Source organism: Nyctereutes procyonoides, unplaced genomic scaffold (assembly GCF_905146905.1).
Source record: "Nyctereutes procyonoides isolate TBG_1078 unplaced genomic scaffold, NYPRO_anot_genome, whole genome shotgun sequence".
Taxonomy (NCBI): Eukaryota; Metazoa; Chordata; class Mammalia; order Carnivora; family Canidae; genus Nyctereutes; species Nyctereutes procyonoides.
The window spans coordinates 22,854,326-22,996,351 of NW_026575139.1; the positions used below are offsets into that span (position 1 = coordinate 22,854,326).

Here is a 142,026-nt window from a genome sequence, read left to right on the forward strand (position 1 = left end):
GCCACAGCCACGCGGCAGAGGCTGCACTCACCCGGCTGACCCCCAGGCTCTGTGTCCCCAACAACGCCGCCTCCCCGAGCGCTCATCTGGCTGCCCTGCTGCAGCTGTTCCAGAGAATTCGCTGTGGTCCTTGACATGTAAAAGGCATTAGGGTTCAAAGCTGACGGCCAACAAAGAATTCTGGAGATGTTGGTGCAAAAAGGTGGTTTCATTAAAGCACAGGGACAGGACCCATGGGCAGGAGGACCCGCACCGGGGTCATGAGGAGTGGCCCTTTAGAGATAAGTTGGGAGGGGGTTAGGAAAAATGTAGTCTCTAAGGAATTTTGGAAGCAAGGTTCCCAGGACCTTGAGGGGACTGGCTATTGTTGGGAAAGGTCACTTATTACCACCTAATAAAACCCGAGTCATGAGACCCTTCAGATGTATATCGGTGGGTCACATGCTTGGGGGAGGATTGCCAACACGTATCTTAGGGACTTTAGAGATAACATTTCTAAAGGAATTTTTATATATTAAAGTAGACTTATAGGATCCTGGGGGCCGGGCTAGGTTTGTCTTTTTGCCCTTAGCAAAGTATCAATATTGAGGTCGCTGAGTCCCTAGAGGAATGTCACTTTGCCTGTTTTCGGGACTTGTCAAGGGCCTGTAGGGAGTGAGGAAATTTAATAATTTCTCTTCTGCCTTGGTTTCCCACATCACTTGGCTCTTTGGGCTGCCAGCTCCTGAATCTAGCTCAGAGAGTCAGTGTCTGGTGTAGGGCATGATCCGGGGTCCCAGCCGCAAGTCCCAGCTGTCCCTCCCCCCAAGGCAAGGCGTTCCCAGCTCAGGAAGAGGGCTTCAGACCTCAGCAGCTGAGAAAAATGCCAGATGGCTGCTGTGTCCCCTGCACTGTCCACACAGTGCTGCTGGTCGTCCCCACATCCGTCCAATCCTTAAGATTCTGGACAGGGGGTTCCTGGGTGGCTCAGTCGGTTAAGCGTGTGACTTGGGCTCAGGTCCTGATCTCAGGGTCCTGGGAGGGACCCGTGTGTCAGAATCCGCACTCAGCGGGGAGTCTGCTTCTCCCTCTCCCTCTGTCCACCCCCCTCCCCAGGCACATACACTCTCTCTCAAAAAAATAAACAAATAGATAGATAGATAGATAGATAGATAGATAGATAGATAGATAGATAGATAGATAAAATCTTTCAAAAGGATTCTGGGGCATCTGACTCAGTTGTTGGGTGTCTGTCTTTGGCTCAGGTCATGATCCCGGGGTCCTGGGATCGAGCCCTGCGTCGAGCTCCCTGCTCCACGAGAGGAACCTGCTTCTCCTTCTTCCTCTGCTTACTGCTCCCCTTGCTTTTGCTCTCTCTCTGTCAAATAAATACATTAAAAAAAAAAAAGATTCTGGACAAATTTAAAAAAATTTTTAATGCAAGCCTTAAACCAAAGCCTGAGATTAGAATGCTTCCCATGGTGTTTCAAAGGACCAGTAATTTTGAATATTTTGAATATTCAAAGATATTGAATATCTTTGAATATTTCAAAGACGGCTGCCCGGTTTGCTGGACCTAGGGTTCCTCTCACCCCCTCCCTCTTGGAAAGGAACACCCAGTGCAATGAGGTCATCCTTACAAGAAGCGCTCATTGTGTGCCAGAGGCCTTGGGCTGTGTTTCACATGCAGGACTTCAGTAACTCTTCATGACAGTCCTGTGAGGGAGGGGATCTATTCTTGTTTCTGTTTACAGATGAGGAAATGGAGATTCAGAGAGGCTGAGGACTTGCTCAAAGTCACAGAGCCTGCTTGGTAAAGCCAAGCAGAATTCGAACCCAGAAACGTCAATGCCAGAATCTGTGTGCTTAAGCACTTTATGATGCTGATACACAGAACTTGCCACACGCTTCCTTCTGTTCTCCCATCGTACCTCCCTTAGTGCAATTTCTGAATAATACTGGGGACAGGGAGAGCCTATCAACGTGACCTTGAGGAATCAGCTGTAATAGAACATTACCATCTGCCTTTGCCCCTCTCCTGTTGGCTAGTCCAGCCTGGAGCTCATGCTTGCTCATTAATTTAGTTATTCCTCACTATGTTGCAGAAAGAATATAAACAGAGTAAGAGCATTTAAACTTCCCTGTCTTGATCTGAAGCTGCAGCATGGAAGCCATCGAGGGCCAGGAAGTACAGTGGTTAAGATCCCAGAGAGCCAGAGCTGTATTGTTAGGGTCTTAATCTCAGCCTCCCTATTGGCCAGCAAAAGCCTTGAAGGAGATGCTTAACTTCTGCATGTTTCCATTTCCCCAACTGTAAAATGGGAGTAAGGCCAGACCTTCTGTACAAGGTTTCTGTGAGGAGCAGAGTTAGTGCACGAAGCTGAGTTAGGGTATGAAGGAGGGGCACAGGCAGGGTGCTGTTTCCCTGGGTCGGCTGCAGCCTGACCCCCCTTCAGTGCTGGGCCAGTGCCTCTGGGCCATTTCAACCTACCAGCCTTTCCTACTTCTGCAAGTTTCCTCTCCCTCCACCTTGGGCTTGCGGCTCCTGCTTGGGTCTCCCAGCCTCCGGATGCACGTTCCAGTAGTCAGAGGATGACAGTTGGGCAGTCCCATCCAAATGAAGCACTGTCTCCTCCTGTGGTCTTGCCCAGCTCCAGAGTGGGCTGATTGAGGACTGTTTTGCTTTTTTTTTTTTTAAAGATTTTATTTATTCCTGAGAGACACACACAGAGAGGCAGAGACAGAGGGAGAAGCAGGCTCCCTGAGGGGATCCTGATGCAGAATTTGATCCCAGGACCCTGGGATCACAACCTGAGCAAGAGACACTCAACCACAGAGCCACCCAGGTGCCCCAGTACTGTTTATAGAGTTTTTACCAGCTTCTGATTTTCTTCCTTGTAGCAAGGGTGCAAATGTAGTTAGAAACCTCAATCCAGGGATCCCTGGGTGGCGCAGCGGTTTGGTGCCTGCCTTTGGCCCAGGGCGCGATCCTGGAGACCCGGGATCGAATCCCACATCAGGCTCCCGGTGCATGGAGCCTGCTTCTCCCTCTGCCTGTGTCTCTGCCTCTCTCTCTCTCTGTATGACTATCGTAAATAAATAAATAAAAAATTAAAAAAAAAAAAAGAAACCTCAATCCACGATGAGGACGCTGATCCTTGGAGAGGTCTGCCCGAGGGCCAGGCTGCTGGACCCATCAGGGCTCAGATTTCATGTCAGGTTCTTGCAGGGGGCGGGGGGGGGGGTTTGGGAGGAGGGCAGAGGTTTGGAAATCGTGGAAAGTGCACGGCAAAGGTTGCAAGGGTTGCAAAGAGGTCTCTAACTTCTGGGAGCCAAGTACTCGCCAGGACTTTTGGAGCTGACCTGACACCTAGTGGCCAATCATAGGAATTAGTCCCACTTAGGGAAAGCTCCCTGGCTGAGGCTGTGTGGGCTTGTCCATCCTTCACTCACTTGGGGGTGGCAGTGTGTCCAGGGGCTGGCTTGGAAGGTGGGAGGTGGGGGTTGGGGTGGGGGTGGATTTTAGCTTACCTATATCTCCATAATTTCCCCAAAGCTACCCAAACGAAAAGTAACCTTTGATCAGAAGATTGCTGCCTTTTCATTTTATGCAAGAGATGGATTACAAAGTCTTGAGAAAACTTTGCTGTTTTTACCAATCCATAGTCTATAGTCCACAAATTCTCATACTTTGTGACTTCAAAACCCTCAGGGTTCCACTCAGACCCCAGCAGTTCTTGGATGCTAAGTATGGGAGGCGACTTGATGGGGGTAAGTTTATAGATTATAATAGACTTAAAAGACACAGCCTGACTTCAAGGGGATTCAATTTATTTGTGGGGTGGAGCAAAAGACATCTACATACCCTGATGAGTATGGTAGATGTGGGCTTCAGCCCCCGAATCCCTATTACATTTCTTTATTTTCTTCTATGGTCTGAATTTTGACTCCAAGCTCCTATATGGCACCCGATTAGTGGAAATTCAACTTTAGGCTAAGACCCTGATGAAGGAAGGTGCACTGTGAGGAGGGGGCACGTACCTGATTTCAAATAACATTCCTGACACATGGGCGGAGAGGCCTTGGCATCAGCTCCACCCCTGGCGAAGCAAAGTGAAACCCAAGAGTGGTGACTGGATGCATAGATGCCGGTCCAGGGCTTCCCCATGCTCTGAAGTGTCGGTTCTCGGTTATCCCCCAATTTTCCCACTTTTCAACCCCTTGCCCAAAATAACTGCCAGGTGACTGTGTCTGTTCATTCCATGGGTATTTATTGAGCATCTGTCATGTGCCAGGCACTATGCAGTGCTGTAGAGGTACAAGATTATTCAGTCTACAATGCAGTCGACAATTCAATATACATGTGAGGATGCCCTTGTTCATCCACAAAGACAAGTGCCCCCCACCCCGCCTGCTCAGCACATGCTGTTCCTGACTATCCCTGCTCTACGCTAGGCAACTCAGGCAACTCGTGTCTCCCTAGCCTCCAAGGAATTTAAAAAAGAAACACAGGGCAGCCCGGGTGGCTCAGCAGTTTAGCACCGCCTTCAGCCCAGGGAGTGATCCTGGAGACCCAGGATAGAGTCCTACGTCGCGCTCCCTGCGTGCAGCCTGCTTCTCTCCCTGCCTGTGTCTCTACCTCTCTCTCTCTTTCTGTGTGTCTCTATGAATAAATAAATAAAATCTTAAAAAAAAAAAAGAAACGCAGAAGAGTAGATCCCCAGAACAGACTGGGAAGCCTTTAGTTGAGCTGTCCTACTTTTCAGATGGAAGCATAAGGCTCCAAGGTCAGGTGGCTAAGTAGTGCTGGGCCTCGACTACATGCCAGGTCCCTCTGTCTCCCATCCTGGGCTCTTTCCACATGGCCCCTCAGCATTTGCTTCTAAAGGTCCCCGTCCTTGTTTCCTGAGCATCTGTTCCCTCAGCCACTGCCTCCCGCAGCTCAGAAATCTCTCCTTGACACAGTTTACATTTGCTCTGATGACCGCCTTTGTGCATTGATCTCCTCTTCCTTCCACTCCCCCGCTTTTCTCTTTTCTCCTGCTGCCTAGCAACCCCATCGCATTCCCAAGTTGTCTTTGCAGCTCCCACCAAGGCCGCCAAGGATGCACCCCCTGCTGGTCACTAAAAGCAGGGGGGTGCGGCCCCTGGGGAAGGGCACACCACCACCAGCAGCCCAGAGACACTGGGACCCAGCCAGACTTTATTGGCTCGCTTACAGTCTGGCCTTGAAGTTTGTCTACGGAGGTTTCAGACAGATCTCCGCCTCCTCCCTGCCACCATCCGACTTGCCAGGACATCTCTGTCACCAGGACTTCTTTCCAGACCAGACTGGTTGCTAGGGCTTCACCGTTTTCAACAAACTGGTTTGAAAGGTAAGGGGATGACACTGAGTACCAGTGCAGACTCAGATCCAAGCAAGACCATTAGAGGACCTGCCCCTCATTGTGGCAGAGGGTTGGACACAGCTGAGTTTCTGTGCCAGCTAGGCAACAGGGCAGAGAGCTGGTTTACATTGTTGGCAAGGGTTTGGCACTAGATGGGAATTTAGAATGTGCACACCCTTTGACCCAGAGATCACACCGGCTCCCCACCACCGAGCCCTTGTCGGAGAGAGTCATGTGTGCAAACACCAAAAGGATGCTGGTTACAGTATTATTTGTCATAGCAAGACCACGGAAATAAATACCCATAAAAATGAGGTTAAATAATGAGCCTTCTGTGCTATTGAAACAGCACATGGCATTTAAAACGACATTTAAAACGACTGCGATGGATCTAAATGTACAAACACGGAAAGATCGCCAAGACATCCTGGAAGGCAAAGCAAATTCAGAGGAACGTGATAACATGGTTCTATTTATGATAAATAAGAAACTGTGTGTTTGTGAGGGTAAAATAATATAGAAGAAAACATATGTGTATGCGGGGCCTACCACATGCCAGGTGATGTTCTACATGCTTTATAGGCATTAATCCTTTTACTCCTCAGAAGCTCCTATGCCATGGGTAGTGTTCTAAGCTCAGAATACAGATGGGAAAGCTGAAGCCCAGGGAGGTCGAGTGACTTGCACAGGAGTGGACCTGGGCTTGGGACTCAGGTGATCTGGCGTCCGAGGCCACGTTCTAAACCACTATCTCACACGCACACACGTGCGCACATACGTGCACACTTGATTGTGGGTTATGGGAAAGGTAGGGAAACGTGCCCTGGATTTGCTCATGAGTACTCCAGGAGGCAGAGTGCTCTGTAGGGAGGAGATAAAAGAGGACGTTCACCTTCTTCTTGCTACACTGCTGTGGATTTAGAATTTTCACGAGTAGATAGTGTTTGTAACAAAAATGAAGATAAAAATATCCATGCGACAATAAAAATGACCACTCTGCTCTTCAATCAGAACTAACAGAGCTGAGGGATAATTTGCAGGGCGCATCAGAGACCTCCCCTCAGTTCCCAAGACTCGGGGACCCAAGTCCCAGGACTGCCTCCTGATGACCACTTGAACTCGTCTGCGGACCCGGAACTTGGTCTCTCAGGCTCTGCCCGGGCACTTTCCACCCACTTCCCAAGGCACAAGAAGCATCATCACGTCAGGGAGGGTAGATGGGAATGGTGTGGGGGACGTGCGAGGCATCTTGAAGGGTCCCCTTGCTGGGTGACATGTGCCAGCCTCTCGCATGCATTGTCCCCATTTAGGCCTTACAAACCCTCTCGGGTGCTGGGGTCATAACCCCATGCTAAAGACTTGGAGACTGAGAGCCCTGGGTGCGGCTGCACCCTTGACTAGAAGCAGGGTGTGCAGATGGGTCAGTCTGCCCCGCCTGTCCTTGCCTGGCTTCTCCCCACCAGAGGCATTAGTTGGGGCACAGGACAGAGGGACCCGGGGAAGGCTTGTGGAGCAGGGCCAGAGGGGATGGCTCGGGTAGCGCTCCCTAAGGACACTGCAAGAACACAAAGCTGCAGGGCCGGATGGGAGCCCAAGTTGGCGGGGCAGCTTCTGGAAACACATAGACGTGGCTTCAAAGGCCACGGCTGCTCCTGTATGCACACACTGAGCTTCTGCGCTGCCTTTCTCCAAAGCTCAGCTTCATTGTCTGGGCTGTGAGGGAGGATGGACCTCTGGGGCTCGTGGGCAGGCCCAGCGCCCACAGAGGAAGGGGCTGCGGGAAGGGCTCACGGAGGGAGTTGCCTGCCTTATTGCTGCTGTCCCGGCCCTTTTCTGTCTCTTTAAGGAACACAGCTTGTGTCACAGGACATCACTGTCCACAGCGGAGTGGCCTGCACCTTCCGTACTTGCCCGGGAGATCCTCTCTGGCCTACTGGGTACCCGGCAAACACCTGTCACCACTCCAGGGCCTAGCCACGGGCTCCGCTGCGTCACCTCCTGTTCAGCTGTGACACTATGTCCCCAGAACCTGGCCCCACATCCAGCAGCACATGGTGGAGGCTGAAGCTCTGCGTGGAGCGTGAATGGAAGTGAGGAGGCAGACAGTGGGGCTGCCTGGGAGCCGGGGAGCCGGTGGAGGTCATCCCTGGTCACAGGCAGACACGGTGGCCCTTGGGGCGCAGATCAACCAGGGCGCCTGGTGGAGAGGTGGGGGCTCACGGGGGGCAGAAGCAGGGGAGGTTGGCCGCTGGCCTGGACTGACCTGAAGTTCACCATGTCGGGCTTGTCACTCAGCTTCTTTACCAGCTCCCTGACCTGGTACAGGTTGAGGGGGACCTTGTCCTGCTGAAGAGGTGGACGGAACAGGCCCGGTCAGTGGAGCTCCCTGCCTAGCCCTCCCCAGGGCCACACACACACACAGACACACAAGGACACACAGATACACACGCAGACGCATGGACACACACACAGACACACAGAGACACACGGATACACACAGAGACACACAGAGACACGTAGAGACACACGGACACATACACAGACACAGACACACAGAGAAACACACACACAGAGACACACAGAAACACACGGACACACACAGAGACAGACACTCAGAAACACACATACAGAGACACACACAGACACATATGCACACACAGACACACAGAGATACACACACAGACACACACAGGCACACACAGATACACAGACATACGGACACATGCAGACACACAGACACACAGATACACACAAAGACACACAGAGACACACTGACACACACACAGAGATACAGAGATAAACAGACACATACAGACACAGAGAGACACACACTCACAGATAGACACACAGACAAAGACAGACACACAGATACTGGTTGTAGCCCCTGGGGGTCAGCACACCAGTATTATGGCTTTCCGGAAGTTGCCCACAGGCATCGTCATCTTTCCATCAGGGCTCAGGCTCTTGAAGAAGTCTAAGACTGTGATCTTGTGCTGGTCGGCATAGCTCTGGGAGAAGCAGGAGACACCAGGAGCAAACACTTGATTTTATAACATCTATTAATACCACCCCCCACCCGCCGCCACCTCCCACCAAAGGGTGGCCTGGCAAGCAGAGGGGGGAAGGAGGCCGGCTGGGGAGCCTGAGTCTCCTGGGTGTTAGCGGTCGCCCTGCACAGAGTGAGGTGTGGCAAGCGGCATGCCGTGATGGTTCTGTGGGTTTGCTCAGTTTCCAGGAGCCCCCACTCCACGGAGCAGGATCTCTACGTGGCTCCAAAGAGGGAAGGATTAGAGTCCATGCTGTTTGGTCCACCTATCTTTCTTTCTGTCTACCTATCATCCATTATCCATCCATCCATCCATCCATCCATCCATCCATCCATCTTTTTTTTTTAAAGATTTTATTTACTTATTCATGAGAGACACACAGAAGCAGAGACACAGACAGAGGGAGAAGCAGGCTCCTCGCAGGGAGCCCGATATGGGACTTGATCCCCAGACAGGGATCGCACCCTGAGCTGAAGGCAGGTGCTCAACCGCTGAGCCACCCAGGTGTCCCCATCCATCATCTTTCTATTGTACATACTGTTTTATAAAACACAGTGTACTAATACATCGTGAACCTCTTCTCAATATCATAAAACATTCCTCTGGGGTCCTTTTTAAGTATCTTTTTGTTTCTCTTCCCCTCCCACTCTCAAAAAGCCCGGAGGGCCCAGCCATACTGCTAGACATTTCTGCAGGCATCCTGCTCACAGAGGAACTCCTCTGGGACCAGTTCTTGGCCCCTGCCTCTTCTTTCCCCTTTCCCCACACTTCCTACTCTGGGGTGCACTGCCTCTCCCCCTGGGGTGACTCTACTTCTGGATCCTCAACAGTTGCTCACAAGTCCAGGCTGACACCCACTGGCACCTCAGTCCATCACATCCCAGGTGATTCTCAGTCTGCTCGACGCTGTCAACACCGTAGGCGCCATGGCAGATACCATGGGTGGGTGAGCCAACACACCTCCAGTTCCCCCATGGCACGCTGCTCTTCCACGCTGAGGCTGCAGAGCGCGACGTCGACATTCCCCCAACCCCCTTTCAGCTAGGGGTTGGAATGGGATGGGTTTCACCAAGCACCTGGGTGACTCTTGTGTGAGAGGTCTGATTTGGAGACAGCAGGCCGTGGGCAGCTGGAGGGTGGTCCTGATTCAGTGGGTGACTCTCCACTGGGTAGCCTCCCCCCCCCTTTTTTTTTTTAAGATTTTATTTATTGATTCATGAGACACACAGACACACACACACACAGAGGCAGAGACACAGGCAGAGAGAGAAGCAGGTTCCATGCAGGGAGCCTGATGTGGGTTCGATCCCGGGTCTCCAGGATCGGGACCTGGGCTGAAGGCAGTGCTAAATCGCTGAGCCACCCAGGCTGCCCCATTGGGTAGCCTCCTGCTAATGGCAAAGCAGCAGCCATCCTGCAGTCCACTTGGGGGTGCAGGAGACATTTTCAGAATCTAAACCAAGACTCTTGTTTCTCCAGCCCCCATGATGTTTCTGTGCTCTGTCTCTGGTGATAGATCCCTCCTTGTTTAACCTAGCTAGGGTGGATTGGGCGGTCAGCGACAAGAACTTTGACCATACAAGGACCTGTTACTTTGGTAGGTGCTATAGATGAGACCCATCATAGCTCCTGCCCTGGAGGAGTTGTTCAGAGAGGGCCTAGTTACTCCTGACTAGGGAATCTGGAAGGGTTGCCCAAGGACATGAACTTGAGTAGAGACTTAGAGAAAGGGGAGGAATGAATGAGGCACGGAAGGCAGGAGGAAGGGTGTTCCAGGCAGAGGAACATGCATGTGTATGGGCCGGGGATTGAGCGAGAACTGGTGTGAAGAAATGGAGAAATCCAGTGGAGTTCCTCTGTGGAAAACTGGGGGTAGGGAGGGGTGGACGGAGGGTGGGGCTGGAGAGGGCCTCCTTGCCACTGGCAATGTCACTACCTTTATTTTAGTCCCTTGGACTTGAACTTTTGAGGTTATCCTTGGCTCTCTCCTATCATCCCGGCCTTCCTTTTCCCAACACATGCACACATGCACACACATGCACACTTGCACACATGCACCATATACCCCAACACTCAGCAAATCCTGGAGATGCTCCATAGTGATACCTCCTACATCTGTCCCTCCACCTCCTTTGCCACTCTCAGGCAAGGTTTCATTCTAGAACACTAGTTATCATACCTAGGATACTACCATAACGTCTGCATTGGTGTTCCCACTTTCATCTTTACCCCCTTCAGTTTATTTCCTCCCCATTTCCTGAAAAATTATCCCTCGGTCCTGCTCGAGTCCCATCACCTGCTGCTCAGCAACTACCACTGGCTCCATGCTCCCCTGTGGAATCAAACCCCCACGTGGAGTGTGGAATCTGAGGATCACCATATCCGGCCCCAGCCTCCGTGTGCAGCCTTGACTTACAGGCTTTGCGGGAACCTGGAACCATGCGGTCCTGTTCCCATTGCCCAAACAGACTGTGTGCACCCACTTCTGCTCCTTCGAGGGTGGGAAACCTACTCCCAGAACTCCCTCCCTGTCGTTGCCCACCTCAAGACTTTCTGCTTTTCAAGGCCCTTCCCCAGGACACATCTTTTTCTGTTTGCCCTAATCCCGCAGTGGCCTCTAGTCTGGACTTTGATGCTATTTGTTGCTCTTGTCACTTATTCATTATTTATCATATATCTATGAGAAGTTATTGCATCTGTTCCATCTTTTCAACCAGATGGTTGCTCCCACCCTCCCCCCAACTGCCGCCCCGAGGGGAAGGACTATGTTTTATGTTGCACATCCGGTTTGGTTTCTGAGATTCCTCTGAGACTCCTAGAGATTTCTTTGCTGTTTTAAACAGGGGATGGGGCCCCCGCTTTGCAACTGAGAACTCTGTTCCTGTTCCCTGGAGCATCCTGCGCCCCTTGAAAAACAGATTTCCCCTTGGTTCTATCTGATGTCATCTGACTTGTGAAGATAGTCAATACCCCCCTTGCCTTCCAGAACTTTCCACACAACAATAATTTTCATGCAGAACTCTCCTATTTAGTCCTGGAAGCTAAGGCACAGAGCAGACCAATCAAGATGCAGGAAGCAGCCCCAGAGGCACAAACCCTGCAGAACCTACATCTGCACGGCATCACCTCAGATAGCAACCAGTCTGCATCCAGCAGAGGCCCGCCAACCCTGCCACCGGTGAGGGGCGGGGGTGGGAACACTGGCCTGGGCTGGGTACTACTCTGTGAGGTGGTCAGACCAGGTGAGCTCCCTAGCAGCTCTAAAATTGTCTGATTTTTTTCATTCCCATGGTTACATCTCCCTCCTGTGACCTAAGACTTAGGTCAAGAGCAGGTTACCCCTAGATATAAAGGATCTGAGCGTTCCTCTTTAGCTAAAGCCACCAAATAGCTGTGCTCACCAGGTATCTTGGCATCCTTACCAGCTATTGGAAAGAGCTTGGGTTTGTTGGGTGCTTATTATTGGCCAGGCATTGCTCTCAGCCTTTTGTGGGTGTCATATAGAATTGATCTCTGCAGCAGCCCTCCTGGGGTGAGTCCTGTTGTTCTACCCATTTTCCAGGTGAAGAGACTGGGACCCAGAGGGCACTGTGACTTGCCTTTGTCATACATTAGCAAGTGGAGGAGCCCGGCTGGTAGAAACCATCCTGTTCCAAGCCCCTGCCACTTCAGCCAGTTCCCAGATCGCCCCTTCCTCCGGGGTCAGATGGCACTACTGAGGGGAAATCCAGCATCCACAAGGAATATTCCATGTCTGAGACATTCCTTATCAGAGAGGATTGTGCAGACCCTTTGCAGGAGGGGAGACTCTGAGTCCTTGGGGTCTCTGAGAGGAAAGCAAGGGCTCACCTGAATCAATTTCATGGGGTTCGCCCACAGGAGGACAGTTTTCTTGGCAGAGAGGCCTTGCACTGCCTTGTACACCACGTCCAGCTGGGGGTGGATGGCACACACCCCATCCAATATTTTTAGGAACTGCTCAGACACCAGCACATTCTGAGGCAGGGAGACAGGGGACCCCTCATGAGGAAGGCATTACCCGTACCATCTTGACGCCCCCCCCCCACCCGCTGCCCCAGCCCCAGGTCCATCCAAGCCAAAGGCAGAGGTGTATGTTTTTTGTTTGTTTGTTTTGTTTTGTTTTTTGTCTTTTCCAGCTTTTTCTGTAGTGCTGCTCCTAGACTGGGGTAGTTGATCTTTCTTAGACTCTGATTTGACTTGTGAGGTTCACACGTGATTTTGATCAGATGTTCTAGTTGAGTGCTGGTAGCCTGTCACATACTGTCGGCTCGGCTCTGCTCTCAGATGGTGAGCATCACTGTCTGCATGTGACAGATGAGACACAGCTATGGGGTTAGGAGGCTGGTCCCGAGGCAAAAGCCCTGAAATGTCCATTTCACCACCATATTGGTCTTTGGAGCCGGTGCTCTGGATGAGGATTCCTCTTTCCAACCACTCTGACCTGACTCAAAACTCCCCTTTTAGAAGTGCCTTCAGTAGTGCCAATCTGGGTTATGAGTCACAGAAGAGATGTTCTGTGAAGCAGTGTTTGACCAAACCTGGCCTTCACTGGTTTGGTCAGCCTGCTCCATTCCTCAGATGTGCTTCTGAGGATTCACTTACTGCTTCGAATAATTAAACCCATGCTTAACCTGATTTGTAGATATTCTAGAGAAAGTTCTAGAGAAGGTTCGTCTACAATGAAGAAATTCCAACACTGTTTAGAGCTATGTCAGGAGAAATGACAAAAGGGAAGGAAAAGGCCCATTCAGACTGTCTGTCCTTGGTAGGCTTGTAAAATGGCAGTGTGATCCCAGCTCATGGGGACATGAGTTCGTGTGCCATCTGGAGTTAGATGAAACAGCACCATTTCTAATGTTCCCTCAGACACCAAGGGACAGTGACTGTATGCATGCCTTCCAAACTGTACTGTGGGGGAGGGAGGGAGAGCAAATGCCAACAGAATCTGGGTGTGTAACTGAGACCCAGAGGCAGGGTGGGGCAAGGTCAGAGCTGTAGGAGGAGGATGGACAGAGGACCTCTGCGGGGGAAGACCTTAAGCAAAAGGAGGAGCCTGGGATGGGGAGCAAGAGAACTCAGTGAAAAGAAAAGCAGGTATGTTTTTCTAATGTCTTATAATCTGTGGCAAACCTAAGTCCAAATGTTACTTATTATTCAGTTCCAAGCTCAAGGAGCTTGGGCTTCTATATTCAAAATATCATCACTGATTTTATTGCAAGGCATTAAAATCTTGGCAAAACTTTATGTTTGTGTGGCATTTATATAACATGACGTTAACACCATATGTACATTTATAGAACTCTAGAGCAAGAGGCAGAAGCCCTGGGTTTACCGTTTGTCGTGTTTCTTGTTTGCTGTGTGGTCCTGGGCAAGTGACCTAACCTCTCTGTTTCAGTTTCCTTATATAGAATATTGGAAAATGAGGAAAAGTTCTTGTTATGGGTTGGACTGTATTCCCACCAAAAAGATATTGGAGGCCTAATCCCCCAGACCCGTGAAGGTGACTTTATTTGGAAATAGGGTCTTTGTAGATGATCGAGTAAGATGAGGTCATGGGGTAGGCCCTAATCTTCTGCTATGACTGGTGTCCTTGTATAAAGGAGCATTTGGGGGATGCCTGGGTGGCTCAGTGGTTGAGCATCTGCCTTTGGCTCAGGGCGTGATCTGGTCTAAGGATTGAGTCCCACATTGGGCTCCCTGCATGGAGCCTGCTTCTCCCTCTGCCTATGTCTCTGCCTCTCTCTCTCTGTGTGTGTCTCTTGTGAATAAATAAATTAAAAGGGGGGGTGCATTTGGATATGGAGACAGGCATGCACAGAGGGAGAGCGCCCTCTGACGCTGAAGGCAGAAATCAGGGTGATGCTCCTACCAAAGATTGCTGGCAAAGCACTAGACTCTGGGAGAAGGAGAGGACACATTCTTCCTCACACTCCTCTGAAGGCACCAATCCTGCCAGTGCCTTGATCTTGAGCTTTAGTTTACAGAGCTGTGAGATAATACCTTTCTATTGTTTGAGCCACCTGGATTGTCGTGCTTTGTCAAGGGCAGCTCTAGGACTTGAATGCACTTTATCTACCTCCCAGAGTAGGGGTCAGGTGAAGCTGGAGCATGTAAAATCACTTTGGGGGGAAAGCCAGTATAAAGTGGTGGACAAGCTACCACCTCTCTGAGGATTGAGACAAGAACATGTGGCCCCAGTGATGTCACCTGTTCGAGTCTCCCTACTCCATCAGGAGGTTAACCCTTAAATTCTGCTTTCAGCAGGCCAAGTCGTGGAATAAAAATACAAATTTGCCTATGTGTTAATTCTCATATTCTAAAAGTTCTGTGATTCTGGAACCATTCTGGCACCCAGGGCTGTCCATGAGCAGAAATGGCAGTCAACAAACTCTGCTCTGGGTCCTCTCACTTCTGTTTCTACCATCTGCTCTCAGACCTTCTAGGTCTGGTCAGTGATTTCACACTGTAAAGTTATTGACTGAATGGTTATTCCCACTAAAAGGACTCCAAGAGAGGGCCAAGCTGTATTCCAAAAGGAGTGACCTTTTCATGGAGTACTTGTGTAAGGGCCTGTGAGAGACAGGGCTATTGGCACCTGCCAACACAGCGTGGCCATGGTAACTACCATGCTTCCTGGTACCAGCAACTACCATCTGATCACTCACGGAAATGTCAATCTCTTCCATCTTGGATTTGGGGTTCCTCTTGATGGATAGGATAAGCAAAACAGCCCCATCCATACTCATAGGGTTGAGGAAAAGCTGTGGGAGGAAGGGCAAGACAGGAGGAGGGTGAGATGGAGACAGACAGGAGAGGCTGGCACAGAGCATGGCTTCCATTTTTTCCCATCAAATCATAATCTCTGACTTCCACCCAGACTTCTCTGTAAGCATCTGCCTCCCTGTCTGCTTGTCCAGTCATCCATCTGCTTGTCCATCTCATGGCTCACCCCATCATCTATCCAGCCAGCTAGCAAAAATTTATTAGGAGCTTGCCATGTGCCGGTTGCTGGAAAAAGTGCTAAGGGATACACACAGACAGACAGGACAAGGTCTCCATCCACATGTAGCTTACACTCCAGAGGGGGCCACAGGCAAACAAGCAAATGGCATCAGAAGTGCAGTGAGGGCAGTGACAGAGGTCCATGTTGGTACTGCATGAGCTAGGCAAGGGGCATCCAGCACAGTGGAGGGGACACTGGAGCTAAGCCTTGCAGAACTAAGGGGGATTATTCTGGTCTGAAGAAGCAGAGGCAGGACCAGAAGAAGGAGTGAGATGCACCAGAGAAGACAAGGGTAGGCAAGTGCAAGGGTGCGGAGGTGTCTGGTTAATGGCAAACATTTCATGAGCAGGAGCGGAAAGAACGAGGCTACAGGGCTGGGGTGGGGCAGATCACAGGGACCACACGGGCTTAGCTAAGTGCTCAGGGCATTATCCCAGTGGGGCTGAGATGCCCTAGACCTAGGGCAGCCTGGGTGGCTCAGCGGTTTAGCATCGCCTGCAGCCCAGGTTGTGATCCTGGAGTCCCAGGTTGTGATCCTGGGAGACCCAGGATCGAGTCCCACATCGAGCTCGGGGCCTGCTTCTCCCTCTGTCTGTGTCTCTTCCTCTCTCTCATATTCTGTGTCTCTCATGAATAAATAACCAAAATCTAAAAAAGAAAAGAAAAGAAAAGAAAATCCCTGTTGCCGTGTTCCATCCCTGGCTTCCATCTTTGAAGATTTGGGTTCTCTGAACTTTCCCTGGCCTCCTTGCTCCCTGGTGGCTGAATCACAGGCAGGCCGCATCAGTGTCTCCACTGTGAGTTACCCTTCCTCCTGCTCTGGCCATGCCTCGCCCGCAGTTCCCAGTGTCACCAGCCCATCCCCCTGCTCCATCCACTGCTGGGAATCTGGCTTCCTCTTTGCAGCTCTGAGGTGCTTGTCCACTCAGATGGCAGCTCGTTGTCACTGGTTTCTAACTCCTGTCCTTCTCCACCAGCGCCCCCACATCTGTGGTTCCCCCGAATCACCCCCCATATTGAAGGATTTGGAGTTGCCGCAGGAGACTGCAGCTGACTTGTCTGCCCGCAGGAAGACTGCAGGCTGACTTCTCTGCCTCTCATGGCCTGCAGGGCTCGGCTTTCTGGTCTGGCGGGTGGGGCTAGTGGAGCCCACACGGGAGGGCTGTGCTGTGAGCAAGCAGCAGCCCATATGTGCACCTGCCTCATGGTAGGAGCCCCAGAAAGGGGAACTGGTAATGGAAGGCCTCATCTTTCATCTGTTTTCCAACTGCCTGGGACCTTCTATGTCATACATTAGCATCTGTACGCCAATCAATTTCCTTACTAAAAAAAAAAAAAAGATTTTGTATATTTATTTGACAGAGAGAGCACAAATAGAGCAGCAGAGGGAGAGGGAGAAGCAGACCCCCTGTTGAACAGGGGGTCCGATGCGAGGCTGGATCCCAGGACTCTGGGATCATGACCTGAGCCAAAGGCAAATGCTTGACTGACTAAACCACCCAGGTGCCCCTATAAGCCAATTGATTTGAAATGAAAGATGTATTCATTCATTCATTAATGGTCATTCACTGGGCATCTTCTCTATGCTCAGCACTGAGCTAAGGTACAAGGGGTATAATAAGGGGTAGAACCAAACACAGTCTTTGGTCTCATGCAGCTCTCACACCAGTGGAGGTGACCAGACAACTAGTCACTGAAATGCTAATATAAGGAGGAACCTGACAAGCTCTGTGTGAAGAAGTGAGCCAAGATCTGAGGGTCTGTGAGAGGCTTGCTGCCAGAGAGGCATGCTGGGGTGGGAGAGTGACTCAGGTAGGTGCAGGGAGCAGTGGGGGAAGGCACTACAGGTGAGGCTGAGGCCAGGGCCACAAGGGAGAGCCAGGCCCCAGGAGGGGGGGAGATGAAAGGAGACACTGAGGCCATGGCTGGACAGCAAGGAAGAGCATGTGGTAAACTGAGGTTGTTGAAGTACACTGGGATGAGAGAAGTGAATTGAAACCACAGGGAGCCAGATGGAGGTCTCAGCTCAAGGAAACTAGCTGCGGGTGGGGGTGGAAGCCAGACTTAGGCTCAAAATGCATACTCTGGCTTCAATGTGGAGCAGTCTGGAGGAGACCCAGGTGGGAGGAGGGAAGACCGTATAGGAGATGACACCATGCACCAGGTGACCGTAGAGGGTGACATTAGGGTTATAGCAGAGAGACAGTCTAGAACCTATGCACGTGTGAAGCACAAGGTAAATCTTCCCAATGATTCTCTCCAGCAATATGCAACCCCATCACCCTGCTGTCCCCACCCCAGCATACACAGATACACACACATGGGCACACAATGGATGCAAGGACACACAGATGAACACACATGGACACATGGATGCATACACACAGATGCATGGACACGGACACAGGTGCAGGCTCACAGCAGCATGGACACGCAGATGCATGAACACACACCTGGAAACATGGACACACATAGATTCATGGGTGTGCACACATGCACAGGGACGCACCCATAAAATGGCCCATTCCCAGCTTGAGCAAAGATTTTACCTTCAGGACTTTGAGGCTCTCATTGAACTCCAGTCCTTTGCTGATTTTGGAGATTCCCTCATTGCTGATATCATTGATGCTGATGTCTAGGTAGACCAGGGAGCTGTTGAGTCTGAGGACCTCCCCGAGGGCTGTGGCCCCCTCGTTCCCAAAGCCGTTCATAGACAGATCCAGTTTCTGCAGGGTTCCATTAGCCTCCAAGGGACGGAAGAGAACAGCACCAGTGGCAAGGTTGCATGTGACTCATCCAGCCACGAGGCCCTGGTTCCTCTCCCCATCCAGTCTGGGTGCTCAATAGTCTCTAGGAGGGAGACCTTTCCAGATCCCTCCCAGTGGAGGGAGTCAGAACCTGGTCATTCCCTACCCCTAATTAAACTGCCCTCTTGAAGTATCCCCAAAGATGCCACCGAGGCCCCAGCAAGTTGAATTTGCCAAAGTAGGATTTATACTAAAGAATAAAGCACATCCAGGAATTGTGGGAATGATGCTAACAACATGAAAGCATTTGATGAGAGCTCAGTGTGCTCTCATCAATGGGGTCATGAGGAAAAGGTTCAAGATGGTGGGATGGGAGGCGCTGGACATCCTCCCTGGACTCAACACACCCTTGCCAGAGAGCATCTTACCCGGAGACCATTGCACAAGGCCACAGCTCCCCGTATGTAGAAGTGATTCCAGCTCAGATCCAGTGACTGGAGCCCTACATTGAGGGCTGGGGGAGAAAAGGAGTCATGTGAGTGTCCTCCAACTCCCAGAGAACACACTCTTGGAGTTGACAAACGTCCATGACATTGGGGAATAAAGATGCTCATGCAAAGTTAAGACATCGGGGCAATAATTTTTCAGTTATTCATTTAAACATAAAGTTGTAAGATGATCCCCAAGGCTGGCAACAATGTAGTAAAACAATCATACTCCAATATTGCAGGTGGCAAGCGAAATTGCTACAATCTAGTTGGCAAATGTGATCTGGTCACAGATATTTCACTATTATGCGCACCCTATCACACAGCAATATCACCTCTGAGACTCTTCTAAAGACACAGTGCAGGATACGAGAAGAGTTACATGCTTGTTGTTTATCATGGCATCACTTAATAAAAGCAACGTTTGTGACTCACAGGGGAAGAGTAAAATATATAATAAACAGCACCTGGTGGAATATTATGCAACCATTAAACTAGATAGAGGTAGCATGGAACACAGGGGTTGTATTTACACGGGGCAGGCTCTGATGGCATTTATCTCACGAGATGCTTTTTTCTTGGGGATCTACGGGGACAGAGGTGGCTCCAGAAAGCTAAGTGGTGAGGCACTAGGCTCGTCCAGAAGCTGGTTTGCATACAAGTTGCACTTTTTTTTTTAAACTTAGAAATACTTTGGGGGAGCCCTGGGTAGTGCAGTCGGATAAGCGTCTGACTCTTGGTTCCAGCTCGGGTTGTGATCTCAGGGTGGGTGAGTTCGAGCCCCCCTTTGGGCTCTGTGCTCAGCAGGAAGTCTGCTTAGGACTCTCTCCCTCTGCCCCTCCTCTGCTCTTTCTCTAAAATAAATACATAAATCTTAAAAAAAATACTTTTGCTTACGTGCTACAAAGCCTTGAGGAGATAGCCTGTTCTTTTATTTATTTTTTTAAAAATAAAATCCTTTTTTGATATCCTGTTTAAACACATCATCATGGTTATTTTTATTAGGGGAGGGCAGATATGCCAGGGACACTGCTGGAGAGAGGCTGAAGCATTCTTGAAGCTTTACTGGGTGGGAGGCAGCACCTTCAGGCCTCAGGCCCAGGAAGAGGTCTGACTCGATTTTCTTTTCCATGGTCAGTGTGCTGTGTACTGATGTGTGCGTCTCTTGTGTCGACCACCAGGATGGACTTTCAGTAAGGTACACAACACCTTATATTATTTTGAGAATAAATGTTCCCCTGCCTTCATTCTCTTCCTCATTCTCCTCTACCCCTATTTCTTCTTCTCTGCTAATTCCCTCACTTAAGTTATGCTTTGCACACCTGCATCTCCTCAGTGGCTGCCAACTTTAAATTTTAGGTCTGTTCTCACCGCCTCGCTAGCTGTGTGACCTCAAGCAGGCTCCTTATGCTTCCCTTACTTCTGTTTCCTTATCTGTAAAAATGGAGATATTAACCCATGCAAGGTGTTGTGAGAGAATTGATGTAAAATATCTAGCAGGGGATCCCTGGGTGGCGCAGCGGTTTGGCGCCTGCCTTTGGCCCAGGGCGCAATCCTGGAGACTCGGGATCGAATCCCACGTCAGGCTCCCGGCATGGAGCCTGCTTCTCCCTCTGCCTACGTCTCTGCCTCTCTCTCTTTCTCTCTCTGTGACTATCATAAATAAATAAAATTAAAAAAAATAAAATGTCTAGCAGGATGCCTGTCACATGGCAATCGCTTAATAACTGGCAGCTTTCATAATAAATATTTTTTAAAGCTCATATAGGATATGATGGTAACCATTTTAAAACAGAAGGTAGTCTGTCTCACTTGAAAGTTGTTTGGAAATTTAGGGTTTTTTTAAAAAAAAATATTCTAAGTAACCTCCACACCCAACATGGGGCTTGAACCCACGACCCCAAGATCAACAGTCGCAGGTTCCACCGACTGAGCCGGCCAGGTGCCCCTAAAATTTAGTTTTAAAGTATCTGGAAATCAGTTTTCAGATGGACCCAAATTGCCCCACAAAGCTGGTACACTTTGCTCCTCCCCTCTGACCTGTTGGGCTGGGCCCTCCCTCTTGGGGAATCTGTGGCTCACCCCTCACTGAGGGGGTGGTAGCAGTGAGACCAGAGAGCTCCCCCCCACCTGCCAGGCCACCACCTCTGGCACCCACGCTCCGCCCCCTCCTTCTCTCAGCTCTGTTCCCTGAGGCCTCCCCTGCCCCTTTGCTCCTCACGCCACAGCCGCCAACCTGTTCAAGGACTCGGCTCCTGCAACTATCTCCTCCTCCTTCCTTGCCACCCGTTTCTTCTTCTTTCCTTCCTGTCAGCATTATCCAACCTTACAAACCTTCCTGACTCCATGTGACCCATCTTTCTGCCCCGGCCTCATCTCAGTGGGGCTTCTGGAGGTGCCCATGTTGCCATTTCACTTCTTTGCATCCCATTTTCAACTCCACCTCTTCTGGCCAGGTGTCCACACTCACCTCCTTCGCTAACACAACACTTGTCCTGGTCACCAATTATCTCTATGTTGCTGAGTCCTGTGGTCACTTTTCTGACCTCATCTTATTTGACCTCTAAGCAGCACTTGACCCAGCTGAGACCACTTTTCCCTTCTTGAAAGAATCCCTTACTTGGCTCTTTGATACCTCACCTTCCCCCTACTTGGCTGGCCACTTCTGCTGGGTCTCCTTCCCCACCCCTCCCTGGGACACCTAAAAGTGTCAGAGTGGCCCAATGGCCACCTTCTCACCTCCCTCCACACTCCTTGCCTAGATGATCTCATCTTGCCCCATGGTTTTATTTATTTATTTTAAAATTTTTTTAGAATTTTATTTTTTTATTTTAAAGACTTTATGAGAGAGAGAGAGAGAGAGAGAGAGAGAGAGAGAGAGGAGAGGAGGGAGGGAGGGAGGGAGAGAGAGAGAAGAAGCAGGCTCCATGGGCAGTCCCAGTGGTGCAGCGGTTTAGCACCGCCTTTGGCCCAGGGCGTGATCCTGAAGACCCAGATCGAGCCCCACTTTGGGCTCTCTGCATGGAGCCTGCTTCTCCCTCTGCCTGTGTCTCTGCCTCTCTCTGTGTGTCTCTATAAATAAATAGAATCTTTTTTAAAAAAAGAAGCAGGCTCCAATGCAGGGAGCCCGATGTGGGACTTGATCCCAGGACTCCAGGATCACGCCCTGGGCCAAAGGCAGGCTCTAGCCCACTGAGCCACCCAAGGATCCCACCCCATGGTTTTAAATACATTGCAATGCCTCTAACTCCCAGATGCATATTCCCAGTCCTGATCTGTTCACCGAGCTCTAAACCCGTATAGCAAATCGGATGTCTTCATGTAGATGTCAAACAGACATGGCAAACATCACATGGCCGAAACAGAAGTTTTGGCTCCTGACTCCTGTCCCCTCATATCTGTTATTCCCTGACTTTTCCCCATTTAAGTAAATGGCACCACCATCCAGCCAATTCCTGAAACAAAATAACCAGACATCTATTTTTCTCTCTCCCTTTCCTTCTCCACACCAGCGAGTCCTTTTGGCTTTACTTCCAAGGCACATTCTGGATTCATTCACTCCTCTCTGGAGGGCGGGGGGTGGGGGTGAATGGGTGATGGGCACTGAGGGGGGCACTTGACGGGATGAGCACTGGGTGTTATTCTATATGTTGGTAACCTGAACACCAATAAAAAATTAATTTATTAAAAAAAAAAACATTCACTCCTCTCTATTGACACCTCCTCCGTCAGCTCCAGCTATGGTCCTGTCTTGCCTGGACTACTACATTAGCTTCATGATGGGCCTTCCTTCTTTCATTCTTTTTTTTTTTAATTAAAGTTTAATTAACATGCAATGTTATGTTAGTTTCAGGTGTATGACATGGATCCAACAATTCTATACATTACCTAGTGCTCACTGTGGTAAGTGTGGTCACCATCTGCTACCACGTGACACTATTACAGTATTATTGACAGTACTCTCTACGCTCTATGTTGCTCTCTGTTTTTAAAAGTCCGCTTTGTCCTCAGTTGTGTTCATCATAAAGCTACATAAATCTCCAAAAAATGGTTCCTCTGAAACGCAAATCACACCGTGTCACTCCCCTACGTTGACACCCTGAACTGACTTCTCGTCACATGGGAAATCACATTCAGACTTCCTAGATGTCATGGCCCATGAAGCCTCACCCAAGTGGCTGCGGGCCCCCTCGGTGACCTCCTCCTTCTGTTCCCCTCTCCCGCCTGCTCTGTGGCAGCCACGTTGTCCTCACTCTCGGACACACCAGGCCCTGGCTCTTTCCGCCTGGAATGCTCTACTTCCAGAAACTGGCACAGCTGACTCTTCTTTAATACTCAGGTTTCAAAGAAAAGCCACCTTCCCTGGGGGGCTTTTTCTCACCACCCCACCTAACCTAGCATCTCCCTTGCTAATAGTGATCCCCTTTTCTACTCATCTCCTCAGGAATGAACACTTAGGTTTTTTCTTTTTCTTTTCTTTTTTAAGATTTTATTTATTTATTTATGAGTAACACACAGAGAGAGGCAGAGGGAGAAGCAGTCTCCCTGTGGAGAGCCCGATGCAGGACTCGATCCCAGGACCCTGGGATCACAACCTGAGCCGAAGGCAGATGCTCAACTGAGCCATCTCAGGCTCTCTCTCTCTCTCTCTCTCTCTCTCTCTCTCTCTCTCTCTCTCTCTTTCACTTCAAATCTGCAGTGAACCTCCTCAGACATCTCTGTGTACGTGTGAGAGCATCTCTGAGACCTGCACAGGTGAATTGCTGTATCACAGAATATGCAGCTTTTCAATTTTACTAAATACTGTCAGGTTGCTCTCCAAAGTACCTTTACCTAGCAGCTTCAGAGAGTCCTTATTTCTCCCTTGTGTTCACTGCTCCAGATAGTCTGATTTGAAATTTCTGCAGCTTTGGTAGATGACAAGGGGGATCTTCTCATTGTTTTATTTTGCACTTCTCTAATTGCTAAAGAGTTTAGGTGTTTGGCTTTCTTTTTTTTTTTTTAATTTTTTTTAAATTTATTTATGATAGACATACAGAGAGAGAGAGACCGGCAGAGATACAGGCAGAGGGAGAAGCAGGCTCCAAGCACCGGGAGCCCGACGTGGGATTCGATCCCGGGTCTCCAGGATCGCGCCCTGGGCCAAAGGCAGGCGCCAAACCGCTGCGCCACCCAGGGATCCCGGTGTTTGGCTTTCTTTTCGCACTGTCCGTACATGACTTGACCATTGTTTTTTTGGGAGCATTTAACATTGTCCAGTGGACCTATAGGATCTTTTATCAGTATTCTGAACACAAATCTATTATACAATGCTGCAAGTATGTCCTCTCTGTTGCTTGTCTTTTATCATAGGCACATTTTATGCCTGTTGTCAAATAAATGGATGGTTTTTGTTACAGTTTATGCCCACTGTGCATATTTAATAATCCTTAGCCTCCCTGAGGTCAGCAAGTTAATTCTTTATGTTTTTCTAATCTTTTCAAAAGTTTTACCTCCCACATCCAGGTATTGGCGCCACTTAAAATGTGTTTGGGGTGTGGCGTACATCACTTTATGATCCGAGCATTCAATAACAGTAAAAAGCAGGAGATGCAGCCCTGACAGGCAACTGTCTGCCAAGCGCCTCTCCTTTGCTCACCCCTTGCCTCCATGGGGGACTCACCCAGCATCTGGCCCATGTATTCTCCTCCCTTATCAGAGAACTGGTTGTGGCTGAGATCCAGCGTCTTGATTTGGTAGTTGGCCTGCAGAAAGAAACAAGGTAGAGAGAGAGGTGATGTTTGTCTTCTCTTGGCTGCAAATACCTCTTTCATCTCTTGGGCTGTGTGATGGAGGGTTCCCATACAAAAAAAAAGAAAAAAAAAAAGAAAAAAAAAGAAAAAAAAAAGAAAAAATCAGGTGGACGAGAGTTTATAGACTGAAGACATTCTTTTGTGCATTTTGCATCATCACTGATGATGACTGCTGGGAGGAGGGTCTAGTCCCATCCAAATGGCCTGGCCACTGCTGTGGCTGTGGTCAGGATCGGCAGAGTCCAGACACCCACCAGCTCCCTAGACATTCAGGTGACCTCACTTCTCTGTACCCGGAGCCACCCTGTAGGCTTCCCATATCTCCCAGGGCCATCTCCCAGGGCCATCTCCCACAGGGCTCGGTGGCACCCACCCCTCGCTTCTTACCGCCAGGGCTTGGCACAACAGTTCTGCAGATTCATCCCTGAAGTTATTTCCTGCAGTGAAGGGGGTTGTTTGCAATGCTGTCCAGACTAGGGCTCCCTTCCCCTCCTGTATCTTGGCCCTGTCAGGCTCTTCCCTTTGGAACAATCAGCCATAGGAAAGGTGACAAGTACTTTAAGCAAATATATGGACATGGAAGAGAACAGGAGAAAAGAAGGCAACTATTTGCCTTTCTCTTGAACATTCTCTGCTCTCTCTGTCATGATAGTGACATGTGGGGGAGTTCCAGTGATAGTGATAGTGTGGGGAGTTCCAGGAGTCCACACATCATCCCCTGCATCCCCCCCTTGGCAGCCTCGACCCCTAGCTTAGTGCCTAAAGTCTATAACATTATAAAAAATACAAATTCAGCAGCAGGGCCGGGACCACAGGGGGACAAGTGAGGCACTCCCATTGTGTGCAAGATCTGAGCTCAGTAATCGCCATGAGTAATATCCTAATACAATACTTGTAAAACTCAAAATAATGTAAAACATCCAAGATGAACAAAAGTTTAAAGTTTTATTATTGATTTTTTAAAGATTTTATTTATTTATTCATGAGAGACACAGAGAGACAGAGAGGCAGAGACATAGGCAGAGGGAGAAGCAGGCTCCATGCAGGGAGCCCGATGTGGGACTCGATCCTGGGTCTCCAGAATCATGTCCTGGGCTGAAGGCGGCACTAAACCACTGAGCCACCCAGGAATCCCCAAGTTTAAAGTTTTAAATAAAGGCAGGATCTGACCTTGCACTTGCATGGCTGCACTCAACCTAACCATAATCTGTCCCTTGTGGATCCTGTTTTAAGTGTTGATATTTTGTTCACTACAGATTTTTTTTTACATTATTTCTGATTTTTACAGACATTACCACAAGATATCATTTACTTAGTTACTGAGTTTTTTTGTGCCCCTTAAATTCTATGACTGAGGTGTGTGCCTTCCTTATCTCACTCTCACCCCAGCCCTGCTAGACAGTTTAAAAGATTTCTGGAAAATTGGGGTGCCAGGGTGGCTCATTTAGTTGAGTGTCTGACTCTTGATTTTGGATCCAGGCGTGATCTTGGGGTCCTGGGATGGAGCCCCACCTCAAGGGCTCTGTGCTCAGTGGGGAGTCTGCTTAAGGATGCTTTCCCTCTTCCTCCCATGCTCCATGAGTACTTTCTCTCTCTCTCAAATAAATAAATCTTCATTTTTTTAAAAAAGATTTTATTTTATTTACTTATGAGAGATACACAGAGAGAGGCAGAGACACAGACAGGGAGAAGCAGGTTCCATGCAGGGAGCCTGACGCAGGACTTGATCCAGGGACTCCAGGATCATGCCCTGGGCTGAAGGCAGGCGCTAAACCACTGAACCACCCAGGCGTCCCTAAATAAATCTTTTTAAAAAAGATTTCTGGAAAATAAATGATATAGAGACTTATCCCTAAATTTTTCCTTTAAACCCTTAATAATATTTGTATCTCTAGCACCTAAATAGTGTTTGGCACCTAACAGTGCTCCATATGTGCTTACTGAATGAATGAAATGAATCCACTGAGACACAAATGCACCTTGGTTGCATCTGTACCAGTGCAATGAAATGAGACAATAAGTTGGTCAACGCATAAAATTAGGTTATTTGCGATTCAAATTGTGTTTACATCAGTGGTTACAAATAACAGAGATGGCTGTAAGAGAGTCATTTAGGAAGTTTGATAAAATACAGATTCCTAGATCCCTCCCTTTAAAGATTCTGACTCAGCAGCCTGGGATGGGACTGGGTAATTTGTATTTTTACAGAGCTTTCTGTATTATGTTAGTGTTGTATTAGAGGCCTTAGCCAATGCAACTAGAAAAATCACTGGGAGCTATAAGTATTAGAAAGAAGAGACAAAATTATTACTTGCAGACATGATCACCTATCTAAATAATCCAAGAAAAGTAACTGACAGAATGTTAGAACTAATAAGATAACTCAATAAAGTGACCTGGTGGGGGGGGTGCCTAGGTGGCTAGTTGGTTGGATGACTGACTCTTGATTTTAGCTCAGGTCATGATTTCAGGGTACTGAGACTGAGCCCCATGTCAAGCTCTGCACTGAGTGTGGAGTCTGGTTGAGATTCTCCCGTTTTCTCTCTCTGCCCCTCCACACCCCCGACTGGCATTCTCTAAATATAAATAAATAAATAAATAAATAAATAAATAAATAAATAAATAAATAAATAAATAAACAAACAAATAAATAAAGTGACTGGATATAGGATCAATATACATAAATCAATAGCTCTCAGACATATCAGTAATAACAACTTAGAATATATGATAGAAAAGACATTCTGGGGCAGCCCAGATGGCTCAGCAATTTAGAGCCGCCTTCAGCCCAGGGCATGATTCAGGAGACTTGGGATCAAGTCCCATGTCGGGTCCCTGCATGGAGTCTGCTTCTCCCTATGCCTGTGTCTCTGCTTCTTTTTTTTTTTTTTTAATTTATTTATGATAGTCAGAGAGAGAGAGAGAGAGAGAGAGAGAGAGGCAGAGACACAGGCAGAGGGAGAGGCAGGCTCCACGCACCAGGAGCCCGACGTGGGATTCGATCCCAGGTCTCCAGGATCACGCCCTGGGCCAAAGGCAGGCACTAAATCGCTGCGCCACCCAGGGATCCCTGTGTCTCTGCTTCTCTCTCTCTCTCTGTGTCTCTCGTGAATAAATAAATAAAATCTTAAAAAAAAGAAAAAAGAAAAAAAATTCTGTTTATGTGGGAATAAAATGATAAAGCACCTGGACCTATATGAAATGTGCAAGGCTTCTAATGGAATAAAATCATAATACTTTATTGCAGAAGAAAAAAAAAAGACTTGAAGAAATAGAGATAAACCTAGTGGCTAGGATTTGGACCCAAGCATTGACTTCAACATCCACACATTTAATCATTCTGGTTCACAGGTAACTGGGTGAGAGCCAGAATGGAGACAGTATAGGGAAAGGTATTCCACTGGTAGAATTGTAACCTGGTACTGTATTCTTAAATGAAGACATTCAATATTTTGAATATTTCAATTCTGTCCTAAATTAATCTAGAACATTAACTATAACTCTAAATAAAAGCCAACAGTTTTTTGTTTTGTTTTGTTTTTTATGGAACTTGACAAGATGATTCTAAAATTCAGCTAGAGGAGAAATTGCACAAGAATAGCCAAATTACTTCGAAAGGAAAGTCAGACTTTGTCCACTCAAATATAAAACATATCATGTCACATCATATAATTATATAGCTAATGTATTGCATATTATATACTTGATATATTTCATTAATTACAATTAATCATTAAATTATAACACATGGCATATAGTTTTAGTTTTCTAAACAAATATTAAAATAGTATGGCATTGACATAGATAGAGACACAGAGATTAACAAAATAGAAAAGAAAATCTAGAGAGAAACCTGTATTTATATGAGAGTTTCATATACAATAAAGGTGACATTTCAAATTAGTCAGTAAAGGATTGAATATTCAGCTAAAGATGCTGGGGCATCTGGCTATTGGTTTTGGAAATACGGTGTTTGAGTCTCTCTCTACCTCATGCCACAAACAGTAGTAAGTTCCAGATATATTGAAGATTAAGGATGAAAAAACAAAATCATCAAAATATTTGAAGAAAATTAAGGAAAAAAATTTCATAATCTGAAGTAGGAAACAGTTTTTTGAGCAGGACTACAAAAACCAAACCCACAAAAAAGACTGATGAACTTGACAACAATAAATAATACAAACCATGTATAAGAAAACATCATAAGTAACATTCAAGTGTGCTTGAATCAATCCTCACATTCAAGTGTGAATACGTATAAAATATAAAGAGTTTCTAACACTCAATAATACAAACAACCTCATAGGACAATTGACATTTCATAGAGGAGAAAATAAAAATGGAAATAAGTATCTGGAAAAGATGTTTTATTTCAGTAGTAATGTGGGAATGTAATAAAGATAGTAATAATGATGAACACTTATTGAATACTTGGGTCCCAGGTATTGTTCTAGGTGTTCTAGATTTTGATTCACTTCATCTACATAGTCACTGTCTGAAGTAGGTAATATAATTCTCCTTAGTTTATAAATGAGAGAAATGAGTCACAGAAGGGTTAGATAACTTGCCTTGTGTCAAAGCCAGGATTTGCACCCACATGCTGTGAACATCCACACTCTATTCTGATTCATAAAAAATTTGCTAATAACCAAGGGAAACAGATATTCCATTGGTGGAATTGTAACCTGGTAGAGTCTTCTTCTTCTTCTTTTTTATTTTTATTTTATTTTTATTTTTTTCCTTAAGTAATCTCTATCCCTGATGTGGGGCTCTAACTTACGACCCTGAGATCAAGAGTTGCATGCTCTATGGACTGATCCAGGTAGGTGCCCCTGGCATGATATTCTCCTTCTTTTTTAAAGATTTATTTATTTACTTGAGAGAGAGCACTCGCTTGCACAAGTGAGTGGGGGGAGGAGCAGAGGGAGAGAATCTTCAAGCAGACTCCCTGCTGAGCACGTAGCCCAATGCGGGGCTTTATCCTACAACCCATGAGATCATGACCTGAGCTGAAAGCAAGGGTCAGTTGCTTAACTGACTGAGCCACCCAGGTGCCCCTATAGTTCATTTCTAATAATTCTATTTTCTGAAGTTCTTGATGCTGCCACTTGTTAGACTCTGATAGCTCTCTTGATGTTTCGTTTCCTTGTTTTGTAATTTTGGACCGTGAGCCCATCTTTAGTGGAGCTTTATCTGTGGAAATCCCAAGCAGCCTGGAGCCTGGGGCCAGGGGTTCTTCCTCCAATGAGGCACTCTGTTTGTTCCTGATGCATGCCCCAGGGTATTAGCAGCACAGGACCACTTAGATTAATTTCTTAGGGGTTCCAGGACCCTGAAGATAATACAAACTCAAACCACAAACCTGAGTGAGGACAAGTCTGTGGGAGCTAGAGTTCTCAAGTGACTTTTTTTTTTCTTTGAGAGAGACAGATAACAGACTAATTAAGAACTGAGTGTACAATAGGGGGTCAGGTAGCAATAAGTGCTATTAGAAAAAAACAAGCAGGGAAATAGGAGAGTGATGGGGATAGAGGGGAGGTCAGAGAAGTGCTCCCTCTGGAGATGACATTTAAGCAGAGGCAGGAATAAAGCCACAGAGTGAGCCATGCAGATATCTAGGGTAGAGACTTTCAGGCAGAGGCAGGCATGCTGCCAAGTGGGTCAGAAGTCTCTGGTCCAGGACAGCCAGGAAGCCAGTGTGGCCGTGGGGAGGAGGAAGGGATGACCAGAGGGTTTAAGCAGGGCGAGGACATGGTGTTCTGATCTTGGAACTCAGAGGGGCCTGGTCTGGCTCAATTCCACCCTGGATTCTCTGGCTCTTTCCTGTCTCTCCTTTGCATCCCCTTGTCCTCTCCCACCCCTTCCATGGGCTTACCTGAAAGCTGCAGATTCCAGAGTGAAGAGGTATTTCTCTGAAGAAATTCAGAGATGATTTTGGCCCCCTTAAAGCCAAGGTCATTGTCGGAAACATTCTAAAAGGCAAGAACACACTTATGTGTAAAAAAATCCCACCCAAGCGCCCTCATTAATGAACAGTGTTGGGGTGGATCTTACTTGAGGCCTGTATGCAGTGGGAGGACAAAGGTGAAAGGGTAGGAAGGTTCAGGAAGAGCAAAGGAGGGAGGGTGATGAGTATTCACTTTTCTGATGCCTGGCTGTGAGGCTCTCCCCCTGGTCTCAATCTTCTCTGAAGTTGGTTTTGGTGACTTCCTACTTCTCCAGGTTAGCCCTAGTACTTTAGATAAGCACATTGTACTTTTTTTTTTTAAACTGAGACAGCCTTATTTGGAGAGTTTGGCATAAAGCAACTGAAAAATTAGTTCAGAGTCATTCATCATTGTAAATTCCATTCATTGATTCCTGAAGCATGAATGACTATGCTGGGAACATGTAGGGATGCAAATAGACACAGCCCTTTTGGGCTAGTGGGAGGGACTTTTATATAAACCAGACATTATTATCTTAATTGTTTCTCCTCTCCTTTTTTTTTCATTTTTAAAAAAATTATGGTAAAATAGACCTAACACAACATTTACCATCCTATTTTTAAGAATGCAGTGCAGTGGTCTGAAATATATTCACATGCTTATGCAACTATCATCATCATTTGTATCCAGGCACATTGTGTTTGATGAAAGTATTTCACATCTTTATTTTCTCTAAGTTCACTCTTTTTTTTTTTGAAATTTTATTTATTCATTTGACAGAGAGTAGGAGCACAAGTAGGGGAGTGGCAGGCAGAGGGAGAGGCAGAAGCAGGCTCCCTGTGGACCAGGAGCCTGATGTGGGGCTCGATTCCAGGACCCTGGAATCATGACCTGAGCCAAAGGCAGATGCTTAGCTTAACCAACTGAGCCACTCAGGTGCCCCTGCATAGTTGCTTTAAAATGAATTTAGGGAGGGGCACCGGGGTGGCTCAGTCTGTTAAGCTAAGCAACTGCCTTTGGCTCAGGTCGTGATTCCAGGGTCCTGGGATTGAGTCCCGTGTCGGGCTCCCTGCTGCTCCCCCTGTTTGTGCTCTCTCTCTCTGTCAAATAAAAAAATAAAATCTCAAAAAAAAAAAAGCGTTTATGCAGAAGGGCTTATAAGGTCCAGACAGAATCCGTTTCTTAGGGTTTCCTCTGGCCACAAGGAACACAGCCCCCCTGCTGGCCTCTGACATGCAGCTGTCCTCTGAGAAGTCACCTCTGGAGGAAGAGGCCTCTAGACCAATGGATCACAGGGAGCTGGAGGCTGGCCAGGGCTGGGGCAGGGGCCTCTGGCCCATCTCAGGTGGGTTCCGAGAGCCCGGGGCCGGGGGTGGGAACCAGTAGCGCCGGGGAAAGGGCACAGTACCAACTCTTGCAGGTAATAGTTCTCTTGCAGCATCTCCAGCAGGCTCAGGATGCCTTCCTCCATGAGACCGTTGTCAGCCAGCTCCAGGGTGACAACACTTGTGTTGGACTTCAGCCGCCACAGGGGGAGGGGGAGAAAGACAGAGGTGGTAGGTGATCTAGTCAGTTCCTGGCCCTTGCCCGGAGCCCATCCCCTCTCTGGAACATGCCAGCCTTTTCAGGGATGCATGCTAGCACTTCTGGAGAATGGACAGAACGGGAGAAAGCACAGTGATGATCCACCCCATTGAGTTTTGCCAGGACGACATGCTTATTCTGGGTACCTCCACCAAAGGGGAACTCTGTGGGGAAATTTAGAAAGGGAACATTAAAATGATGAGATCCTTGAGAAAGTGCGGGACACAGGGGTGGGCTAAACAGATGGTTAACTATTTAGCCTGGAGGAGAGAAGCTGGCACCTACTCTAGGATTAAGGAGAACTTGATGCATTTAATAAGGGTATTTATTTAGTCTTTTTTTTAATTAAAGATTTTATTTATTTGTGTGAGAGAGATTGTGTAGAGCAAGAGAGAGAACATGAGTGGGGAGGAGGGGCAGACGGAGAAGCCGACTCCCTGCTGAGCAGGGAGCCCCATACAGGGCTTGATTCCAGGACCCTAAGGATATATATTTTTTAAGATTTTATTTATTTATTCATGAGAAAGAGAGAGAGAGAGAGAGAGAGAGAGAGAGAGAGAGAGGCAGAGACACGGGCAGAGGGAGAAGGGAGAAGCAGGTCCCATGCAGGGAGCCCGATGTGGGACTCGATCCCGGGACTCCAGGATCAGGCCCTGGGCCAAAGGCGGCACTAAACCGCTGAGCCACCCAGGCGTCCCCAGGACCTAAATTTCAATCTTAAATATGCACTTCCAAGCTAGTCAGCATTCCCAGGGTCAGAGGAAGTGACCTGCAGCATGAAGGCCAGGGGTTCGCTCTACCTGGCACTGTTTGTCATTCTTCCCTTCCTTACCTCGGGGTCCTGGTATGGAGAGATGTAGAGAACAGACACATTTTTGGATTTGAGCGTTTTCAAAGCGTGCCCAGCAGCAAGAGAGGTAGGCTGTGGGAAGGAGCTCTAGCTCCGGGCAAAGGGAAAGACGACACAGAGTTACGGCAATGTGGAATGGTTCACTCAGGGCCTTCTCGAAATGCCTTCTGGTCTCGGCTTGCTGAGGCAGGCACAATTTCGTATGCTCAAAGGCAAGGGTCATGGCTCACGTGGCCAGGTGGCACTTAGAAGTGTCCAGGGTCGGGGGAGGGGGGAACCAGCATGGTGGGGGGTGCGGCAGGCAGCACCCCCCCAGGCCTATCTACCTTCATCTCATAAGGGCACATAGCCACTGGCTACTCCATGCCAACTGCTGGGGAAGCAATAGGGGTAGAGAACACCCCTGCACCTCACGACCCATGAGGGTGTGGAGGCGGGCAGGTGAGGGAGAGACGCGACACATGAAGTAGGACCGCTACTATCAGGGTGCTTTTAAGCGAAGCCAGGGAAACACAACATGTGCAAAGTTAAACATTGCAAAAGATAAATAACAGTTCAGTCACCGGCATGTCACAGTGATTAATTGTCAAATTAGTGACACAGAGAATCAGAGAAGAAAAAACATCCCCCCCCAAACAGAAACTGCTGTTACTAAGTGACAAGTGGCCCAAGTCACGAGAGAATTGCATTATTATCTGTTTTTTTTTCCATGAAACTCATGAGGTAATGGTGCATTCCTAACACCTCATTAATCAGTCTTTCAACACTCAATAAATTTCAAGATGGCTTTGTTCTTTCTCTGCTCTTCCTCTCTTTCCTCCCTCTCCAGAAAGCAGCACACTCTCACATTTCATGTAGCCTCTTAACGGGCATGTGCTAAATGCAAATGATGTTCTATTTCCCAAAATGAGTGAGTGCTTTTTTTTTTTTAAATCAAACTTTCTCTTTACCAACCTAAATGAACAAAGTGTTGTGCTGACATACAGTTGTCACGTGTTCTGTTTTGCTGGGATGGAAGTTGGTTTGTATATAATCAATTTTAATTATATAAAGCCATGATGAATTCAAGGTCAAGTCCTTGGTTGCTCATGCCAAGCCGAGAAAGAGAGAGAGAGAGAGGGGGAGGGAGAGGGAGAGAGAGAGAGAGAGGATTATTCATGTGGGAAAACATCATCTATTCTACAGTGTGATTTTTAAAGAATTATTAACATTGCAAAAGGCAAACATTGAATAGAATAGCTCTGTAGCGACCCCATTTATAGCAAAAGTGAGCTTCGGAACTGAGACCCAGGCTGACGTTTTGTATCAAGCACTTGCATTAGTGCTCAGCCACTTACCCGGAGCTGTTGCCTTTGCTTCCTGAATCAGAAAGAGCATAGACTCGCAAGGCCAAGGTCCCTAACAGCCCCCTTCTCAGGAGCTAATGGGGCATCCCTGCCTGTTCGGTAAGTCAACTGGCAGTCAAACAGAGTCTAGGGCAGGATGGGCATAAAGCTTGCAATTGAGGGCCCCATGGAAGATCTCTCTGAGATCTGTCACCACTCTGTCAAGGCCCACCTCTACCAGCCTTCGAGTGCCCCCATTGGCATGCTCACCACTAGGGCTATAGCAATAGCCTTGGTACCATTGGGGCCCAGCCCATGGTGGTTGAGATTCATGTAGGACTCCTCCATGTTCCGGAGGAAGTAGGAGACAGGCACCACGCTCATCAGTCTGCAGGCTTCCAGGTATAGCTCATTTTGTCTGGTGGTGAAAAACTTCTCTGTATCTACACAAAAAACATACAAGTGGATGAGGTGGGGTTTCTCTTCTACATTTGCCTTATTTCCCCTCTGGCCTTGGGCCAGTTGCAGACACCATTCATCTGGTGTCTCCTCTGCCCCCAGAATGTCCCTATGCGTGTGTGCACAGGAGGGCAACTCCAATCGGGAAGTCAGCCGGAGGTGGGAAAAGGAGATCCAAATTCCAGAAGGTCCAAATGGATATCTCCCTTTGGGTAAGAGACAGGGGTGCCAGTTTTAGGCCCAAGCTTTCCTAGGAGAAGGAACAGTGTGCCCATGCCCACCTCCCGGGATTGTCCACATCCAGGACTGATGAGATCAAGGACACATAAGGGCCTAGCTTGCTTGCCTACCATGGGACAGCTCTGAAAGGCCAAACAGACAAAAAGCTGATTGGTGATAGTTGAGGGGAGCCTCTGTTTTAGTTTCACTGCCACTGTTAAAATGAGAGCCGCGGGTAAAGCTTTGCTAAAGATATAGAGAGGCTCCAACTTGAAAATCCCTCAAGTAGGACTCAGCGGACTTTGCAAAGTGGCCCATCAGTGCAAGATGGAGGGATACCCCCTCCACCCCCGACCCCCAATCAAATGGAAACAAGCAAACTTGAATTTGAGCGGGCTTTTCTCTTTCAAACATTTGCAGGTCGGGATCCCTGGGTGGCTCGGTGGTTTGGTGCCTGCCTTTGGCCCGGGGCGTGATCCTGGAGTCCTGGGATCAAATCCCGCATTGGGCTCCCTGCATGGAGCCTGCTTCTCCCTCTGCCTGTGTCTCTGCTTCTCTCTCTCTCTGTGTCTATCATGAATAAATAAATAAAATCTTAAAAAAAAAAAAGCATTTGCAGGTCATGTTTCCTCACAAAAAGGAGTGTTATGCTTACTTTACTGATGACAAATCCAGCCCCATATCACATGCGCTCAAGCCAGCTGACATCAGGGGACATAGGGGACATTAGGTCTCCATTCCAACCTCTCGGGGCCTTTGTTCCCTGGGTTTGAGCCCTGCCTGGCTCGTGGTCAATGGGCAGCAGCGGGCCTCCCTGGATTCCATGCGCCCTCACAGCTGTCTCCTCATGAAGCAAGCCCCTTGGACAGCCGGGCCTCCCATGGCCAACTGGGGTCTAAAGCCTGCATCTGTTTTCCTTCAGATGCCAGGGCCTTTGGCCAACCCACCCTGGACATTTCCGAGGCCAACAATGAGAGCTTTGTTGGTGGAAAGGACAAGTTTACAAGGAAGTTGACTTTGCCGGCACAGCTACTCCCTGGCCTTCTCCTTAGGAGGTTTGTAGAGCAGAGGCTTTCAATCTCGGCCCTACCGACATTTTGACTTGGATAATTCTCTGTTGTGAGGTGCTGTCCTGTGTAGTGAAGGATATTTAGCAGGATTCCTGGCCTCTGCCAGTGAGGTGCCTGTAGCATCCTGCCCCCACTCTGCCCAGTCTGCCAAATGCCCCCTGGGGTGCAAAATCACCTCCAGGTGAGAACCAGTGTTGCATAGGAAAAACAGCATGTGGCAGGTGAGGAGCTTCTCCTGCCTTCTCTTCCTCTTCTGCAGCTTCCCTGCCAGCTTGCTATTCCCCGCACCCCCCCACCCCGGGTTTATGTCTCAGGCCTGTCCAGGAAGCCCTCCCTGCCCACTCCCAGCACCTCCGTACTGGCTACAGGGTCACTAGAAGCTCCAGCAAGAGGGCCCTGAGTGTCTATCCCAGCATGGCATAGTTGCCATGAGAGATTCCTGTTTGCCAAGTCAGGGTAGGTAACCCCCACCTTTGTCGTTGGCACTAGTTCTGCTCTGTTTTGTTCTGACCCTTTCTAGCTGTAGTCAGTGTGGTTGTGTTTTAGAGGCAGCTTGCAACAGTATTATATTCTCTTGTGGGGAGTTGGGGGGTAATGGGATGGAAGCAGGAATCTGGGACAAAGCATCCAGTTTCTATCTGCCACCCCTTCCAACCAGGAAAAATTCTGTGTTTTTTTTTTAATATTTTATTTATTTATTCATGAGAGAGAGAGAGAGAGAGAGAGAGAGAGGCAGAGGGAGAAGCAGGCTCCTTGTGGGGAGCCTGATAAGGGACTCAATCCCAAGACCCTGGGATCGTGACCTGAGCTGAAGGCAGATGCTCAACCACTGAGCCACCCAGGTGACGCTAAAATTCCGTGCTGAAAACCACATTAGTATGTTAGCAGCAGCCTTGACACGGAAAAGAAGTCAGAGAAAGAGCAACAAGATGCTGAGTGTGGGGCGGGGTGGTGGTGGTGGTGGTGGTGGTTGTGGTGTGGGAAGGAGGCATGTATGGAGGTGGAAGTTGTGTGTCGACCCTGGGTGGGGAGGTTTATGAATTGACTGACCCAGCCGCCAGAACACAAGAGAGGTCGGCCACTGGGCTAGCCTCAGCCTAGAAGTTCCAGGCTGGCCCATCAGGCAGGGGGAGCATTTTGCTCACGTTGTTTCATAGCTGTTCTGGGCACTTCCCTCCCAGGGGAAAGAGAGGGAGAAGAGGGTGGAGGCATTGTTTGCAATAAGAGTCTTTGCTGCAGCCCAGCCAGCACCCTTGCCCTCCCCTGCCACCCTGCCCACACCCCTGTCCCCCACCACGGCCCCCGTTCCCCCGCAGCCTCCCAGGGCACACTTGCTTTGTTTAGGGCTAACATTCAAGTAGGAGAACCAAGAACTTGAGAACTCAAATGTGAGTAGAGGGGCAAGTCACTGGGATGCAAGATGAGCCACAGACACTGCAGGGTCCCCCACAATATGGAGCACGAAGGCAAATGAGCAGGGTGGGGTGAACAGGGCACCAGCGAACATTGGCAGCTCTCTGTGGCCTTGGGCAACTCACACTCAGTTCCCTCTTGAAAAGGCCGATAATAATGACTACCTCCTGGGATTCGTTCAAAGACGACATAAGATGCCACAGGTGGAATCATTTAGAAAACCAGAAATCCCTGTTCGTGTATTGATTTACCTTTGGACAAGCCCATGTGGCTACTCTGCTCACCAGGGAGGCCACGGGCACTGGGCAGCTGCACCTGCTGCCACTGGGCCAGACTTGAAGAGGACGTGGCATGGAACTGGCCCCAAGAACGCCTTTGTCAGGCCAGCCTGCCGGGGCCAGAGCCATGGCCAACCTGGGAAAGCAGAGGCCTCCAGCCTCTGAGGAACGAGGCTTGCTACTACCCCACCTATTAAGTGTCCACTCTCACCTTCAATCTCCAGGTCTGTTTCTGAGCTCTCTCGGGCTGGCTTCTCTTTTTCCACAGCCACAGAGGCCTCGGCCTCACAGTAGAGGGTTTCATCACTGTTCTGTGGGGTGGGTTTGGTTTCGGGTTCATCTGGAAGAAAAAAACTCATCTCCTTGATGCTGGCAATGAAACCTGCTGGCCTTTCACGTAGAGCCTGGCCTATGCTCCCTTCCTTGGCAAGCTACGTCCTGGCCACAGCCTGTGAAACCCGCCCCCTCCCGTCCCCATGCAGCTCAGCATGCTGAGAACCACAGTGTGCGTTCAGTCCTGACTGGGGGACTCCATTCTACAAGCCCTCCCTCCGGGACACAGTGCCACCTCTTGGTCACCTATAGGGTCTGGTGCTAAACACCCCCTGTGTCCTCTGGGACTCCCTGCGCCTGCCTGGTTCCCTGCTTTGGGCCTGTCTTGGAGATTGGCTCCTTGCTCACTTTTCCCCTTCTCATTGGCTTAGATGGGGTTCAGAGTCTGCTTCATGCTTTCAGGGAGAGGATGTGTGCCGATGCCTAGGCCTCCTCATTGGCGGGCACAAACCATGCTGCAGAAGGCAAAGGGCAGGGCAGGGCAGGCAACTTGGGTCAAATATGAAATGAAATGAGACAGGAAGCATCCCAAGGAGAAAGAAAGATAACTTGATTCCTGAAAATTTGACCTAGCTTCTCTTCCTTCCAATCCAACATTTATTTTAGGACCATGAAGAAGGAAGGGTTGCAAAATCTTGCTGGGATCGTTAAACATACACGTCCTAAGCTTTCCTCTTACCAGTCCCCACACTTGCTGGACATGGTTTTCTGCCACTGGATCACTGATCTGGGACCAGCATGGGTTCCTGAAAGCCTCACACAAGGGTCCAGAGCTAGTCCTCCCACATGTACTCGATGCAATGTTTGGAGGAGCCATGCTCCATCACCAAGTAGCCCATCAGAACTTGGCCAATCTACTCTTTGGGTGGGTTGAGCATTTGTGGCGGTGGTCCCAAGTTTTAACCACCCAGATTATAAAATAGCGGGGTTCCTAATAAGTTCATGCAGGTCTGTGATTTCTCAGTCCTTATCCATAAACCCAATATTTAAACCCTTATTATCCATAAGCTCCAATATTTATTTCTGAGACTGTAAGACAGGGTCTGGATGATAAGGGGTAGAAGTAGCAGTGGCCCAGCAGTTAGAAGACATACAGCAACTTAGCCATCCAACTGAGCCATCAAAAAGTTTTAACTTTTTTTTTTTAAAGTTTTAACTTTTTGAGTCTTAATATCCTCATGAGTCATACAATTTTAGAATTCCATCCATCCAGCAGAATGCTAGTACATGTTTAAATAGATATCCAGAAGAAAAAAAAATCCTGATTTGTAGTGTTAGCCAATTCAGGTGGCGTAAATATTCCCAACATGGCTGTTTCAAACTACCAACATGACATAAACCAGCTCACAAAATGAAAATTAAAGTCACCCAGAGTTAGTACAAGCCAATTCCAGCACAGCATTGCCTCTGACTCTCTCTCTCCCTGTTTGGGAAGCCCTGAAGCCAAGTCAATGTAACCCACTGTCCAGAATCTAGAGGGTCCTGGCTGAGGAGGGGAGGGGGCTTCAGGGTCATGTGATCACTGGGTATTACACCGAGCAGTTCAGAAGGGTCCAAGTGATGAGAGATGGGATGCCTGTTCACCTTTTGTCTCAGGCTCAAGAGGTTCATCATTGTCCATGGTGCCAGGGCCCTTTCGGGGGCTGCTGCCAGCTTCTTGCCACCTTTCTGCTGCTTCCCTAAGAAGCACACCTGTCTATTCACTTCTGTCTCAAACTTTGTGCACCTCTGCCCTCTCACAGATAAATCCCACAGTGGGGCCTAGAGTTATCCTTCTAGCCAAGCAAGCCCTGGGGAGGGTGGGCTTTGGTGGGAACTGGACTTGCATGGATTGGACCCCAACTCTGTCTGGGGGAAGTAGCTACTTCCCAGGATCATCAGGGAGAATGGTACAGCTCTATTCCTGGGAGCCCCGTCGAAAGGATGCGCACACCCTGTGACTTTGTGACTTAGGGGCCACTTTCATTTCACCTCTTCAACATTCCATGACCTCATGCAGTCATTGTGATCCATGTGGGTGAACTTGGCAACAACCAGCCTCCCCTCTTGGTGGCCCCGGCAGTCCTCTTTTCTCATATGTCTGCTGGGGCCAAGCCCAGGTTTGGTTGTGAGTGTGCAGGTGCTGTGGGGGGGCCTCTCGGTGGTGTTAGATTTCCCTCTGTGGCAGGAGCAAAACCAAGCTCCTTAATCAGGTGACTGTGAAGAGCGGCCACCATGTTCTTCTCTCAAGGTGGTTGTGCTTCAGGTACGAAATATTTCAGTGATGGGTGAAGTCAGTTTTCTTCTACCCAGTTCTCTTTCCTTTTTTCTTTCCTCCCCGAGAGAGTATCCTAAACCTTGGAGCAGAAGATCAAAAGCAAAGCACAACAAACATATGTTTTATCACTACAATTTATTGCAGCCAAAGTATTGTTTAATCCAAACTACCGGGCTGCCTAACTTGAAACCACTCAACCATCATTCACACGCGTGGCTGTTTTCACATGTCTTGGAGTTGAAGTTCACTTGCAGTTTGCTCTCAAGAGAATCTGGAGGTGTGTTTGTTCCTTCTTGATAAGCCTTCAGCACATCAACGGTCAGGTCAGTGACTGGAGGGCTTGGGGATATGGAAATCCCTCTTTGCCACTCAGAAGAATGACGAAGATCTAGGAATTTGTGTAGGGAAACAATGCTTAGAACCTTGGACTGAAAGAAATATGTATATCTGAGATGTTACCCTTTCCTTCAGGCATTCATTCTGTAAAAAATTTATAGAGTATCTATTATGTACAAGGCCCTAAGATAGGCACCACTGTGGGGAGGGGATGCAGACATGATTATGGCATGGTCCCTTCAAGGCATATATAATACAAGATAGGAAGGGTGTGAGGGTGGTGGGCAAGTATTTTTGGCAGAGCTCCTGTTCATAAAACAAACATGAGTCACCCTACATCAGCATGGCAACACCATTCTACTGGCCCAATCCCATGTGGTTCCTTGAAAGAAACACCAAACAGGCCAGGGGGAGTGATCAACTCCTAGGATGATTTGGTAAGCATGAGTCCTAGAGACCCTCTGGACATCTGGTCTACTCCACACTGGTACAGAGGATAAGAAAGTGTCCTGAAAGGAGAAAAAAGGGGACTGGAGAGTATATATTTCGGTCCTGGTCTAAACTCTAGGTGCTCTGTCTGGATAGCACCACGTGGTCTCAGGCACAAAGGGAAAATTAGAAAATTTGAGGGAGAGCACTCTAAATAGCCACTGAGCAGAGGCACCAGGCACTACTGGGAATTGGTAAGGGTCAGGAGGGAGATTCTCTGGGAGGTCAAGGGAAGGGGAGGTTTCTTCGTGCTGGGGAGCATTTGTGGGTTCTGGATAAGTAGAGTCCTGGCAAAAGGCATTTCCAGGGATGCAGAATAAAGGAAGGCAACAGAGCTCAAGCTCAGAGCAGGAGGGAGATTCTCTGGGAGGTCAAGGGAAGGGGAGGTTTCTTCGTGCTGGGGAGCATTTGTGGGTTCTGGATAAGTAGAGTCCTGGCAAAAGGCATTTCCAGGGATGCAGAATAAAGGAAGGCAACAGAGCTCAAGGTTTGGGGGAATACAGGGTGCAGAGAGTAGTAGGGAAAAGGGAGGCCATAGGGATTAGAGCAATTTCAGGAATCGATTCAATGCAGTGAAAAGCCAATAGGAAGCACTGAGGATCTTTAACAGGAGCATGGTTGAATCAGAGCTCCTCTTTATAATGATGGACAGCAATTATATTTATTTGAGGGAAAAAGTCCATTCTGGAGAAAGAAAAATGTTCAAGAGCCATAATTTTAGAATTTTGTATCTCTTTTAAAATCAGAAAATATATCAGCAACTTCTTTTTATTCTTTTTATTTGAGAGAGAGAGAGAGTACGAGCGAGCACAAGCAGGGGGAGGGGTCAAGGGAGAGGGAGAAGCTGATTCCCAGCTGAGCAGGGACCCCCCCCCACCCCACCCCGTCCCACCACCTCAACATGGGGCTCGATTCCAGGACTCTGGGATTACTATCTGAGCCAAAGGCAGGTGCTTAACTGACTGAGCCACCCAGGTATCCCTGCAACTTCTTTTTGTATGTTATTTTAAAAGTTTGTTACTGAGGAACATCCTTTTTTTTTTAAGGATTTTATTTATTTGAAAGAGAGAGTGTGCATGAGTTGGGGGGAAGGGTGGAGGGAGAGGAAGAAGTAGACTCCCCGCTGAGCAGGGAGCCCAACGTGGGACTCGTCCTAGGACCCTGGGATCATGACCTGAGTTAAAGGCAGACGCTTACCTGACTGAGCCACCCAGGTGCACCAGGGGTATCCTTTTGTTTTTTAATTAAAATTTTAATTTTGAAATATTTTAGATTGTAGTAGAGTTACAAAAAATAAGAGACTATATACTCTCCAATCAGCTTCCCCTCATATTTACATCTTGCATAGAAAAATTCTCAAAACTAAGAAATTACATTGGTACAATGCTATTAACTCCACTATAGATAGTATTTGTATTTTACTCATTCTCTCACTAATGTCCATTCTTTGTTCCAGAATCCAGTCCAGGATCTCACATTGTGTTACCATGTCTCTCTATCTCTCTCAGAATATGACATTTCTTCAGTCTTGGTCTTATATGATCTTGACACTTTTAAAGAGTACTGGTCAGATATTTTGTGGAATGTCCCTCAGTTTGGGTTTGTCTGATGTTTTGTCACGATTCCTGGGAAAGGTGCCAGAGCTGATGTGCCCTTCTCAGCGCATATCAAGGACACATGATGTCAATATGGATTACCTTGATTTCTTGGCCAAGGTGGTATCTTTCAGGTTTATCTACTATGAAATTACTGCTTTCCACTTTGTAATTATATAGTTTAGAGAAGATGCACTATGCAAATATCCTATTTCTGCTTCAACTTTTTGCCCAATACTTTATTTTGCCCAATAATTTTAGCATCCATTGATCTTATTGAGATCTTGCATCAACCATTATTACTATCATGTTTTAACAGTGCTTTTCTGTTTCCCACAGTCCTTCTATGTTTGTTAATTGGAATTCTTTTGTAGGAGAGAGTGGTCCCTTTCTCTTATTTATTGGTTTAATCAGTTGTTTATATTAGCAGGGATCATGGCTGCTTATTTTATTCAATACAGTACTGTCATTATTTTGATGTTCAAGTTCCAACTTTGGCTATGGGAGCTCATTCAGGTTGTCTCCTGTGTCCTTTTAACCTGCTCTCTACCTTTTATTTATTTGTTTTTTATTTTTATAGCTAAGACTATTGTTTTTTTTAAGGTTTTATTTATTCATTCAAAAGAGAGACAGTGCAAGCAGGGGATGGGCAGCAGGGTCACCCCCCCCACCCCGTGCAGGGCTAGATCCCATGACCCTGGGATCACGACCTGAGCTGAAGGCACCTAGGTGCCCCCTCTTCACCTGCATGTATGTAGCAGGTGTATGTTTAACCTTGTGAGACACCATCATGTTGTTACCCAAAGTACAAAGGGGCTCTGCTAATATGAATTTAACATAGGAATATATGGTAGCATCATTGTTCTACATTCTTCCCAACACTTGATATCACAGTTTTGTCTTTATTTTTCCATTTGAACTGTGTAATGGTATTTTCTGGTGCTTTTAATCTGTATTTCCCTAACGACTAGTGACGTTGAGCATCTTTCATATGCTTTTAGGCCATTCCTATATCTTTCTTATTGTTCAGATCTCTTGTCTCTCTTAAGTTGGGTGTTACTGAGTTTTGAGGGTTCTTGATATATTCTGGGTAGAAATCCTTTATCAGACATGTGGTTTGCAAATATTTTCCTCCCAGTCTGTGGTTTAGCTTCTTATTCTTAACTCTGTCTTTCACAGTGTTCACCAACTTTCTGCCTAGCCATGGTCATGTAGATTTCCTCCCATGTTTTATCCTAGAAATTTTATAGTTTTATCTTTTACCTTTAGGTCTACAATCCATTAAATTTTTTTTGTGGTAAAATATGCTAACATAAAATGTATAATTTAACCCTTTTTAAAATTTATTCTTTAAAGATTTTGTTTATTTATTCATGAGATACAGAGAGACAGAGGCAGAGACATAGCCAGAGGGAGAAGCAGGCTCCCTGTAGGGAGCCCGATATGGGACTTGATTCTAGGACCCCGGGATCACAGTCTGAGCTAAAGGCAGATGCTCAACCACTGAGCCACCCAGGCATCCCTTTAACCCTTTTATAGTGTATAATTTAGTGGCATTAAGTACATTAATGATGTTGCATAACCATCACCATGGTAAACAGATGTATAACCGTCATCCATTTGCAGAGCTTTCTCTAGGATCCGTTTTGAGTGAATCTTTGGGTAAGGTATAAAGGGTACCTTTGTGAGGTATGGATTGGGATTCATTTTGCATGTGGATGTTCAAATGTTCCAACAGTATTGTTGAAAACACTGTTCTTTCATCATTTAATTGCCTTTTTACCATGGTCAAAAGTCTGTTGACTGTATGTATCCTTTTGGGGTTATTTGTGGGGCTAGCATTTCAGAAACCATACAACCAGCATGTGATGTCCCATATAATCGGAATGTTGTACTTTTACAAGTACGTTCTTTTTTTTTTTAAGATTTTATTTACTCACGAGAGACACACACAAAAAGAGAGACACAGAGAGAGACAGAGACACAGGCAGAAGAAGAAGCAGGCTCCATGCAGGGAGCCTGACGTGGGACTCGACCCCAGGTCTCCAGGATCAGGCCCTGGGCTGAAGGTGGCGCTAAATCGCTTGACCCACCTAGGCTGCCCTGCAAGTACATTCTGTAGCTACTCATTTGTGAGATGAGCCACTGCGGTGCTGGGAGGTAGGCATAAGGGACTTCGGGAGTGGGAGGTAAACTGACTCTGTAATCCACAGAGCAGGAACAAAGGAGACAGTCTCAGGGGAGGATGGGAGATGTGGTTTTGACTTCAAATAAGTCAAAGAGAATGTCATCCAGGGCAAGATATGGACAAATACTAAGAGAAGGAAAATTTCCTTCTTTGTTGCCAGTATTATTGTTACAACACTTCCACTGGTGGAGAACACCGCAGAGGGACCCTTTATTATCCTATAAGGTACCATCTATACAGCACTTGTAAGTGCAGACACTGTTCCATGAACTTTCCATTTAAATAGTCTATTAGTATGCCATTAAGAGATACTATTATCAGGGATCCCTGGGTGGAGCAGCGGTTTGGCGCCTGCCTTTGGCCCAGGGCGCGATCCTGGAGACCCGGGATCGAATCCCATGTCGGGCTCCCGGTGCATGGAGCCTGCTTCTCCCTCTGCCTGTGTCTCTGCCTCTCTGTCTCTCTCTGTGAGACTGTCATGAGTAAATAAAAAAAATTAAAAAAAAAAAAAAAAGAGATACTATTATCGATTCCCATTTTACAGAGGAGGAAACTGAGCACAGAGAGGTTAAGTAACTGGCCCTAAATCACACAGCTGGAAAGTGGCAGAGCTGGGACATGAAGGAAGTCAGTCTGGTTGTAGAGCCCACAATGCCTCTCTACACCGCCCTGCATGCTGTTGATTTAACATGACAGGGTTGTTCTCCATTCAGGGCAACTGCTGTTCATGGCTCAGATGGATCTGGGCTCAGATGATGTATTTCAGGAGTTGGCAAACTGTAGTCGGAGGACCATATCTGGTCCATGGCTTGTTCTGTAAATAAAGTTTTCTGGAAATACAGTCATGATCATTTATTTAGATATTTCTGTGGCTGCTTTCATACAGCCACATGCCAAAGTCAAGCATTTGCTGCAGAGACCCACATCCTGCAAAGTAAAAAATATTTCCTATCTGGTCCTTTAGGAAAAAGTTTGCCATTGCATTTAATGGCTATTAGCATAAGACAATAATGGTTCTAGTTCTCCGAGGAAAGAATGGAGAGAAAAGACTCCAAGAAAGTTGGCAGAAACCACATTAGGAGGCAAGATGAGGAAGTACAACCAAAGAAAGAAACAGATGCCATTACCAGATGTAATAATATTCATTTCATGCAAGGGCATTTAAAAAAATGATAGTTATAAATCCAGTAGGATTTCAAAAATGGGGGGAGGTTTTTGAAAGAAAGGTGCTTGCAGAATTATAAAGCAAGAAATTCCCCATTATGTGTCCACTTTTGCAAGCCTGGGTTTTATTATGCTCAGTTTCCTTATGAAACTGCAGCTCTTCAGAAAGAAGGACTTTTTATTCATTCATTCATTCATTCATTCATTCATTCATTTGTTCTTTAGTTCATTCAATGTGCTTAATGTACTAGTGCTGGCTTAGGCAACGGGAGCAGAGTGGCGAACCTCATGAAGTATATATACAGCTTACTGAGGGGTACTGAGGAGTAAAGAGACAGTGACAGTGTTGGATTCAGGGTAAGCAAGGCTGTGAGAGAAGCAAATAGGAGGAAGCTTTGGGTCCAGGTTGGGAGCAGTGGCGTGTTTGCTTGTGGATGGGTGCTGGAGGTTCAGGAAAGCTTCCTCGAGGAAGAAATGTCTAGGCTGAGACTTGAAGTTCCATTTTGCAGTATCCAGGTGAAGGCAGGGAGAGGGACAGACCCAGGGGAGGAGGAAAGGTATTTGAGGCTGGGAAGAAAGCATACAAAGTTCCTGTAGCCTGCTGAAGGAGTCATGGGTAGTTTAGTGAGGCTGGAGTGGGATCCTCACTTCGGGGGGTGGTGATGGAAGGGAAGAGCTGAGAGATGACATGGGAGGTGGGCAGAGGCCAGCAACAGAGGAGTTTGGCCTGTATTTTGAGGCAAAGGAGCTTGGCCTGAATTTTGAGGACAGTGGGGGTTTGCAGAGAGGTTTTAAACAGCAGCATGACCTGACATGATTCACAGAGTAGAAATATTGCTCTGGCTGCAGTGTGGAAAGCAGACTGAGGACAGGAGGAGGATCAACACCAGTTAGAAGTGGCTGCAGGGTACAGTGAACTCACTGATAAAGATAAAGAAGGCCAAAGCACTTGGACTTGGGACAGATCAGATATGAAGGTGAAAGGAAGAAGAAAAAGCCAGAGGCCAGGAAAACATGATAGACGATTGTGCTGTTCCAAAAGACGATGACAGAGGAGCTGGGGGGAAAGAAGGGTGGTCGTTTTTTGGAGGATAGTGGGGGAAGGTGCTGAATGCAACTTTGGTGTGTGTCTGGCTCTGGGACATCCATTGGAGAGGTCCACAGGCAAAATAATTTATGAATATATGGCCCAGGAAAAGGATAAAAACATAGATATGTGAGTTGTCAGTGTGTGGATAGTATCTGAAGCCACTGGAGGGTGAGCATTTCTTAAGGAGGGACTTAAAGTAAGAAGATGAAACAGACCAAGGATGAAATCCTAGGGGCACCATCATTGAAAGGGGTGCTCAGAGGAACACAAATGAAAGACATTAGGACAAATGTCCACAGAGTCAGGAGGAAAACAAGAATGTCATGAAAACCAAGGGAAGAAAAATCTTACAAGGGAAGAAGTATGCGAAATTATAGAGCATTCAAGAAATAATAAAGCCTGGAGCATGGCCCATTACATTTGGCAACCAGGAAGGCACTTTGATGGGGAGTTTCAGTGGAGTGATGAGGGTAGAAGCTACATTTCAGTGGAATGAAGATGAATGAAAGGTAAAGAAGTATGGATATCAGGAGCAGACAACTCAAGAAGCTTGGCTGTGAAGGAGTGGTGGGGAGATGGAGGGATGGCTGGAGGGGGCCTTGGGCTAGGCAAGAGTTTCATATAGGAGAGATCTGAAGCATGTTTAAATGGTGATGGCAAGGAGTCAGGAAAGAAAAGCACAGGGGTGAGCATAATGAGCATAATCTCTGAGGAGGCAGGAGGAAGGGATCCCAAGCATGGTGGAATGGTGAGCCACTGTGTTGGGAGGGAAGGAAGAAAAGTGGCTATGGATGCTGGTCAGTGTGTTGGTGTGGCGACAAGGAGTAGAGAGTTTTCACTTGGTAGTTCTATTTTTTTTCTCTAAAGTTGGCAGGGAGATGATCTCCAGAGAACAAGAAGGTAGATCATAGGACAACAAGTTAGAGAAGAATGGTCATCATGGAAATGGGAGAGAAAGCTAATTGAAAACAAAGGATTGCTGGGGAGGGTTGAGGGCTGAATGAGGTTGGAGACCGGCACACTACTGGCTCCAGTCCAAGGGCTTGGTAACTTTATTCACCAGTGCTCAGCAGCCTAGATGTAGGAGCCAGGAAGGAGAATGGTTTTACTGACTGAGGCAGGTGTCATTAAAGAATAGTGGACAAGAGAGTTGATAATGGGAAGAGTGATAAAAGATGGTTAATGGGGATTCCATGCTGGATATAGAAAGAAATGGTGACCGAGGAGAGGCATGTGGACAGAAGAGAGAGCTCCAGGGTTTGATGGAGTTAACAGCTGACGCAGAAGTGAGAGTGGGAGAGGCTGAAAGTCATGAGGTGCGATCCACTGGGATGGGTTTGTGAACTTATGATTTCAGAGGTGGAGCAGCACTTAGCCATGATTCTCCAAGGGTGTCTGAAGTACAGTGGGAATGAGGCCACTGAGGAGGCAGTACAGTAAGCTTCCAGGGTTTGGGATTTCTCATTGACACTGGGCACAGGAGGACTTGAGGCAGGAGAAACTGAGTCCAGGCCAGAGTCTGCAATGAAAGAGGAGAAGAGGGACTGAGGTCAAGAAAGTCAGGGTGAGGTTGGGATAAACATTGACGAGTGCTTGGTAAACATCTGATGAATACACGAATGCAGGAATCCGTGAATAAGTGAATGCATCAACTCAGACCAAGCTGGCACATTTCTGGGAATATCTGGCCATAAATCCTGAGATCCCAGAGGAAACACTAGGATTACAGAGGCCAGGTTAGGAGGAGTGCACGGGTCTCAGGTTATCATAAGAGTTGAACACAGTCAATTCTTTTCAGCTTATCGTATCTGAGAGACTGTTTGAGCCCTCTAGACCTGCACAGGTTCATTATGATAGCTACTAGCCCTTTGTAGCTATTGAGCACTTGAATTGGGGCTGGTCTAATTCGAGATGTGCTATCCATGTAAAACACACACTGGATTTCAAAGACTTAGCACAAAAAAGAAAAAAAAATAATGTATTTCATTTTAAAGCATTGATGATGGGGGTGCCTGGGTGGCTCAGTTGATTAAGCATCTGCCTTCAGCTCATGTCATGATCTCATGGTCCTGGGATCGAGCCCCGCATTGGGCTTTCTGCTCAGTGGCAAGTCTGCTTCTCCTTCTCCCTTTGTGATCTCTGTGGCTCTCACTCTCATATTAAATAAATAAAATCTTTAAAAAAAAAGTATTGATGGTGTTGGAATGCTACTCTTTTGAATAGAAGTGGTTAAATAAAACATATTATTAAAATGAATTTCACCTGCTTTTTTTCCTTTTTATATGAAGCTACTAAAATTTTTTAAATTACATATGGAGTTCATATTGTATTTCACCTGAGTAGCTTTGCTCTAGGCCTTGGTCAGTTGCTCCTGCAATCCTAAAAGGAAGGATTATGCCTGCCTGAATGATGCACATGTTCTACCAGTAAGTTAATAAAGGCAGCCATCTTGAACTTCAGTACATAAGTAAAATTTGAACCCTTGAGGGTTCTTGTATACAGGATATTTCTCTGTAAAAGAATATTTTGTGTCCCTTAAAGTATTGTAAAACCTTCCACTTACCCTTAGATAGGGTCTGTATCCTTGCAAGCACCCAGTGGTGTATCATCACCTCCACTGTTACCACAGTTGGGATGAATCAAGGAACTCATCTGGTCTCTCTTCTCGGGATATTTCTGGCATGATAAGGCTGCAGATGGTGCAGATTGTACTTCTACTTTTCCTTTGGCCGGGGAAGCCCAAGGCTTCCTCTTCTCCAGGCCAGGTCTCCCTGGAATCTGCAGCGAGGTCTTGTTTAGCGTTACAGTTTGGAAGGCCCTTATTTCTGCCAAGGATTGTAGAAGATGACCCTAATTAGCAGTAGCCAGAGCTAGTTTGGGTTTAAAAAAAAAAAGCAAACACTAAGGGCTTACCCTAGGTTGAAGGAAACTGAGGCTCCAAGAGGTTCATAACGTGAGAGGTTCCACAGGTGGGAAGTGGCAGAGCCAGGATGTGAACTCAGGTGGCCTAACTCCAAAACTTGTGATGCTCCCGTCCGCCTACACTTTTCAACATAGCTGATCATGGATTAGGAAACAGAAAGAGGACAGTCTCACTTACTTGGCCTTGGGGAAAACCCTCTGAGAGAGCATGGCATTGGTTGGCCTGACATATTTTGCACACACATGCATCGGACAGCGCAGCCGAGGGCAGGTCCTTTAGCAGAGGTTCCCAAACTAGACACTAGACACCATAATAACTGGGTCTGTGTTAAGGGCCCCATTCTAGACTTGTTAAATCAGAACCCTGGCAGCAGGGCCTAGGAATCTGTATTTTTAAAACATTTCCAAGTGGATAAGGGAACCCTCATTTCTCTAAACGATAAACAGAGTCTCTAGCTGAGTACCTTGGTTTAGGATCTGATTTAGAACTTGGGCTTCTGGGTAACCACTGGGACAAAATGGAAGGGAGGTACAAGGAAGGTTTATTTCAGCCCCATAAAAGGAGTGGGCCTGGCTTTGGGGGCTCCTTAGGCAGAGCTAACTAACATTGGTGTGCTCCATTTCTAAGAATGTGCTCCTTCCCAACCTTCAGTTTGCCCTTGCCCCCCCCCCCCCCCACTGCATCTCAGGCAAGGTCGTGAGTGCTGTTACTCGAAGCCAGACTGACTCTCTCCTTCTTTCCAGCCTTTCAGTGTTATGATGTACCCAGCTGGTCCTGGATCTGGTGACTCCCCGGAGGGCTTCCCCGAGCAACCGAGGCTCCAGCCACAAATCAGCAATCGCACAACTCAGACACTAGGTACAGAACTTGGCAGTATGACACAGTCCTTGCATCCCAGTGTGGCCGGGGTAGGACTGAGGGGTAAGGATGGGGGGAGAGAGAGACTCCAAGAGGTCTTCAGGTAGCACAGAATTGACAGAAGACCGGCCCTTCATTCAGTGACACCTGCTTTGTTGGGTCAACACAGATTTGGCTCCTACTGTGTGCCTGACACTGTTGTGGGTACTAGAGGGACACCTCAGTGAAAACCAGCCCACCTACCGGACTTGGTCCCTGCCTTGTGGAGCTTCCCACCCCTGCTCCACCCACTTTTCCTGACTCAATTACCAACTGGACACCTGCCCTTTTTCTTTTCTTTTCTTCTCCCCCCCCCCCCAGATTAGGTAAAAAGAAGGCTCATTTGGAATAGAATGGAAAAGGAGACAAAGGTGTGGACTTAATTTGGGACCTAGAATCTGAGTGACCTAGGGACGACAGCAGAGTCAGGAACAGGGATAAATTCTTCTTCCCAAGAAGAAGGCGCTCTCCTCCCTGGGATGCGGAGAGAGATTACAGAAGTCAGGGCTGCGGGGGCCTGAGACAAAGTCGCCATCTGTGGGGCGAGAGGTTATGGGGCGCCCCAGGTGGACTCCTAGTGAGATGGCAGAGGGGGAATGACAGTGTGGCCCGGGGATGATACCGCGCGGCCTCCAACGAGCCTCGCTTAATTTTCAGGCTGGGCGCCCGCCCGTTGCCACGGGAACAGGCTCCCCGCCCTCGCGAACCCCGCGCGTGCCGCTGCGCTCCCGATAAAGTTGTTGTTGAGGCGCCGCGGTGCCACGTGGGCCGGCCCGGGGGCGGGGCCGGGGCGGGGCCGGGGTCAGGGGCGGGGCCGAGCGGAGCGGAGCGAGGGAGCGCTCCCAATAAAGTTGTTGTTGAGGCGCCCGCGGTGCCACGTGGGCCGGCCCGGGGGCGGGGCCGAGCGGAGCGCAGCGAGGGAGCGCTCCCAATAAAGTTGTTGTTGAGGCGCCCGCGGTGCCACGTGGGCCGGCCCGGGGGCGGGGCCGGGGTCAGGGGCGGGGCCGAGCGGAGCGGAGCGAGGGAGACCCCGCGGGAGGCGCCGAGGAGGGGAGGCGGGCGCGGGCGCGGGCGCGGGCGCGAGCGCGGCGGCTGGCCATGATCGCGTCGTGCCTGTGTTACCTGCTGCTGCCGGCCGCGCGCCTCTTCCGTGCCCTCTCAGGTACCGGCCCCGCGTCCCGGCAGGCGGGTGCCAGGCCCGGGCCCACGTCGGCGGGTTCCCGCGCGGCGCGTCGGGCCTCACGACCCCCTGCCCCCGGCCAAGGTGCGGGGAGGCGGCCCCCGGGGCCCGTCCGGGACCCCGCGAGGCCCGGGCCTGGCCGACCGCCCCCCCCGCGGGCCTCCCTCCCCCCCCGCGCCTGCGGCCTGACGGCGTCGGCCACAGTTACCGTGGGAGGGGGCCGGGGAAGGGGCGGGAGCCGCCCTCCCGGGCCCCCGGGGTGCAGAGGTTTCGGGGGTCCGCCGGGGCACTGCCCTGGGGCGGGGGGGTTGGCAGCTCGGGTCGAGGCGAGGGCCGGATTCTCGGGGGTGGGGGGGTGTGAGCCGCGCCCCGCACGTACCTGCGGCCTCCCGGGTCACTCCACGCTCACCTTTCGCAGCCGCCTCTCCGCTCTCCGGCCGAGCCTCAGGCTGAAAAGGGCCGGCTGCTCCCCAAGCCCGGAGTCCACGGAAGCCCCCGCTTTGGAAGCCTGCGTTTGGAGATGCGGCGGCGCGGCGCCGACGCCCACGCCCGCTTGGTCCTCGAGGGCGGGGAAGGCAGGCAGGCTTGCACCTTCTCACCACCCGCCTGCTCTGCCTGGTCCTCGAAATTCCCGAGGCTCTTAGGGGACCCCCTCCCTCTGCGAGGAGCAGGACTCCCAGAATGTTCTCTGGCGACTTTAGAGGGCGGGACAGACCAAGAGCTACTTTCTTAGGAATAAGCCGTCGACTGCATTCTGTGCTTTTTTTCTTTTTTCCCCCTCCCTTTCTGGAACTTCACACGATGTGTGTGGGTGTGTGAATTCATCTGTTTGTTTCTGTGTGTCTGCCGCTGGAATGCAGGCTCCGGGGTGGGGTGGGGTGGGGGGGTGCAGGGCCATGCCTCTTCTGTTCTCTGTGTTTCTGGTGCTAGCACACTGCCCGGAACAGTAGGCACGCGGTTCACCACGAGAAACTCCGCGGGAGTACTTGTTTTCAGAGAATTAAAGCCTGTGCCTTCATCCACGTTGCTGTCATTTCTGGAGCTTCTGATGTCCGTCATGGTGCAGCCTTAGTGACACGACTAGTCCACAGGTTTCTAGGCCCGCAGAGTTTAGAGATCTCAGGGAAGGGAGCATCTCCCTCCCTCCTTCCCCCATTAAAGTAGTGCCACTTTTTTTGTTGTTGTTGTTTAAAGATTGATTTATATGGTCACTCATGAGAGATGCAGAGAGAGGCAGGCTTCTTGCAGGGAGCCTGATGGGGAACTTGATTCAAGGAGCTCCGGATCATGCCCTGGGCGGAAGGCAGACACTCAACCACTGAGCCACACAGGCATCCTGCCACTTCTTTTAACTTTGCGTATTTGGTTTCTCCAGAAGGTTTTCTCTCCTTCCTTTCTTTCCTTCTGTCCTTCCTTCCTTCCTTCCTTCCTTCCTTCCTTCCTTCCTTCCTATAATTCTTTTGGAAAGCCAACCACCACCAAAAATCTGCTAAATTTGAAAACTAGTACCCTCACACAGAAAAATCAGAGAACCGCTGCCATCTAGCATGCAGAGGATGTTTCAAGGGACAAGAAATTAGAAAAATCCCTGAGATCAGAGCCAGCGGCCCAGTTGTGGATTTAAACCAAGGTCTGCCAATCTCCGCACTATTGACACTTGGGCCTGGATAATTTACTGTCGGGCTGTTCTTTGCACTGTAGGATGTTCAGCAGTGTCCTCCTCCACTAACTTTTATTTTTTTTTTTTCCACTAACTTTTAGATGCCAGTAGCATCCCCACAGTTTTGATAACCACTGTGTTTCCAGACAATACTAAATGGCCCCAAGGGCAAAATTACCCCTGGTTGAAAACCACTGGTTTAGAGGGACAGATATCCACATAGACCATAAATAAGATTGTATCTGTCAACATTTGAACACTTTTGAAGTTTTTCTTGCCTTTTAAAAAATAGAGCTGATGAAATGAATCTCTGGTGATTGAGGGTGAGCATCGTGCATGTCACTTGTCCTGTGCCGTAAATAAGTGATTTAGTGAGTGTGGGTGTTTGCTTGCACTAAAATACTGTGCTTGGAGTTTGGGGGCTCTAATTTTAGAGTTTTCCCACTTGCTTTCTTGCCTGTTGACTGTCATTTGTGGCTGCTGTAGCAGAGAGATGACAGCTGTCTCTTGCTGTCACTTGTTGGCACCTTCTGATTTACAGCCTCTGGTGTGTTATGGTAGGGGAAGGCTGATAATGAAGTTTGTGAAGATTTATGAATAGAATAGCTTTGAGAAAAAGACCAGGGGCCTTTGCTACAAAGCAAATTGTATAGATTCTGAGACACTCTTTTTGTCTACTTCAGGACTTTTTCTTTTGCATTGTATTTACAGACTAGGGGATTTATAGAACTAGAAAGGCTCTTGGAGATTATGTAGTTCAAACTTCCCCTCCCCATTTTATAGTCAAGACTGAGTCCATATCACTGGGGGCATTGTCCAAGGTCACAAAGTTTGTTAATTTCAGCGCTAGGTCATAACCCACAGTTCTGATTCATGGTCAAGTGCTGGTTCCAATTCAGTGTGACCCTGAGAACCAGAGAGCTGATGCTTAATAGGAGTCTTAACTTCCACATAAAAGGGAAGTGGTTATATGTGACCATCTCTGTCCTAGATTATGTGGGACAGCCATTCTTTCATTCACACACTGAATATCAGATCCCTACCATACAAATTAGTTAATACTTACAAAGCACTTAGGATAGTGCCCAGCTCATAGTAAGCACTTTATGCTAACAGTGATGGTGTTCCAGGTACTAAAATGGGCAGGCTCAATGATGGTACAATGATGAGCAAGGAGCATATGATTCTTGCTTATATGGCACTTTCATTCTACTTGGAAGAAGAGTATGGGTTGGGTGATGTTGTCATCTTATAACATGGTATTTTGGCTTGCTTCTTAGATGCCTTCTTCACATGTCGAAAAAATGCACTCCTGGCGAAGAGCTCGTCCACCCAGGTAGAGGGTGACTTTGCCATGGCCCCTCGGGGGCCCGACCAGGAGGAGTGTGAGGGCCTGCTACAGCAGTGGCGAGAAGAAGGGTCAAGCCAGGTGCTCTCAACTTCGAGTGAGGGTCCCCTTGTAGATAAGGGACTAGCCCAGAGCAGCCTGGCGCTCCTGATGGAAAATCCCGGAGAACAGGATGCTGCTTCAGAGGACAAGTGGTCCAGCAGGCAGCTGAGTGATCTGCGGGCAGCAGAGAACCTGGAGGAGCCTTTCCCTGAGGTGCTAGGAGAGGAGCCACTGCCAGAGGTCCAGGGCCCAATGTGGGCAGCTGTCCCCATGCAGACCGGCCCCCAGTATACAGACTGTGCTCTCCTCCCAATGGGTGCCCTGGCTGCAGAGCAGTGGGAAGAGGACCCTGCAATGGTGGCCTGGAGCATAGCACCCGAGCCTGTGCCCCAGGAAGAGGCTCCCATCTGGCCTTTTGAGAACCTTGGGCAGTTGCAACCTCCCCCAATGGAAATCCCATATCATGGTGAGTCTGACAACTGGCTGAGTGAGCCAGAGCAGGAGCTTGTCTCCATTGTGAGCAGAGCCACTGCTAAAAAGAAGATTCTCTGGCAGGGAGCTCTGCTGCTGCATTCTGGTTTTTCTGAGAATCTTGTAGTATCAGATCTAGAGGGGCCTTAGAGATCGTCTCATCCAGCCCCATGGTCTTTCAGATGAAATAACCACAGTGCAGAGGGTAGCAGGACATGCCTGAAGTCACATAGCTAGGCAGAGACATAACTGAAAGTACACCTTAGTTCTCATTCTCCATGATATTGTTTCTAGGGGTAGTGGTGGAGAGATCTAAGGGCCTCCACTCTCTGCCTCAACCAGAATTTTATCTTCTGGTTTTATCTATATTATATATTTGGCTTCCATTAAAATTTGAAGAATGAGTTCTGTGGCTCAAATAGGTTTGAAATTCACTTTGTAGCCCCATGCTCTAGGGGCGATGGGGACATGTGGTTTATAGCCCCACAGGCTTTTTTGAGTTTAAAGGTTAGAAAATACCCAAGGCCGAGATTACTTTTGAAATGTCTTTAACCTCAGGTGACTATGAAGCACATTTATCAGTGATTCTCTAGAGACCTTAGATTTATCAAAAGTGAGAAATTGTCAGCCTGTATTTATTGAACATGTACTAAGTATCAGGTACTATGCCTGATACTGAGGATGCAGTGGTTAACAGGCTAAGATTGTCTCTGGCTTTGCGGAGCTTACTGTCTAGTCTGAAAATGTCCTTAGGGTGCTGCTCAAATAGCCACAGAGAGGGATGGGTGGCAGGGAAGATGAAAAAAGGAACTTCAGGCACAGTATCTCTGAGTCAGGAGTAGAGATGGCAGGGCCTGTGGATAACATGTACTTGTTGTGGGCCTCTTCTTCCCAACCCCTTTGCAGAAATCTTGTGGCGAGAATGGGAGGATTTCTCCACTCAGCCAGATGCTCAGGGCCTGGAGGCGGGGGATGGCCCTCAGTTCCAGTTCACTCTGATGTCCTATAACATCCTGGCCCAGGACCTGATGCAGCAGAGCTCAGAGCTCTACCTGCATTGCCACCCGGACATCCTCAACTGGAACTATCGCTTTGCAAATCTCATGCAAGAATTCCAGCACTGGGACCCCGATGTGAGTGAAGAGAGGAGGAAGTGCCATCTTGTATTTGTTTTGAACCTGGCTGTTTTTTCCCATGCACTTATAAAATGAGTTCAACCCCATAGTTGTTTATAGGATTAGAATTCTGCCTAGGGTTGGAGCTTTCCTGCCTGGAGCCTCTGAGTTTTTGGCAGGTGCTAAGAAGACTTCACGGGTACATGCTTCCCAGCACCTTTATGCAAGGAGGGAGACTTGAGGGATTCCAGAAGCAGGAATATCTTGCACTTGCATCTAGTCTGCTCAGCATCACTTAAGGCCTGTCCTTGCTGGCACTGGCTGTCTGGGCAGGGCTGGCGCTGTGGGAAGTTTCAGTGTGATCCTGCCTGAGACCAGCTACAGTTGCCCACCTGGCCCCAGTGCCTGCTCCTGGGGCGGGAGTCCCTCTCCAGCACTCTTGGTAATAACTCTGGAGTGATTGGTGTCCCTGTCAATTTCCCAGATCCTGTGTCTCCAGGAAGTGCAGGAAGATCATTACTGGGAGCAGCTGGAGCCTTCTCTGCGAATGATGGGTAATGCAGCTCCCTGGCACGTGCACTGGTCTTGCTTCCTGAGGCCCTGTCTGTTCTCTCCTGAAGGCACCATCTTTTCTTGTGCTTCAGTAAATCCTCAGTCTCACCTGTGTACTCCTCTTCGTATGGGAGAGAAAGAAAGAGTTCTGCAGTTTTAAAGCAGTTCTGACATTTACTGCCATTTAGTCCTTGAAGTAGCCCCTGCCCCAGTGAGGCTGAGTTAGTGTTATCCTTATTTCTACAATGAGGAGACTGAGGTTCTAAAGATTTTTTTGACTTGGCTCAAGGTCACTAGGCTACAAAGCTAGTAGGTTGTGGAGCTAGGACTCTAATTTGTCTGACTCTAGAATCCATGCTTTTCCTATCAAGTTATGTTGCTTCATACCCTCCTGTCCTACTTCCCATCTAGCCCCTCAGTCACCTGGTTATAACTGTAAGGGAACCTTGGCAGAACCAAGCAGTTGGCAAGGACAGGAATCCCTTTACCGAGCAGCAGGAGCAGTGCCATAGGCCCACACGCCTGGGCTGCTCCCACTGGTTGGAGGGATTCAGGCTTGGAGGACTCTGACCCATCTCCTTGGCTGGGTGTTCTTGCAGGTTTTACCTGTTTCTATAAGAGGAGGACCGGGTGTAAGACAGATGGCTGTGCTGTCTGCTACAAGCCCACAAGATTTCGTCTGCTCTGTGCCAGCCCTGTGGAGTACTTCCGGCCTGGCTTGGAGCTCCTCAATCGGGACAACGTGGGCTTAGTGTTGCTGCTGCAGCCGCTAGTCCCAGAGGGCCTGGGTCAAGTCTCGGTGGCCCCTCTCTGTGTGGCAAATACCCACGTGCTGTACAACCCACGCCGGGGTGATGTCAAGCTGGCCCAGATGGCCATTCTCTTGGCTGAAGTGGACAAAGTAGCCAGGTTGTCAGATGGCAGCCATTGCCCCATCATCTTGTGTGGGGACCTGAATTCAGTTCCTGATTCACCTCTCTACAACTTCATCAGGGACGGAGAACTCCAATACCATGGGATGCCGGCCTGGAAGGTGAAATGGGAGAGGCCACTGTGGGGGTGGGAATATGGCCAAGGGAGAGATTTGGGTACTGGCAACTAGTGCTGCTTCTGTGGCAGGGACCTCAGCTACACCTTTTCTGGCTTCCTCCAGCTTTTTCTTGTTCTGTAGAATAGTTTATAAACCTGGATGTTAGAAATTCCTGGGTGCCTTTGGCATCTTGTAGTCCTTTCAGCTTTTATCATTAATTTTTAGTTTGTAAGTAACATAGAAGTACGTCCTCACAAGAATTCAAACATTGTAAATAAGACCAAAACCCTCTTTATTACCTACATTCCTCCCCTTTCCCTTTAGGATGAAGTAGTAACTGTTTGAAGTTTGGTAGTGGTCTTCCAGAATATTCCATATGCATTTATAGTGATATCTATGTTCCTGTGATATTGTCATTGTAATTTACATTTATTAGGCACTTACTGGGTTCCAGGTGCTATTTTAAGCACTTTGCATGAGAAGTTTGGCAGTTTGCTGGCTCTAGGCTATGTAGATAGCTAGTGGTAGAACCACGATCTCTAACCAGGTGGTCTGGCCCCAGAGCTCTTGCCCTCCAATACTGTGCTGTGATTGCTTCTGACAACTGATATGTGATCTGTTGTGTGTGTATTTATAAACATATTATTGTATGTTTAATTCTGTAGGTTTTTTTTTAACTCAACAATGTATATATGGATCTGTCTCATTCCTTTTAACTGCTGAATGTTGATAGAAGTCTCATAGTTTCATCATATTCAGCCCTGCTGATGGACATTCAGCTTGTGCTGATTTCTTTATATGTCACTTAATCTCACTGTTCCTCTGTTTGGCCAGTGCTGCCCAACTTACTGCTTAGCTTTTGGCAAGGTGCAGTGGAGAAAGGACACAAAACGGCTGAAATATTGTTAAGCACTTTGGGCTTTTATTTTAATGAGGTTACTCAAGTGCCAGCAATATCCTGATTCCTGCGTTTACAGAGAAAGGCCTTATCCCGGTGGAAAGCTGCTATAATCAAGGAGCTCAGAAAATGGGAAAAAGAATTTACTAAGTGCCTACCACGTGACCATCGCCATTAGGGATAGTGATTAAGAGCACTCATTTGGAAGCTGGACAGTCCTGAGTTCTGATCCCTGTTCTGCTACCTTATGCAAGTTGCTTAACTTCCTTAAGCCCCATGTGCCTCATTGGTACCCTAGGGATACAATGGAACCCATTTCAGGGGTTTTTTGTTGTTATGTAGCGGATCAAATAAAATAACACATAGTGAAGTGTTTTCTAGTTACTGCTTCAAAGGAAGCAGACATCTATTGGTTATCATTAAGGTTCTTAATTGTATATGGTATTATTATCATCCCATTTTATAATAGAGGATATTGAACTCAAGAGAGTTAACTAACTTACCCAAAGTTACACAGCTAGAAAATGGTCATTATATTCTAGCTCTGTCTTACTTGAGATGGCATATTGAAAACTTATGTCCTTCAAGGGCAGAGAGATGCTGTCTCTCACTGTGCTCTCTCCAGCACTTAGCTAGTGTCTTGCACATAGTTGGCATCCAAATATTTGTTGTTGTTGTTAAATGAAATAAAGGGAATTTTGCTACACACTGTGGAGATATGCAGATGGCTGATGTTGCCGAACGTTTCTCTGCTATGTTCTGTCCGTTCCCAGGCTGCTCATTGGCTTTGACTGAGGATGGGACATAGATACGGTAAAGTTCTTTGTTGCATTTCCCATTTGATTTGACCCTGTGGTTTCCTCATGATGGACTTAGGCTGCTAGACCTTGATCCAGAAGATCTGAAGATCAGGATAAACTCTTTCCCACTGCAATTTAAGCCCCTGAAAGTTGATGTTCCCTGTGGAGATTCATGCAGATTTTTTTTAAGGCGAAATTTAGGGGATAGAATGGGGCTAATTTAGGCAATGTTCATACGGTTCTATTCTCTTTGACTCACATACCTCATTCTCGTAGCCCTCACTTCTGCCTCGTGGACATTTCAGTGCTTCTAGTTTAAAAAAAAAAAAAGGCTTTAATTAGCTCCTTATTTTTAACCTTCCCCTGAGACTGATGTGTTTTGCTTATCTTATATATACAGTGTGTGATTGTCACGGGCTGTTTTCTTTTTCCATCTTAGTGTGCTCATTCCCACCTGCTCTTTCTTTCTAGGTGTCTGGACAGGAAGACTTCTCCCATCAGCTTTACCAGAGGAAGCTGCAGGCCCCCCTCTGGCCCAGCTCCCTGGGCATCACTGATTGCTGTCAGTATTTGACTTCCTGTCACCCCAAGAGAGCAGGTGAGCATGTGCCACATTCTTGGTTGGCTATACCTCTGTGCCCATTTTTGGAGAAAGCTGGTATTTATAGTGAAGAGAAAAATGTAATTCCCTCAATTCTCTTAACAAGTTCCTTTGTTTTTCCCACTGTTGTCCTCATGTGAGCCCTCCCAGTGAAATGGACAACTTTAAATCCTATCTTTTGGAAATCAACTTGTCTTCAGAGCCAGGCTTCTTCTGTGTCCCTACACTGGAAGCTTTTCGGTATTAAGGGGGTTTCAGCATGTGGCTTCTCTTCCTTTCTCTCACTGTATGGCTTTTCCTGGTTTGCAGAGAGACTAAAGTATAGCCGAGACTTCCTGCTGCAATTCCGTTTCTGTGACATCGCCTGTCAGCGACCCGTAGGATTGGTTCTTTTGGAAGGAGTGACAGATACTAAGCCAGGTAATGGCAACTAAGCTTGTTTTCTTGCTCTTCTTTCATCTTCACTGCTGGTATTTGTCAGTTATGTGGTTTCTTAGACTTTTTGTAAGTAAAATTCTTAGTAGTCAGCTTCCGTTAGTAAGCATGCTTAGAAGAAAGGTCAGTGGAGTTCTGTGGCCATATGTGTGACTGGATGTGCAGCTCAGTGAGAACATGGAATCGAGACTTGAGTTCCAGTCATCTCTGAGACCTTTAGTGAGACGTGTAACCTTTTTAGGTTTAAGTTGCTGATAACCAATGTGTGTACAGCATATAGGGAAGATACACATGACAGGGCTTTGAAAATCATAAGGTGGGCTGCCTGGGTGGTTCAGCGGTTAAAGCATCTGCCTTCAGCTCAGGGCGTGATCCTGGAATCCTGGGGTCGAGACCCACATCGAGCTCCCTGCATGGAGCCTGCTTCTCCCTCTGCCTCTGTCTCTCTCTCTCTCTCTCTCTCTCTCTCTCTCTCTGTGTCTCTCATGAATACATAAATAGATAAAATTAAAAAAAAAAGAAAATCATAAGGTGATTGTAGTCCTGCTTGTAATAAAAATTTACTCCTACTGAGAACTTCCAGATCAAACATGGTAGAGTATACTTGATATGTTCCCCCCTTCTTGTCTCTGAAACCATTACAAAGCAACAAAGAGAATGGAAAAAAGCAGTGCAAACTCCACCTTTGAGAAAAGTAGGAGATCTGAATATAACCTAAACCATGAATCACAGCATAGGTAGAATGGTTGCCGGAAGCGCTGGAGTTTGTGTAGCAGTGCTGGAAGAAGTACGCAGGGACTTATCTGGGGACAAAGAACCAGCACAGTGCATTTCTCCAAGGTGAGGAGTGTACCTTAAGGGCACAAAACCAAAATCTCTTGTTTCATCAGCAACAATAGGATGCACAGGTTATGGTAGGAGATTGCCTGAACCTGTTTTGGTCTTAAGAGGCACTGGAGAAAAGCCTGATCAAGGAATAATGCTTATTTGCATTAAGCAGTCTGTTTGAATGGCGGCAGGGGTGATGAGGTACTTACAGAGCTGCATATCACTTTTGGCTGGGGAAAAGTAAAGATTAAAGGACTCATACACTGTGTCATCAGGAATATCCCTATTACTTGGAATGCATACCCATTTCTTCCCTTAGAGGAACTGTACAGATAGCTGGTACAGAAAAACCTCAACTAATTCAAAGCAGTGCTGCTAAAAAGGAACCAGTATGTGAGCTGTGTTAGAATACTGCAAGAAAGAAAGCAGAAGGAACAGGAAAAATAAAAGGCAGATAAAGAATGCTTACCTCAAAGATAAAAATTGTTGCCATGAAATATATGAAAAATTATGATTATTTTCCCATGAATTAAAAAGATGAAGCAATTGACTTTATAAAACGAGTACAAAAATAATTGCCTTTATAAAGTAAGTTCAGGCACATTGCAAGACATCAGAAAATTAAATGGAAACTGCAGAGCTCAGGAAAGAATAAAAAATGTAAAAATCACATAAAATGAAACAAAATTGGGTACAGCATAAGAAAGAATAGGAATAGATACTGCTGAAAACAAAACGAGACAGAAGCCATGAAAGAAACAGCAAAATAAAAAGGAAGTAAAAGGATAAAAGAGGATAGAGAGAAATGATTGTAGTGAAAGATAAGGAGACTTTCAACATACACATAATTAGAGTTCACAAGAAAACCAATATAAAGACACAAAAGAAGTATGTAAAGGTACGATTCAAGGAAGGTTTTCCCCAAATTAAAAGATTTGAGTCTTTTTTTTTAAGGTTTTATTTATTTATTCATTAGAAACACACAAGAGAGAGAGAGGCACAGGCACAGGCAGAGGGAGAAGCAGGCTCCCTGAAGGGAGCCCGATGTGGGACTCTGTCCTGGATCCTGGAATCATGCCCTGAGTCAAAGGCAGAAGCTCAACCATTGAGCCACTCAGGAGTCCCAAGATTTGAGTCTTTAAATTGAGAGGATGTACCATGTTTCAGTAAAAAATGACATAGGAGAATCAACAATAAGACATCCTACTGAAGTTACTAGAAGCCAGAAATAAAAGAATCTATTGGGCAGTTGAACCAAAAAGGATTGGGCTACTCTTAAGAGTAAAAATGATCAGATTGGCTTTAGACTACTTAACGTTATCATTCAGTTGTAGAAGACAGGAGAATAAGGCTTCAAAGAAAGAAGATATGGTTCAAGAATTTCATACTCAACCAAAAGCATTTCTTGACCAAATTGCTAGAACAACCTAAGACAACCAAGCAATGACTGGAAAAACTATATTAGAAGGACTGGTGATGGGCAGCCCTGGTGGCTCAGCGGTTTAGTGCCACCTTCAGCCCAAGGTGTGATCCTGGAGACCCGGGATCGAGTCCTACGTCGGGCTCCCTGCGTGGAGCCTGCTTCTCCCTCTGCCTGTGTTTCTGCCTCTCTCTCTCTCTTTCTGTATCTCTCATGAATAAATAAATAAAATTAAAAAAAAATAGAAGGACTGGTGATAAGTCATGAATTTATTTTTTCTTATAGGAATTTAATTCAAATTGGCATTTCGCACGAAGCAACAAACATTTCAGTGATTCAGTTTTTTTTTAATTGCAAAGCTAAATATATTATATTGCTGTAGTGATAGCAATAATGATAATGATGGCCCCCATGCATAAGTAGCTAGCATGTGCCAGGAACTGAGATGACTGCTGGTATTAAGTGGGCTCAGGCAGGGAAGCAGTGGTTCAGTGTTTTATAATTACAAAATCCTAAAGTTAAACAGTAGTGGGACCCCACATTTCATGTTAAAAAATAGATAGAGTATTAAAAAACAAAATAAAATAGTATTGTACTTGAAACATAAAACCAGCATTTCAATTTAGTTACAAAATTAAACCAAAAGCCTTTAAAATACATACTGATGATCACTTTGTAGGTAGAATCATTATGTGGGGAAAATACCCAGTTCACTAACAGTGCAAAATAATAGTATTTTCAAAATTGAGATTAAATTTGGGTAAACACATCCATCCACCATATGTGTAGTTACCATCTATCACTACAAAAGATTATTATAATATGGACTCTGTTCCTTATGTTGTACTTTTCATTTCTTTTGTTTGTTTAATTTTTTTTATTGGAGTTCAATTTGCCAACATATAGCATAACACCCAGTGCTCATCCTGCCAAGTGCCCCCGTACTTTTCATTTCTATAATTAACTTTATAACTGGAATGTTGTACCTCTTAATCCCCTTCACCCATTTTTTTTTAAATGTTTATTTATTTATGATAGTCACACAGAGAGAGAGAGAGAGGCAGAGACACAGGTAGAGGGAGAAGCAGGCTCCATGCACCGGGAGCCCGACGTGGGATTCGATCCGGGGTCTCCAGGATTGCGCCCTGGGCCAAAGGCAGGCGCCAAACCGCTGCGCCACCCAGGGATCCCCCCTTCACCCATTTTTGCCTCTCCCTCGCCCCTTTCCCTCTGTCAACCGCTAGTTCGTTCTCTGTATTTGAGTCTGTTTCTATTTTGTTCTTATTTGTTTTGTTTTTTAGATTCCACATGCAAGTGAAATCATGTGATATTTGTCTTTCTCTAAGTTATTTCACTCATAATGCTCTCTAGGTCCACCTCTGTTATCACAGATGGCAAGATTTCATTCTTTTTTATGACTGAATAATATTCTGAGCGTGCACTTGTGTGTGTGTGTATACTACATGTTCTTTATCCATTTATCTATTGATGGACTCTTGGGTTGCTTCCATATCTTGGCTATTGTAATGAGGCTGAAGTAAACATAGGGGTGCATATATCTTTTTGAATTAATGCTTTTGTCTTCCTTGGGTAAATACTCAGAAGTGGAGTTACTAGGTCATATGGTATTTATTTTTAATTTTTTGAGCACCTTCCATACTGTTTTCCATAGTGACCAATTTACATTCCCACCAGTGGTGCACAAGGGTTCCCTTTTCTCCACATCCTCACCAACACTTGTTATTTCTTGTCTTTTTGATGCTAGCCTTTCTGACTGAAGGGATATCTCATTGTGGTTTTGATTTGCATTTTCCTGATGATTAGTGATATTGGGCATCTTTTCATGTTTTTGTTAGCCATCTGTATGTCTTCTTTGGAAAAATGTTTATCTCATGAATGTCCTTTAGACTCCAAATCTAAAAATCTACCACCATTTTTAGACCGTGAGTAGAAAGAAGTACAATAAGGAGATCATAACATGTGATCTTTTTCTAGATGTGTTTAGGTGTGCTAATGAATAATATTTCCAGTCTAATTCTAGACTCATGCAACCCACCAGTGCACATCAGAACTTGCTGACTTGATTGTGACACTGGTTTTACTGGACAGCATGTGAGTTGCAAAAGGAGCTGCAGTGCTAGATAGTGATGGTCTAACATTCCCACAGGCTGACATTGTACTGCACTGGAGCATTCTGTATTGCCCAAGTTGTGTAATAAAAACATTGTGATTCTCACTCTCCCCAGCTCCCTTTGTTTTTTTTTTTTTTTTTTTTTTTTTTTTTTTTAATTTTTTAAATTGGAGTTCAACTTGCCAACATATAGCATACCACCCAGTGCTCATCCCGCCAAGTGCCCCCCTCAGTGCCCATCACCCAGTCACCCCAACCCCCCGCCCACCTCCCCTTCAACTACCCCTTGTTCGTTTCCCAGAGTTAAGTGTCTCTCATGTTTTGTCACCCTCACTGATATTTTCACTCATTTTCTCTCCTTTCCCTTTATTCCCTTTCACTAATTTTTATATTCCCCAAATGAATGAGACCATATAATGTTTGTCCTTTTCCGATTGACTTACTTCACTCAGCATAATACCCTCCAGGTCCATCCACGTTGAAGCAAATGGTGGTTATTTGTCGTTTCTAATGGCTGAGTAATATTCCATTGTACACATAGACCACATCCTCTTTATCCATTCATCTTTTGATGGACACTAAGGCTCCTTCCACAGTTTGGCTATTGTGAACATTGCTGCTATAAACTTCGGGGTGCAGGTGTCCCGGCATTTCATTGCATCTGTATCTTTGGGGTAAATCCCCAGCAGTGCAATTGCTGGGTCATAGGGCAGATCTGTTTTTAACTCTTTGAGGAAGAACCTCCACACAGTTTTCCAGAGTGGTTGTACCAGTTCACATTCCCACCAACAGTGCAAGAGGGTTCCCCTTTCTTCACATCCTCTCCAACATTTGTTGTTTCCTGTCTTGTTAATTTTCCCCATTCTCACTGGTGTGAGGTGGTATCTCATTGTGGTTTGGATTTGTATTTCCCTGATGGCCAGTGATGCGGAGCATTTTCTCATGTGCTTGTTGGCCATGTCTATGTCTTCCTCTGTGAGATTTCTGTTCATGTCTTTTGCCCATTTCATGATTGTTTGTTTCTTTGCTGTTGAGTTTAATGAGTTCTTTATAGATCTTGTATACTAGCCCTTTATCTGATAGGTCATTTGCAAATATCTTCTCCCATTCTATAGGTTGTCTTTTAGTTTTGTTGACTGTTTCTTTTGCTGTGCAGAAGGTTTTTATCTTGATGAAGTCCCAATAATTCATTTTTGCTTCTGTTTCTCTTGCCTTCATGGATGTATCTTGCAAGAAGTTGCGTGGCCAAGTTCAAAAAGGGTGTTGCCTGTGTTCTTCTCTAGGATTTTGATGGAATCTTGTCTCACATTTAGATCTTTCATCCATTTTGAGTTTATCTTTGTGTATGGTGTAGAGAATGGTCTAGTTTCATTCTTCTGCATGTGGATGTCCAATTTTCCCAGCACTATTTATTGAAGAGACTTTTTTCCAGTGGATAATCTTTCCTGCTTTGTTGAATATTAGTTGACCATAAAGTTGAGGGTCCGCTTCTGGATTCTCTATTCTGTTCCATTGATCTATGTGTCTCTTTTTGTGCCAGTACCACACTGTCTTAATGACCACAGCTTTGTAGTACAACCTGAAATCTGGCATTGTGATGCCCCCAGCTATGGTTTTCTTTCCCCAGCTCCCTTTGTGGGGGAATAATTCGAAAGAAGGGAATCTAAATTTTAAGTTCCCTCCTTATAAACATTTTCAACTATGAATGATTTCTTCTTTCCAGTGTGGTCTTAAAGACACTGAAAGGGGTTACTGTGTTTTCTTTCTCATGACCACTTGCCTCTTTCCATTGAACTCTGGACCTTCAGGTCTTTTATTTTTATTTTTATTATTTTTTTATTTTTTAACACTATAAAATTTTATCTTTTACTTTTATTTATTTTTTAAAAGATTTTATTTATTTATTCATGAGAGACACACAGAGAGAGAGAGAGGCAGAGACACAGACAGAGGGAGAAGTAGGCTCCATGCAGGGAGCCCGATGTGGGACTCGATCCTGGGACTCCAAGATCATGCCCTGGGCTGAAGGCAGGCGCTAAACCAATGAGCCACCCAGGGATTCCCCCTTCAGGTCTTTTAATAACAATAAACCATATGCTCAATACAGTATATTATAGGAAAAAAATGCTAATAGATGATTTTTGTAACCACTATTTACAAACTGACCAGATGACCACGGACCAAAGGATCATTTTTCTAACCAGGAAAGTTCTGAATCCAGCTTCTCCACTGGCCCATGCCTGGACACAATTTATCCTCTTCCCATGAACTTGCAGAAGAACTTACTTGTTTGATCACTCCTAGTGCTGACTGGGTCAGGAAGATGCTGCTGCCTGGTAGAGGCATCTGTGGCCCATGTGCTCATATGGCCTGGTGGGGCACGCAGAGGTCTCTAGTCCTGTGTGATTGCCAGAACAGTGCTGTTTGTACACAGTGCTGGGTGGACAGAACCTGCTGTTGAGGTAAACCATTTTTAGTATCCTGCTAGTCACTGAGATTTTTCTGGCATATTGTAATGGTTAAATGTAGGACTCAAAATGAAGATATTAGCATTATTGCAAATATATATGCTCCAAATAATATTACATCAACAATCACAAAGTGGAAGTGCAGGCTTTAACAAGGAAGAGTAGTCAGAAAATAACTAATGGTAAAGGGTTTTAATTCATGTGTCTCAGCCCACAACAGATCAAGTAGAAAAAAGATAAGACTATGGAAGACTTCAGTAACATGTTGTATGGTAAATCGGATTGATGCACATCAAACTCTGAATATTGAAAGCAGAGCAAAGACATCTTTTTAAGTATTCATATGAAATTCTTAAGAATTAGACTACCAAAAAAAACCTCAGTAAATCTCAAATGGTAGAAGTCATATAGTCTTTCTCTGATCACACATGCAGTAAAAATAGAAATTAGAAACAGAAAACATTGTCATCTGAATACTTAGAAAATTTCAAACAACTTTTTGAATCAAAGGTGATATTTAAGCTAAAACTGCAGAGTATCCAGACAATAATAATAATGAAAGTACAGTATATTTATGGGTTATAGCTAAAACAGCATTCAGTGAAAAGTTCATGGAATTACATAGAATATTTGGAATCATAGAATTACATTAGTAGATAGGAAAAGCTAAAAGTAAGTAAAATACACATTGAACTCAAGAAATTAGAAAAAAGAACAAATAAACTGAAAGAAAACAGAAGATACGAATAGGAATAATTTAGAAAACATAATGGTGGAACTAATAAACTCTAGAAGTTGGTTGTTTGGGCAAAAAGCAGCTGTCAGGTAGGCCCATTAGCTAACCTATCTCAAAGGTCAGGGATCGAACAAACGAAAGTATCCAGATGCAGAATAATTAATAGGATTATAAGGGGGTTCTTGGCCCGGCTAAGTACAAAAGAAATTAAAAACTTAGATGGCATATATTAATTTTAGAAAATGTAATTTAGTAAAAGTGATTACAGAGAGGAGAGAGACTCTAAATAGAGAAGAAATACATAAAGTTCTCAGAGATGTGGTCCCACAAAAACACCAGGCTCAGCTTGATTAGAGATTATCATCAAACCTTTAAAGAAAGTATAAATCCATTACTATTTAAATTATTACAGTACACAGAGGAAAAAAGGAGCTGCTTATTTTTATACAACAAGTATTTTGACACTGATACCTGATAGCAGTTAAACAGAAGAAACTATTGATGCTAATATTCTCCACAAATATTGATGCAAACAAAATTTAAATAGATCAGGAAACAATCTAGCAGCATATCAGAAGAGTAGTATATACAATGAACAAAAGGAACTTAAGAAATATACAGATTGTTTGATTTGGGGAAATCCATTAATGTAACTTAATATACTAAATGTATATGAAATCTATTAAAATATATGAAATACATCCTATAGTCCAAGAGACTATGAAATTCAACATCTATTCCTTTTAAAAGACCCTTCTTAAATTAAGGAAAAACTAGATACAGGCATACCTTGTTGTATTGTGCTTCACTTTATTGTGCTTTGCAGACATTGTGTTTTTCACAGATTGAAATTTGTGGCAACCTTGCACTGAGCAAGTCTATTAGCACAGTTTTTCCAACACCGTTTGTTCACTTTGTGTCTGTCACATTTTGGTGGTTCTTCTCGCAATATTTCAACCCTTTTTATTATTGTATTTATTATGGTGATCTGTGATCAGTGATCTTTGATGCGACTATTGGAATTGTTGTGAAAGGTTACAAACCACACCCATATAAGATGGCAAACTTAATCGATAAATGTTTTTTGTCTTCTGACTGCTGTACCGACCAACCATTCCCCTTTCTCTCTCCCTCTCCTTAGGCTCCCTGTTCCCTGAGACAAAACAGTATTGAAGTTAGGCCAATTAGTAGCCCTACACTGGCCTCTGAGTGTTCAAGGGAAAGCAGAGTCACATGTCTTCCACTAAATCAAAAGCTAGAAGTGATTAAGCTTAGTGAGGAAGCCATGTCAAAAGCTGAGACAGGCAATAGCTAGGCTTCATGCCCCAAACAGTTAGCCAAGCTGTGAATGCAAAGGAAAAGTTCTTGAAAGAAATAAAAAGTGCTACTCCAATGATGACCTGAATCATAAAGCAGAACATCCTTACTGCTGATATGGAGAAACTTCTAGTGGTCTGGATATAAGATCACCCTAGCCACAACATTTCCTTAAGCCAAAGCCTAGTTCAGAGCAAGGCCCTAATTCCACTCAATTTTGTGAAGGCTGAGAGGTAAGGGACGTGCGGAAGAATAGTCTGAAGCTAGCAGGGGTTGGTTCATAAGCTTTCTAAGGAAAGAAGCGGTCTCTGTAACATAGAAGTACAAGGTGAAGCAGCAAGTTATCCAAAAGATCCAGATCCAGCTACGATAATTAATGAGGGTGGCTACACCTGAGAGATTTTTAGTGTAGACAAAGTAGCCTTCTATTGAAAGAAGATTGCCATCTGTACTTTTCATAGCTAGAGAGGAGAAGTCAATGTCTGGCTTCAAAGCTTCAAAGGATAGGTTGTTGAAACCTACTGCTTAGAAAAAAAGATTACTTTCAAAATAGTATTGCTCATTGACAATGTATCTGGTCATCCAAGACTCTGATGGAGATGTACAAGATTAACATTGTTTTCATGCAGGCTAACGCAGCATTCATTATGAAGCCCATGGATCAAGGAATGATTTCAACTTTCAAGTTTTATTATTGAAGAAATATATTTGTAAGGCTATAGCTGCCACAGATAGTGATTCCTCTGATGGATTTGGGCAGGGTAAATCGAACCTTCTAGAAAGGATTCCTCATTCTAGATGCTGCTAAGAACATTTGTGACCCCTGCGAAGAGGTCAAAATACCAACATTAATTAACAAGAGTTTGGAAGAAGTAGATTCCAGCCTTCAGGGATGACTGTGAGGGGTTCATGTTTTCAGTGGAAGAAATAACTGCAGATGTGGAAATAGCAAGAGAACTAGAGAAGTCAAGCCTGTAGATGGGACTGAATTGCTGCAATATCAGGATAGAATTTATGAGGAGTTTTCTTCTTTTTTTTAAGATGCTTTAATTTATTTGAGAGAGAGAGAGAGCATGAGCAGGGGGAGGGGCAGAGAGAGAAAGGGAGAAGTAGGCTCCTCATTGAGCAAGGAGCTTGATGTGAGGCTCGATCCCAGGACCCCAAGCTCATCACCTGAGCTAAAACAAGAGTTGGACACTTAACCTGATTAAGCCATCCAGGCACCCTGAGAAGTTGCTTCTTGTGGATGAGTAAAGAAAGTGATTTCTTGAGATGGCATCTGCTCCTGGTGACAGTGCTGTGAGGATTATTGAAATGACAACAAAGGATTTAGAATATACAGTTTTTAAAGATTTATTTATTTTTAGAGAGAGTGCTTGCATGCTCCTAAGTGGGGGGAGGAGCAGAGGGAGAGGGAGATAGAGAACCTCAAGCAGACTCTTTGCTGAGTGGGGAGCCCAATGCAAGGCTTAATCCCATGATCCTGACCTGAGCCAAACCCAGGAGTTGGACACTTAACCCGACCGAGCCATCCAGGTGCTCCCAAAGGATTTAGAAGATTACATAAACTTAGTTGATAAGACAGCAGCAGGGTGTGAGAGGATTGACTCCAATGTTGAAAGAAAAGTTCTCTGGACAAAATGCTATCAAATATCAAATAGATTGCATGCTACAGAGAAATCGTTTGTAACCACTCTGATCAGTCAGCAGCCATCTACATTGAGGCAAGACTCTCTACCAGCAAAGAATTATGACTTGCTGAAAGCTCAGGTGATGGTTAACACTTTTTTTTAAGCAATAGAGTATTTTTAAATTAAGGTATATACATTGTTTTTTTTTTAAGATATAATACTATTACATAAAAGACTACAGTACAGTATAAATATAACTTTTATATGCTCTGGGAAACCAAAGAATTCGGTTGACTGGCTTTATTGGGATATTTACTTTATTGTGGTGTTCTGGAACCAAACCCACCATATCTTTGAGGTATGCCCATAATCCCTTACATCATAAAATGAATCTTGGTCAGCAGTGTATGGTAGCAGCAGTGCACCGTGGAGGTGAGGTGCAGGAAGAGGGGAGTGGAGCCACTGCAGGCCAAATTAAAAACCAAACCAAACCACAGCATTTATCTCAATTCCACAAATCCGCATCTGGCTTAAAGAAGACCCTGTAGTAGCATCCCTGTCAAAGTCAGAAATCAGACAAGGATGATCACTCTCATTATTCAGCCATGTTCAGAGATGCCAGCCAACAGATTTAGAAACAGAAAGAAAGGTAAGAAAACAGAAGTAACAAAGTGGAAAGGAGGGTTTAATTACTTGCTGCTCATATTGTTAGATAACTGGTGATCCAAGAGAATCAACAAACAACTATTTACAAGCATTAAGATAATCCTGGAGAGTAGCTTGTATGGTATGAATATACAGAAAGACAATAGTATTCATATATAAAAATAAGGATATATTTGTTAAAAGATAATAATAAAAAGACCCTATTTATAATACCAACAAAAGAAAAAATCAACAGGGAAAATGTAAAGTATATAAAGGAATATTTCATTTAGTCTGAATTAATAATTTTATTGATAAGAAGTTGTCTATAACATTCCCTTACTTTTTTTTTTTTAGAATACATTTATTTATTTGAGAGAGAATGAGAGAGAGCACAGGCAGGGTGAAGGGCAGGGGGAGAGGAGCAAGCAGACTCCCTGCTGAGCAGGGAGCCCCATGTGGGACTTGGTCCCAGGACCCTGAGATCATGACCTGAGCTGAAGGCTGATGCTTAACTGACTGAGCCACCCAGGTGCCCCCCCTTAACCCATTTAAAAAAAAAACAGCTTTATTGTTTTGTTTTTGTTTTTTAAAAATAGCTTTATTGTGATGAAATTCATATACCATAAAATCTACCCAGTGGCTTTTATTCTATTCAGAATTGTGTAACCATCACTATAATCTAATAGTAGAACATTTTCATCTCTCCCAAAAGGAGCCCTGTATCTATTAGCAGTCAATGTCTGTTCACCTCTCCCCTTGTGAAAAACATTAATTGAACGTGGCCATACGGGTTTCTCGACGCTCAGTTTTATTCCATTCACTATATGTCTATCCTTATGCCAGTGCTATAGTGTCTTGATTATTTTAGTTCTGTATAAGTTTGATATAGAGAAGTATACATCCTATAACTTTATGGTTTTTTAAGGTTATTTTGTTTATTCTGAATCCATTTCATTTCTATATGAATGTTAGGCTCAGCATGTCAATTTCTGCAAAGAAGCTAGTTGGGATTTTGATAGGGATCTACTAATCTGTAGGTCAATTTGGGAAGTATTGCCATTTTAATAACATCAGTGAACATGAATATCTTTCCATTTATTTAGATCTTTAATTTCTTTCCATATTCTGTAGTTTCCAGTGTGGAAGACTTACACTTTTGTGAAATTTATTATCATTTTGATGATACTGTAAATGGAAATGTGTTCTTAATTTCATTTTTGGATTTTTACTGCTAGTGTATAGAAATGCAAGTTTTGTATATTGTATGTTATAGTCTTGAGAACTCATTTATTCTAATAGTTTTTTAGTGGATTTCTTAGGATTTCCTGTATAAAAGATCATGTCATCTTGCAAACAGAAACAGCAATACTTCTTCCATTCTAATCTGAATGCCTTTTATTTTTTCTTCCATGATTGCCCTGGCTAGACCTTTCTAATGTTGAGTGATGAGAGTGGACATCCTTGATTTGTTCCTGATCTTAGGGGTAGAGCTCTTTTTTTTTTTCATAAAAATTTATTTATTCATTCAAAGAGAGCAAAGGGAGAGGCAGAGACACAGGCAGAGGGAGAAGCAGGCTCCATGCAGGAAGCCCGATGTGGGACTCCATCCTGAGTTCCAGGATCACACCCCGGGCTGCAGGCGGCGCCAAACCGCTGCGCCACCCGGGGCTGCCCAGGGGTCGAGCTTTTAAGTGTGTAGTGAGTTAAATGTGATGTGAGCCCTGGGGCTTTTGTGGATTCCCTTTATCTGGGTAGAGAAGTTATCTTCTGTGTCCAGTTTTTTATGTTTATTTTATTTATTTCATTTCATTTCATTTCATAAAGGGGTATTGAATTTTGTCAAATGTTTTTTCTGTGTGTGTTCAGATGATCATGTGGTTTTTATCCTTCAGTATTATACTAATATCATATATTACATTAATAGATTTTCAAATTAAAACTAACCTTATATTCCTAGGATAAATTGTAGTTGATCATAGTTTATAATCATTTTTATATTTTGCGGGATTTGGTTTGCTAATATATTGTTCTGAAACTTAATTGGTTGAGACAGTTTATTGAGACAACCAATATTGGTTATCTGAGACTTAATTTCCAACACAGGGAAGAAAGAGCCCCCCCCCACCTGCTCACACCAACAATTCAACTCAATTCTGACACTGTCTACACAGAGATAGCACCAGATTTCACAGGTTGAAGACTCAGTCCTGTAAGACTGCCCTTGCTCCCTAACTTCAGACACCAGTCACAAGCCCAGCCTGTGCTTCCAACAACTCCCTCCTTGACTCCCTCCTTGGACTTTAGATGCTAGTCATAAGTCCAGATTGTTAACTTTCTGACCAACTGGCTATTATAAATCAGAGGTTCCCATGATCCTCTCCTTCCTTGGGTTTAATTAATTTGCTATAATGGCTCACAAAACTCAGAGAAACATTTTAGTCATTAGATTACCAGTTTATTATAAAAGGATAAAACTCAGGAACAAGCCAGATGGGAGAGATGCATACAGCAAGGTAGTTGGGAAGCTTCTGTGCACTCTCTCATGTTGCATTCTCCCCAAATCCCCACGTGTTCACCAGCCCAGAAGCTCTCTGAAGGCTTTGTTACATAGGCAGGGTTGATGAAATCATTGGCTGTTGGTCATTCAAGCTCCAGCCCCACTCCTCTCCCAGGAGGTGGAGGGAGTTAGGACAGAAAGTTCCAGCCCATTAATCACAGGTTGGTTCTTCTGGTAACCAGCCCCCATTTTTAGGTGCCTTCCAAAAGTCATCTAACATAGCAGAAGACACCCTTATCACTCTCATCTCTTAGGGAATTCTAAGGGTTTGGGGAGTTATGAGGAACTGTGGACAAGAGCAAATATATATTTCTTATAAATTATAATATCATAGTCATTGAGGAATTTTGCATGTACATTCACAGGGGTTATTGTTCTGTAGTTTTCTTTGTGATGTTTTTGTCTAATTTTGATTAACACCTCACAGCATGAGTTGTAAGTGTCCCATCCTAATTTTTCTAAGTGTTATGTAGCATTTGTATTGCTTTTTCTTTAAATGTTTGGCAGAATTCACCAATGAAGCCATCTAGTCTTGGGCTTTTCTTTGTGGAAAGTTTTCAGATTACTAATTCAATTTTTTTACTTGCTTATAAGCTATTCAGATTGTTTATTTCTTCTTTTTTTTAATAAATTAATTTTTATTGGTGTTCAATTTACCAACATTCAGTGTTTATTTCTTCTTGAATCAGTTTACATAGTTTGTGTCATTTTAGAAATTTGTCCATTTCATCTAAGTTATTAAATTTGTTGGTATACAGTTGTTTATAATAGTCTAATTTAAAAATTTGTATAAGGTTGGTAGTGGTGTCCCTTCTTTCGTTCTTGGTTTTAGTAATTTGTTTTTTCTTGTTCAGTCTAGCTCAGGGTTTGTCAATTTTGTTGATCCTTATTTTCCTGCTGTCTTAGTCAGTTTAGACTATTATAACAAAATATCACAGCCTAGATGGTTTATAGACAACAGAATTTTATTTCTCACAGTTCTGGAGCTGGAAGTATAAGATCAGGGTGCCAGCGTGGTCCGGTTCTGATGAGGGCCCTCTTCTGGGTTGTTGAGTGCTAACTTCTTGTGTCCTCACAAGACAGGAAGAGGGTGAGGGCGCTCTTGGGGATCCCTTTTATGAAGGCATTAATCCAATGCAGGAGGGCTCCACCCTTGTGACCTAATTATTTGGAAATAATTAGGTCCATGGAAATAATTAGGTCCATCTCCAAATAGTCTCACTGGGGGTAGAATTTCACCTTACTTTGGGGAGACAAATATTCAGTCCATAACACTTATTAATATTAGTAGGATCTATAATAATATCCCTACCTTCTTTCCTGATATTGGAAATGCATATTTTCATGTATGTGTGTATATATATTTATGTATATTTAACAGTGCATAACATACATGTTATACAGTATATATACATACACATGCACACATACATGTATACACACATAGCAGATGGTGTGTGATAGGAAATCTCTGAAGGATTTATACCAGGAGTTTGGTAACATTGGTTGCCTCAGGAGAGGGAAATTGAGTGGCAGGGGCCCAACTTAATGGGAGGGAGACTTTTTCACTGATATTTTTCTCTACATTTTGATTTCTGTACCATGTGACTCTAATTACCTATTCTAAAGAATAAATTTAAATAATTTGAAAAGGTGCTGAGGCAAGGAAGAAATGTGCACTCAAGGTCTCTATCTGCCTTCCTCAAGTTCTTGGCTTTGATCCATTATTTTCCTCATCCCATTACCTCTTCTCTTCCCTTTCCCCCTTTTGGAGCAATCCAGTCAAGGATTTGAGAAGGATTTCAGGGTGTAAGGTTCTGACCCTGCTTCACTGTCTGTGAATAATAAAACCTTTTCTCCCTGGTCTTCTACAGAGCGACCTGCTGGCTGGGCTGAGTCTGTCCTTGAGGAAGATACATTGGAGCCTGAGCCTGTCTTCCCCAGGTGATCTTCCTTCCAGTTCCCTGCAGCTTGCTTTCCAGCCCCCATCTGGGTATATGGGAGAGGTTCTCATTGGCTCTCCTGAGGCTGATTTGGGGGGCACTTTTTGCTGAGCTCTCTCTTCTCCTAATACATGTTAAGCTTTTGGAAGGCTGGTGTGCAGAGGCCAGAAGTGACCTACCCAGGTACTTGCAGATGAAAAGCTCGTGCACTTTTCCACAGGGCATAAGGCTTCACAGAAGAACTTGCTGACCCCTGGAAAGGATACATTATGTATACTTCATGTAATAAGAGGAGAGTGGGTGGCGGTGGGGTGAGGAGAGTCAGGAGTCTGAGTATAAATGTATCTGTTTCTAGGCTAATTTTAGCTAAGACTATCTGCCTTTTATTAGCATGGGAAGGAATTTGCTGAGATGGAGTTATTTGGGATCATTCCTTAAAAAATTTTATAAAATCCATACAAGAAATGCCTTTGAGAAAAGTTCAATAATGTTTGTTGACTGACCTCTTTTCCTTCATCCCTACAGGACTGTAGGTACCATCCAGCATTGCCTTCACCTGACCTCAGTATATACTCATTTCCTGCCCCAGCATGGCCGCCCAGAGGTCACCACAATGCCCTTGGGTCTTGGAACAACGGTGGATTACATCTTCTTCTCAGCTGAGTCCTGCGAAAATGGGAACAGAACTGGTAAGCCTGGTGGATCCTGGGTTCGTAGAAGCCACCCTCAGAAGTCCCTGGGAATAGCTGATGGTACGTCAGGCATTTGGTCACATGGCATGGGCTGCTGCGACCTGACTCACAAAAGAGCAAATTTCATACCCACCTGGCACTGGACATCCTCATCATAATTCCCTTAGGCCACTTGCCTGCCTTCTCTTTTTATCTTTGCAGCATTAGAGAGAGGTGGGCAGAAGCAGCCCTACCTCTATTTAAGAGATAAAAATAGAGCATCAGGAGGTAAGTGGATTTTGAATGTGGCAGCCATTTAGTGAGGGACTTGGTTAGATCAGAGACCCTATTGTTTCTTCACCCTCCACTGGCAGTCACAGTATGGCAGTCTACCAGCCCCATGCCTGTTTTAGTTAAAGCATGTCTTTTAAAATGTTTGAACTGATTGTCAGTGTTTAAAAATCAGATTTTAGGGCAGCCCGGGTGGCTCAGTGGTTTAGCACTGCCTTCGGCCCAGGGCGTAATCCTGGAGACCCGGGATCCAGTCCCACGTCAGGCTCCCTGCATGGAGCCTGCTTCTCCCTCTGCCTGTGTCTCTGCCTCTCTCTCTCAATCTCTCCCCCCCACCCATGTCTCTAACGAATAAAAAAAAAAATCTAAAAAAATAAATCAGATTTTATGTAAGAAATCTGGATTTCCAGCTTTTCTTGGAAAGTCTGAAGTTTTCATAGGCATACATTCTCTGGTTGCCACAGTCTCCCTGAATCTACCCTGCTTCATTCATTGGTATTTCACAGAGTATCTGAGAAAATGAGGCCTCAGCCAGAGGCAGCAGGGGGAGGAGAGGGTGGGCAGGGGGTAGCCAAGGGGGTGCGGCCTCCATAAAGCATAGCTCCTACAGGCCCCAGCCACCCTATGCAGTGGCTAGGGCTGCTTTCCCCACTGGCTTCTGCTTTATGTCCTAGATCGCAGGCTGTATCAAGATGGGACTCTCAAGCTTCTGGGCCGTCTCTCCCTCCTCTCTGAAGAGATTCTCTGGGCTGCCAATGGCCTACCCAATCCCTTCTGCTCTTCAGACCACCTCTGCCTGCTGGCCAGCTTTGGGATGGAAGTCACCGCCCCATGATGGGGCTTCCAGGGGAAGAGAGCTTCTCTTCCAGAAGAGCTCACTGGATCAGAGACTGTGGAAATACCCTATGCTTCTGGAAACTGAGATCCAAGGAACTTACGTCCCTTCCCCATTTCCCTTTCCCATGGTTAGATTTTCTCCAGGCCTGTCCACGTTCTCTGCCTGTGGTCCCTGCCCCGCCCCAACCTCTTCCTAATCCTGTGCCACATACTCAGTGGCCCTGGGAGAGGCAGAAGGGGGGGTTCCCCTTTCCTTCCATGTATCCAGCGCTCCCCCTTAATTTTTAATTACCAGGGTTGCGGGAGCTATTGATCTCATTGGTTATTTGCTTTCAGGCCGTTTCTTGATGGTATCTTCTCACCCAATCTTCCTGCCTTCATGACCTCTGGGCCCAGCCTCTTGTCAGGCATACACATGTGAGGTGTGTAGTATGAGTGTGTCCTCTCAGGGTGAGACTGCTCTGTATGGCCATTCCTGTCTCTGCACCGGCCTATCGGCCTCAGGACAGCTCGAGAGCAGGACCTGATGTTGCCAGGCAGCAGCAGGGGCATGGGCCCTTCTCCCCTTTTATCCTCTGTGTCTCATGAGGTGTTCATCATGCCACCCAGGGCATGTTCCTCCTCTGGCCTCTGGAAATGAGCGGGCCTCCTGGCCTGGAGCAGCAGATTCAGGGATGTACTGCCTGCCCCAGCAGCCTCCAAGCCTCCAACCCAGAGCTCGCATAGGCCTGACACACTTTCTCTAGGGCTTGTCCCATTCCCTAGGCCACTGTGAGAGAGGTGAAAGTGCAAACCCCTGTGTGGGGTCAGTGGACTGGAATAGGAGTTTGAGGTTTAAAAGGACGAAAGAGAACCTTCAGGAAACTGTTGTCTTACTGGACTCTGTCCCCTGCAGACCTGGGGCAAGGGTGGGAGTCCTGGTAGAGGTAAAAACAAGCAGGCTGCACAGCTGTTTCAGCTGGGACCCAAGACCTCAGGGACTCTCTCTTTCCTCTGCATACCTCAGAAGCCATTTTCTGTTCCTTTCCTCCCACCATCTTTTATCTCCTGCCTCCCCCATTCCTTGCCACTTCCTTCTAGAAAAGCCTGATACTTAGGCCAAACTCTCTGTGCAGAAGGTGGCCTTGGGTTAAACCTATCCAAGAACCAGAGGTGGCAGTGCTTTAGGATTTGTTCTGGCCAGCGAGGCCTCAGCTGCTCATTGCCAGTGCTTCCCCTCCTAGCACAGGGCTACCCTGGCACATTCAGGGGGCCCTTTGCCCACATATATCACCTGCATGCCTTAATCTTTCATAGCTGGGGTGCAGCCTGGGTGTTCCTGGGCCCACAGCTCCTCACATCGCCTTCAACTCAGAGTAGCTGCTGGTCCTTGCAGATTAGCCTTGCTGTTGCCCGGCTCGGCCTTGGGAATGGGACTGAAAGGAATAGTGGAGAGGCTGGAATTAGGGACAGTTAGCCAGAGGTTCTCTCCCCTTATTTTTGGAAGCCAAAGACCCAGCTTGAATTCTGCTGCTGTGTTCATGGTTATAAGCTTTCTGTGCCTAGGTACTGGGGAATTTATCTGTGCGTGTGTATTTTTGAACACTGTATCCTGGGTACTGGGCATGTGCCTGTCTGAGCCCCAGGCCCACCTGTCCACACCCCACCCATCGTTCACTGTGTTTGTCTCTCCCTGGGCACCTCCTGAGATGGTCTCAAGTCAGTGCCCTGTTGGTTTTCAGGACTATGGCCCATCACTGTTCTCTTCTGCCAGGAAATGCAGTTTAAAACGGCTCAAGGTGGCAGAGGGCAGGAGTTTTATAGATGATCTTTTCCTTGTTTTCTTATTTGTTTATGTTTTAGAAATGAAATGGGGGTTTTAAGTGGTCATTTAAGCTGTCTTTTCCAAATAAAGGTTTACCATTTCCCCCCAACTATTGATCATTTTGTTAGGCTCCTGAAGGGCATGGGGGAGAGAAGGCCTGGAGAGTGAGGTGGGCAAGAGGAAGAGACTAATCCTGGGCTGGGCTCTGAGGTCCTAAAGCTTGACCTGAGAAAGGTATAATCACCCTGTGATAATTGACACATATCCCTGCTGCTCTGAGGCCTGGGAGGAACAGGGCCTGAAGAAGCCTCCTCCCTTGCCTTTTGTTGGGGTCCAGCTCTCTTCTCCTTCCTCACAGGAGCAGAACAGCTCCTTCAGCTGGTATCATTCCTATTCCGTCTGCTGCCCTCATTCCTTCCCCTGGTCCACGTGCATTTCAGGAGGGTCTCTGTCGAACATGGGGCGAGAAGTGTTTTCCTTGTCAGAGCCATCGCAGCTGCGTGAGGCATGATGTGCATGGCGGTTGCCTCTTGGTCAGTGTCTATTTCTGGTCACCTCTTGCATGCTGGAATCAGAGCTGGACTGTGGGCCGTCTGCTGATGGAAAGGTTTCCCTCCCGGGCCTCCTTCCGCTGGTACTTTTGTCTTCCTCCAGCCTCGTCCTGCAGCAGATCCATCAGGCCCACGTGCCCTGGGGAAGCCATGAAACCAGGTGTGGCTTTCTGCCTTACCTGAATAGAATCCCAGACCCTACACTCCTGAATTGGCCTCTGAGAACTGGAATTATTTAGTTACCTGGTGCTTCGGTTGAACCACCTGGCCGAAAGAAAACAGCCAGGGATAAGGAACAACACTTGTAGTGTTGGCCTGGTCATTTGGTGACTGTGGGTAAGTTAATTGTTGTGTTGCGTATCTTGGTGAAATGGGGATTAAAGTAATAACCTTTTCCATTTTTTTTTTTTAACCTTTTCCATTTGTGAGGAATTTTCAGATCTGAAATTGTGTTGTTTGGGCTTTGGCAAGCAAGGGAAGGTAAGATTTCAGAGGATCAGTGGTAGGAGTTGAGGGTGAATAGTTCTCTCCAGCCTGGCTGCATGGTTTGCTCGTTGGCTAGGAATTATTTTACAGTTCTGAGCTGTGAGGTGTACCCCCCACCCCCGCCCCAGAGATCCTTTCCTGGCCTGCAGGGTTTCCTGAGTCATGTAACATTTGCACAGATATTTATTAATGTTTGAACAGTGCTTCTACATCCACTAGCAGTCAACACCGTGAGGTGGCAATGTGGGTTTTCATATATTACCTTTATTTACATCTGAGGAAACACAATTCGCAAAGAGGTAAATTGAGGATCTCCTTTGCTTTGTTCCTTGATACCCCACAGCCCTCAGAGCACAGCCTTTCTCAGAGTAGGAGAGACAGGTTATTTTGTAAGGCAGACACATGGGGGGTGGGCCTGGAAGAAGGGAAAAGACCAACCAGCCTGCTGCTGCTGGGTTCTGTCTTTATAAACTTTTTCTCCCCAGGTCTTGCCCTGGTGTAGCAACTAACCAGAGGGCTATTTTTTTTTTTTTTTAAGATTGTATTTATTTATTCATGAGAGACCCAGAGAGAGAGAGGCAGAGACACAGGCAGAGAAGCAGACTCCATGCAGGGAGACTGACGTGGGACTCGATCCAGGGTCTCCAGGATCATGTCCTGACTGAAGGCGGCTGAGCCACCCGGGCTGCCCCAGAGGGCTGTTATTTTGATTGGTTATGTGAAGCACAGTCTGGCCTCTCTTCTCCCGGGAGTTGGAGGGGCCTTCCTCCTATAGTTTCCGCCTGAGGAGAGAGTGGACCTGCGGTCTGACACTTCCAGTCTCAACCTGGAGTGCCTTCCCCTTGTTTCTGAGCAAATGTGCAAAACAAAACTGTTTCAGGCAAGAACCAGCCAGATGAGAGCCTGGGTCGGTGCAGCTCTCACCCCAGTTAGGAGAATGTGAGCTGAATGTGTTTCCAAGGGGACTCTGCCTTCAGTCCCATCCCTCCTCAGGTCCCCTGCTGCTGAGGCTGCACACAGCTGTGGAGAGAAGACCGGAATCTCTTCACTTAAATTCTGGGAGGTTTTTTGCCTTTCCCACGATCAAGCTCTTTCTTGTTGGGGGTTAGAGGAAGTGCACATCCCCAGAGAGCTGTCCCTCCAGCCGACTTGAGGTGGCCTATCTCCACCACCTGCCAAGCCTCAGCAGCTGGTCCCCTTCCCCCCTTGGCAGACACTGGGTTACCAGGCAGCCCACGTCGGGGCCAATTGGCGTGGTCTTTGATATGACCACCTCTTCTTGTCATCACTGCCTTCCATGGTGGTGGGCAAAAGGTCAGATCCTGGAAGATGGGGGTGACAGGGCTTTCAACCTCTTCATGTTCAGGGCTCTAAAAAGTGCCACCTGCATCCAAAAGTCCCAGCACAAATTAGTCCCGTGCCTAAATGAGGGTGGGACATGCTGAGAGCCTGAAATATGGCAGCAGGAAATGAGGTAACCTCCCACTCCCACCCTCTGTAAGTTGGGTCCTGATCTTCCCAGAACTCCATGATGACATTTATCTCTCAATTCTAAGCATTGTCCCCAATGAGCCTGCTGGGCTCATAATGGACTGTGGTCCCAGCACCGACCCAGCCCTCCCGTGTACCCCAGCAATTCAGGGGCCTGCTGGGAATGAGCCTACGTCACTGAAGTCCACCACAGGCCCTTGACTGGGTGTTTTAGCTGCACTTGAATGTATACATTATAATGTTGCCTTTGGGTAAAGGTGTACAATCCACAGTATTTACAGATTTCGGTTACCTTATTGAAAAGTCTTTTTTGGGTATCATTTAAGTAAGACTTAAATGAGCCTGTTGGTAGCAAAACTGCCTCTCTCTGGACGATATACAGTCTTAAGATGGTCAGGGATTCCAACAGACTGCCTCTTCCCAGTTGCCGTGCTTCACCACCACGCCACTGGAAGTGAGGGGGTCTTGCTGTGCTGAACTACATTTCTAGCCAGGACTTTATGGGGATTGACTGGAATGAGAAGGAGGGAATATCCTACCCCTTCTCCAAGTCCAGCTGAATGAAAGGAGAGCAGAGAGGGTGAAAACAAAGGCTGTGGATCTAAAAGCTGTTTCTGTGCAAGTCCGGTTGCAGCCGTAGGCTCGTCATAAAGTGTGGGAAGGGGCCTGGCGCTAGAGGGAGCAGGGGCGATGGGTGGAACCACATGTGTTCTCTGAAGCTGTGACGAGCCACTGTAGATTCTGTGCTGAGACTGTGGGCACCTGCGCTGAGAAGGGACTTAAGAGCCCCGTTGCTGTGGTTTCCTGAAATAACCTTTCCTCCTAGGGGAAGACTCATCCTCCCTCCTCTGTCCCTGGGGGACTGCTGGGGCCAGCCTGTGCGGCTCAGGCTGTGTGAAGGAGAGGTTTTATTTACAGCCAGCAGGAAAGATCTCCCAGGTTAGGATTGACAAGAGCGGAGTGGCTTAGGCAGGCTGAGGATGACAGGGGACCCCAGAAGTTTCACGATGGCTACAGGGGCCTGTAGGCTTCCTGTTGGCTGGTTTGGGGCTCCCCTTACCTCTGGTCGGGTCTTCCTACAGCCACCAGGGATGACACCGGTGGGTGGGGTGGGCTCTGGCCTCAGTTCCCAGGGGAAAGGAGACAAGGCTTCTATGTGGTTTCTGCCCAGCCGGTGCAACCGGAGCCGGGGAGCCTTTATTCATTTCAGGAAAAAAGCAAGCACAGCAATGAGAGGGGTAAAAGTGAGAGGGGAGGGAGCAATACTGACACGGGAAGAGCAGGAAGGACAGAGTCTGGTCCCACAGGCAGCTTAACACAAAGCTTAAGGGAGGTGTGGCCCCCCTGTCCCCAGGCCCCTGGGCCAAGCACACCCGAGAGAAAGGGGAACTTGGGACTCAGGAGCACCAGGGTGTGGCTGGGGGTCAACACTGATGGGCTTGCAGCTAGCACCAGAGCAGTCCGGCCTGAGGCAGGCCCCCTCCCACCCTTCACCTGGCTTCTGAGCGGGAACCCATGGAGATTCCAGTGTGTGTCGGGGGGTGCTCTGGCACAATGAGCGGTGTGCACCTTCCTGGTGCTTCCAGGCCAGGGGGTGTGCCTGCTGATGGTAGTGCATCAAAGCCAGAAAACAACCCAGGCAGGAGCCCCAGGTACACATAGACACATGGGCCCCTGGACATGCTGCTGACCAGAACTGGACCTCATCTCAGAGCCAGCAGGTCAAGTCCAGGATGGAAGGAATGGGGCGTGTGCCGGCAGAGAGGGCCAGAAACCAGACACAGCCAGCCCCTGGGCCCTTTCCACTCCTTGGAGCCTGGCCCTAGGCTTCATGGCGTTGGGGGCCAGAGGGCTGCTTCCCTCCCCACCTGGCCACGCCCAGGAAGGATGGGGTCTGGCATGATGGGTGAGGGGAATGTGACTGTGTTGAGGCCATGGGAGGGAGAGGACTGGCAGTTAGGTGGGCAGGGGGGCTCTCTACACCCAGTTTCCCAGTGTTCTGAGCTGGCACTGAGCCCAAGGAGTTGGGCTTTGGGAAGCAATCACTGCCACCCTGGCCCACCTTCATGAAGCAGCTTTTTTTTTAACCTCACCTTGGGGCTTCCTCGGCCAGCAGCCTCCACCCCTGGGGGCAGAGGAGCCCCCACTGAGTGCTGGAAGGCAGTCCTGAGTCAGGAGCCAGGCCCCTGTTCCTCACAGGAAGTGACATGAGGTGAAACCAAGGATGGTGACTAAGGCCCCAAAGTCCCTGCCTCTGCCTCCCCAGAAACTCTGCAGTCAGGCCAGCCCCAGGGAGCAGAGCCTGTGTAAACACGCCCAGGAGGGGAGGAGGGCTTGCTACATATGAGAAAATGTTAAAAATAAATTAAAAAGCACCGCTGTATCCTGTGGTGGCCTCCACAGGCCCGAGGTCTGAGCGAGGAGGGAGAGTGCGGGGGGTTATCTGCTCAGGGGGATCAGCTCCCTCCTCTGGGCAGCAACAGGGGTGGGCCTCCTCCCATTTCTCCCTAGACGGCTTTGGAGAAGGGTAGAGCGGTTTCCTCCCATCTCTCTGACCCCAGTCCCCTGTCAAGTCTTCCCTCAAGACCTGGGGTCTCTGGGGATGTGGCAGTCCCCTCCCCTGCTGGTAAGTGGCACCCATGTGTAGACCCAGAAAAGGCCACGTTCGCTGTCAGCTGCACATCTCCCGAAGTGAGTCCTCTCTGCCCCAGGCCAATGTGGCAAATGTGGGGACCAGCACCCCATGGCCTGAGACCTTGGATGGGACGGGATGGTGAGTCAGGGGCCACAATGGCGCTGGAACTGGCCTGGCTGGAGTGTAGTCCAGGGGCAGGTTAGGTGTCCTCCCCAGGGCCTGGTGACCCCTGAGGAACTCAAGGGACTGCCCAGCTGGCCCTCCTGCCGGGCCTGGCTCTGGGCCAGAAGCTGCTGGTGTGAAGAGCTGCCAGCCCCTGGTGCTTCCCTGATGGGCACCTGCATCAGCAGAAGCATCGTGTCTCCGTCCCTCCACCCCTCCCTGCTTCCCGCGCACATCCATCTCCCTGGCAGGCTGGGCGCTGGGCAATCTCCACTCCACCCCTGCTGGTGACTACGGTAGGCCTCCGGTCTGCAAGGACGGGGAGGAGGACAAACACGGGCCAGCTGCCTTGTCTGGGGCAGCTTCAGCAGAGAGGACCCTGCCCTGGCCCAGCCCCCCCGGGAAGCCTAGAAGAACTTTCTTAATCTCCACCTCAAAACCTCTCAGTGGACTTCTCCCCAGCACAAGCTCTCTCTACCTGAGATTACAAATTGGCATTCTCTTTCATGTTGGGTTTTTACATTGTCCGAACTGATTGCCAACATTTAAAAATCAGGTCATTTCACACAAAAATCCAGAGCTCTGGCTTCTGAGAAACAGTCATACAATCTGGCAATGCAGGGCCCCCACTCTGAGAATACCTCGGCAGAAGCAGCCCATTAGCTGGCCACCCGGCCCTCCCTGCAGCCCTGCCGTTAATCCCCTGCCTGGCCCTGTGGGTGTGTGAGCTTACAACCCTGGTTCTGATCCTTCCTTATCCGGGGCCTGGCCCCTGGCTGAAGCACAGCCTCTCAGTGAAAAGAAACCTTGCCGGTCACCTTATCCGGCTCCCCTTCCATAACCTGAATCCTCTCGACAGCTTCCCGACAAGTTGCCATCCAGGCTTTGCTTGGATACTTCCAGCAACAGGGAACTCACTATTTCCCAAGCAGCCTGTTTCTAACCTCTCCCCCACATCCTTTTCTCACTTACGCTCCCCTGTTCCCAGGCTCTGCTCCTTCGTGGTGGGCAGCTGCACCCTCGCCCTATCACTTGCCATTGCTTTAGTCTCTAGGACCTTCCCCCAACCCTGCCAACGTCTTTCCACTTTCACGTGTCCACCAGGTATCTCACACTTGACAAGCAGACTGTGCAGACACCAGCTGTCCAGATTCCTCCCTGACAAGCCACATGCCACAGGTCTGACCGTCACTGGTACCCCCAAACCCAGATGGGCTGCTGCATGAGGGGAGCCAGGCCTGAGGCACAAGCATCCTGATCCGGTCTTCATTTTCACAGCAAGGACTGAGGTAATAGAAAAGGGGTGGGGAGTAGCAGTGCCTCCCCACAACCCTTGGGGCCTGCCAGGGGACAGCCTGGGGCCTGAGTGTCCCACTCTATCCCCAGTCATGGTTCCTGGGCCCACCAGGCTGCTCAGTCCCTACAGTCATGCCGAGCCCGGTACAGCTCCGGGCCTGTGACAAAGCCCAGCCGCCCTGCAGGGAGCAGGGAGCACCCCCAGCTTCACCCTTCCAGGCAGAGCTGGAGTAAGCAAGGAGGCCAGGTAGCGGCCTGGGGTTCCTTCCCCCAGCGGGCTCCCCTGGGCTCTCCTATAGCCCCCACAGCCCTGGCCACAGGCTGCAAGGGCATGAGGCCTCTCCTGGGCCAGGGGCTCTGGTCTTGGGCCATGTGGCCTTGGGCCAAGCTCCTGCCATGGGCCACAAAGACCTTTCCCAGGATAATTTCTACCCTGCTTCCCGTTCCCTGGGTCAAGATTCTGCTTCCCAGGGGAGGCAGAACTAGAGGAACTAGAGGAACACCTCCCTCCCTCCCCTACTCCACCCCGTCCAGCCACAGGCTTAGTGGGGTTGAGACAGGACGGACTCACCCCCCCAGAGAGACACCAGCAGAGCCAGCGTCCCCTCCTTGCCCAACCCTGTAGTCCTCAGATCTAAGCACTGGCCTTCTGGCGATTGGCAGATCCATTAGTTTTTTAAGTTTTCCCCCAAACACTTTAAACTTTAGTTATCGGGTTAAAAACTCCAAATAAAATACTAACTGCTTCTTGGCCCAAAGTTAGGGGTCTTGGCCCAGTGGGAGGGGCAGCAGCTGGGGTGGCTGAGCTGAGACAGGCTCTTCCTGCCGCCCTCTCGCCCTGCCCCCCACCAGGCCCTCTCCCCCCACGAACAAGGCCAGTTCTGGCAGGGGGATCCTGGCCCCAAGATGCGGTGAGGCTGGGGCACTGCCGCGCGCCTCACACCCGGATCTGGTACCCATTGAGGTCCGGCATGGCTTTGGGCTCAGAAGGCTTCTTCTCACCGGATGGCCTGCAGGGAAAAAGAGAAGGGGGTGGGGGGTGGAGTGAGTGGCTGGGCAGGGAGGTGGGGGTGGGCGGAACCACAGGGGCTGCTCCTGGGTTGCTCCCCCTCCATTCTCCAAGGTGCCCCAAACGCAGCAGTGAAGGACACGTTGAAGTGTGTTCCCAGAACCCTGCCCTGACCTGCGCTGTCCTGGCTGTGCTCCCCACACTCCCTTACAGGCCTTGCTGGTCACCGGAGGCCCCCTCCCCTGCAGCTGGCTGTCCCCAGCTGCCCTGGGAATCTGTTCTCTATAAAAGCCTCCCGAGTCTAAGGGAAAGACACTGTACCTCGGAGGCCTGCTTGTGCCCCTAAATCATCCCGGAGCTGTGGTTCCTGAACCACACAGATATTGAAGCAAGAGCCAGACGGCCGTGTGGGAGACCAAGGAGAGGAGGCGGCCTGGCATTTTAATGGGCTGTTTCTGCCATCTAGATAGAGACAAACGCCAGACTTGCAGGGGCCAAAGTTATGTTCAAAGCCGCCCAGCAGCTGCCATCTGATGTCAACCTTGCCTAGTGATGCTCTCGGGAGAACTCGTCGTCTGCCAGGAGCCCACCCGTCCCCGCCTCCCTCCCACACAGCTGCCCCCACCCTCTCAGTGGGCCCTCCAGCTCTGGCACCAGTGCCTCACACTGGGTAGCCAGGGGGCCAGTGAATGTGGCTTTCCCTAGGGAAATGGGGCAGCACTGCTCCTGGGAGGTGTCAACCCGGAAACACACAAACCCACCAACCCCGGTCACCTCCCTCTGGTGGAGGCAAAAAAGGAAGGGTGGGGAAAGGGTGAGAAAAGGACAGGGATCTAGAAGACAGAGGGAAAGCCTTCAGGATTCTCCTCGCACCTCGCATGCACGACCCAGTCCCCCCCAGGTGCGACCCCATCCCTTACCGCCTCTCGCTGCGGCTGTTCCTGCGGTGGGGGCTGGACTGGCCGCGCTGCGGGGAGGAGACGTCCTTCTTCCGGTCCTTGGTGGGAGAGGGAGGGCCAGTCCCTTTGCCAATCTTGGTAGAGAAGGAGAAACAAAGACACGGTTAGAGCTGACCAGGAGCCCCTCCTGCGTTGCACTGGTGGAGCAAAAAGCCCCGAGGCCATCCTGTCTCCAGGATCATCCCAAACCTGTTTCCTGGGAACTAAAGCTGCCAGGCAAGGGTTCCCCAGCAGGGCAGCATGCAGTCAGGGGAAGTCACTAGGCTTTGGGATACTGTAAGGAGCCCTGGGCCGTTCACCTGAGCCAGGTAAATGCAACAACTGGGGAAGCAGCCTATGTCTGAATTCTGGGCTGACATCCCACCAGGCCCAAGTGGGACACTGGTCACCTAGCAGATGCTCAGACTGGCAGCTACATATGGTGAAGGAAAAAGGTGAAAAGCAAATAAAACATTTTTATATGGCATGGGCAGCTTGAACTAAAATTTCAAAAAATGGGGTATATGGCAGGGATGCTAGAGAGGAGCAAATAACATGGGGAGCCCTTCACGCCAAATAGATTGGGAATCACAGTGCCTAAGGACAGGCCAACTCTTAGCTCCAACTCTAGGTCCAACGTGCTCCCCCGAAGAACCAGTGTGACTCCAGTGGCAGGAGCCAGGGAGCTGGGAAGCCAGTGATACACAGGGAGGGCCAGTCCCCCCGGAGCTGTGCAGGGTCACTGCCCCTCCCGGGGGGAAAGTGCTGTGACTGCCCGGCAAGGCAGGGCAGCCGAGCTCTAACAGGCCCTGCAGGCACAGTGCCTGCACCTGTGACACACCTGGCATTCCCCATCTGGAGACTGAGCTCCCGCCCACTCTCCTCATGGCCTGTGAGCAAACTCCTTGCCTCCCTTGTACCTGGTTTTCCTGCCCCAAAAATAGAGCTCCTGCAAGCTACCAGCTGGCCTCCTGTGCTCAATAGTGACCAAGCAATGGGGAGGGGCTGAACACCCAGGAGGGGCCAGGCAGGCACCAGGCAAGGCACTCAAATCCAGGGGGACCCAAAGAGAGGCCAGGATTGTGCCCACTGTCTGGCTGCCAGAAGCAAGCTTCTCAGCAGCTCAGCCCACCTGCTGGGGTAGGACAGCCCCTCCTAGCTGCCCTCCTGCTTATCACAGTGGGGAAGAGGGAGAAGGAACCACCACCCTCACCATCTTCCCATGTAAGGCTTCCTTTTTCTGACTTTCTGGTTCTTTATTGAACGTGGGGTCTGGGAGGTCAAGGGTCTGCATACCTAGGGTGGATATAGGCTCCTTGCACCTGGCCCTACCTATTCCTCCAGACAGCCTCTGATTTCCCAACCAAAGGCTCCAAAGGAAGGGTGGCACCCCTGCCCCTCTCCCGGTTCCCACACCCAGCTCACCTGCCTCTTCCTTCCAGGGCCTTCCCCGCCTGCCCAAGCGGACGGTCTCAACGGGAGCAGGGAGCCAAGCCCCTCGGGGCCAGACTCTTCACCCCCATCACCCTCCCTGAGAGCCCCGCCCCTCTGCTGCTGGGGTGGGGGCCAAGGAGAGGGTGTTGGTGGCGGTCCCCAGGGGAGCGGTGCCCAGGGCTGGCGGGCCAGAGCACACTGACCTTGAGCCGCATGTCGCGGGCGTGGCGCTCCAGCTCCTTGCGGAAGTCCTCGCGGCCCAGCCTGTCCACGTCCAGCACCGAGTGCTTCCACTCGATCTGCTCCACGCTGTGCGGGTCGTGGGACACGCACTGGCCCAGCTTGACCTTCTTCAGCACGTGCCAGCAGCGGCCGTAGGCGGCCTCGTAGTCCAGCACGAGCTCGCTGAGCGTGCGGAAGGCCGGCGGCTTGTACATCAGGTCCTCGCGCCGGCTCATGCCCAGCGCCCCGTAGCGGCCGCCGAAGTTCACCCCCAGCACGATGTGGCGGAAGTAGTTCCCTGAGAAGTAGGTCTTGAAGCTGATGGGGAAGCGCTCCAGGGTGGGCATGCTGTTGGTGAGGTAACTGGACCCGCCAGCCCAGCTAAGGAAACAGCTCGAGGGGTGCAGGGGCCTCCCCTCCTCCCCCAGTGCCCTGCACCCCGGGGACCTGAGCTGGAGGACTCCCGCCCCCCGCAGCCTGGCATGCAGTAGGTGCTCAATAAAGTAACCTGTAGGGTCAGGGCTCTCAGCGGCCGCTGCCGCGAGGTCAAGCTGTTACCAGCTATCTGTGAGTTCCTCGCTGCAAACCGCAGGGCCCTCCAGAGTCCTCCCGGCTGAAGGAGGGATGAGGGAGGCCTGCTGCCAGCCCCCTCCCTCCCTCCCTCCCTCCTGTCAGTCACACACATTTCCCCACACTCGCCCCTACAGGCTCGCAGACACACTGTCTTGTCTTCTCTCTCTCACACATACACTTCTCCCAGATGCTCACAGTTCTGTGCTCTTTCTCTCACTGCTGCCGCCCAACACACACACGTGCTTGCCCACCGCCCTTTGCACACAACCAGGTCCTCCCGGGAGGCCAGTGGAGCCTGAGCCGGCTGCCCCCCACCCTCACGCCCTCCTACCCCTCCTGCTCCACTTGTTCAGTCTCTCCATCCACCAGGATTTCCCACCCAGGACCTTCAGCACCAGCTCTTCCCTTTGGCCAGAGGGCTGTCCCCCGTCCACCTGAGCCTGCCCCTCTTAGCCATAAACTCCTGAGAACAGGGACCTTGTATGACCATGTTCCTCAATGCATGTCTGGGGCTCAGCCCAGAGCCAGGCACCCAGTAGTTACTCAGTGAGCTCTACTTGAACACCTGAGTCAAAGGAGGTGAGCAGAGAAAACCATGGAGCAGACACCCTGTGCAGGCACCGCGCCAGGTGTCCTCCACACAATGACTGGTTCAGTGGTCCCAACCACCTTGCCAGATAGGCACTACCATCATGCCCTTTTGTGGAGGAAGACCCCACAGGTCAGAGATGTTGGGGAACTTGCTTGGGGTCACACAGTCAGTCGGCTGCTGAGCTAGGATTCAGGTCCGGGTCAGCCTGCCCCCAAAGCCTGTGCTCTCGGCCCCTCCAGGACTTACTGAGCCCCACTCCTTGCAAGTGTCTGACGACACAGATGAACAAGGCACACGCTCAGCATGCAGCCAGGAGACATGGAAGCAAACTCAGTACAGTGTCCGCAGTGTGTGCAGCAAACAAGGGGGCTGTGGCAGTTCTGTGGGGGACACTGGGGAGGGGCCCCCGCCCATACCAGGGAGCTTCTCCTGTCGTCTTCCTGTCCAGGAGCCCCCAGGTAACCTCTGAAAGGCCTCTGGGACCATGGCATCCTGCCTGGAGCAGCTTCTGTGAGCTTTGAGGGGAGAAAGCAGAGTCTCCCCCCTACAGTGTGGCTGGGAACCTCAACTTTGGTGTGTGTGGCCCCTGAAGAAGAGAATGGGGGGTCGTGGAGGAGGCTTGGGCAGTGGCCTGAGGTTCTCATGCACATCCCCGCAAAGAACCCTTTACACAGGGCCATGCTTGTCCAGCTCTGTGGAGGTGGGCCTGCCTGTCGGCCGACCACCACCCCAACGGAGTTAGCTCTAGGGGCCTCTGCGGAAGTGGGACTGAGGAGGCGCCCCGGTGGTCTCTCTGAATAATTTAAGGTAGGTATGGCTGTGAGGGGTGGGGGGAGTGTACCCCCTGGACCATGGCCCTCCTTGGAGAAGCCGTGCTCCTGACCTGACCATCACATTCTCCTCCCTGATCTGTCCTAGAGAATGGAGTCCTTGTTCTGTTAGGCAGCAGCCCCCTTGCCCTTTCTGCAGCACTAAGCCAGGCATCTATACTGGGTATGGGGTATGTGTGTGGGGGGGGGTGGGGGGGCAGACAGAATATTTAAGAGCTGGGAGGTACTATGGGCAGCAAGAGATGGTGGGGGTGGGCAGAGATGACTCAGGACTGGCCTTGAACTGGTAAGACTGAGTGATGGGCACATGGGATTCCTTATATTGTTCTGTTTGTACAAGCTTAACAGTTTTCCATCATAAAACTAAAGGCCATTGCTAAGGCACAGACGAATGAGAACGGAGACCCGGCCATAAACACCTGTCTCCCTCCTGCGCTGACCAGGAGTTGGTCTGTCCCACTTCATGACCCTGGTAACCCAGCTCTAGGCCTCAGTTCTGCCCGTTGGATGGGGGTGACCCAGAAACTCTGCTTTTTAAAAAAGGCAGTTTTGTTTTAAAGACCCCATCCATCATCTCTATGAATCTACAATGTCCTGGAAATGCCAACTTTTGGGCATTCAAATGGCTTCTCCCAGACTGTCTGGTTCTCAGAAATGGCACAACAGCCTTTTGTGAGACCATGTGCCCTGATTTGGGGTTCAGAGAACATAGTCACTGTGTTCACATGATGTAAAAAAGACCTGCCTAGGGGCACCTCAGTGGCTCAGGCAATTAAGCATCTGTCATGATCTCAGAGTCCTGGGATTAAACCCAGAGTGGAGTTGGGCTCCCTGCTCAGCAGGGAATCTGCTTCTCCCTCCCACACCACTCATGCTTTCTCTCTCAAATAAATAAATAAATAAATAAATAAATAAATAAAATCCTTTAAAAAAAAAAAAAAGCAGGCCTGGAAAGTTAGCAACTGAGGTGTTGGGGATGGAGCCCACCGCTGCCCCAAGAACCCCTTCGTTTTGGGATCAAGCTCATGACTGCTGGGAGGGCTTGGAGCTCATTCAGCCCTCCCCTTCCAGAGGAGGAAGCTGGAGCTCAGACAGGCTGAGCCCACCTGCCCCTAGTCTCCGAGGGCCAAGGAAGGATACATTCCCAGGATCACGGCTTCCAGGCATTTGATTGGCAGAGCCTCTTTGGTCATTTCCTTGGCCAAGTCCATCAGCCTGGGGGAAGGGAAGCAGAACCATGAGGACACAGCCTCCAGGCCCTTCCAGTGGGGGAGGGTCAGGAGCGGGGAGAAGATGGTCTAGAAGTGCTACAGGACTGAGAGCCCCTTCCCTTCCAGCTCAGGCCCAGCCTGTGCACCCCCTGCCCCCAAGTCCTGAGCCTGAGCAGGAGGAGAAGAGGCAGCCACAAAAGATAAAGAAGGAGGCCCCTTCCCCCTTTTCTACCCCCTTTCACTTCCTCCTCCCACCCCAGGCTCCTACTCCAAGGACTTCTGGGAGAGAGGAGCATGAATGGGGGGTGGGGTGGGGGGCATGCCCTGGTAGGCAGGGTTTTGACCCTCACTGGGCTGGGGGCTTTCTATGAAGACAGTGTTGCCAGGGCCAGTGGGAAAGCATGCCCGGGATGCTGGGAACCTTGGCATTGCTCTTGTCCCTTTTGGAGCACAGTGAACACCTCTGTCTCAATCAGGGCTTCTCCAAAGAGCTTGTAATTGATTACAACTGCTCCTCTGCAGCTGGCCAGCTGCCCGGGGCACAGACACAGGATCTCAGGCAGTGAGCTCCCCAGTGACAAACCCCAGCCTGCTCTGAACTTCCAATTCAGGCCACTTTGAGACAGCCTATTCCTGAGGCCTGGTTCCCTCACCGTATGCTGTTCCCAGCCCTGGAACACTGGCCTGGCCACTGGCTTTGCCCAGGAGGGTGCTGGATTCCTCCATCGCACTGAGGCTGGAGCTGGGCCCCTAGCATACAGCAGCCAGAGCATAATAAGAGCGAAGCTTCTCGGTTAGAGAGGCTGGACTCTACCCAGGGGTTTGGGGACGGGGTAATTAAGTCATTTAGCAAACCATTTAAAGTATTTCTCGTAAGAAAGCAAACATGGACAGATAATGTGTGGAGAAAGATATAAAATTCACATTAGTTTTTAAAACAGAGTTTTAAGCTTTGGGCTGAGGCCCCAGACCCAGCAGGGGCATTCACCCTTCACTCTCCTCTGCCTTCAGGGCTTCTTTGGGGTGAAACCAGCCAGGGGTCTACAGGGGGTGGTGGAATGGGAAGTGAGAGATGCAGTGTTGTCTCCAGTGGGGTCCCTGCTTCTCAGACACTGGGACTTGCACAAAATGACTAGAAGAGAGTCCAATAAGGCAAAGGGGGCGGCATACAGGTCCCCAGCAATGGGAAGTACGTGAGCAGTTGCAGGGCATGGAGAGAACGGGAGGGCTGGCTCTCTCCTGCTAGGCTCATCTCTTGTTTAAAAAAAGAAAAAAAAAGGGATCTCTGGGTGGCTCAGTGGTTTGGCGCCTGCCTTTGGCCCAGGGTGTGATCCTGGAGTCCCGGGATCGAGTCCCACATCGGGCTCCCTCCATGGAGCCTGCTTCTCCCACTGCCTGTGTCTCTGCCTCTCTCTTTCTCTCTGTGTGTCTCTCATGAATAAATAAATAAAACCTTTAAAAAAAGAAAAAAAAGAAAAAAAGGATGAGGCTAGACATCTACCTGGGACCACCCTCTGTCAACACCAGGGCAAGGTGGGGGGCTACCCATCACTCTCCCAGCTCAGCATGGATGTTGGGGTTTCCTTTCCATCAGGGGAGCCCTGGATATTCATCTTGGCCAGGATTTTCCCCTTTATGACAACATCAGAGCCCCGCCATGGTACCTGCCCCCAACCCTACCTCCACCCTCGCTGGCTCCCCTGGAAGATGTCCCTGCCTGCCTCATAAGCTTCTACCCAAACGCTGTCCCCAGGCACTGCAACCTGGCTGGGGACACAGCCCGGATGCAGAGAGACAAGGTGCTCCCCAAACTTACCCTGTCAGAGGTCTGCTCTTCTTAATTTCAAAGAACTGTGTCCCTGTGTGATTGTACCTGTGGGTGCCAGTTAAGGGCTTTCTAGCCAGGTCTGGAAGAGCTGCGCCCCTCTGCCCCCCTGCCCACCCCCCCTCCACCCCAGACCTTGGGGCCAGACACCTCTGGGGTGCAGACTGGGTAAGGATCCCACAAGCTGCTTCCACAAGGCACTTAAGGCTGGAACATCAGAAAGGAGATGCCAGCCCAGCTCTCCCCTACACAGTGGCGGGCTGTGGGGCAGGCAGCCCGGCCAGCCAGGGCCCGGAGAGATGGAGCAGCAAGGTGAGTGGAGGGGAGGCTGCACTGGGGGTCCACTGCAGCTCATCTGCTGGGTGCTGCTCCTGAGCCAACTGCCTTCCCCATCTCGGGCCACAGCTTCCCCATTGGGAAATGGAAGGGCTGGACCTGGTTTCCAGTAATGAGCCTGTCTTTCCTCCTTAGGCACCATGCCTAGTCCTCCCATCCCTGGCACATGTGCAGCTAGAAGGGAGAGGACTCAGGGCACACAGCTCTGGGCCTCTCCATCGAGGCCCAGAGCAGGGATACTGGGGAATCGGGCTCTGGGATTCAGGTCTTTCCATGCTAGGCAACTGGCCTCGTACATGGGAAGAAAAAGGCAAAGAACTAGGAGAATGTTCCAAGATGTAGAAGTGATGTCCTGGAGCGTCAAAGCCTTTTTCTCCTGCATCTGCCTCCCCCTATCTCTTTCAAACCAGCTTTTCAACTGCCCCAAGGGAGAGTTTCCCCACTCTCCTTCTGCTAGGTCTGGATGGACAGCAGAGGAGGAGGTCTGTGCTGGTGGACCTAGGCTTGACAGTCTTAGCCGTGGGTCTCTCCGAGGACATTTCTCCCATCACAGGGAAGACGAGGAAGGAAGTGGGTGGCAGAGGGGGTCTGGCACTCATCAGATAAAAGACTCCCACAGCCAGGCTGTGCTGGCATCACTCGCCGGGCACAGAGATGCCCTGTGAACAGCATTATTGGGGGCTGTAGAATGGGGTTGCTCTCCTGATGCTTCTCCAGCCCTGTCTGAAAACCAGTCCCACTTGGTCTTTGGACCACTGCACCAGCCAGATGGTGGCCATAACCTCGAACTGAGGAGGATACTGCAGCTCCCTGATGTAGCGCTGCACAGCTTCCAGGCGCTCAGGGACAGGTGTAGAGGGCTGGAACGTAGGCACACTCGGTATGGGAATCTAGAGACAGGGAAAGAGCTTTAGTTAGAAGAGGGAGGCTAACCCTGGAGCTTCCTGCCCACCTGACACCCAGGAGTAGCCCCAGAGAAGTCACCGCCTGGAGAAGCCCCCCATACTTTCCCTCCTGTCCTGAACCTTCCAACTCCTTCCGGAGACTCTGGTCGGGCCCCGATCGTGGCCCTTTCTTTCCCTCCTGGCACTTGACAGCATTCCTCATTTGGAGCTTATGTTGATGTTTCGATTTTATGATTATTTAATAATTTTAGGAAAGCACAGGTTGACTCACCAGCTTTTTTGAATTTTAAATGTTCATGAACTTCAAGGTTCAACAAGAATACCAATATTGGGGTCACATCCATTCACGTTTGGGGTGTGCTCTGGTTTAAGTGCTGGATCAAAGTGGATTTATCTGGTGTCCCCTTCCCCCAGGGACCTGCCTGGGCTGGGGGAGTGCTCCTTCCATGAGGGTGAGAGCACCCCAGCATCGCAGCACCTCGGGAGGGACTTGGGTCCCCTGTGCCTTGGGAGGCACAGGCTTGCCAGCTGCGGCCTGAATTGCCAAGGACTAGGTCAGTGGAAGCTGGCTAGAGGAATAGGTTTGGGGACAGGTCTTGCTGTGAATCTACTTGCCATGGTCTAGCCACTTTGGAGGGGTTTCATGGAGGCACAGGGGCTCCAAGTCCCTGCAAGCCCCTCCCTTTCCTGCCAGCTCCACACCTATAATCAACAGAGCAACCATGTAATGAAGAGGGCACTCCTCCTCCCCAGAGGAGACTTTTTAATGCCTGGCCCAGGAAGGGGAGAGATGGGGGTGGCCAGGAACCAGTGAGCTGCCCAGCAGCATCCAGGAAAGAGGCCACTGTACAGATGTGTCCCCTAGACTGCAGGCCCCCTCCTCAGGCCAGGGGAGCCTGAATCCTAGTAGGATCTGTTTGGCTACGAGTCAGGGAGGCTGAGGTGGCCAAGAGAAGCACCAGCTGGGGTTCTCTGGGGTTACGGAACTGACTTCTTTAGGTAGAAGAACCAGACTGCCAACAAGGCCCCCCTGTCTGGGCTTCCTCTTGGCCACAAGGACATCCTGCTGGGAGGTGGCCTCAGGCTCCTCACAGAGGAGTCTCCTGCTCTACTCCCAAGGCCTCCACCTCCACCCACCAGTCCCCACAGATCTCTCTCATCCAGCAGGCTGGGGCTGCTGAGAGTCTCAGTCTGCATGAATAGGGATACGTGTGAGAGAAAGGGTAAAGCAGGAGCCCTGTCTGTGGGAACCTGGGGTACGGCTGGGGTAGGAGGGGGTCTCCCTGTAATGAGATGGTGGCACAGCCTTTAAAGTAACAGGGCTGCGACGTCTGGGGCTCTAATGTAGAGGGAAGTGACACAGCGGTGATCACTGCACACTCATGTCTGGGGTGCCACTGACGACAGAGGACAAAGGACAGGTTCTGACTTGTCCTATCCACTCTAAAGGGTGAAGAAGATGCAGGAGGGGAGGCCTGGGTCGGTCAGGGGAGTCCAGAGCAACAGCTCTGCATGAACTTCCTGTCTCTTCCTTGTGGTCCCCTCCTTCCTGGCTGGGCAGTCCCCAGCAGCTGACAGCCCTCTCTGGAGGAAGCAGTTTCCCCTTTCACACACATTGCTGGCCACATTGACGCCACCACTTATAGTCACCAGGGGGGTGGAAGTCCCAGGATGGTGGAGGGGGGGGCTCTCCTTCTTCTTGCCTGACTATTCTGTACCAGATGAACTCCAGAACTCTCTGAGGGCTTGGCCTAGCCTTCCCTGTGTCAGGATATGGGGTGAAGGGGGTGGTGGGAGAGAAACTGGAAAATTTCCTTTGCAATATGAACAGCATGGCACCTATCTCCTCAGGTGGAAAGTCCCTGAGAGGCAGGTGGGTCATCCTCTTCTCATGCGAGGCCGTCCCGGGACTTCCAGGAGCTCTGGATAGAGATGGAATATGCCCTCCCTTGAGACATTCCCAAGAAGGAGGGAGCTCTAGTCAGAGGGTCCTTCACCTATGCTTACCAGAACCATCCCTGGGTCAGAGCCTTGCCTGCCATCCAGAGAACCTCTGGGAGAGGGAAATGACCCCAAGAGAGGCAAAGAAAGATATGGGATTTACAAGCAGGGCCTCAAAGACCACCACCCCGAGGCTTAGCTGGAAGGATCTGTCTGGCCAGCTGCCCGACTCACGTCAACTTGTGTTAACCAGCGTGGACGGCGCTGACAGCGTTCTTTGGAACATTCACATATGCATTCGCTCCAAAACAAACTGGCAGGATCCTGGACATCCAAATGACCAGGCCCGCTTTAGGACTGGCAGCCTGGATTGGCCCCCCGACCCCCACCTGCAAAGCAGGAGCCAGGCTGTGCCAAGGGGTGCTGTTAAGTGAGCTTCGCGGCAGTGAGCACTGTTGAATACCCGGATCTCAGGAACAACTCCTCCTCCACTACCAAGGCCAGAGGTTACCCTTGCTCTGCGACCCCTACACTCCTGAATTCTATGAAGACATTCTCCCTGGTGGCATCCACTTCAGCCCAGCACCACGAGGAGGCTTTGGGGAGGAGGAACCGCCAGCAGACAAACGTGTGGGCAAGAGGCAGGGCGGCCTAGGTATGGACAGAGCCGGTGTTCGAACCAGACCCTCACAATCCACATCCCAGCTCGGCCACTCACTGTCTGGCATCAAATTCCTGAATGTCTCTCTGTTCTGTACACCAGATGCCTCATCTGTGAAATGGGCGCCACCGCAGAACCAACCTCACAGCATAAATGAGATGCTGTGCGTCGGGGCCTTGGAGAGGGGCTGGCACATGGCTAAGATTCAACAGCTGCTCACCTTCACCATGGGGCGTGCCAGAGCGACTGGTCAGCACACGCTGATGCCGGCCGCGTGGCTGCCTGGAGGAGATGTCCAAATCCCCGTTGTGCAGGAGCCCCGGGGCCAGAGCCACGGTCAGAAGACCTTCAGCGGCTGGGTCTGGGAAGAGTGGCCACTGAGCTTTGAAAGGTGGTGGCGGCTTGCAACATCAAGGAGAGATTCTTATGAAAAAACACAAACTGTTCCTGGACCTGAGATCCTTTAGAAACGGGCTGCCCTTCAACGAACTGTATCATCCATCCTCTAAAGCAGCTGTGGGGTGGCCATCGCACCCTCAGGCCTTGCTCCATTTGCTGGGTACACATCACATGCTCACCTGTTTCACATGTTCACTTCATCCATTCCTCCCAAATCCCTTGGACCCCGGGATTGCTACTATCCCCATTTGACAGCTGAGGAAACTGAGGCACAAGGAGGCTGCATGCCTTCCTCACAAAAATGGTTATGAGAGAATCAGCATTTGAATAAGCTGGATTTTTCTGCCAAGCTCTTCTTATCACACAGTCCAGGGCTCCCAGACTGAACCATGGGCAGGGGCCAGGCAGGTAGCACAAAGGGGTAAGGCAGGTGGGAAGGGTGGGGTAGGGACGGTGGCCAATTGCGAGAGGGGGAACCGCTCTTCAGCTCCAGCTGCCAGCTGCTATGTGGGATCACAGATTCTCCGTTCCCAGATCTTCTCATTTTCTGAAAGGATGCCCAAAATCTGGATCTTAACGTGAAATCTCCCAATTTTATATTTTGGCTCAAGTGATCTTTTAAAACATTATTGCCATCCCAACAAAATAGCTCTGGGGCCCACCCTGATGTGAGCTCTGCAGAGAATGCCACTATGCCACCTCTAAGGACATGGCTAGTTGGGGAGGGGCCAGCCTAGGGGTTAATCCCCTCTGTTGCTGGCACTCTGGTGGCTCCCAGACTTTAGGGCTCCTTTCTACTCTGGGCTAAGGTCCAAGAGGAACCTCATACATACATGCAGGTTCTCAGTCTGTGATATTTGTCCCGTAGTTTAAGGAGGGTGAGTTTAGAATTTTTCCAGTCTGCTCACAAAACCCCTTCCGCTCCACCATACTGTCAGTTGTGACATCCCCTCTACCCCCAGACAAGAACCTCATTTCTCCCTTGTGTCTTTCCTCTACGTGATGGTTGAAGATGATGAGATGACATTACAGACCAGTTACTAATGAATTCGCTGATTTTTTTTTTTTAGTCTTCAGGAGTGGTAACAGTTTTGCAGGGAACCATTCACACTCCCCCGTAGCCTGATTTAGATATAAGCAAGTGGCTGGAGAGCTGTCTGCTAACTACCGACTTGCTGCTATGGGGGAAGCATGTGGCTCTGGCCCTCTTGGCACAGACACTGCGTGAAATCTAGCCTCCCCTCCTGATGAAAGATATGAAACGAGGTAACACACATCCAATAATAACTACTGGTTTGAGACTCTACTGTTCGTTAAACGCTTTGACCCCGAGGTTCTCATTTAATTTTCCCCACAATCCACTCCATCGTACAGGTGAGAAAACTGGCTCAAATAGGTTGAGGGCCTACTCGAGTTCACACAGATAGGCAGGCGATCAAAAACATATCCTTTGATGCAACAGTTCCTTTCCAGGAATTTATGCCAAGGAAATAACCAGAGATGGACCCCCCCAAAAATATGTGTTAGAATGTTCGCCACAGTGTTCATCTTAAGAATATTAGAAACAATGTCCAATTGTTGGGGATTAGCTTCATAGATATCAAGTTTCTACATGGACAATTACGTAGCCACACAAAATTAACCCACATTTTATTTCCCCTGGAAATATTAGACCATTGCTCAGTCTTCAACCTCTGAATTCCCTTTGCCCAGAAGACAAGTTCTGATGGCTCTACCAATAACTTGGTAAAAATGAAACAGAACAGGCCATCTCTGTGTCTACTCTACATTAAGGGCCACTCTCCCTGGCCCCTTTCCTTCTCACCTGAGCAAGCTCTGACCTTTGCCCCCAGGGCTTCTCTTTGGGCATTTCTGCACTGGGGACAGTGTTTCCTTGGTCTTAATCATAATGTTAAAAAACCCAAAATTTGTGTGTGTGAAAACCTGTTCTGTGCCAGGTATACAGAAGACCCTGTAAAGACAAAGATGAATGAGACACAGCCTCAGCCTTCATGGGTAATGCAAATGAAGGACAGCCATCACGGAGCCAGCCCTGCACAGAAAGATGATTTAACTTTACTCCTCTCCACAGGCTCTTTTCTTACTGCCCCGAATTTAGCATCTAGCAAGCCCACAGACCTGTGGTTGAGTCCTCGCTCTGTGACCCCTTACTAGCTGTGGGACCCTGAGTTCCTACCTGAGTTTTCAGCTTTTCCGTCTGTAAAATGGGACCCCAAGCCCCACCTGTTTCACAAGGCTGTCAGAGAACTCAGTGGGATAAGGCATGAAAATATTTTCCTAACACCTGAACTCCTGTATCCTCCTTAGTCATTCGTTACCTCTCTGCCCACGGTTCATCGGCTTAGCAAATAAGACATAAGCCACATCAGTGTACTTGTCAGTTAATCTGCTGCCCTGCCCACAAAACATGGATATTTAACAAGAGATGGAAGAGAGGGAGCCTGGCTGGCTCAGCCAGAAGAGCACGTGACTCTTGATCTCCGGGTCATGAGTTCAAGCCCCACTGGGGTATAGCGATTACTTAAAAAACAAAAAAACAAACAAACAAAAAACATAATAAATAAGAAGAGAGGGAAGAGTGCCTCTTGGAAACAGGGTATTTGGACCTCACAGAACCTCAACGGCAGTTGAGAGAAAATCCTTCTGGACAGATAGAACCTGGGTATATTTTTGAAGTGTTACCATGCCGGTGGTCCCCAACCCCACCAAGGAAAGTGTGGTTTTGCTCTCCCAGCCCCAACATCACTAAAACCCTAGACACCACTCCCCCCAACCCACCCTCACACACATCTCTCACCTTGGGCAGGTCTGTGGCCCCCCGGATCCGCTGGGCCACCTTCTCTCCATCGGGGTGGATCTTGGCCACGTGCTTCCACATCCTCTCCCAGGTGGCCTCGTCCACAGGCAGCCCACCCCGGTTGACAAAGAAGGGGATGCCTCCATCTCGCAGGTCCTCTTCCCCTTCCTCTTCTGGCTCATCGTCTCTCTGGGCTGAGGCCCCGTCACTGGTCTCCAGACGTCTGACCCCAGAGGGGGCAGCAGTGGCAGTGGTGGCAGCACCGCTGCTGCCACCCCCAACCACCTTCTTCCCCCCGGGCATCCCCGAATTCTTGGCGGGGGGTGGGGTGGGGTGGGAGTATGTATCGGGAGGCAGGAAAAAATAGGTGGCTCACTGGAGGCCTCCCACACACCAGCTGCGGAGATAACACATGGCCAAACAGAGTGCAGGGCGCCTTTAAGAAACCAGGGCGTGGCTCCTGTACAATAAAATACTACTCGGTAAGAAGAAAAAAAAAAAGAAAGAAAGAAAAGAAAAGAAATCAGTGCCTCAACGTGAAGTGGGGGTAGAGAGGTGGCTGTCCGCGGCGGGAGGGCGGGGGTCGGCCTCGGAGGCTTTGCTCCTTTTGTGAAGTGGGATAGAGAGCACACCCCCGGGCTGGCAGCCTTCACAACGCCCCCCGATTTGACAGCGAGGACAATGACGGGCAGCAGTCTGGGCTTGCGGAGGAGAGAAGCCAAAGGGAAACTGAGGCCAGACAGCTCCGACCTGCGGCCACAGAGGGTCAAGGCACCGGCGCCCAGGCCGAGCGGGCGCCCCAAGTCCCAGTTTTGGAGAGAATAGATTCGCCTCCAAAATAGCGCACGCTCCCAGCAGCGCGCGCTCCGGGGGGCTCCGGGGGGCTCCGGGGGGCTCCGGGGCGACCCGGGCGCATCAGCTCCGAGCCGGGCCGCCCGCAGCGGAGGGGGGCGAGGGGCGCGACCAGCCCGGGAGCCGAGGCGCGCGGCCCGCGGGGCGCGGGGAGGGGGCGCTCATTCCACGCCCGCGGCCGGCCCCCGCACGGCGGGCTTTGTCTCGGCCCCCGCGCCCTCGGCCCCTCGGTGATGCGCGGGGGGCAGGGCGCGGCGGGGCGCGGCGGGGCGCGGCGGGGCGCGGCTCAGCGGGCGGACGGCGGGCACCCGGCGCCGCGCAGCGCCAGCCGAGCCATCGCGGGGCGCGGGGCTCGGCGGGGCCGGGCCGGGGTCACCGGGCGGCGGGCTCCGGCTGCGCGGTCGCGGCCCCCAGGGGCTGCGGCATGGGCGGCGGCGCGGCCGGGCCGGGCGAAGGATGCTCCGCGGCGCTCCGCTGGCGCTCGCCGCTGCCCGGCCCGGGCGGGGACGAAGGACCGGCGGCCGGAGGGCTCGGGGCTCGCGCAGCCACGGCCCGCGGAGGGAGCGGCAGGCGAGCGGCGGGGCCTCGGCGAGCGCGCGCCGAGCTAGTGCCGAGCTAGTCCCGAGCTAGTCCCGGGAGAGCAGCCCCCGAGCGCGGGGCCCACGCGCAGGTCGCGGCTCCGCGGCTCCGCGAGGCTCGGGCGGCCGCCGCCCCCGCCGCCCCCGCCGCCCCAGGGCCCAGCTGCCGCCGGGCGCGCGCGTCCCCTTGCCCGCCCGCCCGCCCGCCCGCCGCCGGCAGCCCGCCGCCCGCCGCCCACCGGCCTCGACTCCGGCCCGCGCCGCGCATGCGCCCCGGGTCCCCCCCTTAAAGGGCCAGCGCGTCCCCGCCGGGCCCTCCGCCTCCCGCGGCCGGACCCGCGCCCCAAGTTAGCTCTAGGAGGCGGAGGGGGCTGGTCCTCTCCGCTCTCACCTCTCCCGGGGCGCGTACGACGTGCCGCACGGAGCGCGAAGTGCACGGAGAGGCCGGGGCTCGGGAGGCCCGCGGCCGGGAATTTCCTAAAGGAAGCGCCTCGCGGGGGCCCTCAGAGGGTCGCAGCGAGAGCCCGGCCAGGAGGACCCGGCTCTAGACCGCAACCGCAGTCTGATTTCCCGCGGGGCCTCCTACAGGTCTCTTCCCCCCGCGGGCCTCGGTTTCCCCCTCTGTCAGCCGAGCAGTCACACCTGGTGAGCGCGGGGTCCTCCCGGCGCGCGGGCTCCTTAAAGGGGAGGGGGACCTCTGGGGGCTTAGGGTCACGACCTAAGGTCTGGAAGCCAAAGGGTTAAAAGGCACCCACCGGCTCCACCCCAAGTCCTGCACCGGTGGGACGAGGGTGGACCCTGCACCGAACCAGGTGGTAGGTGCCCCCCCCCCCCCGCCGCCCCGGGCAGAGCGGCTGCTGTGCCCCAGGGTTTGGGGACTGAGCGACCCACAAGAGTGTGAGGCGACGTCCTGCAGCCGGTTCAGAAAAGGGGGAAGCTGTGCGTGGGCTCAGGACTGCGGAGACCCAAGGCAACCTTCTCTTCCCCTCCACAGAAAAGTAACATGGAAAAGACAGGAGCAGGGAGCGGAAGGAAAGAACTTTCTAAAAGGAGACAGCTAAGCCCCCGGCGCTTTAAGGCTTCTCCCCTCTCTCCCACCAGGAGTTAGTATGAATGACAGTCTCTCGGCCGGCCCGTAAAGCAGATGCCTGGGGCCTGGCCAGATGCCCATTGCTTTGGTCTGTGACTGCCCTGTTTCTCACCACCCCCCTCACTGGCACCCTGAGGTTTCCACACCTGGGCTGGGACAGAGAAGGCCTTGGAGAACCCGGAGGTGCTCAGTGGCTTCTCTTCTGTTCCCTAAAGTTATCCCTGGTGTCTGAGCTTCCTAGGTCCCCCGAGCTCCAGTAAGCTCCCTCTTGCTGCCTCCAGAGTCAGAAACCAAGGGTGATGCGTGATGGGAAGGGTCATGGGACTTCAAGAAAGCTAGTTGAGAAGAGATCCTCTTAAGCTCACTGAGGCGGGAAGACTCTGAGCATGAAAACCACCAGGCACCAGCAGCTACAACCTACTCATTGTGTAGATGGGGAGATGGAGTCTCAGGGAGTAATGCCTTCAAGCTCACATAGCTAATAATTTGAACTGAAGCCTTACTTCTTCAGACACCTTTCACCCTGCACTTTGCCTCTTGTGCTAGCTAAGCAGTTGTTGCGGTAGTTTTAAAATGTTGGCAAGTTCTTTACCACTTCTCTTTCCAAAAGATGTTGGCTGCTTTCCCCTCCCCTTGACTGTGGGCTGGACTTAGCTACTGGCTTCTAATGAACAATGTGTGGAGGTGATGCTAGATAGATCTTTTTTTAAATTTTTATTTATTTATGATAGTCACACAGAAAGAGAGAGAGAGGCAGAGACACAGGCAGAGGGAGAAGCAGGCTCCATGCACTGGGAGCCTGACGTGGGATTCAATCCCGGGTCTCCAGGATCACGCCCTGGGCCAAAGGCAGGCGCCAAACCGCTGTGCCACCCAGGGATCCCCTTAAGCTTATGTCATAAAAAGGAGATGTTCCTCCTATCTCTTTCTTACTTTCTCAGGACCACCACCCTAGAACCTTGACACCATGCTGTGAGGAAGCCCAAGCCACATGGAGAGAGGACATGAGGTGCTCTGGCTGACCTCTCCAGCCAGGCTCTCAGTTCACAAGCAACATCACTCATCAGATAGGTGGTGAACTGATTTTACTCCACCACCAACTTTGAGTCTTCCAGCCAAGGTCCCAGGCATGGGGCAGAGACAAGCGAACTTCACTGTGCCCTGTCAGAGTTTCTCTCCCACAGAGATTGAGAGATAAGAAGCAATCGTTGTTTTAAGCCAGTAAGTTTTGGGGTACTTTGTTAGGCAGCATTCGATGATTAATCCTGTGAAATGACACTTCCTGAAATGACAAATAATAAAATGTATTTGGAGTATTTATTAAAGCATTCCACCAGGAAGTAGTTACTGAGCACCTTCTGTGTGCCCGGCTCTGTACTAGGCACTGGGGATTCAATGGTGGACAAGAGGAGTGTGAGCCTTGCCCTGGCAAGGCTTATGGTCTACTCCTGGAGGAGATGGTTAAACATTATTCTAGCAGAGTGCTTTGTCAGAGGCTTAGTCTAGGAAGCTATGGGAGTACATACCCGGGGCAACTTGCCAGTTAAGTGGGTTGCTGGGGAAAGAAGAAATGAATTCGGTACCAGGCCAGCATGATCTAGCCTAGAGGATTTTCTGGGACATATTTGTAGAAGGAGGAGGGGACAGGTGTCAGGCAAGGTGGGAGGGGTGTGCAAATAGATGAGAAAGTGGTGAAACTAGAGAGGGATATGTCTTAATCTCATTTTAGCAGAAAGCTGAGAAAGGACAAGTATCTTGCCTAGGGTCACACAGCTTGTGAACTGGGCCCAGATCTTGGGTCTTGCTTCAGACCCTCCCACAGGTCCCCATACCTATCCCAGGAAACAACACCTCTAATGACAATTTGGTTACTCCCTCATTTGGCTCAAAGCTCTTATGACTAATATTTCTTTTGCTGCCTTTACAAAGGCTCTGGAAGAAATTTGGATGAGTTTATTTCCATTTTAGAGATGGAGAAATGATGCAGGGGGAAGCTAGGCAGCTTAAGTATCTAGTTTAGGAGCTGGCATGTCAGGACTGATAGGTACTGATGAGGTACTTGGATGATGACAGGGATGATGATGGTAATGATGCCTAGGTCACATCATATCTCACTTATTATTGTCACACCAGGGATTAATGTTCTGGAAACTAATACGCAGTGTCTTAGGGAATCAACATTGGTATTAATCTGCTCCAACTCATTTTCTTGCGACACTGGAGCCACAGTCAGATTCCTGGAGAGTCTGGTTGACTGAGTTCGGGTTCTGGGCCCACCCCATTGGCTGGAAAAGAGTAGAGCAACTTTGTGAGCTGCCCCCAAAAGACCTCAGGCAGTGCAGGCAGGGGACCGCCCTCAATGAAAACAGGACACTGTTAATAAAAGAGGAGCATGGAGGGGCGCAGCTGTGGGTGTGTTTATGAAAGGCAGCCACTCTACGTCTGCACTGTCCAATGTAGTGGCCAGAAGTCACACGTGGCTATTTACTTCAAATGACATAAAATTTAAATTCAGTTCTCAGTCACACTAACCACACTTCAAGTGCTCAATAACCACTTGTGGCTTAGAGCTACTGTGTTGAGCAGCACAGATTATAGAGCATTATCATCATTGCAGAGGATAGCACTGCTCCAGGATTCTTACTTGCAATTCAACTGTTTCTTTTCTTCTTTTATTTCATACACTGTGGATAGGGAAATACCAAAAAAAAGGTGAGTCAGAATCTCCACTAACTTATTCATCAAACATAAACTAAGTGTCTGCTTTGAACATTGTAGACAATGTTCAATTCATTGTTGTAGGCACCAGGATGCTGAGAGGGACTTTGGAGATCTCCTGGTCCACTGGATCGCATGTTAGAATCATCAGAGAGCTCTTAGAAGTACTGATATTCAGGCGTCACCCAGCAGAGACCCTGGTGAAAATGGTTTGGGGTGGGTCCGGCAGACCCATAGGGTGGAAAAGCTCCCCAGGTGATGCTAACATGAGGCTGGGCTTGAGAAGCATTACAATCTGTTCTGGCTAGGGAAGTGATTTGCTTCAGATAACCTGAAAACATGAATCTGTGTCTGACCTCAGAGTCCTTATGATAAGATCAGAACTCTCTGCGGATGTGGGACCTATCTGATCAAATGTGAAATTCTTAGAGAAGAACAAGACAACTCTTCCTTAATCCAAAGAGAATCCAATTCACTTCAAATAAAGTACCAAAAGAACTCCTGGTTTTAAATCACTTTTTTTTCTCAAACAGTTTGCATGTTTTGTGCCTGAAACTGCATTATTCAGCAACTTGGGGAAATCCCTATAAAAATAGTGCCTGTTCTGAGTACCTAGTGTAGGTCAGGCACTTCATATGCAGTTTCATTTAATACCCAGGACACTGTTACAAAGTGAGTTTTGCTGACACCAGTTTATAGATAAGCAAACTGAGATGCAAAGAGGATAAGGATTATAACTTGTCCAAGTTGGTACAGTGGGGATTCCAACTCCAGATTTCTTATTCCTCCCCCTCGCCACCCAGCATCTACCCGATAGCCAAGAGTGCAGGGCAGCTAGCAGACAGTGCCATTGTGCTCGTCTCACAGAGTGAAGAAGTGACATGCAGTTCTTTGTGTGTCAGGGATCACCCTGGAGCTAATGTGACCCAAACACTGTCTTCAGTGAGAGTATCGGGGGCCTGCAGGGAAGGGGAGTTCAGGGATAAAACAGATGAGGGGACTTGGAGCAGAGTTCTCCTTTTGCTTAATGGTTGTGTCTGGATTCCTTTTACTAAGAGATTTGGAGGAAATAGCTAAGAACAGTGTTGTACCTGGAACAGTGAGCTCTTTGACACCTAGCAATTATGACAGATGCTTGGTATAAGCGTTATCTATTCTTGGCCTGAATCCCTGTGGGCTTGCAGAATGTCTGTGTTGCCGTGTATCTTTGCAATCTGAGTCCCTGCCTGATACTTCCTGGGCAGCCTGGCCTCTGGGAGCTTTGAAGGGACAGGACTCATTGTGTCCATTCCAAAGGACTTGAACAGTGGGGGATATATGTCTCCCCTGCCATTCTCTGCAGGCCACCTCATATAGTAATGGAAAATCCTGGCCTTGGAGAACAGTAAAGACTGCACTTGGAATGGCTCAGGGCTTGTCTGTATGGCATTCAGCAGGTCTCTGTGGGAGCCAGGCCACCACTGGCCATAGAAAGAGCATGGACTATCACAGCCAGAAAGACTGTAAGAAGATATTTCCAGGTTTCATTTCACAGATGGGAAACTGAGGCTCAGTGACCTAACAGGACTTATTTTGAATTACAGCCAGCTAGAGGCAGGGATCCCACTTGCAGCCAGGTCTTCCTTCTGGCCCGGTATGCCTTCCTTGATGTCTTCACTAGCAGGGGAAAAGGGATAGTAGATGAGCCTCTGAAAACTTTGCAGTGGCAAGAGGTGGAGATGATATTTTCACATTTGCTTCAGGTGTGGCCAAGCTGTGTGTGTCAGTAGTTGGGTGTGGACTGGGAGTGTGTTTAGGAAGTCTCCATTCAGTCTGAAGGACTGGAACACGACCCTTCTCATTTTCCAGGCAGATCACACTCCTCTAGACTTGCATCCTCCTGTTAGGAAGCTGGCATTTCCTTTGACTTTCTTCTGCATGCACTAGAGCAGGTGTTTGGCTGGTGGAGGGTTATCAAATTGGTCAGCCAGGAATGGCTGGCTGCAGTAGTTGCTCCCAAGCAGTGGCCAAGACTCTGGCAGTCCCAGAAAGAATTGAAAGGCCAGTGTCAGCCTCCCCTGCTCATGGGAAGGGCCTGAAGCTTGATGACAGGGAGATGCAGAGGCTGAGATGTTGATGTATCTTGAAGTCTAAATCAAAACCATTTAAAGTTGTGGGACTATGTATAAATCCCTGAGATGGGCTGGGTTTGTTTGTTTGTTTGTTTATTTATTTATTTATCAAGATTTTATTTATTTGACACACAGAGAGAGAGAGAGAGAGAGAGAGAATAAGCAGGGGTTGCTGCGGCAGAGGGGGAGGGAGAAGCAGACTCCCCGCTAAGCAAGGAGCCCCCTGTGGGGCTTGATCCCAGGCCCCTGGGATCATGATCTGAAATGAAGGCAGAGGCTTAACCAACTGAGCCACCCAGGCACCCCATGGGCTGGGTTTACTTCTTAATCCTGGGCTTCCAGGGAAGACTTCACTTTAGTTCAACAATTTCTGAACGCCTACTATGTTGCACGGCATACCCTAAGATGCAAGCATATGCAGGACATTACCTGATCTGGGCTATATCTAGTGAGACATGTCCCCATAACTTGCTGAGATGAGAACTTGCCATGTGCCAGGGCTTCTACCCAGTATTCTATGTAATCCTTCCCTTAAGCTTGCAAATAAAGATTCCAGTTCCCCATTTCTCAAATGAGAAAATGGTCTCAGAGAAGCTAAATGACTTTCTGGGTTTTAGTTAGTGGGTGGCTAAGCCAGGGGTCAGGGCGTGTGCCCTTTCTGCTGTACCAGAATGCTACCAGCTAACTACAATACCTGGCAGAGTCAGGCCAATGCCCCAACACAAGCTCAAACAAGGTGTCTGAAGAGTATAGTGAAGGGAGAGATTCATTTTAGTTTGGGCAACACCGTTTGGCCTTAGGCATTGTTGAAACTTGAGGCTGCATAATTTTTTTTTGCTGTGGGCAGTGCCCTGTGCCTGGCAGGAGGTTTAGCAGTGTCCAGGGCCTCTGCCCACTAGATGCCAATAGCAAGTGCCCCATTGTGACTCCTGGTGTAGAATCACAGGTGGTAGGAAAACAATGGTCTTCTACCTGGGCTGATGAGAATCCTGTAGATAAGACAAGTATTTGGGCAGTTGAAGAAAGGAAGAAAACATTCATTTTCTTTCCATACGACAAAGAGTTTCCACTTAGATTTTCCGCTCTGGTCTTTCCCCTGGCCCTGCAGCTTGCCTGGGTCAGCACACAAAGCAAACAGCCACATAAAGTTGCCATGAGACTGCAGTGCATGAGGGGGCCCCTCATGGATTGTAGGCTTCCTCGGTAACCAGGTCCTCCCTGGCCTCTGTTAGTCTAGCCTGAAGTTATTGCCTAGTTTTCATCTCTGGACCCTATTCCCTTTCCAGGGTGTATATGGGGGTGGGCGGTGGGAGGGGGGAGCTCTTAGAGAATCTACTTCACCATCAGCCACCACCACCACCAAGGTCATTCCTCTAGCACTCATTTGGAGTGTGGTTCTGTGTTAAGGGCTATATAATGGATAAATCATTTAGCTCTCCCTGCACCCCAAGAAGAAGGGGTTCTTTTTTTTTTTTTTAAAGATTTTACTTATTTATGAGAGACATAGAAAGAGAGGCAGAGACACAGGCAGAGGGAGAAGCAGGCTCCATGCAGGGAGCCCGGTGTGGGACTGGATCCCAGGACCCCAGGATCACACCCTGAGCCAAAGGCAGATGCTCAACCACTGAGCCACACAGGCATCCCATGAGGAAGGGGTTTTTTACCATCCCCATTCCATGGGGGAGATGGCAGCCAGCCAGAAGAAGGAAGCAACACACCCAAGTTCATGCCTATGTGAAATGGCAGAGGCAGGATTTGGACCCAGGCGTTGCTGAGACTCCTCTCTTAACCTCTGTATGCTACTGCCTCCTAAGAGTGCCCTTCCCTCATTGGGCAACCCACTGGGCTTTATGTACCCTTGTGATGAGCTCCCAGCTAGCCCCAGCAGGCTTGGCGGTGGTTGGGGCGGGGGTGGTTAGGACTGGGAAGACTGGGAGGAAAGACAGTGTTTCTGGTGGATCCTCCCCTGGTAAAGGACAGTTATCAAGCTTGCATGGTGCTTGGCTATCAGGAGGGCTTCCTGTGAACAGGGCAGAGCGCCCAGTCAGGCTGCAAGACAAATGGGTGACATATGAACTCCAAATCAGCACACAATGGGCTCATTATTTTGCATCTGCCAGCAATGAAATAACACTCCATTATTGCAGGAGGCACAGCATAAAAATAAGTACAATATTTGGGGCTGGGATCTGAGATCATTTTATCTCTGTCCTCCCTTCTCTTAGGGGTCATGGTCCCTTTGGCACCATTGTTTTGAAGCTTGGGCATTTTAGATGCCACGGAGTCAGACCAGCAGGTGCAAACAGACTCTAGATGAAACTCTTAAAGATATCTTGACATCCATGTTCTCTCTGGTTCACAAAGGACCCTTGTTCCATTCCTTTGTGCTGCAGAGAGAGACAGGGAGTGAGTGATGGGACAGCTGAGGCGTCCCTGGAGATGGGACAGAAGCGTGACCTGACCTGCTCTCATCCATCACAGATAGGCCGTGGTACAGACCACATGAGGTGGTCAGGGTCCAGGGTTTCAAAAGAGTCAGGAATACAGCAGCATCTTGATAGCATTTGATGGATGTCCTAAAGCACTGCTTCTCCGGCTTGAGTGCATCTCAGAACCAGAGGGGGCCCCTTGCCACACAAATGGTTAGACCCACCCCCAGAATTTCCATCAGGGGCGAGCAGGGGATTTGGCACCCTTACTTTGTCAAAAGCCTTTCAGGGGTGCTGGGGTGACTTAGTCTGTTAAGCGTCTGCCTTCAGCTCAAGTCATGATCCTGGGGTCCTGGGATGGAGCCCTGTGTCAGGCTCCCTACTCAGTGAGGAGTATGCTTCTCCCTCTGCCCCTCCCCCTCCCCATGCTCTCGTGTTTTTTTCTCTCTCTCTCTCTCTCAAATAAATAAATAAAATCTTAAAAAAAAAAAAAGCCTTCCTGCCAATCTTCCTGTTTTTGTCCATCTCCACCCTCACTTCCAGAGGTGTTGATGCCTCATATTTGGGGCGAGCCCCATCTCTTCCTGGCTTTTCCCAGCATTAGTTGAGTATTTAAGTTTCTCTACTAACTAAGCCATTTGCTAATCTGCCATCTACTTTTCCACATCCCAAATTTTGTTGATATCATTTCCTCTCCTTGTGCTTTGTCATCATGGGTTTATGGTCTCCCCCTCGCTTTCAAAAGTCCACATCCCTTTATCTTCATTTTAGTGTAGTTTCAGGAGGGAATGGAGTGCACCACATCCATTATCTCGCCTCTTGAGCCCCAGAACAGCATTCTGAGACATGCTGTGGCTGGTTATCACTGTGCCTCTTTTATAAGTGAGGAAACAGACTCAGAATGTACTTGACCAAAATCTCCTTCTGCAAATTCCATATTCCAGGATCTTTGCAAAAGAAAAATAGTTCTAACACATTCTGGTTTCCCCAAGTATTTTGGCAGAGTTTCTCGCGTTGGCTCCTCATGGCAATCTGATGGAGCAGGCAAGGCAGGTGTTCATCCCTGCTTCATGACTGTGAAAACAGATCAGGAATGGGAAGTGACTTGCCCAGGGTAGCACAGCTGCAGGTGCTTTGAGCCCAGACTTTCCAGGTTCACGTACAGGGCCCTTTCTCCTGCTGACTTTGGAATAGTTCTAAAGACATTTCCAGATAACAAACCATCTAAATACTCAACAAATATTTGTTGAGTGCCTACTATGTACCCTGAACTCCCCTAAGTCCTGGGCTTATAAGAGGAACAAGATGACTGGGAGCAGCACATGCTTTCCAATGCCACCTCCATCCCAGTCGTTCATCTCAGAGGTTGCCTCTAAACACTTCTGTGCCTGCTTATGGCCTTCTTTTGTCTCTTCCTGAGGTGCCAGGGCATGAAGACCCTGGTGGGACCCTCAACTAATGAGGATGGGAGAGGATGGGTAAGCCCTTGAGCTTCCTCGCCCCTCAGGGGGGTATATGTTATAAGGCACATTCTATACAATCCCGAGAGGGTCCTCCAGGACTGAGTGTCCGTTGTGCACACTGGTAAGTGTCTATTGTAAAGTAGAAAGTGTCTATTGTGTCTATTGTAGTGTAAACTACTTACAGCCTGCCTTCTTCACTGTCATTTCCCTGTTTGCTCACCTATGTTTCCTGGGATCACTTCCTCAATAAGCAACCTACTCTCAGGTCCTTAGCTTAGGGTCTGTTTTTTTGGGGGAACCCAAAGTAAGACCTCAGGCTTCTTCTTTTTTTATAAAGATTATTTATTTATTTATTTATTTATTCATGATAGATAGATAGATAGAGAGAGAGAGGCAGAGACACAGGCAGAGGAAGAAGCAGGCAGAGGAAGAAGCAGGCTCCATGCCGGGAGCTCAATGCGGGACTCGATCCCGGGACTCCAGGATCACGCCCTGGGCCAAAGACAGGCGCTAAACCACTGAGCCACCCAGGGATCCCCAAGACCTCAGGCTTCTAAAGTCCCTTTTGATTTGTAACTAAATGGTCCTGTTCCGTGCTGTTCTCCATCACTGAGGGCACATGTACCTTTGCCCCAGTAATGTAAGCTGCAAGAAGGCAGGTCCTTTTGTTGTACTGTTTATTGCTGTGTCTCTGCTGTTTAAAATATTGTCTGGCATATGGCAGGTGCTCAATAAATATCTGCTGATTCAATGAATACCAATTATGGCTACATTGACCAAGGAGGGGATCCAAGAGATGGGCAGAAAATTGTGGGGTTATATAACAGCAATGTCTTTCTCTTTTTCGTGTTTTATAAATAGTCTTAGTGTTCTGAAGACTTCATTCTGGTCATTTTCTCCTCTAGACTGGTGGAAAGAGGTGAGAACCAGTGGCCTTGGCAGGTGGAGGAGTGTGCCTTTGAGGCTGGGCTCAGAGGAGGGAGTGTGAGTCACTAGTTCAGTTCACTCTGAGAGAGTCAGCATCACCAGGGGCTGGTCCCAGGAAGAGGCCAAGCTTGGCTTTTGTCAGTTCTGTAGAGAATTTCTCTGAAGATAGGAAGTAGCACCTCTGCTCCCACTGGGGGCTGGTCTAGGTTAATTTTTGGCAACAGTGTCAGGCGCTCATAGATTGAGTGAGATCTTGTATGGAGTGTATCCAGTCTCTGAGTTTTGATTGAATGTGTTGTTATTTTTTTTTAAAACTATGCCCCTCCCTAGGCCATCTGGTGGTTGTTGGGTAAAATGAAAATTCATATTGAAAACTTGGTGTTTTTTTTTTTTTTTCCTAGAGTTTATTCCAGGCCAGTAACTCTCCTCTTGGCCTCTGATGTCACTATTTTTTGGCTGTTCGGGTTGGATAGCCTCAGCATCTTGTTTAATCAATAGAGACTGGGAAAAATGCCTTAGGCGGGTATGTAAACTGGCTTTCCAAAAGGACATGTTGTTCAGTAATGTTGGTGAGAAAGACTATCTGAAGTTTCTATAACATTTTACATTTTGCAAAGTACTTTCCCCAAACATTATTTCCTTTCGTTAATATTTTAAATATTTGCCCATAGAATCACCTAAAAACATTGCATATCCAGGGATAGATTTAACAAAATATGTGCAAGACCTCTTCACTGGGAACAGCATATCCTTATTGAAAGAAATTAAGGAAAACCTAAACACATGGAGGGCTATTGATCAGAAGACTCAGTACTGCAAAGCTGTCAGTTCTCTCCAAATCAATCTTTAGATTCAGTGTAACCCCAGTAAAAATACTAGCAGGTTTTATTTTATGGAAATTGACAAGCTGCTTGTAAAATTCGTAGAAATTCAAACAGCTAAGAAGAGTAAAGATAATCTAGAAGAAGAAAAAGTTGGAAGATGTAGGCTGGAAGAATCAAGAAGTATCACAAAGCTCTGGGACGCAGGACAGTGAGGTATTCCTCCTACGGCCCCATTTTAAATTTTCTTTGTTGTGTGGTTCTGAAGCCTGGGATGGAGACTGTGGCAAGCACAGAGGTCTTTGTTTCTTCCACTTGTTAAAACTAGGCTGGAGTAAGTTTTATCATGGGGTTCCTGCTATACAACAGCCACCACCAGTGATGCGAGGAAACAGCACCAAAGCATTCCTTTGCTGAAGGCTCTGGGGTGGCTTCCCGTTGGAGTAAGGATGTAGTCCCAGCTCCCAAACTGGACTTAAATAAAATGGTCTATGACCTCTGGCCCCCGCCTGCCACTCTAACTCAACCTTCTGCCATATGCATCAACCCTTTTGGATGTCTTCAGTTCCTTAGGACTCAGACTCTAGACTTAGATTCCGGGTGTTAGTTTGTCCATTGTTCTTCCTCCTGAACCTCCCCTTTCCCTGCTTGGCCCACTCCTACTTCCTTTCATTCCTTGGGAAGGCTGGATCCTCAGCTCCTTCAACTGGCCACACATTCTCAACACACCCATTGCTTCTCCCTTTGCAAGCAATTCTACATCTGGTTCAGAATTTCTCCTTCCAGCAACATGAAGACAGGGATTGTTGTCTGTCTGGCTCACCACTGTGTCGCCAGCTCCTAGAATAGTGCCTGGCACAGAGTAGATGCTTAATCAATATTTCTTAAGCACATGAATAAATAAATGAATGTATGAATTAAAAATCCATACTTGAAAGGCTGGATTTATAAAATCAAATCTATTAAGTATTGGCAAACTTTATCGTTTGGCAAAGAGCGCCAGCTTATGAGGCAGTGGTGCCATGAATGAGGCTGTAGGAGGGCTGGTTAGTGCCTTTGCCTATTTACCAAGTCTGCCCTCTTTGTCTAAATGCTTCTCAGACTGCTGTGCCCCTGGAGAAATAAAGCCAATATGGGCTGGTGGTGTCCTCTTTATGTGCAAAGGACAAGGCATGAACCCATTCTGTTTGGTAAGCCAGAGAGCTACTTTGTTCTGAAAACTAGAGGTTTTATCTCCTTGGTTGATTCTCTCTCTTTTTAAAAAAGATTTTATTTATTTATTCATGAAAGACACACAGAGAGAGGCAAAGACATAGGCAGAGGGAGAAGCAGGCTCCTTGTGGGGAGCCCGATGAGGGACTCCATCCTAGGACCCCAGGATCACAACCGGAGCCAAAGGCAGACGCTCAACTACTGAGCCACCCAGGCGTCCCACCTTGGTTGGTTCTAGCAGGAAATCATTTGATGGGCTAGGTCAGCAGTGCCATGGATGCCAGACTGTATTCAGTGGGGATGCTTGAAAGTCCCTGGAGGGTGTTGCCTCCAGAAGCTGTGTTCACTCTCAGTATTATGTGTAAGCATTGCATAAAGTAGGTAATTTATTTATGTGCAGACTCTTGGTTTCAGCTCTGGGTCATAGGATCGAGCCCCAAGTTGGGCTCCACCCTCAGCATGGAGTCTGCTTCAGATTCTCTCTCCCTCTCCCTCTGTCCCTCCTGCTTGCGCTCTCTCTTTCTCTTTCAAATAAGTAAGTAAATAAAGCTTTTTTTTTTTAAAGTAGCACCCATAACATCATTCTTTTTTTTTTTAGAGATTTTATTTATTTATTCACGAGACACACACACACACAGAGAGAGAGAGAGAGAGAGAGAGAGAGAGAGAGAGGCAAAGACACAGGCAGAGGGAGAAGCAGGTTCCATGCAAGGAGCCCGATGCAGGACTCGATCCTGGGTCTCCAGGATCAAACCCCGGGCTGCAGGCAGCGCCAAACTGCTGCGCCACCGGGGCTGCCCCATAACATCATTCTTAATGCTGTATTATGTTCCAAAGAGTGGATATATTGTAATATATTAACTAATCTATTTTTGCTTTTTTAGGGTTTTGCTATTATAACAGTAAGATAAAAATTATTCTAGCAAAATCATTGCATTCATCCGTGATTCTTTCATTGGAATAAATCCAATCAATTTTGAAACTTGATACATCATGCATTACTTAACAGTGAAAGAGTACCAGCACAATATGGGTCATTTTTGCTGCCTGTAATTCGTCCTGAGGCCTTCTCTTACCATCAGCAACACTGTAGCAGCCTCTCCTTGGTTTAGGCTGCTGATCTCTGAGTGCATGACCACTGGAAATCTAGGGAACCACCATGTCCTCGGATCTTGTCTCTGTGCACAGCTATTTGTTGGATAAACATGGATGAATGTGTAGTTGGTGTGAATGTTAGTCCACAAACTCAGATGTTCAAGACTTATGGTTCCTGTAGTCTGTAAATCAACTTGGGTTTCTCTCACCTGTTGAATTGAAGGGAAGTTAAATTTCAATGGTTATTGGCTCTTCCCCTCAGCACCCTGCCCTCTCCAGGTTATACAAAGATCTTAAAACCTGAAGCATTAAAGCCTCCTCCGAAATATGCTGCCAGTCTTGATCCCACTGGCCACTCTGAGACCCCTGTGTCTCAGTCACATGTTCCCTTTAGGTCCCTTGCCCCTATGCCACATTTGGGGCAAGGGACTCTTGAGAACACTTGAAGCTTTGGTGCCTGGGGCTCAGCATGCCTTGTGTACCCGACAACCATCTGTGGCTTCGGATCTTGACAGAAAGAGGTGCATGGCTCCTCACTGCAGACTGGGGGATTCTTTTCGTCCTTTGCTAATTCTCGCTCCCCTCCTTATGGAGCACACCGTTCTTCACTACATTCCCTTACTCCTTGACCCCCGTGCCCACCCCAAAATAGTGAAGGAGGCATTGACTAGAAGCCCTTTTGCCTTTGGCTTTGCAAAATCCAGAAGGTAAGCGGTTCCAAAGGGCCTGGCTCTATCTGCTTGAAAGCAGAGGAAGGACAACTACAGAGGAGAGCAAACCCAAATTAATCTCACATGATTCTGCCATAGATAGACTCCTGAAGGCGTAGTTCGTTTAGGTCTGAGTTATGTGGAAGTGGAACTATTGGAAATAGTTTGATTTTGAAAGGAAGTTCGTGTTTTCTGAAGCCTTTGTTTTGGCGGTGCCTGAATTGCACCTGCATTTCTTGCAGTTTCTTACAAAGAAACTTCCTTTTGAGAGTCAAAATGCATCCAGTAAAGTTATTTTGAACCGGAGGGAAATGGTTGAAAGTCAGCCTTTGTTAGCCTAAAGAACATTGTTTCATCGGCAGTGGTTGTAATAGTGATTTCCTTTGGGAAGCCTTAGCTATTGAAGCAAACTGTGATGTTGGAAGCAAATATTTTGGGTCTATTATTTTTTATTTTTTTAAAATTATTTATTTATTTATGGTAGTCACACACAGAGAGAGAGAGAGGCAGAGACATAGGCAGAGGGAGAAACAGGCTCCATGCACCGGGAGCCCAACGTGGGATTTGATCCCGGGTCTCCAGGATCGTGCCCTGGGCCAAAGGCAGGCGCTAAACCTCTGCGCCACCCAGGGTTCCCATATTTTGGGTCTAAAGATGGCATTCAGGCATTACAAGTTCCTCTAGCTCCTTAGCCATTTTATTGTAGTGCTCTGATAGTAAGTTTCTTCAGGTCTGAACAAAGGAACCTGCTTTGGCTGGCCAGGGTCATGTTAAGAGGCAGTATAGTTCGGTGATGAGGAACAGGACCCCTCACAGCCAGGCTGCCTGTGTTTGCATTCCTCACTCTGCCACTTGCAAGCTGGAATCCTCAGCAAACAATGTTAACTGTTCTGAATCTCAGTTTCTGCATCTGTAAAATGAGTGATGATAGTATTTACTTCCTATGATTGTTACAATTATTGAAGAATTAACGTAATAAACAGCACTTGGAGAAATCCAGTAAGGGCCATCGCTTAGTTAATAGTATTATATCCATGTAAATTTCCTGGTTTTGATCATTGTACCATGATTATATAGGATGTTATCATTGAAGGAAGCTGGGCAAAGGGTGCACAGGAATTCTATGGTATTTCTATGTACGTCTAAGATATTTCAATATCAAGTAGGGAAAAAGCACTTAGAGGAACTATATTTTATGATGTCATTCTTTGAATAAGATTTGTCTTTGACAAGTGACTGTGAGCTCTCAAGTTAGAGATCATGACTGTTTTTCTTTTTTTTAAATTCTTTTTAAAATATTTTATTTATTTATTTGACAGAGAGAGGGCGTAAGCAGGGGGAGCAGCAGAGGGAGAGGGAGAAGCAGAGCAGGGAGCCCGACGGAGGGCTCCATCCCAGGACCTTGGGATCATGACCTAAGCTGAAGGCGGCCACTTAACCAACTATGCCACCCAGACGCCCCCATGACTGTTTTTCTTCCTTAGCACAGTGCCTGGCACTTAGAAGGTTTTCAATAAATATTTGTTGACTGAATAAAGAAGAAGTTGAGATGCCAAAGGTACTGGCCAACAGGTGACAAAGCAACCAGAGAACCCAGTTCCCACATTTGGGGGTGGGAGGAAAGAGGTGAGAGAGCCATACATGGATTTTAACACACAGGTGTGCCCACACAAGCACACCTGCCTCTGTGCGAGTTGGGGAAGTGATCTGAGGCCAATGCCTGGGTTGGTATGTGGAGTGATGGCCACGTAAATAGGACGGATGTCAGGATGATTCCTAACGTCAAGTAATTCAGAAGAAGCAGTTCAGAACCAGAGGCGACCACAAGAGTGGGACGAATCAATATTATCTGGATCTTGGGTGGCTTGGTAAACCCAACCAACAGTTTTAGTAAATGAACGAAGAGCATAGTAGGGGAGGCGTAACTTTACCCCTACCTTCTTAGAATTTCTAGCTGCCCGAGAATTAAACTGATGTAAGACAGATTCACAGGAGAAAAGCCTACAGAGTTTTGTGTGTATGAGGGACCCCCCCTGGGAAAATGAAGACCCAAAGGGCAGACGGCCCCCAAAGGGCAGACTACTTATATCCTAGATTGCACAAAGACTAGCCATTGTGGAAAAGTAACAAAAATACATGGGGAGACTAGAGGAAGAGGAAGAGTTATTTTACAAAGATCTGTTTGTACAGATTTGTCTCTCCTCCACTCCCTGTCTCTGGTTTCTTTCTTTCCTCCTGGGGTAGAGAGGGCATCTCTCACATGGGAGCATGAACTTCTGGTTTCAGGAAAAAAAGCGGAAAGCGGAGGTCAAAAAGACTTCTTCTTTTTTTTTTTTTTTTTTTTGCATTTGCTGTTCTTGAAGTATCTTTAGCTCAAAATAGTCCTTCACCATCCTCTGTACTCAAATGTTAAATGTAATCTCGATTGTTTTAATGCTGTTCCAATCTATGTAACAATGCTGGAAAGCTACCTGTTTTGCTTGAATATGCAGTGAAACAGGCAAAGAGGTCAAACTGGGGAAGTAAGCTATGTTCCTGGGAGCAAAGACTCACACCCAGTAAGCAATGAGCTGATTAGCGTATCACAGAGTTTAGGCTGATGACACCATGATTTGGCAGTATTCTAGAAACTGAGAGATCCTCTGGTGCATTTATGCCTCTAAGAAATACAAAGGGCTCTGTTGTGAATTAGGTTCTATATTACCAGACAGTGTTAAAGAAAGACTTTGCAAACAATTCCTGGGCAAGTTTTAAAAGGCCTGAAAGCATTTCAAGGAAGCTGTTCACAATGCCTGAAATACATTCTGTCCATACTAGATATAATACAAAAATTTTTTTGCAGAGATTTTTTTCTTTTTTTTTTGGTAAAAGGCAAATACTTATATTTCAGTTTCAGTTTTGCTTCAGTATTTATCATATCCCTGGGGAGGATGGGCCATGTGACAAATGTTCCACAGCTCACAGAACTGGATGGGGGCATTTCACCTGTATATGTCATAGTTCCCCAATTAGACACTTGGTGTTTGAAGCCATGAACTGTGTGTGGGACTGTGGGTTTATTTTTGTTACTCTCCACCCTACCTCCTCATACCATACTGTTTTGCAAATAGCTGGTAGATTTTTAACACGTCTCCACTGTGCTCCATGAGATATATAGTCTTACCAATCAGTTGCATTTCTAAACATTCTTAGTAGAACTGTTATAAAAGAAATATATGTTCATTGCACAAGGTGCAAAAGGTACAGAAGTGCAAAAGGTACAGCAAGGTGTAAAGAAAATAAAAATCAGTAATAATTCCACCCTATAGTGATAGTCACCACTGATAGCTTCGCATATAACCTAGACTCAGAGATGCTTTTCTGCACAAGAGGGGATTTATGTAATACCAAGATAATAACCTGTTTTTTTCCCGCTTATCACCTAGAGAATTCCTTCACTAAATGTAACATCATCTTTAATGACTTCACAATATATATGAACGGAATTTAATTTCAACCCCTGTTGTTGTATGTTTAGGGTATTTCTGCATTTCCTGTATCATGTCTTACATGATACAGATATCTACATTTGGTAGATATCTTTGGATTTTCTGAGGAAAATTTCCTAGGAGTGGAGTTGCTGTTACTTTTCCTTTAAAACTTGTTTATAATCTAAGTTGTTTAATTTTGAAGGACATGGAGCATGTGTATTATATGGCTAGTTTCCCCACCTTGACTATAAACTTCTAGAATAGAAAGGTGAAACCAAGGCTTAGATGTATCTGTATCCTTTACAAATTCCAGCAGAGCAGGGAGGCAGAGAGCCAGTATTAGAAATGCTTTGAGCTGCAAGTTGTAGAACACCTACAAGAGTCGCTTGCATCAAAAAGCCACTTATTAAGAAGTCTGGCTATAGACAGTTCAGACTTGGTGGAACAGCTCAGTGATGTCACCAAGGGCCCAGGCTCCCCTCCTTCCATCGTCAGCACTCTTCCTGTCCTCAGGCTTGCCACCTCATGGTGGGGGATGACTGCCTCAGTTAACAAGCATGGTATTTCCCCACTCCTCATCCAGACAGGAAAACATTTCCCAAAACCCCCTTGGGAGAATTGTCCTTCTCTTTTGGTGGCCAGAATTGGGTCACAAGCCTGCTTCCAGCTGCAAAGAAGGCTGGGAAGGCATGTCTTTGACATTTTGTCCTCTCCTGTGAGAGGCAAGCTCATGGGCGGAGGGCATCAGGGCCAGCCACTTAGGTGGGCCACCAACAAATGGGAATAGAGTGCCAGGACTCAAAATAGTCCCTGGGTTGGGATCCAGATTTTCTTCTTTCTCACCTCCTTGTAGTCTCTCATGAGTTCTTGCAGTGTCCTAGTAGCTGGAGGAAAAAGTGGCTGTGAAGGACAAAGGCTCTCCAGTTGGGTCAACTTTTTCTGAGCCCTCTCCTTGACCAGGCCTTGACCTTGGCCCTGTCCTTGCTGAGCCTGCGAAGTCCAGTTATAGTAGCAAGAACCCTGCCAGATCAGCTCAGAGAGAATCACCCCACCCTTGATTTCAATCACCCTGGCTGCCTTCAGCAAGAATCCTATGAAGTAAGTTGAGTGAGAACCCCCTGGCCTTGAGGTATCCTCCTAGAAATGCCCACCCTCCAACCTGCTCCTTGGCTATAAACCCTCACCTATTCTCATTGTGCTTAGAGCTGAACCCCGTCTCTCTCTGCTGTTATAACAGTCTTGATACCTATTGCAATAGCCTTACATTAAATCTCCCCTACCATTTTAACAAGCACCAGAATCATTTTTTCTTGAGCAGTTAGGGTACCATGACTTCCTTCCTGAACATTTGGTGGGGCTTTCCTTGTCCATGTGGGTGTCCTCCAGGGTGTGAGGCCCGGGGCTGTGGGAGGTAGCATCAAGGCTGTTCAGGGCATGAGGGAGACCTGGGTCACTGCTATTTTTAGAGGTCCCCTGTAAATGAAAAAACAAAGAGCAGAACCCGAACAACATTATAAAATGTATGACTTCTTTTAAATGTTTGCTTTCAGCAGATGAGCTCGTTAAACACGAAGGAGACCTTGCAGGAAAACTGGCCACAGTCATCAGTAAATTTGTGGCATCGCAGCTGGAGTCACTCAGGATGGGGACACACTTGAAGTTGAAGGTTGAGCACTGTCTTCAAGACATAGGTCTGTGCCTCTCAGCATTTCATTGGGAGCTCTAAATTTGAGGACATCTGGCCTGCAGCCCCCTGGAGCCCCTGTGATAGGCCCAGCTGGGCAAGGGTTGACTGAAAGCACTGAGGATGGGGGCCACAGGTTCATAATTAGCTTCTCATCATGTTTCCTTTTCTTTAGTTTTCCCTTTCCCAACAGTTCCCACCACCATTGTCTTAGACTCCTTCTTGCCCTCCCCCTTTCCCCTTCCTTCCTTCCCGCCTTTGAAAGTCTGGGCAGTGGAAAGGCCTGGAATCTGCCATCTGGCCAGCACCCAGCAGGGCGACAAGGGAGCACCTGTGGGGTCAGACCAGGGTCACATCTGCTGCCTGGCGGCGGGTTGGGGGGAGTTGGGGGCAGTGGAAGGGGTGGGAGTGAGCCTGTGAGGCTGTATGTGCTCCCTGCCCCCCACTCCCTCCAAAAGTCCCTCCTTAATCCCCTCCATTTGCTAGGAAGGTTAGGGTTTATTTTGCTTTATTTTATTTTAAATTCAACTAGCCGACAATAATTTATCAGTTGCATATAACACCCAATGCTCATCACATCATGTGCCCTTTTTAATGCCCATCACCCAGTTACCCCAGCACCCCCCCATCTTCCCTCCAGCAACTCTCAGTTTGTTTCCTAGAGTTAAAAGTCTCTCATGATTTGTCTCTCTCTTTGATGATTTCCCATTCAGTTTTCTCTCTCCCTATGATCCTCTGCACTGTTTCTTAAATTCCACATATGAGTGAAGCCATGTGATAATTGTCTTTCTTTGACTGACTTATTTCACTCAGCATAATACCCTCCGTTTCCATCCATGTCAATGTAAATGGTAGGTATTCATCCTTTTTTTTTATAAATTTATTTTTATTGGTGTTCAATTTGCCAACATATAGAATAACTCCCAGTGCTCATCCCGTCAAGTGCCCCCCTCAGTGCCCGTCATCCAGTCACCCCCACCCCCTGCCCACCTCCTCTTCCACCACCCCTAGTTCGTTTCCCAGAGTTAGGAGTCTTCCATGTTCTGTCTCCCTTTCTGATATTTCCCACTTATTTTTTCTCCTTTCCCCTTTATTCCCTTTCACTATTAATTTTATTCCCCAAATGAATGAGACCATATAATGTTTGTCCTTCTCCGATTGACTTACTTCACTCAGCATAATACCCTCCAGTTCCATCCACGTCGAATCAAATGGTGGGTATTTGTCATTAGCTGAGTAATATTCTATTGTGTATATATACCACAACTTCTTTTTCTATTCATCGATCAGGGCTTATTTTGTTTTTAAAAAATTTTATTTATTTATTCATGAGAGACACACAGAGAGATGCAGAGACATAGGCAGAGGGAGAAGCAGGCTCCCTGCAGAGAGCCTGATGCAGGACGCGATCCTAGGACCCCAGGATCACAACCTGAGCCAAAGGCAGACGCTCAACCACTGAGTCACCCAGGTGTCCCAGGGCTTATTTTAAAAGCAACAAAGTCATCCATCATTCCTGCATCATTTTGCTCAGGACTGCTCTTTGGGGAAGGGGTCCTCGCATCCCCAGTGTAGAGGCCACCCTCAGTGCTGGTGGAGAGTCTGCTCAGTCTAGGATGAGACAGAGGAGACACTGTCTTCTTGACTCAGTTCTGGGGAGAAATCCTGGAGCCTCATCAGCTGTGACTGCTCCTCTATCTACAGCATCAACTTCTCACTTTTTTCTTAAGTTTCAGGGTCTTCATGGTGCCAAGAGCTTACTTCTGCCAGGGCATTTGGTCCAGGTAATGGTCCTCCCAGCTCACTCCTGAGCTGTCCCTCGGTCCTATCTGTGTGGCCCTAGGGAGGTGTGAGGGCTCCCTGTAGCTCTGTGTCATAGAGACCTCCATCCAGCTCCCCCAGGCTCTGTCCAGACAGGCACTTCCACTTGGGGGTCTGCCCTGGGCCTCTCTGGAGCTTTGCCCCTCTTGGGACCCATGTCCTGTTTTGTTCTCATCCTCTCTCCTCCAATACCCATCCAGAGAAAGCCTCTACTAGATGTTACGGTTGTCACCCACAGGCTTCTGTTCTTCCCACGCATTGAGACGTCAGAGGTCCGAAGCTGGGAGTTCTCAGACTGGTCTCAGCTTTCTGCCCTTTCATTGCTTTCTAGAGGAAAGAATGTAGAGCTCAGGATCTGCTTCATGGGGGTAGATGGCAAAGGGGGCAGATATCTGAAACTCTGACCTGGCCTCTGAGCTCCTGTCCAGAACCAGGCACAGAGCCCAGTGTGCAATAAATGATTGTGAGAGCAAATGAGAGAAGGTCTGCAGGCAGGGCACCCACTTAGAGCTGCCAGACTGGGATTCAGACCCTGTCTTGGCTGAAGGCCTCCGTGTATCCCAGGGACCTCATCCACAAGGGAGGGAAGGGATTAGATCATCTCCTGAACTCCTGCCAGCCCCCAAACTCTAGATTTTTGTATCCACATAGGAAAAAGAAAAAGAATATTTATACCATCATCCCACGGAACTGGAGCAGGAAGGAAACCTTCCTGAATAATTCAGGCTCACATAACACAGTTGCCTCCAAATATTTTTCCTTTCTGTTGAATGCCATCTCCCCTACATCACCAAACAGTGTGATAATCAGGCAAGCCTGAGCTTATTGCTCACCGCAGTAGGGCAGAGCACCACTCCACAGTGCTTCACTATCTCTCACGGGGGAGGGCAGACTTGGGGTGTTTATTGAGATTTTGAAGCCTGGTAGAAGGCAGCTCTTTCAAGGTGGATGTGATGTGTGGATTAGGAGTGGTGAGGATAGTGATATAATAAATAGTTGAGTTGGCAGACACAACAAGGTGTAGATTTCTAGGTGAGTGTTCCAAAGAGTCTTGGGGTATGAATTGTCTTTTGATGCTTCCTGTGCGAGAGATGATCTTTCAGGAAGTTCCTGGGCTGAACAGTAAAGTCGTTTGCAACTTTTGTCTTCCTGGGCAAGAATCTTCTGGAGTAATAGTAAAGTTGTTTTGATGAAGACAATGGAAGAGTAAGGTTGTGTTACTGTCAAGCTGTGGGTGGTTTGAATTTTACCCTGAATGCCTTTGTTGGCTATCTGAATGACAGGGATGTCCCCTCCACCTTGCCATGTACCCTGGATACTGACCCAAATGGTTGTATCCCTTCTTCCTTACTTTCTTGCTTCCAGTTGGCTCAGGTCAATGGGGAGAAGGGACCAGAGTGAGGTCAGAATGCTTATTTCTATTCTCTCCTTGTCGGGTTGGTTGCCTCCTCTGATTTGAGCTCCCAGCTCCCATCAGGGCCCCTCCTTGCTGAATTGGCATAACTACTGCCTCCATTTGCCCTCTCCAACCTGTGAGAGCCCAGCTTCTATTAACCCTATTGTTTTTCCTCTTATTTCTTATTCCCAAGGATCATATGTCACTTTTCTTTTTATTTTTAACTTAAAAAAAGATTTTATTTATTTATTCATGAGAGACACACAGAGAGAGGCAGACACAGGCAGAGGCGGAAGCAGGCTCCCTGTGGGGAGTCTGATGTGGGACTTGATCCCAGGACCTGGGATCATGAGCTAAGCCAAAGGCAGATGCTTAACCACTGAGCTACCCAGGTGCTGCCATATCTCACTTTTCTGAGGGCATTTCCACAGCACTTTATGTTTTTAATTATTTTTTAAAAGATGTATTTATTAGAGAGAGAGAGAGAGAGAGAGAGAGAGAGAGAGAAGGGTGGGGGAAGGGCAGAGGGAATGGGAGAGAGAGTCTTAAGTAGGCTCCTTACTGAGTGTGGAGCCTGACAAGGGGCTCAATCTCACAACCCCTGAGATCACAACCTGAGCCAAACCCAAGAGACAGATGCTTAATTGATTGCACCACCCAGGCACCCTTCCACAACACTTTATTTTGAATTAATTAATTATTTATCTATGTTTTAAGATTTAAGCTAATTTCATTAACATATAGTGTATTGTTAGTTTCAGGGGTAGAGTTCAGTGATTCATCAGTTGCATATCACACCCAGTGCTCATTACATCAAGTGCCCTCCTTGATGGGCATTAGCTCATAACCTAGTTATCCCATCTCCCCACACCCCTTGCCTCCAGCAACCCTCAGTTTGCTTCCTAGAGTTAAGAGTTTCTTAACTGGTTTGTCTCTCTTTGTGATCATCTTCTTTTATTTTTCCTTCCCTTCCCCTATGCTCATCTGTTTTTTTTTCTCAAGTGCCACATTTGAGTGAAATCATCTGATATTTGTCTCTCTCACTCATTTCACTTAGCATAATATCCTCTAGCTCCATCCACATTGCTGCAAATGGCAAGATTTCATTCTTTCTGATGGCTGAGTAATATTCCTATCAGTATCTATATCTATATATCATATATATCTCACATCTTCTTTATACATTCATCTGTTGATGGATATCTGGGCTCTTTCCATAGTTTGGCTATTGTGGACATTGCTGCTATAAACATTGGGGTGCAGGTGACCCTTCAGATCACTACATTTGTATCTTTGGAGTAAATACCCAGTAGTGTGATTGCTGGGTCATAGGGTAACTCTATTTTTAACTTTTTGGGGAATGTTTTCCAGAGTGGCTGCACTAGTTTGCATTCCCACCAACAGTGTAAGAGGGTTCCCCTCTCTCTGCATCCTCCCCAACAACTGTTGTTTCCTGAGTTGTCAATTTTAGCCATTCTGACCAGTGTGAGGTAGTATCTCATTGTGGTTTTGATTTGTATTTCCCTGATGCCGAGTGATGTTGAGTATTTTTTCATGTGTCTGTTGTATGTCTTCTTTAGGGGAAACGTGTGTTCATGTCTTCTGTCCATTTCTTTCTCTTTTTTAAATTTTTTTAAAATTTTTATTTATTTATGATAGTCACACACACAGAGAGAGAGGCAGAGACACAGGCAGAGGGAGAAGCAGGCTCCATGCACCAGAAGCCCGACGGGGGATTCAATCCCGGATCTCCAGGATCGTGCCCTGGGCCAAAGGCAGGCGCTAAACCGCTGTGTCACCCAGGGATCCCTCTTTTTTTTTTTTAACATTTTATTTATTTAGGGGATCTCTGGGTGGCTCAGTGTGATCCTAGAGTCCCAGGATAGAGTCCCACGTTGGGCTCCTTGCATGGAGCCTGCTTCTCCCTCTGCCTGTGTTTCTGCCTCTCTCTGTGTGTCTCTCATGAATAAATAAATAAAATCTTTAAAAAAACCATTTTATTTATTTGAGAGAGAGAGAGGGAGAGGGAGCACGAACTGGGTGGGGGGCAGAGAGAGAAGCAGACTTCCCGGTGAACAGGGAGCCCAATGCGGGGTTCTGTCCTAGGCTGCTGGGATCATGACCTGAGCCAAAGGCAGATGCTTAACCGACTAAACCATCCAGGTGCCCCCTGCCCATTTCTTGACTGGATTTTTTGGTTTTGGGGTGTTGAGTATGGCAAGTTCTTTATAGATTTTGGACACTAGCCCTTTATCTGATAATTTATTTGCAAATATCTTCTCCCATTCCATAGGTTGCCTTTTAGTTTATCAACTGTTTCCTTTGCTGCATAGCGTTTTATTTTTAAAGGCAATTCTGTGGAGAGTACAAATGTATTGGGGATCAGTGGCTAAACTGAGAACTAGAAAAGAAAGCTGAAACCATGTCTCTCATATAGATATAAATGAACACATGATAAAGACTTTATTTAGCTCATACTTTAAAAAAAGATTTTTAATTTATTCATTTGAGAGAGCATGAGAGAGAATGCAAGAGCACCAGCAGGGGGGATGTTCAGAGGGAGAAGTAGAAGCAGACTCCCCACTGAGCAGGGAGCCCAACTCTGGAGTTGATCCCAGGATCCCGAGATCATGACCTGAGCTGAGGGCAGACACTTAACCAACTGAGCCACCCAGGGGCCCTTATTTAGCTCATTATCAAGGAGTGCAGCTTAGATTGTACAGCCAGTTTAAATGAGAAGTCCAAGGAGCACAAATTTATATGGAATAAAAGCATGTTGACACTGGTTTTCTCTTGGGGGTTAGGGAGGGAAGTCTTTTAAACCTCCACAGGACAGAATTTATTTTTGTGTCTTTAAACAAGAACTATTTGCATTGCTATGGGTTGTCCACAATTTACAGAGTTTCAAAATAGCTCAAAAGCAACGAAAGGGCCCCCTAGCATCATTGTGAGATAAGCTGGAAAAGTGTGCTCTAAATGATGTGTAGTTTCCAATGGAAGTACACGTTTTTTTCCCCATACAACATTTATAAAGGGCTCAACGATCCAGTCCATTAGAACTGAGTCTCCTGGGGGTTTAAGGCACTGAGAGGTGAGCTATCTTCCCCTGTTAGTTGGATTGGTGGCATGCTGATCAGAGTTCCTCCACCAAGTGACATAGGATATTTACAAACAGAGTTCCATCCTAAAGTTTTCTTTTGGGGAAAAAAACAAATGTTCTATTGCTGTAAAAAAGCTTGAAAACACCCAAACATGTCCAACTGCTGCATGTTCTGGAAGAGAAAATGAAGACTCAGGGGGAAGTGACTTTCTCTATGGAACACAGCTTGACATGTGATCTCTGGTTGGAAGACGGGCTCTGAGGGCCAAGAAGGACTTCCTTTTGGCATTATTCGGCGACACAAAGAGCTTCCCTGGAAGGAAGGGCTTAGGAAGCAGGTTGTGACAGATGGTTTTCATCTCCTGTGCTCTGGGAAATCTGCTACCATCCCTCTAATCAGATGTTCGGAGCTTCAAGCAAACTTGCAATCTACATTGTATCATTGTTCAGTATCCCTAATTATACCTTGGAATTTGACTCAACTGCAGCTTAGAGGATGTTCACTAAGAGTGAGGACAGGGACACTCAGCATTTATAAAATTCTTTACAGTAATTTAGGTCCCAACACTATTCCGGTGCATTGAGGAAGCATGTTCATTCCCAGCTGAAAGATGACTTAAGTTTAGAGTATGGAGACTGGCTGACAGAGTTGTTTTTCTAACGTCCATTTGAATGCAAAGCTTTACCATCTTGTTTTCATCAGCTCAAGAAAGCTTCTTGCTAAATAACATTCAGGGTTTAATCCACCAAAGTTGGAGTGATCTGCCCTTGGCATTTCACAACCGAACTCAGCTTCCTATCTCTTGGCCATTGTGTTGTCAAAAACCTCATATTCTTGTTTGCACGACCGGTTTACAGAGAAGCTTTGTCTCCATAGACAGACTGTGGCTCCATCTGGCCCTGCCACCAAGAGCCTTGTGATTCCAGATGGAAAAATCCCCATCCCTCCCCCTATTCCAAAGCAGCTCCCACCCCCATTGTTTTATCGGCAGCCAACAGCACAAACCCTCCACGAACCCTCTCTGCAGGGGTGGAAAGATCCACTAATGGGGAAACAGCTCATCTTTTCTTCCGTCCTTAAATCTGGTGCTGTGTGAACGGAACACATGCACACATCTGGCTGGGCTCTTTAAAACAGGGGCTCTGGGGTACAGAAGCTAGGGAGGCCTCGCCTGTATCACAGAAGATGTTAAGGGAAAGCCTATTCTCACTGTCAAGGAAAATTATAACTTCAGGTCACGGCTGGAGTGATTCAACCGTCTTAACTTTTTTTTTCCTCTTCAAAAGACATCGTTCAAGAACCCCAAATATTTGGTTGGAATCTTCTGGTGATGGCCAGTGTTCTTCCAGGAGATTGGAACTAAGGTCCCTGCATACCCTCGCCCCTGTGTGTGTGTGTGTGTGTGTGTGTGTAGAGGAATTGAAAGTAATTGAACTGGTTTTTGTTCAACAATACCCTTAGCCACCTGCCAAATGAAGAACAAAAAAAAGATGGGAGGAGAAGATTTCTGAATTTAAGGAGCAAAATTTCAGCTGCCAACAGAGCATCTGGAGAAATGTCCACTCGTGGGCGGTTCTCTGCCTGTGGTGCCCTCACCACTTGGAGGTGTCTGGGACTGCACTCACTGCTCATTTCCTCCCCTATCAGCTACAAGACAGGCCAGACTTTTGGTGACCTGCTGCCCATGCTGATGTTTATCTGAGCCCTGTACTCCCAGATAGCCAGAGAGCTGAGACAGGAGAGAAACTGTAGAGGACCTCCCTCCCTGCCTTCACAGACTCCCCTGCCCACCTGTCAGGACTTATCTACCGTCCACTCCCCTCCCCACTCTCTTGCCTCTGCAAAGTCCCAGGCCCGCCTTCCTTTTCTCTGAGGTTCCTCTGTGTTAATGAAAGTCCTCCCTGTTGCCACAGGCTGAACAAAATCATCTTCATTTTCCGGTGGATTTTTTTTCACACTGTGCTGCCCATCCAGGAAGTCTGAAATAGCACCATAAGCATATTTAGAGTTGAGAAGGAGAATTACCCTAAATGGTCTTGGGAAAGTTGTGGACAGGACCCAGTGAATGGACTGAAAGGAAGGATTCCTCGAAACATGCATCCTCCTTCTGGCAATATGTTGCACTTCAAAAACTCAGAAGCAGTTTGCTTAAGAGAGAGTTTATTAATATGCTAGGAAGCAAAACAGAAATCCACACTGTGTGTGTGTGTTGGGGGGTAGTGCAGGAGAGGAGGGGTGCAGGAGAATCTCCCTAGGAGGGGGAGGTCCAGTTTTGTTCCATTCACAAAGACCTCTTGTTGTTTGCTGACAGCCTGGAAGCCCTGACCACTTCCGCTCAGTGCCTACTCTTCAGGGTCCCTGTGGCCGGGGCGGTTGTGTGTTTGCACAGATTTGCCATTTGTCAGGGATTATTCGGACAACGATTCCTGTTGAAGTCGACTGGAGGAAGTTGGCTTTCACATTTGAGAAGTTTTTTGGCTTGTTAATGGAAAAAGACGATGGCCTCTTTACTCCTAGTGTAGGAAACCTGGGGGAGAGCCAGGTCTGAAAATGCTAACTTGAAAGTGCTGCTTTAGAAAATATGTAGTGAAGTGGTAACAGCCACTAGTTTAATTAAAGACAAACAAAATCTGTAATCTCATATCCAAACACAGTATAATAGGTGTTTAGTGTTTTCATTTTTATTTTATTTTTTTACTTTTATTTTTTAAAGATTTTATTTATTCATAGAGACACAGCTAGAGAGAGAGGCAGAGGCAGAAGCAGGCACCATGCAGGGAGCCCGATGTGGGACTCGATCCCTGGTCTCCAGGATCATGCCCTGGGCTGCAGGCAGTGCTAAACTGCTGCACCACTGGAGCCGCCCTGCTTTCATTTTTATGTATTAAGTTCCATGTTCACATTTTTATAATTAATGGCAATCCAGAATTATGTCTTTTTACTCTAAATGTTGTGTCATATAATCATTTTATTATTACATAATACTATAATATTTAACTCCTTTGGGTTAATGGGACATATTTATTTTGTTAATCCCCCTGATGTGAGACATTCAGGATGTCTCTTTTATCTTTTTCTTTTTTTTAAATTATTATAAAGAATGCTAAAATTACCATCATCAGATATTTAGCTTTCTGTTTTTGAAGAATGAAAGATAAATAACAGAGCTAATAAGGAGGTTAATTAAGCTCCTGTCATAGTGGTTCTCAAACTTTTGGGGTCAGGACCCTTTTATACTTCTCCAAGTGATTGAGAACCCTAAAGAGCTTTTGTTTATATGAGATATTTGATATTTGCCTTATTATATTAGAAATTATAACTATGAGAAATTTAAATAGTCTTCAGCAATATATCTTAAAATAACTATAAAAACCCAACACATGTTAACATGATTATATATTTTTACATTGACTGTATTTTCCAAAACAAAGAAATTAGTGAGAATGGCATTTTCACATTTTTATAAATCTTTTTAATGTTTAGTTTATAGATTCTCATATCCACTTGTGCATTCAATCTTTTATGAGATATTGTTTTGATTGAAATTTCTAAAGAAAACTTGACCCGGGCACCTGGCTGGGTTAGTGTAGAGTATGCAATTCTTAATCTCGGGGTCATGAGTTTGAGCACTATGTTGGGCATGAAGCCTACTTAAAATAAAAAAATAAAAAAAGAGAAAAGAAAAAAAGAAAAAAGAAAAAGAAAAAAAGCCTGTCATCACACAGACATGTGGTTGGAAAAGGGAAAGAGAAGCCTTAGGGGTCCTCAGACCACACTTTGAGGACCATTTGCCTACAACGTTCTTGGCACTGCACTAAACATTTCTCTTATATATTTTGCACTCAGAGATTCAGATCACAGTATAAATTTAACACTCTCTTTTTTTGACATCAAGGTCCTGAGAAGCTAGTACCTGATAAAGCCACCTAGCTAGTTTCAGTGATTCTCCTTTAATTTACTCCAACCACCTCTAATGCTTCATGTGTCCTTTTGACAGTGTTGTATAAAGCTCTGGGGACACAGGGCTGCATGAGGGATCCCAGACGGTTCAAGTTGCTCACTAGCCAAGGACTAGCCAAGTTCACAAATAATTCTAAGACCCAAACCAGTTAACCATCCCACTTTTGTGGAAGAGTTGTTTTCTGTCAGTATGACGTACACACAGAGAAATGCACGTAGCATAACTGCTCTGTAGAAACTGAACACATCCATATCATATCTCTTCTTAGGACAACAGAAAAAAGCAAGATGACCTGCAAGAATTTGTGAACCCAGGGTCTTCCCATCCCTTGGGCTTTCATTTTTCTTCTGTGAGTGAAAGATTTGGCTAAAAGAAATTTAACCGGGGCGCTTGCGTGGCTCAGCAGTTGAGCATCTACCTTGGGCTCAAGGCGTGATCCCAGGATCCTGGGATCAAGTTCTGTGTCAGGTTCCTACATGGAGCCTGCTTCTCCCTCTGCCTCTGTCTTTACCTCTCTCTCTGTGCGTCTCTCATGAATAAATGAATAAAATATTTTAAAAAAATAACCATTTATTTTTCGCCCTTAACATTGTATGAGTCTGAGTGTGTCCGGTGCTTTGGAGGATTGGATTATTGGAATGCTGGTTTGGAATCATTTCTCAATTTGAAGTTGATTGGGGAATGAAGCAGGAAGCCTGCCATCTAGTGGTGAACATATATATTGCTCTATTGCTCCGCCTGGGGCTGAACTTCCAGAATCAGAGGCCTTTTCTCTTCACCCCATTGCCCTTAATTACAGGGGTTTTAGTTCTGCCACAGTTACAATACTTAACTGTCTTGGCTACAGTATAAGAAGTGAAGGGGATACACTTGTGGTTTGGCTGGCAGCAAGAGAGGGGAGGCCTCTTGCATTTGTAGTTAATTACTCTGAAATTGCCTGCAGGCTTTGCCATGCCCTAAACATGCACTGTGGGCAGGCTAACAGGAAGGCTAAAATGATAGGTATCCGTAAGATGCTTCTCTGCCTCAAGACTTCAGGCTCCAGGGAGGGATACCAGCTTGAATTTTTTCTTAGAGCATATTATTAAAAGCGGGGGAGGGGGTGTGAAACCCCACCACCACCTCTGCCCAGCCAGTTGACTCTTGGATGTTTACTTGTTGGATGGGACACAATAAAGAACAAAAGCCCAGGTGGGGGCTCTGGGTATGGGTGGGTCAGAGCTGGGCAGCAGCACTAGAAAGTTGGGTTTCAATGGAAGAAGGGCCTGGGGCTGGGGGCAAGAGTGTGCAGTCTGGAGAAGCAGTAGAGGCATTCCACGGGGTTCCTGAGACTTCTCTCTCCTTTGTGTTTCCCCACACAAAGCCTTGCTGTGGTGAATCAGGGAAGGATGATAATCTCAACACAAAATCCATCGGTGACTGGAAAAGAGGATAGGAAACTACATGATATGACCAAGGTGCCCAAGCTTAAGACTAGAAAGAAACCAACCCATAATACTATGTGCCCAGCCAAAAGCATCTTTAAAAATAAGAATAAAAGGCATTTTTGCATCCAGCTACCTCTTATGGGGATAAAACAGAAATTGGTGGATTGTGAAATATAAAAAGCTGATAATCACTGGTCTACTGACTAATTATTAATTTATGGCACCTGGGTGGCTCAGTCAGTTAAATGGCCAACTCTTGATTTTGGCTCAGGTCATGATCCTGGGGTCGTGGGATCAAGCCCCAAGTTGGGCTCTGCGGCTCCTTGTGGAGTCTGCTTGAGTTTCTCTCTCCCCCTCTGCCTTTGCCCCTCCCCTGCTCACAAGTTCGTGCTTTCTCTCTTTCTCAAAATAAATGAATAACATCTTTAAAATATAATCATTATCCCAGGCCCTGTGCTGGGTTGAAGTTAAGGGTGGCAGCAATGCACAATCCCTATCCTGATAGGATATACAGTCTAGAGATGAAGACATTGAACAAATAATTATATACTCTGGGAATCAATGACACTGGTAATACATGTGAGTGAGTGAGAGAGAGAGAGAGTGTATGGGTGTATGTGTGTGTGCGTGTGTATATGCACACAGGTACATGTGTGTAGGGTGTTCTGGCAGTAATAAAAGGTGTGAAAATGTGGAGACAGGAAGAGGCAGGGTGCATCCAGAGAAGGGAAAGGCAGTGGGTTCTCCCTCACAGTGTGGGAGAGTGGATGAGAGGGAGCTGGAGAGCCAAGCAGGGACCAACTCACAAGGCCATGCACCACCCTTGTCCTCTGAGAGCAGGAAGGGGGGGAGGGGGGGAGGGGGAAAGAAGACAGGCATGACCAGATTTGCATTTTGAAAGAGCTTTCTGGTGGCAGTGTGCTGGACAGATTGCATGATGGCACAGAAGGGGACAAAGGGAGGCCAGTTGGGAGACCACTGTAATCACTCTAGAGCCAGGTGATGGCAGCCTGAGCTAGGGAGAGAGAAGAGAAAGGAGTGGAGTGAGACTGGGATTGCTAGGCCTGCCCTGGGACTGCAGCTCCAGGATTTCGTAGGCTCCTGGAGTGATGGGCCATGATTGTCAGGACCATGGTAAATTCTGAGCATGGAGGCCAAGGGACATAGGCTCCTTGTGATTCTGAGCAATGCCTGAGAGAGTTGTCCATTTCATATCAATAAGACAAGAGTGTTATCATTGCTAACATTGAACTTATTTTGGAGGTTCTCACCAATAAACTAAGAAAAAAAATGAAATAGTTTCTATGAATATTACTAAAGAAAATTATCTTTTTTGTCAGGTTGGGTTACAAACCCAGCCTAATAGCAAGTGATTAAAATGAATAACTATTAAAATTAATGATAGTGGGATCCCTGGGTGGCTCAGCGGTTTGGAGCCTGCCTTCGGCCCAGGGCGTGATCCTGGAGTCCCAGGATCAGTCCCACATTGGGCTCCCAGCATGGAGCCTGCTTCTCCCTCTGCCTGTGCCTCTGCTTCTCTCTCTCTCTTGTGAATAAATAAATAAAATCTTTAAAAAAATTAAAAAAATTAATGATGGAATTTTGAAAGGTGGCTATATGGAAGATAAGTATACAAAAATCAGTAGCTTTATACCAACCAGTAGACATTCCATATTTGTGGATGAGACAACTTACTATAAAAATATAAATCCTGCTAAAGTTAGTATTTAAAGTTAATGCTCTTCTAATCAGAGTCCCAAGTGTGTCTGTGTGCATGTATATGAAGTTAAATCAGGATTAAGTTATTTTAAAGGCCTACTTTGTTGATTAGGTTGTTTCGGTTTCTCTGTCTTTGCTTAATTTCTGTCCATTTGATCTGTCTTGTACTGAAAATGGTGTGTCAAATTCTCCCTATAGTGTATTTCTGTTTTTCTTTCCTTTTCTGCTTTATATAGGTGGAACATTCAAGGATAATTCCCAAGGATTCCCAACCAAGGATAATCACTATCTTTGTTTCTGATAGCTTAGATTAATAATTTAGCCTGTTTTGTCCTTCAATTAATGGAGTCATATAGTATGTGTGCTTTCAGTTCTGTTTTTTTATTCAGTATTATGTTTGTAAGATTCATCCATATTGTTGCATATCATTATAGATTGTTTATTCTCACTGAGGTGTTTTATCCCTTGTATTTATATACCACAATTTATTAGTCCTTTCTACTACTGACAGACTTCTTTTTTTTATAAATTAATTTTTTATTGGTGTTCAGTTTACCAACATACAGAATAACACCCAGTGCTCATCCCGTCAAGTGTCCCCCTCCGTGCCCGTCACCCATTCACCCCCACCCCCCGCCCTCCTCCCCTTCCACCACCCCTAGTTCATTTCCCAGAGTTAGAAGTCTTTATGTTCTGTGTCCCTTTCTGATATTTCCCACACATTTCCTCTCCCTTCCCTTATATTCCCTTTCACTATTATTTATATTCCACAAATGAATGAGAACATACACTGTTTGTCCTTCTCCGATTGACTTACTTCACTCAGCATAATACCCTCCAGTTCCATCCACGTGGAAGCAAATGGTGGGTATTTGTCGTTTCTAATGGCTGAGTAATATTCCATCGTATACATAAACCACATCTTCTTTATCCATTCATCTTTCGATGGGCACCGAGGCTCCTTCCACAGTTTGGCTATTGTGGACATGGCTGCTAGAAACATCGGGGTACAGGTGTCCCGGCGTTTCATTGCATCAGTATCTTTGGGGTAAATCCCCAGCAGTGCAATTGCTGGGCCGTAGGGCAGGTCTATTTTTAACTCTTCGAGGAACCTCCACACAGTTTTCCAGAGTGGCTGCACCAGTTCACATTCCCACCAACAGTGTAAGAGGGTTCCCTTTTCTCCGCATCCTCTCCAACATTTGTGGTTTCCTGCCTTGTTAATTTTCCCCATTCTCACTGGTGTGAGGTGGTATCTCATTGTGGTTTTGATTTGTATTTCCCTGATGGCAAGTGATGCAGAGCATTTTCTCATATGCATGTTGGCCGTGTCTGTGTCTTCCTCTGTGAGATTTCTCTTCATGTCTTTTGCCCATTTCATGATTGGATTGTTTGTTTCTTTGCTGTTGAGTTTAATAAGTTCTTTATAGATTTTGGAAACTAGCCCTTTATCTGATATGTTATTTGCAAATATCTTCTCCCATTCTGTAGGTTGTCTTTTAGTTTTGTGGACTGTATCCTTTGCTGTGCAAAAGCTTCTTATCTTGATGAAGTCCCAATAGTTCATTTTTGCTTTTGTTTCTTTTGCCTTCGTGGATGTATCTTGCAAGAAGTTACTGTGGCCAAGTTCAAAAAGGGTGTTGCCTGTGTTCTCCTCTAGGATTTTGATGGAATCTTGTCTCACATTTAGATCTTTCATCCATTTTGAGTTTATCTTTGTGTATGGTGCAAGAGAGTGGTCCAGTTCCATTCTTCTGCATGTGGATGTCCAATTTTCCCAGCACCATTTATTGAAGAGACTGTCTTCCAGGGGATCGTCTTTCCTCCTTTATCGAATATTAGTTGACCATAAAGTTCAGGGTCTACTTCTGGGTTCTCTATTCTGTTCCATTGATCTATGTGTCTGTTTTTGTGCCAGTACCACACTATACTGACAGACTTCTAAGTAGTTTTGAGTTTTGGGCTATTGCAAGTAGATTTATCATGCTATTCTGGTATTTATCTTTTGATGCATATTTGTGTGCATGTCTTTTGAGTATATGCCTAGGAGTAGAATTTCTAGGTTGCAGGGTACCAATCAACTTTTGATGTCTTACTCCTAGATGTAAACAGGTAGCCAAGGGTACCACATGTCTGAGGAAGGCCTCCTATATAAGACAGACAGAAGAAACACACAGCAAACAAACAAATACAGGTGTGTCTACTTTCCCTGTTAACAGTTCCAAGGAGTTTTATCCTATGGTGTGGCCTGACTCTCTGTTGTCTTCTCCATACCTCATGATAAAAATAAACATTGTGGTGGGTCCAGCAGCCATCATTATACATGTAGAGTTTGGGGGCAGCTGAGCCATTGTGCAGATTAGCCATATTTCACCACTTCTTTGGAAACTAGAGGCAGACATAATTTTTTCCATTTGGGTTTTGGTGTCATACATATAGAATATTTCTTCAGTTTTGTGGACATCCTCTTGGTTGCATATGGCACACCACATACCATGAAGGCATTTCTGGCTGCAGGGTGAGACAGGCTATTTTCCTAGAACAGAGATGGTTGAAAGGTGGTCTTGTTGATGTTGACCAAGTTGATATTACCTCTGGTTTCTTTAGTTTCATAGATGGCCCTGTCATTGATAGAGATGTCTTCACAGACATAGAGAAATCTTCACAGAAGGAAGAACCAGAGGCAAAACAACTGATATAAGCTGCAATTGGCAGTAGGGTGGCTTAGACCTTCTTTGAAGCAACATTCACCCCACACATGTTGTTGGAGCTGATACAGTTATAGTAAAGCTGGTTCTTGTCATGACCATTCCAGAGCCATGTCCTTGAATTAATAGGCCTGTGGAAATACTAGCACTGAGCTGTTTTAGTTTGGTGTCATCCTTGTATATAGAATGGCTAGGGATGACAAGGGAAGAATGTATGATGCTTTAATTTAGTGCCTTCTGACCTGGTTCCAGGTAGAGCTCCTTCCCCCAAACTCCATCTTTGATGGGATGGTGTGGAGAACAAAGGGCTGGCTAAGGTTGGTGATGCCTCCATTGGCACAGAACACTGGGAGTGTGAAAGGAATGGCCATAGGATTTATAGACATCATGCATAGCTATAGACACAGTGCTGGCTCATAGCAAATGTTAGAAAGGTGTTGGGGAGGGAATGACAGAAGAAAGGAAGCTGGTCAGTGGCCTCTCTATCCTGGGTGGATACAGCTTTGAGAGGGGAAACCTCAAACATTATTTTAGGATCCCATTCTTTGGGATTCCCAAGTGTTGGGTTCTTGTTGGGACACTGTATTAATCTGCTTAGGCTGCCATAACCAAATGTCACAGACTAGGTGGCTTAAGTGACAGAAATTCATGTTTTCACAGTTCTTGGTGCTGGAGGTCCAAGATCACAGTTCTTGGTGCTGTCAGTAGGTTTTGTTTCTCTGAGGTCTTTCTCCTTGGCTTGCAGACAGCCACCTTCCAGCTGTCTTTACACAACTTTTCCTTTGCATGTATGCATCCCTGGGGTCTCTTCTTATAAGGACAGCAGTCATAGTAGATTGGGTCCCACCCATATGAACTCATTTAATGTTAATTACCTCTCAGAGGCCCTATTTCCAAATTAGTCATATTCTAAGGTGCTAGAGATTAGGGCTTCAACATACAAATTTTGAGGGGGCACAATCTAGTTAATAGGAGTCATCTGATGAGGAGATGATCTGACTAGGTGATGTGACTGCTGGAGAGAAAAGGCATGGCCATAACTCAGAGTCTTCCAGGACCCATATTTCTAGGTTGCTTGGGTTAGGGGTGTTAATGGCCTTGAGTTATGGTTTTGAGTTTCACGGACAAACCTGTTGATAACATGTGTTGAGCAGGATCTAAGGAGCAAGGTGTGTAGGGAACAGCCCTCTGAGCAGGGTTCCTGCCCCACCCAAGTTAGACATTACCATACATTCTCTAGAGTTTGTACTTGGACTCACTGAGGGTAAAGTGTGACAACGTGATGATGAAAAGGCACCTAGCTAGCCTGGTCGTGGATTTCCCGGGACTGCGGGGTATTGCCTGTCAGGAATTTAAGCTTTACTCTCTTCACTCACAATGCAAGTATATTCAGTTTTTTAAAAGACAACAGTAAGATTTAGCTCTGTTAGACTGTAAGCTCCTTAGAATAGGAAGTGTATCTACAATTTCTTTGATAAACATTTCTCTTCTTCTACTTAATATAAAAATCAATCCATATCAGTCACACAATAAGTATTTCTTATGGAAAGATCGGGAGGGGTTGCATGTTAGGAAAAAAAAAAAGATAGTGGGATACCTGAGAAAAAAAGTCAGGCTCATTATACTCTAGTTAAAGATAAGTAAATTAGAAGAGGTATCCCTACATGCTTATTAAATTTGCAAATATAAAATAGTAAAATCCAATGCTGGTGAAGCTATGAGGAACTAGGTTTACTCACAATACTTGCAAATTACTGTTTATATCACATATGTACCAAATAGGCATATATATAAGGCCGTGCATATTGCATATTGGTAGAACAGTTTAATAACATTTAATTCATGCTGTGAGGCTGTTGATAAACTGTGATCTGTATTTTTTATGTTTTGTGAAATTCATGAGTTACTTTGGGGGAACAAATAGGCAAAAGCAAAGCACAAGGTTGCTGGCTACACATCTTACCAATAGTGGGTCTCTGGTCTCTGGAGGTGTAATCCTCAGGCACTCTTCCAGTTTCTATTATAACTTAGTAAATCCATTTTGATGCTTCAGGACATGCTTGCTGTCAGAGAGTTCCAGTGCTTCTTGCCTCTGAGTAGGGGAAAACTCCAGAAATCTCAGGCCAGGGCCAAGGAACCCAAA

General features: G+C 47.7%; 3 protein-coding genes across 6 annotated transcripts; 1 reads left to right on the top strand and 2 right to left on the bottom strand.

Moving 5' to 3' along the window:
• Nucleotides 1-5,245: 5,245 nt before the first annotated feature.
• Nucleotides 5,246-52,540, bottom strand: LRRC74A (leucine rich repeat containing 74A). Of its 2 annotated transcripts, XM_055303934.1 has the most exons (14): nucleotides 39,507-39,543; nucleotides 37,801-37,929; nucleotides 34,421-34,593; nucleotides 31,800-31,907; nucleotides 30,340-30,436; nucleotides 24,852-24,901; nucleotides 24,335-24,416; nucleotides 18,613-18,698; nucleotides 17,987-18,181; nucleotides 15,100-15,195; nucleotides 12,263-12,409; nucleotides 8,267-8,374; nucleotides 7,630-7,712; nucleotides 5,246-5,342 (listed from the first exon to the last, which is right to left on the bottom strand). In XM_055303934.1, the coding sequence occupies exons 1-14, from the start codon at nucleotides 39,541-39,543 to the stop codon at nucleotides 5,318-5,320; spliced, it is 1,416 nt and encodes a 471-aa protein (XP_055159909.1). In that variant the 3' UTR covers nucleotides 5,246-5,317. The 2 variants fall into 2 exon arrangements, 1 of the variants encoding a protein (XP_055159909.1); XR_008661648.1 differs by lacking the exons at nucleotides 5,246-5,342; nucleotides 7,630-7,712; nucleotides 8,267-8,374; ... (9 more) ...; nucleotides 37,801-37,929; nucleotides 39,507-39,543 and adding exons at nucleotides 40,296-40,567; nucleotides 49,605-49,866; nucleotides 49,955-50,098; nucleotides 52,421-52,540.
• On the top strand, nucleotides 51,878-81,221 carry ANGEL1 (angel homolog 1). 3 transcript variants are annotated; one of them, XM_055303932.1, is made up of 10 exons: nucleotides 51,878-52,023; nucleotides 54,982-55,557; nucleotides 56,469-56,695; nucleotides 57,162-57,231; nucleotides 57,829-58,262; nucleotides 60,429-60,555; nucleotides 60,868-60,978; nucleotides 76,604-76,673; nucleotides 77,198-77,361; nucleotides 78,309-81,221. In XM_055303932.1, the coding sequence occupies exons 1-10, from the start codon at nucleotides 51,960-51,962 to the stop codon at nucleotides 78,467-78,469; spliced, it is 2,004 nt and encodes a 667-aa protein (XP_055159907.1). In that variant the 5' UTR covers nucleotides 51,878-51,959; the 3' UTR covers nucleotides 78,470-81,221. The 3 variants fall into 3 exon arrangements, with proteins under 3 accessions (XP_055159907.1, XP_055159906.1, XP_055159908.1); XM_055303931.1 differs by lacking the exon at nucleotides 51,878-52,023 and adding an exon at nucleotides 52,723-52,852; XM_055303933.1 differs by lacking the exon at nucleotides 51,878-52,023 and adding an exon at nucleotides 52,937-54,024.
• A 4,863-nt stretch (nucleotides 81,222-86,084) lies between these two features.
• VASH1 (vasohibin 1) lies at nucleotides 86,085-103,637 on the bottom strand. Its single transcript, XM_055304376.1, has 7 exons — nucleotides 102,591-103,637; nucleotides 96,668-96,756; nucleotides 95,522-95,578; nucleotides 93,635-93,709; nucleotides 90,481-90,862; nucleotides 88,826-88,938; nucleotides 86,085-87,906 (listed from the first exon to the last, which is right to left on the bottom strand). The coding sequence occupies exons 1-7, from the start codon at nucleotides 102,891-102,893 to the stop codon at nucleotides 87,834-87,836; spliced, it is 1,092 nt and encodes a 363-aa protein (XP_055160351.1). The 5' UTR covers nucleotides 102,894-103,637; the 3' UTR covers nucleotides 86,085-87,833.
• Between the last annotated feature and the right edge of the window lie 38,389 nt (nucleotides 103,638-142,026).

Excerpts from the sequence above, each read along its gene's own strand:
- ANGEL1 (XM_055303931.1), top strand. The coding sequence starts at position 52,723 with ATGTTCTCTGGCGACTTTAGAGGGCGGGACAGACCAAGAGCTACTTTC. Across the intron at positions 58,263-60,428 it reads ATGGGATGCCGGCCTGGAAG|GTGTCTGGACAGGAAGACTT; the intron begins GTGAAATGGGAG and ends CTTTCTTTCTAG. Across the intron at positions 77,362-78,308 it reads CGAAAATGGGAACAGAACTG|ATCGCAGGCTGTATCAAGAT; the intron begins GTAAGCCTGGTG and ends TTTATGTCCTAG.
- LRRC74A (XM_055303934.1), bottom strand. The coding sequence starts at position 39,543 with ATGGACAATGATGAACCTCTTGAGCCTGAGACAAAAG. Across the intron at positions 34,594-37,800 it reads AACAGACCTGGAGATTGAAG|ATACAGAGAAGTTTTTCACC; the intron begins GTGAGAGTGGAC and ends TTTTTTGTGTAG. Across the intron at positions 30,437-31,799 it reads ACTATTACCTGCAAGAGTTG|AATGTTTCCGACAATGACCT; the intron begins GTACTGTGCCCT and ends CTTGCCTTTTAG.
- VASH1 (XM_055304376.1), bottom strand. The coding sequence starts at position 102,893 with ATGCCCGGGGGGAAGAAGGTGGTTGGGGGTGGCAGCAGCGGTGCTGCC. Across the intron at positions 88,939-90,480 it reads CCCGCGACATGCGGCTCAAG|ATTGGCAAAGGGACTGGCCC; the intron begins GTCAGTGTGCTC and ends TTCTCTACCAAG. Across the intron at positions 87,907-88,825 it reads AACAGCCGCAGCGAGAGGCG|GCCATCCGGTGAGAAGAAGC; the intron begins GTAAGGGATGGG and ends TTTTCCCTGCAG.